The following is a 144179-nucleotide window of genomic DNA, read 5'->3' as shown; positions in this document are numbered from 1 at the left end:
ACAAGGTTTCACCATGTTGGCCAGGCTGGTCTTGGACTCTTGACCTCAGGTGATCTGCCTGCCTTGGCCTCCCAAAGTGCTGGGATTACAGGTGTGAGCCACCACGTCCAGCCCTCCTTTGCTCATTTTTAAATTGGAGTTTTTGCTGTTGTTGTAGAAATTCTTTATACATTCTGGATATTAACCCCTTTTCAGATATATGATTTGCGAATATATTCACTCATTCAATTGGTTACCCTTTCACTCTGTTTCTTGTGTCTTTTGAGGCACAGGAATTTTAAATTTTGATGTAGTCCAAGTGATCTATATTTTATTTTGTTGCCTGTGCTTTTGGTGTAATATTCAAGAAATCACTGCCAAATCCAATGTCATGAAGCTTCCCCTTATGTTTTCTTCTACACATTTTATAGTTTTAGGTCCTATGTTTAGGTCTGTGATCCATTTTGGGTTACTTTTTGTATGTGGTTTAAGGTCCTACTTCATTCTTTTGCATGTAGATATCCAGTTTTCACACCACCATTTGCAGAAAAGACTGTTCTTTTCCTATTTAGTGGTACTGACACCCTTGTCAAACATCATTTGACCACATAGAGGTTTATTTTTGGGCTCTCCGGTTTATTTTTGGGCTCTCCAGTCTATTCCATTGGTCTTTATGTTTATCTTTATGCCAGTACCACACTGTTTTTATTACTGTGGCTTTATAGTAAGTTTTGAAATCAAGAGACCTCTGACTTTGTTTTTCTTTTTTTTTTTTTAATTATACTTTAAGTTTTAGGGTACATGTGCACATTGTGCAGGTTAGTTACATATGTATACATGTGCCATGCTGGTGTGCTGCACCCACTAACTCGTCATCTAGCATTAGGTATATCTCCCAATACTATCCCTCCCCCTCCCCCACCCCACAACAGTCCTCAGAGTGTGATATTCCCCTTCCTGTGTCCATGTGATCTCATTGTTCAATTCCCACCTATGAGTGAGAATATGCGGTGTTTGGTTTTTTGTTCTTGCGATAGTTTACTGAGAATGATGATTTCCAATTTCATCCATGTCCCTACAAAGGACATGAACTCATCATTTTTTATGGCTGCATAGTATTCCATGGTGTATATGTGCCACATTTTCTTAATCCAGTCTATCATTGTTGGACATTTGGGTTGGTTCCAAGTCTTTGCTATTGTGAATAATGCCACAATAAACATACGTGTGCATGTGTCTTTATAGCAGCATGATTTATAGTCCTTTGGGTATATACCCAGTAAGGGGATGGCTGGGTCAAATGGTATTTCTAGTTCTAGATCCCTGAGGAATCGCCACACTGACTTTCACAATGGTTGAACTAGTTTACATTCCCACCAACAGTGTAAAAGTGTTCCTATTTCTCCACATCCTCTCCAGCACCTGTTATGTCCTGACTTTTTAATGATTGCCATTCTAACTGGTATGAGATGGTATCTCATTGTGGTTTTGATTTGCATTTCTCTGATGGCCAGTGATGATGAGCATTTTTTCATGTGTTTTTTGGATGCATAAATGTCTTCTTTTGAGAAGTGTCTGTTCATGTCCTTCACCCACTTTTTGATGGGGTTGTTTGTTTTTTTCTTGTAAATTTGTTTGAGTTCATTGTAGATTCTGGATATTAGCCCTTTGTCAGATGAGTAGGTTGTGAAATTTTTCTCCCATTTTTTAGGTTGCCTGTTCACTCTGATGGTAGTTTCTTTTGCTGTGCAGAAGCTCTTTAGTTTAATTAGATCCCATTTGTCAATTTTGTCTTTTGTTGCCATTGCTTTTGGTGTTTTAGACATGAAGTCCTTGCCCATGCCTATGTCCTGAATGGTAATGCCTCGGTTTTCTACTGGGGTTTTTATGGTTTTAGGTCTAACGTTTAAGTCTTTAATCCATCTTGAATTGATTTTTTTATAAGGTGTAAGGAAGGGATCCGGTTTCAGCTTTCTACATATGGCTAGCCAGTTTTCCCAGCACCATTTATTAAATAGGGAATCCTTTCCCCATTGCTTGTTTTTTTCAGGTTTGTCAAAGATCAGACAGTTGTAGATATGCGGCATTGTTTCTGAGGGCTCTGTTCTGTCCCATTGATCTATATCTCTGTTTTGGTACCAGTACCATGCTGTTTTGGTTACTGTAGCCTTGTAGTATAGTTTGAAGTCAGGTAGCGTGATGCCTCCAGCTTTGTTCTTTTGGCTTAGGATTGACTTGGTAATGTGGGCTCTTTTTTGGTTCCATATGAACTTTAAAGTAGTTTTTTCCAATTCTGTGAAGAAAGGCATTGGTAGCTTGATGGGGATGGCATTGAATCTGTAAATTACCTTGGGCAGTATGGCCATTTTCACAATATTGATTCTTCCTACCCATGAGCATGGAATGTTCTTCCATTTGTTTGTATCCTCTTTTATTTCCTTGAGCAGTGGTTTGTAGTTCTCCTTGAAGAGGTCCTTCACATCCCTTGTAAGTTGGATTCCTAGGTATTTTATTCTCTTTGAAGCAATTGTGAATGGGATTTCACTCATGATTTGGCTCTCTGTTTGTCTGTTGTTGGTGTATAAGAATGCTTGTGATTTTTGTATATTGATTTTGTATCCTGAGACTTTGCTGAAGTTGCTTATCAGCTTAAGGAGATTTTGGGCTGAGACAATGGGGTTTTCTAGATATACAGTCATGTCATCTGCAAACAGGGACAATTTGACTTCCTCTTTTCCTAATTGAATACCCTTTATTTCCTTCTCCTGCCTAATTGCCCTGGCCAGAACTTCCAACACTATGTTGAATAGGAGTGGTGAGAGAGGGCATCCCTGTCTTGTGCCAGTTTTCAAAGGGAATGCTTCCAGTTTTTGCCCATTCAGTATGATATTGACTGTGGGTTTGTCATAGATAGCTCTTATTATTTTGAAATATGTCCCATCAATACCTAATTTATTAAGCGTTTTTAGCATGAAGGGTTGTTGAATTTTGTCAAAGGCTTTTTCTGCATCTATTGAGATAATCATGTGGTTTTTGTCTTTGGCTCTGTTTATATGCTGGATTACATTTATTGATTTGTGTATATTGAACCAGCCTTGCATCCCAGGGATGAAGCCCACTTGATCATGGTGGATAAGCTTTTTGATGTGCTGCTGGATTCGTTTTGCCAGTATTTTATTGAGGATTTTTGCATCAATGTTCATCAAGGATATTGGTCTAAAATTCTCTTTTTTGATTGTGTCTCTGCCCAGCTTTGGTATCAGAATGATGCTGGCCTCATAAAATGAGTTAGGGAGGATTCCCTCTTTTTCTACTGATTGGAATAGTTTCAGAAGGAATGGTACCAGCTCTCCTTTTACCTCTGGTAGAATTCGGCTGGGAATCCATCTGGTCCTGGACTCTTTTTGGTTGGTAAGCTATTGATTATTGCCACAATTTCAGATCCTGTTATTGGTCTATTCAGAGATTCAACTTCTTCCTGGTTTAGTCTTGGGAGAGTGTATGTGTTGAGGAATTTATCCATTTCTTCTAGATTTTCTAGTTTATTTGTGTAGAGGTGTTTGTAGTATTCTCTGATGGTAGTTTGTATTTCTGTGGGATCGGTGGTGATATCCCCTTTATCATTTTTTATTGCGTCTATTTGATTCTTCTCTCTTTCTTTATTAGTCTTGCTAGCGGTCTATCAATTTTGTTGATCCTTTCAAAAAACCAGCTCCTGGATTCATTAATTTTTTGAAGGGTTTTTTGTGTCTGTATTTCCTTCAGTTCTGCTCTGATTTTAGTTATTTCTTGCCTTCTGCTAGCTTTTGAATGTGTTTGCTCTTGCTTTTCTAGTTCTTTTAATTGTGATGTTAGGGTGTCAATTTTGGATCTTTCCTGCTTTCTCTTGTGGGCATTTAGTGCTATAAATTTCCCTCTACACACTGCTTTGAATGCGTCCCAGAGATTCTGGTATGTTGTGTCTTTGTTCTCGTTGGTTTCAAAGAACATCTTTGTTTCTGCCTTCATTTCGTTATGTACCCAGTAGTCATTCAGGAGCAGGTTGTTCAGTTTCCATGTAGTTGAGGGGTTTTGAGTGAGATTCTTAATCCTGAGTTCTAGTTTGATTGCACTGTGGTCTGAGAGATAGTTTGTTATAATCTCTGTTCTTTTACATTTGCTGAGGAGAGCTTTACTTCCAAGTACGTGGTCAATTTTGGAATAGGTGTGGTGTGGTGCTGAAAAAAATGTATATTCTATTGATTTGGGGTGGAGAGTTCTGTAGATGTCTATTAGGTCCACCTGGTGCAGAGCTGAGTTCAATTCCTGGGTAGCCTTGTTGACTTTCTGTCTCGTTGATCTGTCTAATGTTGACAGTGGGGTGTTAAAGTCTCCCATTATTAATGTGTGGGAGTCTAAGTCTCTTTGTATGTCACTCAGGACTTGCTTTATGAATCTGGGTGCTCCTGTATCGGGTGCATATATATTTAGGATAGTTAGCTTCTTGTTGAATTGATCCCTTTACCATTATGTAATGGCCTTCTTTGTCTCTTTTGATCTTTGTTGGTTTAAAGTCTGTTTTATCAGAGACTAGGATTGCAACCCCTGCCTTTTTTTGTTTTCCATTTGCTTGGTAGGTCTTCCTCCATCCTTTTATTTTGAGCCTATGTGTGTCTCTGCACGTGAGATGGGTTTCCTGAATACAGCACACTGATGGGTCTTGACTCTTTATCCAATTTGCCAGTCTGTGTCTTTTAACTGGAACATTTAGTCCATTTACATTTAAAGTTAATATTGTTATGTGTGAATTTGATCCTGTCATTATGATGTTAGCTGGTGATTTTGCTCGTTAGTTGATGCAGTTTCTTCCTAGTCTCGATGGTCTTTACATTTTGGCATGATTTTGCAGCGGCTGGTACCGGTTGTTCCTTTCCATGTTTAGCGCTTCCTTCAGGAGCTCTTTTAGGGCAGGCCTGGTGGTGACAAAATCTCTCAGCATTTGCTTGTCTGTAAAGTATTTTATTTCTCCTTCGCTTATGAAGCTTAGTTTGGCTGGATATGAAATTCTGGGTTGAAAATTCTTTTGTTTAAGAATGTTGAATATTGGCCTCCACTCTCTTCTGGCTTGTAGGGTTTCTGCCGAGAGATCTGCTGTTAGTCTGATGGACTTCCCTTTGAGGGTAACCCGACCTTTCTCTCTGGCTGCCCTTAACATTTTTTCCTTCATTTCAACTTTGGTGAATCTGACAATTATGTGTCTTGGAGTTGCTCTTCTTGAGGAGTATGTTTGTGGCATTCTCTGTATTTCCTGAATCTGAACGTTGGCCTGCCTTGCTAGATTGGGGAAGTTCTCCTGGATAATATCCTGCAGAGTGTTTTCCAACTTGGTTCCATCCTCCCCATCACTTTCAGGTACACCAATCAGATGTAGATTTGGTCTTTTCACATAGTCCTATATTTCTTGGAGGCTTTGCTCATTTCTTTTTATTCTTTTTTCTCTAAACTTCCCTTCTCACTTCATTTCATTCATTTCATCTTCCATTGCTGATATCCTTTCTTCCAGTTGATCACATCGGCTCCTGAGGCTTCTGCATTCTTCACATAGTTCTCGAGCCTTGGTTTTCAGCTCCATCAGCTCCTTTAAGCACTTCTTTGTATTGGTTATTCTAGGTATACATTCTTTTAAATTTTTTCAATGTTTTCAACTTCTTTGCCTTTGGTTTGAATGTCCTCCCGTAGCTCAGAGTAATTTGATCATCTGAAGCCTTCCTCTCTCAGCTCTCAAAGTCATTCTCCATCCAGCTTTGTTCCGTTGCTGGTGAGGAACTGCGTTCCTTTGGAGGAGGAGAGGTGCTCTGCGTTTTAGCGTTTCCAGTTTTTCTGTTCTGTTTTTTCCCCATCTTTGTGGTTTTATCAACTTTTGGTCTTTGATGATGGTGATGTACAGATGGGTTTTTGGTGTGGATGTCCTTTCTGTTTGTTAGTTTTCCATCTAACAGACAGGACCCTCAGCTGCAGGTCTATTGGAATACCCTGCCGTGTGAGGTGTCAGTGTGCCCCTGCTGGGGGGTGCCTCCCAGTTAGGCTGCTCGGGGGTCAGGGGTCAGGGACCCACTTGAGGAGGCAGTCTGCCCGTTCCCAGATCTCCAGCTGCGTGCTGGGAGAACCACTGCTCTCTTCAAAGCTGTCAGACAGGGACATTTAAGTCTGCAGAGGTTACTGCTGTCTTTTTGTTTGTCTGTGCCCTGCCCCCAGAGGTGGAGCCTACAGAGGCAGGCAGGCCTCCTTGAGCTGTGGTGGGCTCCACCCAGTTGGAGCTTCCCGGCTGCTTTGTTTACCTAAGCAAGCCTGGGCAATGGCGGGCGCCCCTCCCCCAGCCTCCCTGCCGCCTTGCAGTTTGATCTCAGACTGCCGTGCTAGCAATCAGCAAGACTCCGTGGGCGTAGGACCCTCCGAGCCAGGTGCGGGATATAATCTCGTGGTGCGCTGTTTAAGCCGGTCGGAAAAGCGCAGTATTCGGGTGGGAGTGACCCGATTTTCCAGGTGCGTCCGCCACCCCTTTCTTTGACTCGGAAAGGGAACTCCCTGACCCCTTGCGCTTCCCAAGTGAGGCAGTGCCTTGCCCTGCTTCGGCTCGCGCACGGTGCACGCACCCACTGACCTGCACCCACTGTCTGGCACTCCCTAGTGAGATGAACCCGGTACCTCAGATGGAAATGCAGAAATCACCCGTCTTCTGCGTCGCTCACGCTGGGAGCTGTAGACTGGAGCTGTTCTTATTCGGCCATCTTGGCTCCTCCCCGACTTTGTTTTTCGATTGTTTTGTCCCTTGAGATTTTATCTTAGTTTGACGTGGATTTTTTTTCATAGAATCATTGCCCGGGTAATTTTTTAATTTCTAAAAAGAAATCATTGAGATTTTGATAGACATTATGTCAAATCTGTAGATCCCTTTTGGTAATATTGACTTCTTAACAATATTATATCTTCCAATCTATGAACATGGATTGGAAAGGATATTCTACTTAAGGGTGTCTTCCTTAATTTCTTTCACCAAAATTTGTAGTTTGCAGTGAACAAGTCTTTTGCCTCTAAGGTTATTCCTAAGTATTTTATCCCTTTGATGCTATTGTAAATAAAATTTTGTTCTTAATTTCCTTCTTGGATTGTTCGTTGTTAGTGCATAGAAAGACAACTGATATTTGCATGTTGATTTTATATCTTGTAACTTTGCTAAATTGGTTTATTAGTTTCAACACTGTTTTTGGTGGGATTTTTAGGGTTTTCTACCTATAAGACCAAGTTGTCTGTGAACAGAGATAATTTTACTTCTTCCTTTCCAACTTGGATGCCTTTTATTTCTTTTCCTTGCCTAATTTCTCTGGCTAAGACTTCTAGTACTATGTTGAATAGAGTGATAAAAAGAGACATTCTTGCTTCTAATTTAGAGGGAAAGCTTTCAGTCTTTCACCATTGAGTATGACGTTAGTTGTGGGCTTTTCAAAGATATGCACAGCGGCTTTTAAACGTCTTGATTTTCCTAAGACTTTCACCCCTGCTTCTTCTCAGGGTCTTAGATGTTCCATTGTAATTCTCTGCCTGTAATCTCCCGCTCCAAGTGCCCTTGGGTCTACAGTTCTCCGGCAGTTTTCATGTGCCATGGCACCTGCCACTGCTTTCAGTGGGGTCCAACCTGCTATCCAACTATGCCACCGTTCCCATCTAAGCTGAGTCAGATGAGATAAAAATCAGTTCCTCAGGCAGCCTCCAGACAAGACAGAACAGTGCAAACAAGTCCCAGTCTTTTCCCTTGGAAAGGGGAATTGTGTGACTTCCTCCTGACTGTGTTGCACTGAGGAGAAGGTAGGCAAGGGCTCAAAAAAAAAAAAAAAAAAAGCAACACAATTTCCTACTGTGTTAAGTGTTGCTTTGTCTTGATTGGGTGTTTAATTGATTGGTTGCTGCAGATCCTTCACTGGTTTCTACAGCTCCTACAACTGTAAGAGCCGAGATTTTTTTTTTTTTAGACAGGGTCTTGCTCTTGTCACCCAGGCTGGAGTGCGGTGGTACAATCTCAGCTCACTGCAACCTCCGCCTCCTGGGTTCAAGCAATTCTCGTGCCTGAGCCTCCCGAGTAGCTGGGACTACAGGCATGTGCCACCACACCCAGCTAATTTTTGTATTTTTAGTAGACACAGGGTTTTGCCATGTTGGCCAGGCTGGTCTTGAGCTCCTGACCTCGAGTGAGCTGCCTGCCTTGGCCTCCCAGAGTGCTGGGATTACAGGCGTGAGTCGGCGCACCCGGCCTCTGATTTTCAGTAAATACGTTGTCGTTTACTTGATGTTTCCATGGGAGAACAGGGACCTGGAGCTTCTGCCATCTTGCTGACATCACCATAACATAACTCTTTAGACTTCCAAGTCTTGTCTTTTTAAAAACGTTCACATTTAGTTCTATGATCCAATTTGAATTGGATTTTTGCATGAATACCTGGTTTTGAATTGTAACTCCACCATGTTATTTCAATGTGGCCTTAACTTCTCTGGGCCTCAGTTCCTTCATCAGTAAGATGAGGGGCAAAATAGCATTGGGAGGATTCTGCATTTACATCTGAAGAACTTAGAAACACAACTGAAAAATACTGTCGTTTTTTTCCTTATCCACACTGGATACATTCCAAGATCCCCAGTGGATGCCTGAAACCACAGATAGTACCATACCCTATATATACTATGTTTTTTCCTATAGATAGGTACCTATGATAAAGTTTAATTTATAAATTAGGCACAGTAAGAGATTAACAATAGCTAGCAATAAAATAGAACAATTATAAGAATAGACTGTAATAGGCTGGGCGCAGTGGCTCATGCCTGTAATCCCAACACTTTGGGAGGCCGAGGCGGGCAGATCACTTGAGGTCAGGAGTTTGAGACCAGCTTGTCCAACATGGTGAAACCCTGTCTCTACTAAAAATACAAAAATTAGCTGGGTGTGGTGGTGCGCACCTGTAATCCCAGCTACTAAGGACGCTGAGGCAGGAGAATTGCTGGAACTCGGGAGGTGGAGGTTGCAGTGAGCTGAGATCATGCCACTGAACTCCAGCCTAGGAGACAGAGAGAGACAGTCTCAAAAAAAAAATATATATATACACACACACACACACATATATATATATACCATAATAAAAATTATGTGAATGTAGCCCCTTTCTGTCTCAAAATATCTTATTGTGCTGTACTTACCTATTTTCAGACTGCAGTTGATCATGGGTAATTAAAACTATAAAAAGTGAAACCACAGATGAGGGGATACTGTAGTACATTTAATAAATGTTACTTGCCATTAATATTTCTGTAGTTTTTTGATCAACTTTTACTCTGGAAGATCAGAGGGGACTGACCTAATTAGGTCTGATAAAAGGCTTAACTTTATCACTTAGCATTTCTTGAGTATTGTACTGGCCTGGTGGGTGTACTGAGAAAAGCAGGCTTATGTTTCAACAGTGGACTCTATTGTGCGAAATAAATATGAGCCTCCTCCCTCTTTGCTGTTTCCTTATTTGTACTAGCATGCCAGTTTGAATACACAGTGTTCATGTCAATATTTTTGTTGATCAATTTATCAGCTCAATTTATAGAAACTTTCAGAGTCTTCCTTATTGATGTGTTTCCTGGGGCAAGGCCCATTGTTTTGCTTAACATTTCCTAGAACCTAGATGGGCCTGTGTACTCAGTTGCCCCAAGAATTTTGATCAAAACATGGACCAGGCTTTGGTATTAAATTTCCAAAGCCTGGAGGCTGAAAGCAGTTTGGAAAAGAGTTGATTCACTTTAAGCAGTTCTTCCTCGTGTGTGTGTGTGTGTGTGTGTGTGTGTGTGTGTGCGTGTTTGATTTTAAAGATTTCTGGAATAGTTTCTAAATACAAAAAAATATGCAAATGAATATAACAAAAATATAACAATCATCCTTGTATCCATCATCCAGGTTTAACACCTTTTAACTTTTTGCTATAATTGTATCAATCCATTCTTCCCCAGAAGTAGACACTATTCTGAAATTAGTGTATATTCTTCTGTTGATGTTTATAGTCTTTTATCGAATATGGATTTATTAAAAGATAATATTATATATAGTATTATTTTGTTCTCATATTTTAAATATAAAATAATGTATGTTTTACTTTTTCCGATTTGTTTTTTTCACTCAACATTCTTGTTAATGACTTATCTATGCTGATACATGGATCGTTGTAGTGGGTTCATTGTTAACTGTTGCATAGAATTTCATCCCCTAAATATTCCACAATTTATTTATTCACTCACCTACTGAAGGACACACACACTGTATAGATAGTGTTTAATTTCCATTTACCTTTCTTCTTTAGTTTTATATTTATTTATTACTAATTCATCTTCATACTTTCCCCACTATTGTCTAAGTTTTTTCCCAAATTCAGATACACAAGATTTTCTTAAAACTTCATCTTGTTGAAGATCTCTTTTCTGGAGCCTTCTGAGTTGCTTCAACCTGGTTTGGTTACTCTGTTATCATCCTGCAATCTCACTTTTCTCTCATATTGGGGATGCCTTCTTGGCTTCTCTCCTGTGCTAGAGTCTCTGTTCCTCTGCCCCTCATCTCTGCACCCATTCAATGGTGCTTCATGTTTATGCAAGGAGCTGTGGTAGAGGGATTAGAAGCATAAGCTTCAGAAGGAGACAGATCTAGGTTGAATCTTAGTTTATCACAATTATGAGCAAATGTATTATCTTCACTTAGCTTCAATTTCTACATTTATAAGGTGGACATAAAACACCCATCTCACAGGGTTGCCATGAAGATTAAGTGAAATGCTATTTCAGCTGATATCTGTGCTACACATATTTTCCCCCAGACTATGCCATAACTTTTCAATTTGTTTGTTGTACCTTTAGATACATAGACACATTTTATTTGTAGTCAAATGTGTTATCCTACATAATTTACATTTTATATGTTCTGTATCCTTCCCTACCCCAAGCTCATAAACAGATCATTATTATAATTTCTTTTAAAAGTTTAAAGTTTTGCTTCCACATCAAACTGATTATCTACCTGAAATGGATCTATATATATGGTGTGATATATAAGGCTCTGTTTTTTTAAATATGGGTAACCAATTGTCCTAAGATCAAATATTGAATAGACCATTTTTTCTACTTTGATTTGTAGGGCTTACTTTTGTCATATTACTGTCCCATATATGAAGGTCTGTTTCTGGTCTCTTTATTCTGTTTCATTGGTCAAAAACCACAAAATTTTAGTCATTATAATTTAAAAATAAACACTAATATCTTTAAAACACTAATATCTTTCTGTTCTTTCATAAAATTGATAAACTCTTATGTAAATTTACATTGTACTTTGTATTTTCTCTGGTGTTTCTATGTACACAACCCAATTATTTATGAATGCTAGCAACTTTGTTTACTCATCAATTCTTAAACTCTATGTTTGTTTTTCTTGTCTTATTGCACTAGTCAGGACATCTAGTGCAATGTGAAGAGAAGTGGTAATTATGGGCATCTTTGTCTTGTTTCTGACTTAAATTATATGTAGTATTTTACCATGAAGGTTGATGTTTGCTATAGATTTTTAGAAGATATATTTTTTAGGTTTAAGAAAGTTGCTGCTGGTTTTTTTGTTGCTGTTTTTGTTGGTTTTTTCTTTTTTCTTTTTCTTTTTTTTTTTTGAGATGGGTCTTGCTCTGTTGCCCAGGCTGGAATGCAGTGGCACAGTCATAGCTCACTGCAGCCTAGAACTCCTGGGCTCAAGTGATCTTCCCTCCTCAGCTGCCTGGGCTTCCTAAAGCACTGGGATTACAGATGTGAGCCACTGCACCTGGCCAAGAAAGCTTCCTTTAATCCTTATTTGCTAAAAGATTTTTTTTTTTGTACATATGAGATATGGTTTGCTAATGTATCGAGGCTCTTTACATCTCTCTTCGTAAATGAAACTGGTCTATGTATTTTCTTTCTTCAGCTTTTTACTGGCTTTGGTATCAAATTAGATTGATTACCTTAAATGAATTTGAGAGCATTTCCCACCCAGTGTCCCCCTTTTTGGATTATTTGGAACAACCTGTGTAAAATTAGAATCATATGCCACTTGAATATTTGACAGAACTTGCCTTTAAAATTTCCAAGGTCCTTTTTTTAGTGGGGAGGGGGGCAGATTATTACAAACTATTAATTCTATCTATTTAAAGGTTATAGATCAATGTAGGTTTTAAGACTGTTTTTGGTAAATTATATCCTTACATAAGATTGTCCATTTCATCTAAATTATATTTTTATATAAAATTGTCCTTTTCATCAGTTTAAAAGTTATCTATTTTCAAATTTATTAGCATAAAGCTATTCATAGTATTTTTCTTGTGATTTTACCAAGCCTTATCTGTGACCATACTTTGTTATTTCTTTTCCTGGGACATGGTATAGTTCATCTCCAGTCACCTTCCTCTGGACTTACAGGTTATTCTTGTCCAGAATTTTAGTGCTATTTTAAAAATTTTAACACAAAATTTGGTCATAACTATTATTGTTGGCTGGGTGCAGTGGCTCACACCTGTAATCCCAGCACTTTGGTAGGCTGAGACAGGAGGATTGCTTGAGCCCAGGAGTTCCAGACCAGCCTGGGCAACACAGGGAGACCCCATCTCTACAAAAAAATTTAAAAATTAGCTGGGCATGGTGGTATGTGCCTATAGTCCCAGCTACTTAGGAGGCTGAGGTGGGAGGATCACTTGAGCCCAGGAGGCTGAGGCTGCAGTGAGCCATGATCGTGCCATTGCACTCCAAACTGGGTGACAGAGGGGGACTGTCTCAAACAATAATTATTATTATTACTTTACATACTTGATATTTGTTTGTCAATTTTTGTTGCCTGTAAATGTCTTTGTTTCACCCTTATTAGTGAAAGATCATTTTGCTGGGTCTTGAACTCTAGGCTGACTATTGTTTTCTCTCAGCACTTTGCAGGTATTATTCCATTGTATTCTGACCTGTATTGCTGCTATGGAGTAGCCAGCTATCAATTTAACTGGCAGCCTTGCATAGGTAATCTCTCTTTTCTGGCTGCTTTTAAGACCTTCTGTTTGTCTTTTGTATTCAAAGACAACACCAGGGGCTTGGTGTGGGTCCTGCTGCTTGCCCCAGAGAAAGCCCATCACTGAGACCAGGATTATTGCCAAGGAAGAAGGCTTTAGGCTTTAATTGGGTGCTGTAGCCAAGGAGATGGGAGATCAGTCTCAAATCTGTCTCCCCTGATGACTGGAATTAGAGGTTTATATGGCAGGGAAGAAATATAACAATGTATAAGAAAACAGAAAATGTACCCCTCCCAAGGAACTAGGGAGGGGTAAGGAAGCAATAGTGATGAATGAGGGGTCTGGCATTTCATTGTCTGGATGCTGTGACCTGGTGAGTTTCAGCTCTTTGATACTTTTTTTGAGTGGCCTGAGGGTGTTGCTAAGAAGGAACTCAGATAAAACAAATGCAAGTTTCAAGCTTTAAGGGCCAGGCTTGGTGGCTCACGCCTGTAATCCCAGCACTTTGGGCAGCTGAGGTGGGTGGATCACGAGGTCAGGAGATCGAGACCATCCTGGCTAACACGGTGAAACCCCGTCTCTACTAAAAATACAAAAAAAAAATTAGCTGGGCGTGGCGGTGGGTGCCTGTAGTCCCAGCTACTCGGGAGGCTGAGGCAGGAGAATGGTGTGAACCCAGGAGGTGGAGCTTGCAGTGAGCTGAGATCATGCTACTGCACTCTAGCCTGGGCGATACAGTGAGACTCCACCTCAAAAAAAAAAAAAGAAAAGAAATTGACCAGAAGGGTCCATTTCTATGTTTATCCAAAAACAAAAAGACAACAAAAAAAGTGTCTATGGGACTATTGGGTTGATTTCATCCAGCAGTTGACCATGTTGTATCCAGATGTGAATTTCTTTTTACTTATCCAGCTTGAGAATTTGTCAGACTTCTTTAATCTGTTGTTTTGTCTTTCATCAATTTTGGGAAATTTCTTCAAGTATTGTCTTTCTCCTATCTACTCTTTCCTGCTACATCAAATTTATACAACATGTTCTCTTCTATCTTATGTGGATGTGGCTTTTAAGTTCTTTTTCATGTTGTTCATCTCTTTGTCTTGAAGTAATTTCTTCGGTTTTTAATTCCAATTTACTAATTACCTTTTCTTTCTTTCTTTCTTTCTTTCTTTCTTTTTCTTTTTTTTTTTGAGATGGAGGTCTTACTTTGTTGCCCAGGCTAGAGTGCAGTGGCGCAATCTCGGGTCACTGCAGCCTCAACCACCCGGGTTCAAGCAATCCTCCTGCCTCAACCCCCCAATTAGTTGGGACTACAGGTGCGTGCCACCAGGACTGGCTAATTTTTGTACATTTGTAGACACAGGGTTTTGCCATGTTGCCAAGGCTGGTCTCAAACTCCTGAGCTTAAGCAATCCACCTGCCTTGACCTCCCAAAATGTTAGGATTACAAGCATGATTTATAATCCTTTGGGTGTATACCCAGTAATGGGATTGCTGGGTCAAATGGTATTTCTAGTTCTAGATCCTTGAGGAATTGCCACACTGTCTTCCACAATGGTTGAACTAATTTACAGTCCCACCAACAGTGTAAAAGCTTTCCTATTTCTCCACATCCTCTCCAGCGTCTGTTGTTTCCTGACTATTTAATGATTGCCATTCTAACTGGCATGAGATGGTATCTCATTGTGGTTTTGATTTGCATTTCTGTAATGACCATTCTTTTTTTTTTTGTTGAGACGGAGTCTCCCTCTGTCTCCCAGGCTAGAGTGCAGTGGCACAATCTCGGCTCACTGCAAGCTCCGCCTCCCAGGTTCACGCCATTCTTCTGCCTCAGCCTCCTGAGTAGCTGGGGTATACAGGCACCCGCCACCACGCCCGGCTAATTTTTTGTATTTTTGGTAGAGATGGAGTTGCACCATTTTAGCCAGGCTGGTCTCAATCTCCTGACCTCGTGATCCTCCTGTCTCAGCCTCCCAAAGTGCTGGGATTACAGGTGTGAACCACCATGCCTGGCCTCTAATGACCATTCTTGATGGGACTTTAAATTGAATAGTGCCCTTTTGGAAGCATCCATTAAAAGTTAGTGCATATATATATATATATACACACACACACACACACACACACATATATATACACACACATATATATACACACATACATACATGTTTGACCTAGCAATAAAAATTTGTATTATTGTTATGTTATGATGTCATTATATCCTCTACCTTAGAAAGAAGACATTATATCCTCTACCTTAGAAAAAATCATATTTCTTTATATTCACACATGTAATGTTAAAGCATATTTTTTTAAAGTGTGGAAGCAGACTTAACCTCTGGTATGAGGACTGGTGCTGAAGAGAGGATCGAAGAGAACCTTTACTTATTTGTATTTGAACGTTTATAATGAGCATATTAATGGCTACTCGTGTAATTAGAAAAAAAAAAAGAAATCACAAATAATAGCAATTAAAACTTGAGAGGTTTCTGATGCAGCCAGGATGTACTAGCCCTTGCACTGTCACTTAAGAACCAGCAAAGCCAACTTTGAAGGCTCCTAATAGCACTGATCTTCAGTGACTGGTTTGCATGTCAAGGATAGCTGAAGGTGGATTAAAAACTTCTCAGGCAGACACATAATCACCTGAATTCAGGGACCTGCCTTAGAATTGTGTATGACACTTTGCAGTCATAATCACAGGCCCCCAGCTTTGAGCTGCTGAGAATCTCACACAAGCTCTGCATTAGGCTGACACTTCCCAGGAGGATATAAGAACTGCCAATTATACAGAGAGCTACGCTCTGTAATATCTTGACAGTCTCCACTCTCTCTCTTTCCTCCTCCTGCTATGAGGCTCCAAGTTTATTCCCCAGTTACTGGGGGCCACTCCTGGGTCCCTCTGCCTCGGAAGTCTTCCCTCCTGGCTGTGGCCCAATTAAGCCACAGTTGAGTTGTTCAGAAGTGAGAATTCCTGGGAGGCTTGTTAAGTTCAGTGCTTCAGGAAATGGAAGGAACATCATTAAGAACTTCAGCTTAATAGGCAGCTGGGCCAACACCAGCTGCAAAACAGAAAAAGTGTAAGTGACTCAGTGTCCCTCAGAGGCATCAAAAAAAACTTGTTTTAACTTTTACCTAATTCTATCCCAAGTGTGTACACTAGCTATGAAGCACATACCCAAGACACCTTCACTTTCCCCACCACTATCACTCTGTTATTTTCATCATGTATCATTACAACCTCATCACCCATCAGTATTCTCATCATCGCTTTGATTCACCGTCATCCCAGAACTATCATCCTTTTCCTATTACACTATCATTCTCAGTATTATCACCAACTCATCATTTAACCATTATTATCACCATCAGTATTATAATCACCCCCATTATCATTGCAAACACCATCATTCAGCTGCACCATTTCACCACTCCCATGGCCACAACCATAATATACGTCTGTAGTTCATGAGAACAGAAAAACATCCTGAAGATTCTAAGAAAAAGCCCTTATTTGAAAGGCAGACAACAAAAGTATTTTTAAATAAGTTTTTCTCTTATTTCAATCAGGTGCAAGAGTAAGAAGGTAATAGACTGAGATAAGAAATTAAATGAAGAAATACAATAAAATAAAATTTGACACAATGGCCAAAATATAACCTAAACTGGAGAGAATAAACAGAAAAATGGACCTTGCATAAACATTAAAATCTTCTCAGAATGCAAGAGAAAAGAAGGAAAATTCTGATAATTACAGAATGGAGGATGAGTTACATAGATCCAACCTGTAAGTATTAAAGAATGTCTAAAGAAAACAGTAAATGGATCAGAGGGTCAGAGTAAGTGGATCCAGGGGTATAATATATAGGAAAACACTTTCTGAATTTCCAGAGAAATACTCTGAAGATTGAAATGCCCCACTATATTCCAAGCAAAATTAGTAAAAAGATCTACACCTGCATGCATTCTCTTCTGATAATCTCTTAACCACACTTCCGCTAGAATGATCCATTCAAATCACAAGTCTTAGAACATCATTCCCAGGTTCAAATGCTTTAATCTCTTTCCAGAGCTGTTAATATAAAGGACTAAATTCCAACATGGCCCACAAGGCCCATGGTTGGCCTTGCACTTCTGCACCTGCTCTCCCTTGCTTTCTGCCCGACTGGACCTTCTTTCTGTTCCTTGCACAGGCATGCTCCTTCTAGCACAGGAACTTGGCATATGTTGTTGCCTCCCCCCAGGAATGCTCTCATCCTCCCCCACAAATTTCCTCTGGTTAACTCTTATTTTAGGATCTCATACAACACTTCCACAAGCAAACCCTCCCAGACCTCTCTAACGAGGCTAAGCATGCCTACTATACACTCGTGTAGCACCATGCACCTTTCTACTTTAGTACTTCCGACAAGTAGGTTTATGTTTATTTATAGGACTCTTTGATTACTATCTGCCTCCCACTCAGAGTATAACCTCCACAAGGGTAGGGACCAAGGAGCCAAGTTAAGTTTCCAAGCAGGGCACACACTGCCAGATCCCATATTAAACACACACATCCTTGCAACACCAAATTGGGAAGTTCCACTGCTGGCTGTCCACTGTTGCCCTTTCTCCTCTTTCTTCTTTCACGAGCCTCTCCAGTCAGCCTTTGCCTTAAGAATTCTCCAGGTGTGCGGGAGACATCAGACTCATTTATCCCCAAAATTCCAAGGGACACATCAAAACGTCCCAAGCCCTCCCGGTGAACTGTCCAACGTCATCATGGGGCAAAGGTGGGGAGGAGACCTAGAGGACAGTCCAGGAGGGAAAAAGCCACATTACTCTCCCCCTACAATAAAGACTACATTTTCCTGTTTAAAGAACCTCCCTTTCACATTTCAAATCTTTTCTTGTAGTCTATAGGTACGTGATAATGGAGTGATGGTCACAAGATTGGTTTGTGTCTAGCAACGTGTTGAGGCTCTTTTAAAAAGTAAAGATGTAAAGATCTCAAAGTCTTTTGAGAAAACAGGAAAAGTCCCAGTCAACATCCTGTTGTGATCATATTCCTGAAAGACTGGAAGATAGGAATATGAAAAGGGGATCAACCACGATTCCACTTCCCTAAAACCAATGGCTTTTTCTTTTCAGTGTATTTTCTTCCACTGTTTTATCAAGTACTGCTTTTCTCCACTTCATTTTACATCACATGCATTGCTCCAAATTACTCCATGCTGAATACATGTATCTTAAATGGATGCATAATATGATGCATGGTTTCACAAAACTTTATTTTGTAATCAATACTGAAATGAACTTCTTCGCAGATGTAGGATTTTCCATTTTTGTACTAATTCCTAAGGGGTGATTTCTAAAACTGATGTTATAGACTATGTTGGGCAACTGATTTTGCTAGCCAACATCCATTCTCACTGCTTCTAGTAACAGGACTCTGAAGCTTTCCTCTGCTGAAGCTTAGAAAAGCCCAGAAATTCCAACACACTATTTTGCGTGGTTAAAATAAAAGGATGATCAAAGTATGAAGCACATAGTTTCTTGCTATACAGAAATTTCCTTTGTTCACAATGCTTAAAGATGGGGAGAATAATTAGAACAAATTTCACTGGGAATACACTTGACAGGTGAAGTACATTAACCACATAGTGAATGAGTTCCAATTTTGTTACAGTCGAATTATTAAAGTCTAGTTGGTCACTTAGGATGACAACAGGCTTCTGTGGAAAGAAAAGTCTAATTGAAGTTTAGGGAGTGCCTTTATATGGCTTGAGCAACACAGTGGAAATCTGTGACAACATTTATATTCCCTAGACATGAGAGGGCAGTGCCAGTGTTGACTGGTGAGGCTTCAGAGATTAACTCAAAGGCTAACATGGTTCGGCCCTGTTGCAGCCTGAGCTGTAGGTCTTTGCAGAAGCAGCCGACAGAGTGTAGCCCTGCCACAGCCTATATTCTCAAAGTGTCTGCCAAACTCTTAGGTTATATGTACTTTGGAACCCAGCAGTTGAAGTCTGTAACTCACCTATGAGGTCTCATAGGTGTGATGTGTTATTTAACATTCTCAGAGGGAAGGGAAGTACACTCCAAGTTCTTACCACATAAAACATATATCACTCATGTAGCAAACTATGTAAGTGTTTGAAATCATTTCAAAACTATGTAACACACATCGAATACTTCCATCAAATGTCCACATAGACTATCATGTAATCAAAGAATAGACTCCTTTTTTCCCCAACAGATGCCTCTTTTTTCTTTTTCTTGCCTTATAGAACTGGCTAGATTCTCCAGCACAACACTGAATAAAAATGCAGGTATTCTGGTCTTGTTCTTGAGCTTAGGACAAAATCATTCATGCCTTTCACCATTAAATGTAATTTTAGCTGTAGAGTTTTCACAGATACTCTTTATCAGGTTCAGAAGTTCCTTCTATTCCCTCTTAGCTGAGAGTTTTTATCAGGAATGGTTGTTGGATTTTGTCAATGCTTCTCCTTCATCTATTGAGATCAATCACATGGTTTTTAGTTTGTTAATATGGTGAAATACAGTGATTGATTTGTCAAATGAACTTTGTGTTCCTGAAATAAATCCTACTTTGTCATGATGTATTATTTTAAAAATATATTGTTAGATTTGATTTGCTGATTTTTAAAGAATTTGTGCATCTGTGTTCTTAAGGATCATTGGTCTATAGTTTTCTCTTCTCGTAACATCTGTTTGGTTTTGCTATCAGGGTAATGCTAGCCTTGTAGAATGAGTAGAGAAGTATTCTCTTCAATATTCTGGAACAGTCTGTGTAGAACTGAAATTGTTTTCTCATTAAATGTTTGGTAGAATTCACCAGTGAAGCTATCTGGGCTGGAGTTTTCTTTGTGAGAAGGTCTCTTTAAAAATTTAATTTATTTAATAAATAAAGAACTATTCAAGTTATCTATTTCTTCTTGAGTGAACACTGATTCTTTGAGAACTATTCATTGATCTTTTTTCCTTGTTTACTGTTTACTGCTTTATTGATTTGCACTCTAATTTTCATTATTTCATTTCTTCTGCTTATTTTTCATTTCATCTGCTCTTCTTTTTCCAGTTTCTTAAAGTGGTTAAGAATGTTACTTAAGTACTGCTTGAGCAACATTCCACAAATTTTGATATGTTATGTTTTCAATTTTTATTCAGCTCAAAATACTTTCTAATTTTCTACTTTTTAGAAGTCTGTTATTTAGTTTCCAAATATTTGGGGATTCCTATTAGTCTTTGTTATTGATTCCCAAATTAATTTGCAGTCAGAGAACATACTCTTCTGAAAGGAAAATAAAATCTTGGCACCTCAAATTCACTATGCCAAAAGGGAAAAATTAACCTTGGAAGCCGAGTCATGAAAAAAAGCAAAACGCTTGCTTTTTCTTTTGTTCCTAAACTGATAGCTATAGCTAGAAGGCCACATGTGGGAGCCTCCCTCACCCCGACAATGTAAATTAACAGCTTATCTTCACAGGCAAGGGACAAAAAGAAATCATTTCCCACCTACCCCAGGAATGCATGTTTGACTGCTTCCTCTACTCTATGTTTATTTTATGTAAAGTGCAGATTTACTGAGCAGAAGACAAATACATAATTGACTGTTCCCTCTACCCCTCCTTTTGTAGTGCAACATGTGGATTCAGTGAGCCTAATCAAAGCCTTGAAAGAATGTAACCATACCCTCCCTCTTTTTTTTTCCTTTTTCCCCTTTCCCCTCCTGCCCACTTTTCCACATTTAAATATTGAATCCTTCAAAATCCTATTTGGAAAAAAGTACAGGTCACAGATCCTACAATCCTACTGTGGCTTGTGTCTCTTTTTCTGAGGCACATCCTCAACCTTGGAAAAATAAACTTTTAAATTGATTGAGACTTGCCTCAGTGATTTTCTTTGGTGTACACTCTGTATCACTTGAATACTTTTCAATTGAAGACATGCTTTATAATCCAGAGTATGGACTATTTTGGCCAGATGTTTTCTATATACTGGAAAGAAATGTGTATTCTGTTGTTGTTGAATGGCATGTTCTATAAATCTCAATTACATCAAGTTGGTTGATAGTGTTGATGTCTTCTATATCTCTGTGGATTTTCCATTTGTTCTAGTGATTATTGAGAGAAAGGTATTGATATATCTGCCTATAATTCTGGATTTATCTATTTCTCTTTGGAGATTTCTCCATTTTTGCTTCATGTATTTTGAAGCCCCTACTCACCAGCATGGTCTTCCTGAGCCCCTCCAAGAGTAATCTCACCACCAGCCCATCCACCCCTACCCCAAGGTCACCAACAGTGTCAGTAGTTGGCCTATGGGGGACCCATTGTGTGCATGTGATTAGGGAAACTCTGGGACCACCTGCCTAACTCCTTGTACACTTCCAAACACCCTTACTCCATGTCTCCCAGACAACCAGACTGGGGCAAGTGTTGGGAAGATGGAAACACAGGAATGATCAGGGTGGGAAAGAGGCTCCTCCCCCTCCTCCAACAGGCGCTGCTTCCAGCCCAGACTGGTGTGTGTGGTTGTAGGGCAGGAGGGGGTGTAGGGCCAGACCTGAATCCATCTATGAGGAAAAGTAAGACTGTAGGCTCAAGTTTCCACTCCACCCTGAAGTTTGGCAGGGTAAGGCAGATAGAACTCCTCTAGCTCCTCCAGTGCTATGAGCTGCCTCCTTTCTGAGAGAGAGGTAGTACTTGTGAGTCAGTGCTTCAGGTGTCCCCATGTCACTACCAGACTGCTCATGGCCACCAAATTCTTCCAGCAGCCTTGGGCTGGGAGAGGAGGAAGTCAGGGTGACTATTGACGGCATTAAGAGTTGGAGGGCTGTGCAACTCCCTGCCCCCTGACCCACTCTCTTCCCTTTGGCTTTGCAAAGGAAAACCTCCTTGTTTCTCAGCTTTTCTTACCTTCTAGTGAGGTAAGGTAAGGGAGAGAGGCCTTACGTTTCTTCTCACTGCCTCTCACAAGTTATCCAAGCCCAGAAGTGTTACCAGAAAGGGGACCGGATCCAGACCCCAAGAGAGGGTTCTTGGATCTCATGCAAAAAAAGAATTCAGGGTGAGTCCATACAGTAAAGTGAAAGTAAGTCTATAATGAAAGTGAAGGAATAGAAGGATGGCTGCTCCTCCATAGACAGAGCAGCCCAGCAGGTTGCTGGTTGCCCATTTTTATGGTTATTTCTTGATTATATGCTAAACAAGGGGTAAATAATTCTGGCCTGCCTTTTTTAGACCATATTGGGTAACTTCCTGTCGTTGCCATGGCATTTGTCAACTGTCATGGCACTGGTGGGAGTGTAGTAGTGAGGATGACCAGAGGTCACTATCATTGCCATCCTGGTGTTGGTGGGTTTTAGCCGGTTTCTTTACTGCAACCTGTTTTATCAGCAAGGTCTTTATGACCCATGCCTTGTGCCGACCTCCTGTCTCATCCTGTGACTAAGAATACCTTAACCTCCTGGGAATGCAGCCCAGCAGGTCTCAGCCTTATTTTACCCATCCCCTAGACAAGATGGAGTTGCTCTGGTTCAAACGTCTCTGACAAAAGCACTCTCAATATCTGACCCCCCCCCCATTAACAAGAACAAATAAATAAACTAAAACCATAAGAAAACATCAATAATCTGGTGTCTAGGAGAAATTTAGTTGTTGTACACCATTTGTTATGATGAAACTCCTCCAGCTTCTCCAAATGCTGTGAGCCATCTCATGTCTGAAGGTCAGATAGAACCTGTGACTCAGGTACCTCAGGTGTCCAAGTGTCACTACCAGATTGCCCTTGACCACCAGATTCTTTCAGCAGCCTTGGGGTCGGGGAGTGGACAGTGAAGATGACTGTTGCAAGCATTAAGTGTTGGAGTGCTATACCGCTTCCATCCTCTCCAGCCCCTCTGTTCCCCACGATTTGTTTCTCCTGGAGTGAATGCACTCAGAGGACCTTAAGAGCAAGGTCTTAAAATATGTGCAACACATACAAGCTTTTCAAAGAACAGTTATTCAGAATACATACAGAACTCTTACAAATCAGCAGGACGGGCAAGCTAGTAGAAAATAATTTAGAGATAGAAACAGGCACTTAGTACAAAAGGATACGCAAATCACCAATAAATAGGCAATGGCCCTGGGACTTCCTGCTCACCGTACCTGCACCAACAGCCTGACTGGGCCAGGCTTTCCACTGGTGCAGTTCTCATACCTGTCACTGCCAAGAATGGCTCTTTTTGAAGTGAGGCTGCTGAGTCTGGGAGCATCAAGAGTGGGAGGGAAAGCATGGGCTTGCTATAGCCATGTTTCAGAGCAAAGAGCACAGACTGGGGTTTGGGCACTGATGAGTCTGTCAGTGTTTATTGTGGTTTTGCCAATTACTTTTCCCCTTGGGCTTTAGCATCCCTATTTATCTGATGGAAAAGTGGTATGAAATCAGAGTTGTTACCTGATATTCAACACATGGATTCTATTTAATTTGGCCAGCACAGTCACTCTCCTTCTCACTCTCACTCTCTCAAATAGGATTGGCTGTCAACATTTAAATATCAAGATTTCGGAGCCGGGCACAGTGGCTCACGCCTGTAATCCCAGCACTTTGGCAGGCCAAGGTGGGCGGATCACGAGGTCAGGAGATCAAAACACAGTGAAAACCTGTCTCTACTAAAAATACAAAAAAAAAAATTAAATATCAAGATTTCTGGCTTCTCTTGAAGAATTAGGTGATGGGCCCACATTTCCACACTAAAACAACTGTCCAGAACTGCGTAGGAGGCCGTGTCTATTAGGGCTGGATCAGAAATCTTGCCCAAGCAACACCCCTGCTGCCTCCCTCAGCATGAACCTCGGTATGAAGACAGAGGCAATGTTATGTGTTCATCCCATAGGTTCTTCCCAGGCATTTCCCGGCCCCGTAGGGTTAGCATTGGTTGGCAAAAACCATGTGACAGAGATTTGCCGATAGCAATGTGAGGCAGTAAAGAGATGGTGTAAATTCTCCATGTATTCTTACATTGTGTGGTTGGAAGCTAGAAACCTCTGAGAGGACAGACTGGCAAGAAAGAACCAGCTGACATCCCCAAGTGATCACTATAGGACAGCTGCCAAGAAAAGCTCGCTGACTCCTCTGAGCCCCAAATATAAGCAAAAAACAAAGCTTGGTTGTGTTAAGCCACTGATATGCAGGGGTTATCTGCTACCATGGTAGAGCTTGTCCTCTACTGACTGATGAAATGGATCATAACAATAGTAGCAAATATTCATTGAGCGCTTCCTGATTTGAATGCCTAGTCATTGGGCTAAATACTTTACATATAATACCTTAGTTAGTCTTAATAATTATTCTGTCTGATAGGTACTATTATTTTACCCTTTTTAGATAAGAGGTTTAGAGATGTTAAGTCATATACTTGAGTTCATAGTAAGTGTGAGAGTTAGGCAGTCTGATGCCAAAACTTTCGCTATGCTCCTCTCTTTTTTCTATTCTATATTGTCTCGCTGAGTCTGTCTTTCTCTGTAAAAAAGGCAATGATAACCTCAACTTTAACAGTCAGATATTATTTGTGCTAAGAGATAGTCTGGGTTAATTTTAAATTATTTGGATCAGTTTGAAGTTACGTGGAGAAATTGGCAATGGTTTAATCTACTTGAACCAGTCTATACCAGATAAGTACAGTTAGAATTAATTTGAGCTGGATTCTGCTAGTATAGACATTCTGGAACACCCTTGGATTTTTGCTAATCCTTTAACAGAGATATTATTGGCTGTTAGATAGTAATTATTATGTTAAGAAAATGTAATTATATTCTTAGGTTACTGAAGAGTTTAATCAGAAATAATTAAATGTTTCAAAAATCATGTGGGCATCTCTAACACTGCTAGCGTAGCAAAACCTCCTGCCCAAAACCTCCTTCCAGTCACTATCTCCTCCATCTTTTCCAAAGAAAAGCCTTACCCTGACTTAACATGCCATAGTGTGGGCAAAGGATTACCCAGGTGCTGAGGCAAGAGACTGAAGGCACAAACTGTTGCAGTATAATAAGGAAAATAGTTAGAATAAGAATAGTTATAATACAAATTAGATATAGAGATAATCATAGACATTATCAATCATTAGTATAAACATTATTAATCATTAGCTTTTAATATTACTCTTTGTTATATTACTAATATAACCAAGGAATAGCGAGCGGGTATAGGGTCAGGTGCCGAAGGGACATTGTGAGAAGTGACCTAGAAAGCAAGAGGTGAGCCCTCTGTCACACCTGCATAAGGGCCACTTGAGGGTTCCTTGGTCAAGCAGTAATGTCAGTGCCTGGAAAGGCACCCGTTACTTAGCAGACCGTGAAAGGGAGTCTCCCTTTCCTTGGAGGAGTCAGGGAACACTCTGCTCCACCACCTTCTTGTGGGAGGCTGGATATTATCCAGGCCTGCCCGCAGTCATCTGGAGGCCTAAACCCCTGCCTGTGGTGCTGTGCTTCAGTAGTCATGCTCCTTGTCCACTTTCATGTTCCTCCCGCACTCCTGGTTCCTCTTTGAAGTTCTTAGTAGATAGTGGTAGAAGAAATAGTGAAAGTCTTAAAATCTTTGATCTTTCTTATAAATGCATAGAAGAAAATGCTGACATATACTGCCTTCCCTCTCTGCTTCGGCTACCTAAAACAAAGGGCCCCCTGTCCCATGATCACGTGACTTGCTTGACCTTATCAATCACCTGGATGACTCACCTGCCTTACCCTGCCTCCTTGTCTTGTATGCAATAAATATCAGCACACCCAGCTATTTGGGGCCACTACCGGTCTCCACGTCTTGGTGGTAGTGGTCCCCCGGGCCCAGCTGTTTTCTCTTTATCTCTTTGTCTTGCGTCTTTATTTCTTACAATCTCTCGTCTCCGCACACGGGGAGAACACCCTCAAAGCCCCGTAGGGCTGGACCCTACACCATAGATTAGTTTTGCTTAGCTTTAAACGTTTTATAAATGGAATTACACAGGATGCATTACTGTGCCTGCATTCATTCAATACTATGTATGCCAGATTTACCCATATTATTGTATGTAGCTGTATTGTTCATACATTTGTATTGCTGTATAATATTCCAGTGTATGAATATGCCATAATTTATTAATCCATTACACTGTCATTGAATATTGGGTTGTTTCCAGTTTGGGTTTATTACAAATAATGCTGCCATGAACCTCTTTCATATCTTTAATTATACTTGTGTAACCATTTATTTAATACATATAGATAGGCAGGAAGTTACTGGATTATACAATACATGCATACTCTTCTTTAGTACATAATGTCAAACATTTTCCAAAGTGGTTCTACCAATCTACATACCCAGCATCAGGGTATAAGAGCTCCAGTTGCTCCATAATCTTGCCAGTATTTGGTATAGACCATCTTTTTAATTTTAGCCATTCTGATGGGTCTGTAGTATTAACTCATTGTGGTTTTAATGTGTATTTTCCTGAACATCTATGAGGTTGAGCACCTTTTTATATATGATTGGTCATTTTGCTCTCCTCTTTCATGAAGTACCTTTTCAAGTCTCTTACTATTTTTCTACTGGAGTGTGTATTTTTTTATTTATTTATAGGAGTTCTTTTATATATTACTGATAAGATCCCTTTTTATATTTGTGGATTTTCTTTTTACATTGTATGGTGTGGCTCTATCATAATTTACCTATTTTTATTTATAATTATTTAGATTGCTTTCAATGTTTTTATTCCAACAACTTCTATGAATTGAGGATTGTGGGTATTGTTTAGGATAGAGTATTTAGTATCAATCTCTTAGGTTTTTTTCAACAGCATTCAGCACCATATGAAAGGCAAATGGCTGGGATCAGCCAGGTTGAGTTTTTCTTTCCAGGAAAGTGAGATTAAAAAATATAATACCACAAGATAATTGATAATATTGGTTTTCAAAAAGTCATTGAAATTATAAAATTGATAAGGTCAATAACGTGACTTGCTTGACCTTATCAATCACCTGGGCTACTCACCCTCCTTACCCTATCCCTTGTCTTGCATGCAATAAATATCAGCGCGCCTAGATATTCCAGGCCGCTACCAGAATAGCACACCCAGCTATTCAGGGCCACTGTTGACTCTGAACTATGTAAGGAGGGAAGTAAAGACAGCATGGGAATTAGAGTTACTAGATATAGAGAAAGAAAGGATGGTGGGCTGGAGGCCAAGTGAATTGGGAGGAATAGAGTGACTACACTGTAAGGACAGGAAGTCATGGTCAGAGAACAGTATATCTGAATATGTGGTTTCAGAAGTGGGACAATTCTTCAGTAATGAGAAGGACCAGATATGCCCATAAGTGGCTGAAGTAGAAGGCAAGTGGTGAATTTTGGTGAAAATTTGCAAACCATGCATCTGACAAGGGGTTATATCCAAAATATACAAGGAAATCAAACAACTCAATAGCAACAAAACAAAACAAACACCAAATAATTTAAAAGTGGGCAAAAGACCAAAATAGACATTTCTCAAAAGAACACATATATATGGCCAACAGGTATATGAAAAAAATGCTCAACATCACTAATCATCACGGAAATGCGAATCAAAACTACAGTGTGATATCACCTCACCCCAAATAGAATGAGTATTATCAAAAAGACGAAAATGACAAATGCTTGTGTGGATATGGAGAAAATGGAACCCTTACACACTGTTTTGGTGGGAGTGTAAACTAGTACAACCATTATGGAAGACAGTATAGAGTTTCCACAAATGAATTAAAAGTAGAAGTATCATATGATTCAGAAATCCCACTACTGGGTACTGATCCAAAGAAAATCAATATGTCAAAGGGAAATCTGCACTCCCATGTTTCCTGGAGCCTTATTCACAATAGCCAAGCTATGAAATTATCCTAAAAGTCCATCAATGCATGAATGAATAAAGGAAAGGTAGTACATATGCACAATAGAATAAAATTTAGTCATAAAAAAAGCATGACACCTTGTTATTTGTAGCAATGTAGATGAACCTATAGGGCATTACGTTAAGTGAACTTAGAGGACATCACATTAAGTGAAAAAGCCAGGAACAGAAAGACAAATACCACATGATCTCACTCATTTGTGGGCTCTAAAAAAAGTCAATCTCATAAAAGTACAGAACAGAATAGTGGTTGCTAGAGGAGAAATGGGGAGAGATTGGTGAAAGAGTACAAAATTACAGATAGGAGAAATAAGTTGTGGTGTTCTATTTCACGTTAGAGGGACTATTGTATATTTCAAGACACCTAAAAGAGTCTTTTCGATATTTGCACCAGGAAGAAATAAGTGAGGTGATGTATTTGTTACATATACTGATTTGATCATTACACAATGTACACAAGTATTAAAATATCACACTGTACCCCATAAATATGTGCAATTCTTATGTGTCAAAAATCAAACTTTTACAAAATACAGAATGTGTTATAAGTAAAACACACACACACACACACACACAAAGAGAGGCCAGAGAATTGAATCAGGCCATCTAAATGGACACTGAAGTCACTCAGTGTGATGAACTCAAGAATAGGACTTTGAGACAATTGTAACAAAGTTAATAGGAAAAGAGAGAAAGAGAGTGTCCAGGAGATGTTAGGGGACAGTGCAGGGAAATGGTGATGTATAGCACAAGCTTTAAGGAGCAAGAGGTTTTCTTTTTTTTTCTTTAAACATCCCTCCACTGGGAGTTCAGACCCACTGCCCATCTATCTCCCTAGCACCTGCTGCTCTGTGTTCCCCCACAGGCCCCTCAGGTCACTCAGCATCCTCAGCATTGGGCGGGTCACTGCTTGGCTCAGCAGAGACATGGGGAAGGGTCCTGAGCTTTATAACCCTTGGGCACTGTAGTGGGGAAGTGGTCATGGGCTGGGGCACCATTGCTTGTTTTCAGTGTTCATGCTGAATTTATCAAAGTTTAACAACATACCTTATACCAGCAATTCAAGTCTATTTATATGTAAATATGCATATTATATTTATTCATCATATATAGTTGCATCATTTATACAAATATCAATACAACTGACTCTAAAATATTATATATTTAATAAATAAAGTCTATATTACAAATACATATGTACATATACACATAATGTGTGTAATTTTTTTTTTTTAACTTTTAGGCTCTGGAGTGCATGTGCAGGTTTGTTATATAGGTAAACTGCATGTCACAGGGGTTTAGTGTACTGATTATTTGCCACCCAGCTAATAAGTATAGTACACCATAGGTAGTTTTTCAATCCTCTCTCTCCTCTCACGACCGTCAAGTACACATGTAGGAGCAAGAGATTTTTAGTAAGAAGAGAGGAATAATGGTTTGAAAGGAATCAAAAGGAGCAAAGAGAACTTATACACCACATTCCCACCCTGAAGTACTTAGAGTTTCAGAGAATAAGTAGAGTCTCTACCTGAAATACACAGGAAGCAATGTCCTCAAGGGAAATCCAAGTTACATTTAAAGCCAGGAGAAGCAAGGAACTGTCCATAAAGAAGCAGTCTAAGGAAATAGGGAAGTTTACTAATCATGCAGCTGAACTTCCATAGAGTACAACTGAAAGTAAGGGAGGAAAAGGGTGTTGGGTCAAGAAAGAACAATCAGAATATTATGGTGATAAAAATACCAGAGAGAATAGGTGAGCAAAGGGACTTATGATTTGGATGGTGATCAAAGAAACCAGGAATGGTCAGCAGAGGGGGTTGCTTCATCAGACTAAAGAAAGGGGGAGGGTGCACTCTCCTTAGTTATCTGACATGGAGACAGGCATCTCTGGTAGTGAGCAAGGAAGTCCAAATCTAGTCGTTAGGCACTCAGGAGTGGGCAGTCATCCTGCCAGTCTCAGCCCTACGTTTATGGTTCCAGTTAAGAGTAAGTCATCAAACCAAGGGAACACAGGAACCAAGATGGTACGCTCCAAAAAGTTCAGTTCTGCTCTGAAGCGCCCCCTACAGGATCCTGTTCAGAGACGCAGGAGGAGGCAAAGCTGCTGGTCTGCGCTTTGCGCCATTCTGTGCTCCCTCCTACCTGCCCTCCTCTTTAGGCCCAAGTTCTAGTCCCATCTGCTTTGTCACCCCCTGCCCACCTAAGGGACTTCCTTCTCTGGTCTTCACCGTCCTCATGGTAAAATGGACGTGACATCTCTAATCACACATATCTATCCAGTGATGTAAATGCAGTGAAAAGGGCTTTGAACAGTGTTGTCAGGGAAGGAGACTGAGGCACTGATTTCTTCCCATTTTCCCAATTCCTGCTTCAGCACCGCTCACCTAGGCTCCAGCCCTCTAAATCTATCCTAGCCCTTTGGTCGATCTTTGCCTACTGAGGGCAAAATTACATAGTATCCCAAAAACAAGGATTAATACTACAGCCCCATTTCTTCTCTTTGCCATTTCCCATGACAACTCTTAAACCTAGAAACTGGTACCATTTCCCTGATTGGTGGGACCTGCTCACTAGACCAAAAGGGATGTGTATGTACATTTCATAATGGGCATTCAGTTAGGGGATGATGTGAGGGCTGTGTGTGAGATAAATCCTGGAGTTGGTCTGGCCACATCCCAGTGACTCATTTGGGCTCCTTTGGACAAGTAACTAGAGCTCCCATTTGAAAGAATGACAAGCAAGCTACCTCAAATTTCTCTTTCTCAACCCATGACTTCACCTTTTCTGTTCCTTAATGCTCTCATCATCCAGCCCTCCTTTCTGCTGTTTTTCCTCAGTTTTCAAGTCTGCACCCTAGTCTTCTGTGCCATCCCACTTTTTCGGGGTTCTGCCCTATCTGTTACCCCTCTCCGAATAATGTCAGCCCCGCCCACTACCCTACTGTAAGGATCTGCCCAGCTCTTCCTCTGTGGGTTTTAAACCGTGCATCTGCTGCCACCATGTTCATCAGGGTCCCAATTTCCATTACACCCCTGCCTTTCCCCCTGCTCCTCCTCCTAGCCCTTGTTTCTAATCCCCTGTACTCTAGCTCCCACTCCCAATTGAGCCACCCCCAACCAACCGTGACAATTCACAGCTCTCATCCTGGAGAGATGGTTTCCCTCATGCTGGGACAGTTCTGGGGCAGTTCAGAATTGCCAGGACTGTGGATTCCCAGCAGCTTGGCCTGGTGGACACACGGAATGCAAGACAACAGCAAACCCACCTTCAGCCTTGGTAAGTGACAGGACCCCTTTTCCATGACCAGATCCTGGTTACCTTGCTACTATTTCTATTTTGTCTCCATTCCCATCTGGGCAATCCTCTTCAGATGCCAGAGATTTCCTTTTTTTTTTTGACAGTTTGCTCCTTTCCTCTCATGCCTGGTCAGCCAGCCTGCATGAAGTTCTCTACGTTTGAGACTGGCTTCTCCATGGAACTTGGTCTGTAGCCACAGAACAAACTGCAGGGCCAGTGACAGAGAATGAAGAGGAGAGTGAAGAGTGGAACACATCTAATGTGTTCTCTGGAGGGTAAGTCTTGTCGATCTGCCCTGCATTCAAGTGAGTGCAACCCCTGAGAATCACACATAGGGCACAAGGTCCCTGCTGTAGATAGATGGGGACTTAGGTTTGTTTCTGTTTCCTTTGGTCTGGTTCCTCCCAGACTCCATTTTCTTCATCCTAGGATTCCAGGACCATCCCAAGGACGTTCTGCCCTTGAGAAATGTCTCCTGCAAAAAGGGGAGGGTCCCTCCATTGTGCTCTCATCAAAGCTCTGAGGGTGAGCCTCTTGCTCAGTCAGCACTTCTACTTCAGAATGGGAAAGGTAGCAGTCTAGAAGGCAAGAATGTGTCCAGATCCTGAGCAGATGATAGCATCAGATGAACACGTGACATTAAGAAGTGCTCTCCTCAAACTGAGGTCTAGATTCAATATAATCTCAATAAAAATCCCAAAAGATATTTTTAAGGAACTTGACAAGCTCATTATAATTTATATGGACATACAAAGGGCCAAGAAGTGGCAAGACTCTCTTGAGAAGACATCCTTCCCTACCAGATATTAGAATGTGTTACATAAATTATGGTAATTAAGATAGTGTAGTGCTGTTGCAAGCTTAGACAAATAGACCAATGGCACAGAATAGAGTCCAGAAATGGACTTGCACAAATGGGGACACTTTTTTTATGGCCACAGTAGCATAGCAGACCAGTGAGGAAGGACTATCTCTTCAATAATTTGCTGGTGGGTCAACTGGATACTCCTTTGGAAAGAAAAAATTAAGCTGGATTCCTACCTCACACTGCACTCGAAAACCAATTTCAGGTGGAATACAGATCTCACTGAGAAAGGGTAAAACAACAAATCCTCTTAAATATTAATAGTTCTGCCCACAGATGGCCGTGGAGCTCTTGAGATGTGTTATGAAGTGTAAAATCTGCACTGGATTTTAAACATTAGTAGGACAAAACAATGTAAAATATCTCAATAATTTTTATATTCAAACATTGAATCATTGACAAATTGGATATACTGAGTTAAATATCACATTATTAAAATTAGTTTTATCTAATTCTTGCTCTCTTAAGGTGGATACTAGAATGTTTTAAACTACATGAGTGGCTCAGCTCATACTTTTATTAAACAGCACTGCTCTAAAAAGTAATATAAAAATAACCTCAGGTCATCAAATTAGAAAAAGGTGTCTTAAATGAAAATTAAGAAGCAATAATCATAAAGGAAAAGACTAATATATTTGACTACATTTAACTTTTGGTGTCCAGAAGACACCATTAAGAGACTAAAATGGCAAGCCACACAGAGGGAAAATAAATTTGCAGCATGTACAGCCCTCAAAATAATAATATTAAGAACTCCAACAAATTGATAAACAATCCAATTAAAAATTTTGTTCAACACTGTGTCCCAGACTAAACCCATTCTGCAATTCACGTTGTGTCCTGAGCGAATGAATGGATGGATGAATGAATGAAGTACTGAGTGGGGAAGAGCACAGTCTTCAGACAGTATTTAGGTGCTTACTAAAAGTAGGGGTGGCTTCTTTCTTTATGCTGGACCTACTTTTTATTTTTTTTATTTTTTATTTTTTAGAAAGAGTCTCGCTCTGCCCCCCCAGGCTGGAGTGCAGTGGCGCAATCTTGGCTCACTGCAACCTCCACCTCCCGGGTTCAAGAGATTCTCCTGCCTCAGCCTCCCGAGTAGCTGGGATTACAGGCATGTGCCATCACGCCTGGCTAATTTTGTATTTTTGGTAGAGATGGGGTTTCACCATGTTGGTCAGGCTGGTCTCGAACACCTGACCTCAGGTGATCCACCTGCCTCAGCCTCCCAAAGTGCTGGGATTACAGGCGTGAGCCACCGTGCTCGGCGATTTTTAAAAAATAAACTACATTATTTAAGGTATCTAGCAGACTCAAATTCATAGAAACAAAAAGTGAAATGCCAGGGGCTGGAGAGAAGGGAAAAGGGAAACTTGTTGTTTAATGGGTGTGAAAAAGTTCTGGAGATTGGTTTCACATAGTTTGAATATACTTAATACTACTGTACTGTAATACTTAAAAATGGCTAAGATGGTAAAATTATATTACGTGCATTTTAAACACAAACATTAAAAATAAACAAACTACAAAATCAACAAGTTCCTTAATTAGGAAAGGTTTATTCTGTCAATATTATCGCATTGGTAATCTTGGTCACACTGGCCAGAACGTTTTCTCAGAGAGGAAACCTCCGGTTTTTTTGTGAGGTTTTGATTCTGGGCATCTGCTTTAAGGTGGGAGAGGTTTCTGACTCCTTCCAAAAGCTTTTTTAGGAAATGATTGGCCAAGGTGAGGTCCAATCATCTGTCCCTTACCTCCTGGGTCTGCCCCTTGCCGGGAAGCCCTTTCCTGGCAGTATCCAGGGGACCTTCTAGTAACCAGCCGGGCCTGAGAAGCTGGAGCAGGTGAGTACAGTGCCAGAATAGGGCGGGGCGCGAAATAAGATCCCGACCGGCGGGCGCGGGGCGGGGCGATGCAGGCAGGGTAAGGGGCTGGCCGAGTGAGACCCGCCCCGACCCGGCAGCACTACCCGAGCGCTGTTGCCTGGAGACCGCGGGACGCCGTTGCCTGGAGACAGCAGGGACGCGTTGCCTGGAGACTGTGGAAGGCCCAGGCAAAAGGGCGCGTGGCAGCCCAAGGCCATGGCGGGACACCCAAAAGAGAAGGTGATTCCAGATGAGGTCCATCAGAACCAGATCTTGCGGGAACTGTACCTCAAGGAGCTACGAACCCAGAAACTCTACACGCAGTATCACGTGAATCCCCTCCGCAAGAGTGAGAGGCACGGCGCGGTGGGGGAAGGGCGAGAGCAGGAGGGCGCCGGGGAAGGAGGAGCCCTCCGGGTTGCGGGGTGGGAACGCGGTCCCAGCAAAAACTCTTTCCCCAGCACCCGCCCCCTTTCCTAGATTTCAGGAACCATGACTTTGGAGAGGCCACATCATATCAGATGTATTCGCTGTATTAAAGTTCACGCGCAACACGATTAAATCTTTTCGTTGTAGAAAAAAAAAAGTTGTAGGGCTTTTTATGATTTTACTTTTGAAATAATTATATTTTGCAGGCTGTTTGTGTTTTGTTTTTGTTTGTATTTTGGGTTGTTTTTAACAAGTGAAAGGTTTTTCTTCAGGCTTCTGATATTGCCCTTCGGAAAGTTCTGGGGTGCCCCCTGATAAAACATCCCTACCCTCCACTCTTGTCACTGAGCACTCTCCTTGGGCAGTTTGTTCTGTCCTGTCACACCAGCTTCCCCTGAATGCCACTGGGCCTGAAATGGAGCTTCAGATCCACACGCCCAACCACCTCACAGCTCCCCTCCCTGGACAACCCACAGGCACCTCACACCCAGCAGGAGGAAAGCCAGGCTCATTCCCACCTTCCCCACTCTCTGCTGCTCCAGAATACCCTGTCTCTGCAAAAGGCCCCGGATGATTCACTCTCATGATCAGAATCATTCACTCTCATCATCTAATGATCTCGTGATCATTAGAAGCCTCGGAGTCCTCCTCAAGGTCTCTCTCCCTCCACACACTTTAAAAAAGGCACAAGTCCTGTTTATTAACATTCCTCTCCCCTGACCCACTTGTTCCTGCTTCAGTGAAAGACACCATCGTGCATATGGATTCCTCTCTGCCTCTGCTCAGGTACTTTCATGCTCTAAGTAGCACCTCAAACAGCCTCTGCCTGCATCCTCACTCCTGAAGCCTCTGCAGGGCCCTAGTCCTTGCCGCCTGGATTGGTCTGATGGGCTCCCAATTCCTTATTCTCTTTCCCTCCAAGCTGGCCCCTCCGACCAAACCCCTACACCTTTGCTAGCTTAGCACTATGCTAGGAGGACAATTAGATCACATCAATCCCACCTAAAATCCTTCTCATAGCCTCTGAGGTAAAGTTTAAATCAATCACGACATAAGGCGCATTGGATCTGGCTCTGGTTCCTGCCAGCTTCATCCCATACTCCTCTCCCCCACTTTACCCTGCTCCTTTAAGAAATACTTTGGTGCCTACTCTGCACCAGCCATTGCTGACGAATCCCACACACATTCCTTTCCCCCCTGCCATTTCTAAATACATGGATTTCCTAAATGCATCATGTCATTTCCCACTTTACCTGCATAAACATTGTTGCTTCTTCCTGAATGCCTCTCCCAACTCTGTGCCTAATATGTAAAGTCCACTTTGTTGCCTGGCTCTATAGAGAAAATGTACTGTCTTCACTTTCCTTCTAACTAACTTGGTTTTCTTCTGGAGTCCCCAACCACTAGTTTCAGGAAAGCAAAGTAGTGTCCAAAGCCGTTCAAACTCGGTCCATTCCAACAATGGAAATAATCTCTTCAGGCAACCTTCATGCTCTCTAGGGAAAATGCTGCCTCCCAGCTCATGTCCCTTGAGCATGTGAGCCATTGGAATAAAGTGAGAAAATATTACAACGTGTATTGATTACTTTTATTTATAAAGATAGAAATTTTATTTGCTAATATACTGATAATAGTCCATAAAAACTATATAATTATACATATTTTAAGGGCGCATGCTCTAAAGTTCTTTTACTGATAGGAGTTTGAGACAAGCAACTTGGAGACCACTGGTTTCTACTGGTGTCTGCTCATTTCTCACTACTCTCCGTCCAGCTCACTCCACTGGAGCCACTCTGGCTCTCTTCACGTTTCTCAAACTCCCCAGGCTCACGCTCATATGCTTCCCACATACACAGCACATTCCCTCACTTCATTCAAAACTCTGCTCATATGTTTCTCCCTAGAGATACATCACCCACACCTCAGCTCCATCCACATAACCTGCTTTACTGTTCTCTATCACACTTACATTTGCCGGGTGATATATGTATGTTTATTGCCTGTCACCACAAATAGAGTAAAAGCTAAGGGGACACAAGAGCCAGCTCTGTCTTGTTTACAGCCTGTTCTTCAGTGCACAGTAATTATGAGCTGAGTGGATGAATGTGGGTGCTGCTCCTCTGTTACCATGTGCCCTCCTGGGCATAGATCACTGCCTGGCAAACCTCTTTGGCCTTCCCCATAGGCCAGCACTGTCCAAGAGAATTCATCAGTGATGAAAATGTTCTCTGTCTTGGCTGTAGTCAAAACTGTAGCCATTAACCGCCTGCAGCTATTGAGCACTTGAAGTGTGACTAACGTGGCTAAGGAACTGAAGTGTTCATTGTAATTAATTTTAGTTATTCAAATTAAAGGAGCCACATGTGGCTGATGACCACCATTCTGGGCAGTGCCACTCTAGATTGTGAGGTTCTTGAGGGCCTTATCCAATCGTGCATTATCCTAGCACCCAGGATAATACCTGGCATGTACCAGATACTCAGTGAGTGCCAAATGGGTGCCCTGTTTAAGGTGGACCTTAGAGAGGGCAGGGAACTCATGTTTTAATCTGAACTTGTGAAGCTGTTTTCTTTTTTTCTAGTTCATACAGTCACCAGGAAGCCCATGTCTTGGCATGATAACCTGGAGGAACCTGCAGATGGTAAGTCCTGGGCTTTGAAATGCCACTGAGATAGAGCCCAGAGAGGCAGGCTGGCTGGAGAGACCTCTCAGGGTCGTGATATCTTGGAGCAAGCATCAGAGTCCTCTGCTTTGATCCTGGAAATGGGACTCATACTAACCAAGCTCAAAAAAGACAGATACTTAGACAGTCTGTGGCAGATAGAATAAAAAAAATAAAATTTTTTTTAAATAAAATGTTTAAAAGATGGACATACTCAATTATAACTGTCAAGCCAACTAATGTTCCTATTGGCTTAACATTGCCTTCGTTCATTCATCAAACATGTAGATGTTATAAGCACAAGTTCTGAAGCTGTACTAACTCAGTTCAAATCCTGGTTCTGCTACTCATTAACTGTAACATTGGGCAGGTTTTTTACCTCTTTTAGCCTATTTCTCAGGATTGATGTGAGGATTAAAACAATACCAGTGCATAGAACAGTAGCTGGTACATGGTCCTCAGGAAATATTAGTCCCATGATTATTTTCTTTATTAGGTAATCTCTATGGTGGGGCTGGATGGAGGGATCTCATAGCATAATGAAGAAGAAGAGAAGTAGACTTGGAAATAAGTAGACAAGTAAAGAGGGACCATGACTGATGTGAGAACAGCATAGGAAACAGGTGCCCCCATCAGGCAGTGGAGTTCTGGGAAGACCTCTTGGAGGAGGCGACCACAGGGTGAGGTGGAGAAGATTGTGGAAGGACATTCCGAGTTCTATAGAAAGTTACAGAAATAAAAAACGTGACTACAAGTAGTTTGGCATGGCCACAACATACAGGTGGAAAAAGGGCCCTATTTGGGAGTGAGGGAGGAGAGATATTTGGTGGAAAACCTGATCCCTCTTGGAAAGCTTTCCTTCTTCCCCTCTACCTTCCATGAGCAAAATTTGGTGAAGGACAGATGACCGCGGCTGGGATGGGAAGTGGGGGAGCAGAGGCTCTCAGAGCATTACGAAGGAGGCAGATAAGTCAATAGACTAATAGGGAGGGCATCATCACAGGCAATAAGGTGTTATCTATAGTGCACTCTCCTGACTAGGGTAAAGGATGCAAGCTGGGAACCTATAGCAATAAGGAATAGAACAGGAAATGAGGGTCCTGAAAGCCAGGCAGGAATTAGCTGCTCTCTCTCTTATATTAAGGATGTGCTAGCCCAGTGTCAGTCCCTTGAATCACCTTCCTTCATTTCATTCCCAGCCATCTTGCTGAGATAGACATTTTCCTCCCATTTCACAGATGAGTAAAGTGGCCCAGAGAAGTGATGCCACCCAACAAGCCGGTAGTAGCACTGACTCCAAAGCCCAGGTTCATTCCATTGTCCGCCTGCCTCTCTCCGGTGGAGACTTGATAGGGCAGAACTATGGAGCTGCAAATCCATCTGTTGTCGGCAGCCATACTTATTTCAATACACAAAGATTTGACCTCACTTCTTACAACCTTGCTCCTCACTCTCTGTTGTGCTACACTGGCCAAACTCGCTGATGCCTCAGGACCTTTGCTCTTGCTGCCTGTGGTGTGCTCTTCCTCTGCCTCTTCCCAGGGCTGGCTCCTGCTTGGCAACCAGAGAGGCCTTCTCTCGCCGCCCCATCTACAGCAGCTGCCCTTGCCTGCACATGACCCTTCACCTATTCCTTTCTTCACAGCGTGTATCCCTGTCTGCCACCATCACGTCATTTTGTAAACCTGAATACTGTGTCTTCTGCCTCATCTAGAGTATGAGCTCTAGGAGAGCAGGGACCATGCTGTCACTCAGCACTCTATGCCCAGCGCCCGGAAGCATGTCTGGCACAGAGTTTGAGCTCACCACATATTTGTTGAAAGATGAGTGGAGAGACCAGACACCCTGGTCTTGAGGCTGAGGCAAACCTCCAAGGCACAGATGCTCTGCCTGAAAGGAACAATGTGGACGCAGGAAAGGGCACAGGACCAACCTCTGGTCCCAAAGCCTGACTCCTTCATAACTCATACCTCGTCTCCCAGCCAGGTTTCTGAATCTCATTCACCATGCTGCCCAGGGACCAAGGAAGAAGTACCCAGAGACACAGACTGAAAACCAGGAAGTTGGATGGGACTTAGAGCCCTTGGTAAGCGTGGCTCCTTCCTCAGGAAACACGAGGAAACACAGCAGCAATGTAGGTGGTGACCGTAGAATAGAGCAGGGGGCCAGACATGCCTGGGCTTGAACCTGGCTACCTCTTACCAGCTGGGTAAGTTACTAAGCTCTCTTATGACTCAGTTTAATTGTTGTAAAATGGAGCTAATACAGTGCCTATCTCATAAGCTTGTTATGAGTATGAAACGAGGTGATATTTGTGCAGTACCTGGAACAGTGCCTGGCACATGGTAAACACTGTGTGTTTAAATAAAGGTACTGACAACAGATACCTGAGTCAGCTCCATCAGCTATCAGCAAGGTGGTCTTGGGTGTGCCACTCAATATCTCTGAGTTCTGCTTCCTTATCCCTAAAAAATGGACATGTGGCTGAGGGTAGTGGCTCACACCTGGCATCCCAGCACTTTGGGAAGCCAAGGCAGGCGGATCACCTGAGGTCAGGAGTTTGAGACCAGGCTGGCCAACATGGTGAAACCCCATCTGTACTAAAAATATAAAAATTAGCTGGGCATGGTGTCGCATGCTTATAGTTCCAGCTACTGGGGAGGCTGAGGCAGGAGAATCACTTGAACCCAGGAGGCGGAGGTTGCAGTGGGCCAAGATCACGCCATTGCACTCCAGCTTGGGTGACAGAGTGAGACTCTGTCTCAAAAAAAAATTAATTTTAAAAATATATAAATAAATAACATTTTTTAAAATTAAAAAAATAAAAAATTTAAAAATTAAAACAAAAAACATAAAAAATGGACATGTGAGTAGGGGTCCTCTCCTTGTTTGATTGGAAGGGCACAATTAGCCACTTTAGCACACAATCACCCCAAGGAATACAGCGCTTCTGTTTTTAAGGGAGAAATGTGCAATATGGAATAGACAAGTCAAAGAAATTTCTGCCACACGAGTCTTTAAATCTGCTTATGTCTTTGGTCATGCAGAAGGTTTTCATTTTTAAGTCATCAAATATGCCACCAATTCTCATTATGGTTTCTGGGTTTTGTGCCTTGCTTAGGAAAACCTTCAACACCTACATTACCAAGCAACTATTCTATATTTTTCTCCAACTTTTTTTTCTTACTTCTTCTTTTCTCTTTATATATATATATATATATATATATATACTCTCTTTATATATATATATACTCTCTTTATATATATAAAAATATATTCTCTCTTTTTATATATATATTCTCTCTTTTTATTTATATATAAATATATAAATAAAATTATATATAAAATTATTATATAAAAATTATATAAAATTTAAATAAAATTTTATATAAAATTATATAAAATAAAAAATATATATAAAATAAAATTATATATAAATAAAAAATATTTATATATATTCTCTCTTTTTATATATACATACAAAATATGTACATATATATGTACATATACACACACATATATGTATACATATATACGCACCTACAAGGAGGGACTTGGTACAAAGGGACAGGTATGGTTAGAGAGCTGGAGAAGATAACCACTCACAGAGAAAGAGGAGGTGGGGAGATAACATCATGAATAAGAGAAAAGTGTTAAAATATGTATTCAATGACAGTTATTGAATATAAATATGAATAATGGGTCAATATTCAATGACTGTTAAAAACCAGAAGGAATGGTACTGGAAGTGCTAGTGGAAAAAAATAAATTTAAAATTTAAAAACAGAAAGAAGACTTTTCCAAGTGGGGAAACTACTGTGAAGGGCATAGGCACCACTATGGGGTTTTGCAGTGAGGGAGGGAAAGAGCCTGGCCTCAACTCTGATTACAGCATGGGCAAGTGCGACTGTGTAGCCAAGGAATGAGGTGGGGGTGAGTGACGGAAAAATGCTAGGAGGAAACATCAGGGATAAGGGCAGATTCTGGCTAATTTCCACCTAACAGGGTGCTTGCTGAAGGCAGGCTAGCAGGATCAGACATCACCTGGAGAGTGGTGGAGGATGAGGAACCCAATCAGATATCAAAGGTGATCAGATATTAAAGGTGGGGGGTTCTGGTTAAATCACCTTAGCAGGATTTTTGCTAGAATTGGGCAATGTAGAGGAAATGGAAATCCCAAAATCAGACCTAGTTGAAAAGTAATTCAGGGTTCCTGAGTAGAGTTCATTCAAGGAAAGAATCTTTGCCAGGGAGAAGAAAGGTTGTGAAGGATGGGGTGTTCGTGTGAAGATAGAAATCAGCCAAGATAGATCATGAAGCAACTTAGAAGAATAGTACAATGCACAAGTAAATTAATTCAGCATTCTTCATTTTGTTAAAGAGTAAAGACCTGGCTCACACAAGTACAAAGTGTGCATGTGGAGATGTTGCATCTTTGACCTTCCAGGACATCTCGTGCAGGCTTACGATGACAGGAAGGACAAGTGTGGCCTGCCCTGCTCAGACCTTCGTAGGCTCTGCAGATCACAGAGTGCATGTGTCTCCAGATCAGTGAGCACTCTGGAGTTGCAGAGGGTCTGCAAATATTCCATGCTGTTCATCATATAAACCTGGGGACAATGCCATCACAAGAGCACTGCTAGCATAGTAAGAAAGTATACCCCAAAAACCATGAGATGCAGGTGTTGTGCAACCAGAAGAGGTAATTAAGTTGGAGCTTCAGAATGAAGTAGCTGGGCCAGAAGAGGCTTGATCAGCTGCAACTTGAAGCTCCCTGCCCCCTGGCAGAGCCTCACCTTGGATAGACAAGATACCTCCAGTCTCAGTACTGGGACACTGGCAAAGCCAGACTCAATGACCATCATTCAGCCTCTCATCTCCTGGTAACATTTTCTGGAAATACATTTTTTAAATTATTTGCACGGTGTAACTTCTATAAGATCGATGTGTCAGAGTGCCGACTTTTACTTAGATGCTATGTGACTCTTTCAACAAATTCATTCTTTCAGCAAATATGCATTGAATACCTAGCATGCCCTGGGTCTTGCTCTAGGTGCTGAGGATACTGTGGCCTCCAAGTCAGGCAGTGTGACAGGGAGAACCACGACTGTGCGTAGGTTATTCTCCTCTGACCTCACAACCTTTTTGATGTACATGTGGTCATCTCCATTCCGCAATGCAGCCACAGGTTGGGAGGGTGGAGCCTGATATAAGCCAGGCCCATTGACTCCAAACCCAGGTCCTCCTGCATCCTCACAGGCTTCTTTCTGATTCTGCATCCTCCTTTCTAGATCAACCCAGAACGCCATGACCGCAGGCTGAATCACTTCAGGGTCTGCAGTGACATCACTCTGTACAAGGCTAAAACATGGGGCTTAGGAGATGATCACCACAAGTAGCATCCCAGCAGATGAGCCCATCTGTGGATCTAATGCCCTAAGTGTGCACAGCCCAGAGAAATAAAATACTACTTTAAAACGAAGTCTCACTTTTCTCATTTCTGGTCAAGTCCACTGGTTGAAATCCTTGTGTGGTAAAGCAATGTGAGAAATCAGATAAAGATGGTGGGCTAATTGCATACAATCATCTGCTCTGCCTTCCTAATAGTAATAAAGGATCACAAAGGGATACAAAACCCACCACTGAGAGAATGGAAGGAAAATGTTACCAATAGGAAAAAACTGGAAGTGTGTTCAGGAGATAGAAAGCTGATGGAGGAGGATGGCAGGAACTACAAAATGCAAGCTGATGGAATGCCTCTGGGCACAGGGTTTCCAGAACTCTAGATAGAGGTTCAGGACTCTGAGACAGAGTGAGGTGTGAAGCAGAGAACTGAAATTGGATGTGGGTAGGGATAATCCCACCCCTACACCAGAAGCCAGGTTTATAACATCTCCCCCACGCTGGAGGCTGGGGGTTTATTCTTGGGGGAAGAGGAGAAGCCCAGGGCTCAAGGATACTAAAACACAAGGCACGAGCCAGGCATGGAGCTGAAAATAATCTGTGAAAATCTACAAAAAGAAGGCTGAACCCCTAGCCCAGGTGCCCACCCACACATATACTACATTTTTACCCTAGGTTTGAAGATGGAGTGTTCCCCTCTGGAAAAATAATGAAACTTCTCTAGAGACCCCCACATAGTACTGTTTGAGAGACCTTTAAGGAAAGAACCAGGGAAGTCAGTTTACATTTCCCCTTCCTGCTACGAACCATTGCTCCTGGACCTCATCCTGTTAAGCTAGCACATGCTTCAGAGTTGCAGCCATCTCAGCTTCTGCTCAGCCTCTGCAGCCAGTGTGCCACCTCTGCATGACCACATAGGCCACAGATCTCTGCAGAGTAAGCAAATGACTGGGTGTGGGCTGCATTAGCAGAAATCTGGTCTCCTGCACCCCTAGGTGCTGCACGTCCCTGAGGAAAGGGTGGAGGGCACAAGGGATCCAATACCATCTCTTCCTCATGGGGCCTTAGCTTCTTAAAGAGGATGCCAAGGAAGGGAGGGGGCGGAAGGAAGGAAGTCAAAGGAATCTTTACAAAAGGGCCAGCAGGTAAGGAAAGTAATCTAGGAACTGATCATAAAGATGTCATTGAGCCAGGCACTGAGGCTCAAAAAAAAAAAAAAAAAAAAAGGAGAAATGAAATCGAAGAGGCAACTCACGAGATAATGGAGCAGGCAAATGAAAAGAAGTGTGCTGAGGCCGGGTGGTGGCTCACGCCTGTAATCCCAGCACTTTGGGAGGCCAAGGCAGGCGGATCACGAGGTCAGGAGATCGAGACCATCCTGGTTAACATGGTGAAACCCCGTCTCTATTAAAAATACAAAAAATTAGCCGGGTGTGACAATGGGCACCTGTAGTCCCAGCTACTCGGGAGGCTGAGACAGGAGAATGGCGTGAACCTGGGAGGCGGACCTTGCAGTGAGCTGAGATGGGGCCACTGCACTCCAGCCTGGGCGACAAAGCAAGACTCCATCTCAAAAAAAAAAAAAAAAGAAGAAAAGAAGCGTGCTGCCGCTGAAGCCTCAAATGATGAGTTCCAGAAAGTTAGACTTGTTCCCAGCTGCCATCAAGCTAGAGCCTTTGTTGACCATTCTGTACACCAAGGGAGTTGTCTTTGTAAAACCGCAGAAGCCAACGTTGCCATCCTATGTTGCTATTTAAACCATAGAAAACCAGAACAGGAGCATTTTGGCATTTTTTTTAAACTAGGAAGTATAAAAACTTAGAGAAAATAAAATTAATACCTAAATTTTAATATGTAGTGATCACTTTGGCTTTTTCTTTGGCCTAAGCGGATAAAGAAGAAACTGTTAAAGATCTCTTATTCCTGAGTGAGGGGGAATGCATCTAATGACAAGAAATCATTGCTCATTATTTAAAAAGAGCTAGGTATATTTTGTCTTAGGATCTTGATTTTTATTTTAATTATTTGTTTTGAGAAGAAGGCCATGAACCCTCCAATATATAGCAGGGTTTGGTTAAGGATGGAAACCCTGAGGGCAAGTCTCAGCAGATTCGCCCCATTTTATGTCACAGAAGCTCATATACAGAAATTCAGAGTACATTGATGAGGAGCAGTGGAATCCTGCATTGTGATACAAGGTAAGATACTTGTAAATGCTGCATATAATCTCGGTTCTGTTTTGTAAAATACAAATGAAATACTATGCATCGTTTTTATATCAGAATAGAACAGGTTAATTTTCCTCTACATATCTGTTTGCATATTTCTTATGTATCCACTCTGCTTGTTTTCAATGTTCTTTTAAAATTTTTGTTGGGCTAAAAAGAGCCTTTTCTTTGGTATCATCATAGCTACCATCATCTACAGCAAAACTGCATATCTAGTACTGGAAGTAATTCAACCAGCAATGTAGTAGGTAATATACAGGATAATGATCAGATATCATTTCTGATTGGCCAGAAGAGTGAGTTTACATGCATGCAGTTGAGGTCCAATGACTTCCAATTAAAGATCTTAGGCCTGGCGTGGTGGCTCACACCTGTAATCCCAGCACTTTGGGTAGCCAAAGCGGGCGGATCACCTGAGGTCAGGAGTTCGAGACCAGCCTGGTCCACTTGGTGAAACCCCATCTCCACACTACAAAAATTAGCCAGGCTTGGTCGTGGGCGCCTGTAATCCCAGCTACTTGGGAGGCTGAAGCAGGAGAATCACTTGAACCCAGGAGGCGGAGGTTGCAGTGAGCCAAGATCACGCCATTGCACTCCAGCCTGGGTGACAAAGCGAAACTCCATCTCAAAAAATAAAAAACAAACAACAACAAAAAAATCTTATACCAAAAGATTCTGCAACATTATTGGACATCTTGTCTTCAATGTGAAAAAGGTACCTATTATAATTACACTTGAATTCATCATCATGAATATTTAAATTTTCAGGACAGCATAAAAAGTGGATTTGTTGATATGCAGAAAGGTGAATCTAGTTTTATAATCTAGTGTAAATTATAAAATAGATTAAATGCCTGAATGTTTTCATCACAAGGTTGTGCTCTGAAAGCAATCAGTGTGCTTCTACAGCTCTGCTCCTGCAAAGAGAGCAACCACATTTTCTGCTTTCATCTCCTTCCCAACTCTGCCCGAAAAACAGAAAGCTCTTACTTTGTATACTCATCTAAAAAAGCATATAAAGTCAGTCTTCACTTTGCACAATAGTGCAGGACTACAAAAATGTCCTGCTTGCTGAAACTATGCAAAGTGATCTTAATCATCATTGGGGGAAAATTACAATTGTTCTGTGACCTCTAAAAAAAATTGTCCAAAAGTCCTTGAGGTGGGCAGATCACGAGGTCATGAGATCGAGACCATCCTGGCTAACACGGTGAAACCCCGTCTCTACTAAAAATACAAAAAATTAGCCGGGGGCAGTGGCGGACACCTGTGGTCCCAGCTACTCGGGAGGCTGAGGCAGGAGAACAGCACGAACCCGGGAGGCGGAGCTTGCAGTGAGCCGAGATCGCGCATTGCACTCCAGCCTGGGCGGCAGAGCGAGACTCCGCCTCAAAAAAAAAAAAAAAAAAAAAAAAAAGGTACCAATCTGGCCGGGCGCGGTGGCTCACGCCTGTAATCCCAGCACTTTGGGAGGCCGAGGCGGGCGGATCACAAGGTAGGGAGATCGAAACCATCCTGGCTAACATGGTGAAACCCCGTCACTACTAAAAATACAAAAAATTAGCCAGGCGTGGTGGAGGGCGCCTGTAGTCCCAGCTACTCGGGAGGCTGAGGCAGGAGAATGGTGAAAACCCAGGAGGCGGGGCTTGCAGTGAACCAAGATGGCACCACTGCACTCCAGTCTGGGCAACGGAGCAAGACTCTGTCTCAAAAAAAAAAAAAAAAAGTATGAATCTTTAAGTCTTCGAAACAAAACTAAACAATGAAAAAAAAATTGTGTGAAAGTATTAAAAACTCTGTTCAATGCGTAACAAAATTAAAATACTAAAATTTAGTAGACTCACTTTAAAACAGTAGAAATATTGAGAATCAAGTGTTTTATTTCTGTATGAAAAACCATGCTTGTCTTCTTTTTTCCCTTCTATAACTTACGATGAAGAACAAGCATTTTTTCCGTGCCTTGGCAAATTGTCTTTACTCCTTTCTAAGTTTGGATTTAGTTCCAACATTTTATCACTTGATCTTCCAATGTCATTAGATAGCTCCAAGAGTCCCTTTAATGTAAAGTTTTTTACTAGTGTCACTCTCTGGAGACATCTTCATCCTTTCCATCTCTTTCCTCATTTGTAAGTTTGCCTTCACAAGGTTTCTCTGGCTGTATATCTAGTCTCTAGAAGGGCAACAGCATTCACAGTCCAATATCAGCTATTTCATTTACAATTCCATTTGCATTGCACTCAAATTTTACTTCCAGCCTCACCATTTAAAAAATATTTTTTTTTTCTTTTGAGACAGGTTCTCACTCTATCACCCAGGCTGGTGTGCAGTGGCACAAACATAGCTCACTGCAGCCTCAAACTCCCAGGCTCAAGAGATTCTCCCACCTCAGCCTCCTCAGTAGCTGGGACAAGTGCATACCACCAATACCTGGCCAATCTAAAAAAATTTTTACTTTATTTTTTTTTGAGATGGAGTCTTGCTCTGTCGCCCAGGCTGGAGTGCAGTGGCATGATCACGGCTCACTGCAAGCTCCACCTCCTGGGTTCATGCCATTCTCCTGCCTCAGCCTCCCGAGTAGCTGGGACTACAGGCGCCCGCCACCACACCCGGCTAATTTTTTGTATTTTTAGTAGAGACAGGGTTTCACCGTGTTAGCCGGGATGGTCTCGATCTCCTGACCTCGTGATCCGCCCACCTCGGCCTCCCAAACTGCTGGGATTACAGGCGTGAGTCACCGTGCCCTATCACTTTTTGTTTCTTTGGTGTACATTAATCCTTGGTGGTCAATTCCCTCTCAGGTATCTACTTCTATAAAATGCATGAGTTTATTGCTAAAGACAAAGAGGCAACACAACTACAAACTTTGCTGTGTGTGTGTGTGAAATGAATAACTGATGCAGTGACTGATCTTGGACAGACTTTGAAAGAAGTGATGGTCACTAGTCTTCCTGCATCTGTCATTTATGGAGTGATTTGTGGACTAAAGAGCTAGCAGCGACTGTTTCTACTTTACGCATCTACTCAGTTATTACTTTGGTAACTGAAATGTGAACATTGTTGAGAAACTTATTTAATTACATCATGATAACTGAATTCATGCATATTAGAATCTGTATTGGGGACTCCTAGGTTCCTACTTATTTTTCAATTGATGGGATTGTATTTATTTTAAAGCAATATGAAGGAGGCTGAGTGCAGTGGCTCATACCTGTAGTCCCAGCACTTTGTGAGGCCAAGGCAGGATTGCTTAAGCCCAGAAGTTTGAAACCAGCCTAGGCAATAGAGCAAGACCCTGTCCCTACAATAAATAAATAAATAAATAAATAAATAAATAAATAAAAACACCTAGCCAGGCACAGTGGCATGCACTTGTAGTCCCAGCTACTTGGGAGGCTGAGGCAGGAGGATTGCTTGAGCCAAGGAGTTTGAGGATACAGTGAGCTATGATCACATCACTGTAATCCAGCATGGGCAATAGAGTGAGACCCTGTCTATACAAAAAGAAAAAGAAGGCATAATGCTACCTGCACCTTGATCACCCTTTATTTTGAGGGTTGGAATGATAGAAGTGATGTAAATGAGTTCTACAGAGGATATTTCTAAAACTAAGGAAAGTGAGTCCATATGTAAATCTTTGCTCTGTAATAAAAAAGAGAAAAAAACAAGAAGTAAAAGAGGGGGGACATAGTTTTCAAAGCCTTTAGAGGTATGTTGTATTAAAAACTTACTTTTGGCTTTATCAATGTGAAATGTTGTTAACCTGTGCTTTCTTTTGTGAAACTCTCAACATTTACTTGCATAATTCAAAGTCTCAAACTGCTTCTGAGCCTGTTACACATTATCCCCATTCAATAATATGGCATGAATTATGAAAGAGGACAGAGTAAATATTTTTGTCTTCTTGATATGACCTGTGTGACCAGTTTTGTTAGTTGAAATTAGTTTACAAAAACTAAATTCTCTTTGTTCTACATTACAATCTTAGTATTATATGAATCCAGAAATATCCTTTTCATGTGCCAATAATGCTACAAGAAAATGTGAAAATAAATTATTCTTTCTGCTAAAGATACTATATAGCTCTCAGGCATTTCTAACTTCTTTAAAAATAAAGTATGATTTCTAAACTGGAATGGAGAGAGAAGGGGCAGGTAAAATGGTTTACCACCCTATCAATGCAGAGTAAAGCCCAACAATTAATGTGGCCTGCCTACTCAATGTACTACCTACGCAGAGCTTCTGCTTATGTATGAACAACCAAGGCTTGCCAGATATTAAGGAAAGAAACCCCAGCAAAACAATCCTAATCAAAGGAATATGAGAGGATTATCAGATTATCGGATTATATTAGGATAATGTTCTAAGTGTTTTACATTGATTAACCGAATACTGACAGGAACCCAATGAGGTAGATACATCTACATTATGCTAGAGATGACAAGGCAAATAAAAATTAAATTCCCTACGGTCAAACAGCAAGTAAGCAACACAGCCAGGCCCCAGAATCCACGCTTCTTAGCTTCTACAATACTCTACTGCTCAAACACGGGAAAGAGATCAAAATGCATGGGCTGCAGAAACAGAATGAAGGGAACAGAGGGAAACTTTATCAAAAAAATTAAAACTATAATCATATTCTGAGAGATATAAGATACTGCATCTAGAGGATAAGAGTAAAATGATATGAAAAATGACCAAATAGAGAATAAGAAACTCTTGGGGGATAAATGAAATGAAAGCTAAACTTCATATTCAATAAAATGATTTTAGGCTGGGCATGGTGGCTCACGCCTGTAATCCCAGCACTTTGGGAGGAAGAGGCAGGTGGATCACTTGATGTCAGGAGTTTGAGACCAGCCTGGCCAACGTGGTGAAACCCTGTCTCTACTAAAAATACAAAAATTAGCTGGGTGTGGTGGCACACGCCTGTAATCCTAGCTACTCAGGAGGCTTAGGCAGAATCACTTGAACCTGGGAAGTGGAGGTTGCAGTGAGCCAAGATTGTGTCACTGCACTCCAGCCTGGGCGATTGAGTGAGACTGTGTCTCAAAAAAAAAAAAAAAAAAAAAAAAAAGATTTTAAAAAACAAAGATATATCTCCCCCCAAAAGTAGAACTGAAATAAAACTTAAAAACAGTGCCTGCGAAATTCTAAAATTCTAAGGAGGAAATTCCTATCAGCCCAAATTAAAGGCAATTTCAGAAATGCAAGGAGATGAAAAGTTTACCTCTCATCTTCCCTTTCTTAGTAAGATACCAAAAAATGGTACACAGCAAAAGAAGGCACATGCTAAGATGGGAAAACATGGGATTCTGGAAATAATGGTGCCAACTTAAACGGTCTAGAAAAAAGGTGACAGTTGTGTGGCATAACTAAGTTGTAGGAGAAAAATTATAAAGTGGGTAAAATGACAAAGCATCTGGAAAGAACTAAGAATATAGAAGGAAAATTAGGCAAGCAGAAGAATGTAAGGTGAAGGTTAACTGGAGGAAAAACCAAAAGCTGTACCACAAAGAAAATCACGGTGGCTCACACCTGTAAAATATGGGCATTGAGCTTTACAGGGATTGATCGTAATATAACTATTTAGAAGGATGAGACAAAGGAAATGAGGAAGGTGTCAGTTAAATCATTATTTATCATAAAATGAAGGCAATTTGAACTCAATGTCTAAATTATCAATAGATAGCAATGGAAAGTAACTTCTCAATCTTTTAGTCTAGACTATTTAACCAAAGGTATGTGTTCCTTTAATAATTTTTCTTTAGTTTATTGAAAGAAATGTTTACAACATGACACCAACAGAAGGGATCAAAGTGTGTCGTGAAATTGCGAGTCTTCATTCCTTTTTCTTGGTTCTTTGTATTCAAAGATGCTGTTTAGTGTGTTCTGTTCTTCATCTTCTCTCTTGTTCGTTTTCCAGGTCTCTTCTACAGAAAAAGACATACCACATCTGGTCACATAGCAGCTTGCCTTCTGCCCCAGGGTGAGGACGAACAGAACTGAAGGGAGAGGGCAGGGTTGGGAGTGGGAGGGGAGGCTGAGCCTGCTCCTCACCCGGGCACCTGGGCTCACTTACATTTGACCCTTTCTTGCCAGGCCTCTTGAGGCCTCTGCCATGAGCTGTCTTGGCCCGGAAGCTAGATACATCATCATAGCTCTCCCGAGTGTTCCACTTTGAGCCTTTCTTCTTTCCACCAAAACCAAACTTCTGGTTTTTATACCGTCGTTTAGCACTGGGCCTGGAAAAGAATGGTCCTAGACATCACCACAGCACTGTAAAGCCTGATGAACCTGATGGCCCAGCAATGCTCTCAGTTTCCTTTCTATAAGCAAAGCCCCTTAGGCACGTCTGTAACCCAGAATCTCATCCTTGGCCCCACAATCCTATGCTACAGCCTCTCTAGACAAACTCATCTAGCTCACCTATTTACAGTTTTGACCACCAGGGCAGGAAAATAAAGCAAGAAGCAGGGAAGGCTCTACATATATTACATGACTTCCTGCTGTCTTTAGAAAGCTTTCTATTTTAACCAAATCTTATTAAATCACCCTCAGTTGTGTCTATTCCTCTCAAGGGTAAATACATGCAGTTAACATCCAAATGTAATATGTTACATTTGTAACATTCAAATGTAATGTAATGAATACATTCAAATGTAAACATTCAAATGTAATTATAGGCATTCAAATAACATTCAAATGGAATAACATTCAAATGTAAAACTGGTCATCCAATAGGAATCTTGAATTCAGCATCTCCAAATTCACATCATCTCCTGGAGTGGCTCTGCTTCCTGTACATATGCCCTCACTTGAGGCTGGCGCTGCTCCCACCAACCCAGACACACAGGCTAAACATATGGGAGTCAGCCTTGGTTCTTCTCTCACTCTTTATACCCAATTCAATTACTGAGTCCTGCTCATTTCACCTCTTAAATGTTTCTTCAATCCATCTTCTCTTCTCCCTCAGTTGCCACTTTCAGGTTATTATCATTGCTTATCTCGACTTTTGCAATAGTACCCTTGTCAATTTCCCAGCTTCCCTCAAGTCTGTCACTTATACAAAATCCACTGTGATCTTTTTAAAAACATGAATATAACCTGCTCATTACTGTTAGTACAACCTACAACCTAGTCTCTCCACTGCCTTCTGACAAAGCCCAAGCTCCTCAACAAGGCAAACCCACAGCCCAGGTCCCCCCAACCACATCGCACCCCTCCTTGCTTTGCACTGTATTCCCAGTGACACCAAGGGCTTACTGTTCCTCACAAAACCCTGAGGTTTCACATCTCGATGGCTTTGCTCGTGCAAGCTCTTACTTCTTCCCAAACCCAGCTTCTCTTCTATTCTCGTGGTTAATTCCTACTCATGCTTCAAGCAATGCTCAAGTCGAACGCTCCTCCAGAAATCCACCCCAGACCCTGTCAGGTATTTATAAAAGCTGACTCAGTACTAATCCCCAAATGCCTCTATCATAGCACTTACTATCTTACATGGAAATTATCATTTCCCCTAGGCCTGGTATCCAGGTATGCAAAAAAGCAGACTAGAAAAAACAATGAGAGCCCACATTCTCTCTTTCAGTCTTCATACTATGAGGCAGACACTATTTCCTCAACTTAGCAGATGAGGCAATTAGCATTTAGAAAGGCATGGTAACTCGTTCAAAACTGCCCTCCTACTGAGTGGTAGAGTCGGGATCTGAACCCTAGGTCTGAACTCTCAACCATCGCACTGTGTGATGGGGAATCAACTTTTACTCAGCATTCACTTAAAGGGTGCCACATACTTAAAAGTACCTTCTTAGGATGGGTGCAGTGGTTCACACCTATAATCCCAGCACTTTGGGAGGCTGAGGTGAGTGAATCACTTGAGGCCAGGAGTTCACAACCAGCCTGGCCAACATGGTGAAACCCTGTCTCTACTACAAATACAAAAATTAGCTGGGTGTGGTGGCGGGCACCTGTAGTTCCAGCTACTCAGGAGGCTGAGGCACAGAATTACTTGAGCCCAGGTGGCAGAGGCTGCAGTGAGCCAAGACTGTACCACTGCACTGTAGCCTGAGTGACAGAATGAGACTGTCCAAAAAAAAAAAGAAGTTTAAAAAGTGCCTTCTTTTACTCTTCAAAGACTGACATGGCTAAAAGGGCCCATCACACAGTGCTAGGGGTCCTGGCCCCAGGCAGCAGCTGCACTCTCTGGACTCTATGGCTGCGCCGGTGGAGGTGCTATGTCTGCCATCCTTGTGACCTGTGGCCCCATCGCACCTCACAGAACCAAAGAAACCATGCCAAAACCCTTCTCACCCCTTCCTCATCTGCTGGCCTTTGGCTCCTGCCTTCTTGCGCTGTGCCAGAGGTTTCTGATCTCCCTCAAGGAAATCCAGTTTATCAGAGAAGCCTGTAAGTGAAGAAGTAGTTTTGATCAGCACCATTGTATTTTAAGAATAAAAGTTTAAACCACCATATGAGGCTGTTATTTGCTACACTGATTTTAAGAGTCACATCCTGCTCTCCAACACCATTCCCAAAACTTTGATCCGAAAAGTCCACATCAACCAAGAAGGCTCCAAAGCACTAAGTGTTCAAATCAACTCTAAAGTACCTGCTACCCTCGTTCCCCTAGCAGAGAGATGTACCGACCTTTCTGATATTTCTTAATAGCATTCATCATATGTGCTTTCTCCTGCTGCCTCTTCTGAAGAACCTCCGTTTGCACCTGTGATATGAACACAAGGACCGTTACAGCCATTCCATACCATTACTCCAGTGTCTACATTGTCTTAATAGCAACACCATGATTAATACCGCTACCCTTTGACATTTACTATGTGCCAAAAACTGTGTTAGGGACTCTAAGTATATTCTCAGATGTAGGTATATTCTTCATAGATGAAGATATATCTGTCTCATAACAATCCAGTGAAGTTGAAATTTGTGTTATCCCCTAAACTGAAGCACAGGGAAGTTAACTTGCCCAAGTCGCACAGTGAAAAAGTGCACAGCTGAGATGACCCAGGCTGTTTGACTCCAAAGCCAGCACTCACCCTATTATACAATCCTGCCTACAAAACTGAAGTAAATCATGTTTAAGACTACATCGATTTTTCACATCACATTTGGACAGATTAATTATCTAACTCACTGTTACTAGGCATGAAAGTACCAAAAGGAAGAGAAAAAAACAATGTCCCCAGGTAAAGAAAAGAAAAAAGTTTGAAGGATAAAAGGAGACACTTTATAATACTCTAACAGAGGGTTTCTCAATCTTGATACTGCTACAGTGTGGAGAGAATAATTCTTTGCTGGGGTGTAGGGGCCTGTCCTACACTGTAGGATACTTAGCAGCACCCCTGCCCTCTACCTACTAGATGCCAGTAGTACCCTCCCTCCCAAATTTGACAACTAAAAATGTCTCCAGGCAGTCACAGAAAACTCTTGGGGAGCAAATTCACCCCCAGTTAACAACCTCTTCCCCAATGTTTCCCTAAACTAGGAACAGTGAACTAATAGGCCCAAGTGAGTTTGTCTTTGCTTTTGGTAACTTTGGTTATGTTAAATTAATTACTGGTGTCTTTGAGAGAATCTCAGCCATCCACCTCCAGATCAAAGAAATAATAAATCCGCAGCAGGCCTTTTGTAGAGGACAGGATCCCAGCCTATTCCTACTTTGCTGAGAATGTATCAGTGAAATGACTCCAAACGTGGACAAGAGTTCTGCAGCCCAGATCACAAGTGCTTATGTCCAAATGTTGACGAAGTCTTAACACCCACGCCAATCTTTCTCACATTCATTTCTTCCCACAATCCTAACTTTAAAATCTGTCATCTTCTTTCTTAGATGACCATGAAATAAAAAAAGGAAAACCAAGAAAAGTTTTAGGGTATGCCTGATCTGGTGTTACATTAGAACTCAGACATTCATAGTTCAAACACGCAGGCAATCTTTCAGATTGGATGACAATCATTATGATAATTTCTTCAGGAACGTGATTATCACATAGGTCAGTGAATCCCAAACCAGGATGCATTTCAGAATCACCTGGAAAGCTTTTGGGGAAGAGGGGAAAACAGGCACAGATTCCTGGGGATTCTGAAGTCTAGAATTCTGTTTTGAAAAATTTCCCCTGGTGATTTTGCTATAAGGTCAGGTTTGGAAACCACTCATCTGGACCCAGTGTACAGATGTGAAAACTAACGCCCAGAGAGGTGATTGGCTCACCTGCAGTCACCATACTACTCCTGGGGAACCACTCATGTCCAGGCAAGATTGTGCTCATGAATACCAGCACATACACTGAGAGACGGTAAATACATGATCAACACACAGTTCCGTTCAGTTCAGGGGACCAAGTCAGACCACGGCAATCTCATCTAACACACACTCCGCCTCTTCCTGTTCCCTGCACACTTTTCTTCTCACCTTCTTCCCGTATTTCCTAAGTGCTCGCAGTTGCTTAGCTTTTTCAGACCTCTCCATGGCAGCCTGTTTAGTCTGCAGCTTCTGTCGAATCTACAACACAAAATGCTGTCAGTTCATGTCATTTGAATCTGGAATGACCACTACTTAGGATTCGCTAGAGCAGGGAACAGATATTCCCTGTTCTTTAAACTGCGGAACTTATAAATCATCAATTCCAACCCCTGAGGACAATGGGGCCCACAGGCTGAGCACTTTACCAAAAGTGCCAGAGTGAAGCCAGAGATTGAAAGTCACCTTCCCGCTCCCAGTGTGCTGTCTGTTTCATTATACAAACTGCCTATTTGTAGCCCAGGAAAGAAGACAAACTTCTCCCCATTTCTACTGTCAGTAGACTGAGGCTGGAAACCAGTATGCGGCCTCAGTGTCCTTTTCTAGTATACCACATACACAATAAAAACCCAGGCAGATACCAGGTGCCTAGCCTTTTCAGTCAAACATACACATTTTAGTTAAAGGATGAGAAGTTGTCAGTGAGAATTTGTACAGAGTTCACAGTAAGAAGGTGAACTACTACCACGACAAAAGCTCCCTAAAATCCAGCTTGAGACCCCAGGGTACTATTTAAATATACTTATCCCTCAGTATCCATAGAGGATTAGTTCTAGGACCCACTACAGATATCAAAATCCACAGATGCTCAAGTCCTTTATATAAAAATGGTGCAGCATTTGCATATAACCTACACTCGCCTCCAGTATCCTTTAAAGTAAGGGGACCTCAACTCCCAGGCCACAGACCGCTACGAACCCACTATGAATCTGTGGCCTGTTAGGAACCAGGCCGCACAGCAGAAAGTGAGTGACAGGCAAGCAAGCATTACCACTTGAGCTCCACCTCCTGTCAGATTGGTGGTGGCGTTAAATTCTCATAGGAGTGCGAACTCTACTGTGAACTATGCATGGAACTATGCATGCAAAGGATCTAGGTTGCCTGCTCCTTATGAGAATCTAATGCCTGATGATCTGAGATGGAACGGTTTCATCCCAAAACTATCCCCTCCCCAAGTTCATGAAAAAATTGTCATCCACGAAACTAGTCTCTAGTGCCAGACCGCTTCTTTAAATAGTCTCTAGATTACTTATAATACCGAATACAATGCTATGCATCACCTCATTCTCATGGATTCAATGTAGTTCTCGGCACATGGAAAATTCAGTTTTCCTTTTGCAATATTTTCTAATTTTTTTCCCCAATATTTTTGATCCGAGGTTGGTTGAATCCACAGATGCTGAACCCATGGCTATGGAGGGCTGAATGTATGTTGGATTACATGCTGGCAATCCCCTCTTCCAAAGTTAAATGAGGTCCAAGTTCTACCCAACTCTAAATTGTACTATATCTGAACCATCTAAGAATCCCTCATTTTACAGAGGAGAAAACTGAGGCCCAGAGAAAAGTAATTGTCTACAAGTTCTAGCACTGACAGTGGCAAGGGCACAAGAATGCTGTCCTCTCTGCACACCATGTCATGACCATGCCAGCTAGGAAATGCACTGGGCCATCTTCACCTCGGGGACCACACTTCACACAGCACTGTTCCTCTCCTTAATTGCTGATTTTAGAAAAAATGTCATTTTGATATGCATCTAATTGGTGGTAACTGGCATGACTCTGAAGTAGCCAATCTATGGAAGAGGTAATAATTGTCCTCTAACAACTGGCTCCCCATTATTGGGCTCATAGCTATCTTTCTAAGCCAGCTGAATATGCTTAAGTACAAAGTTTTGACTTTCCAGAGGAAAACTTCTATTTCTTACCTTCTGCATCTGCAGATCAGATTTGGCCATTTCCGCAAAATAATCAGTGGGTCGCTTGGTAGGGACTTTGAGCTGATGGAGGCGGGGTAAGACTGCAAGCACTGCGGCCTGGGCTTGGCGATAGCTGAGAATCGTAGGACAAAATGTGTAATGAGGTGAAGGAGGAGGCCTTACGTTCCTTTTCACCGCCAATCATGAGTTATCCAAGCTCAGAAGGACTCTCAAAATCTGACCTCCATTAGCAAGAACAAACAAACAAAAACTGTCTCACTGATTTAGTATCTAAAAGAAATGTAGCCGTATACTAGTTTTTAAAAAGGGGAGGGGTGTTGCTAAAAATAGTTTAAGAGAATGACTACTCTAAAGATACCCATTAACACAAACCAATGTCGATTATGGATTCTTATGTAATTACTAAGGCAATTCCACACAAGAACATCCCATAAGCAATGTTTGTTTGTTTGTTTGTTTTCCTAATAACTGAAGCATGCACAAAAAGTTTTAACATGAATATTTCAAATTAGCCCATAAAGTGGATTTTGGATCGTGACCGTGGACCAAAGAGCTCTTCTCTCAAACAGGAAGAATCTCCTAGCTATTCTTAGTCAAAAGAAGCCGCTCTCCCTACTCCTAGGCTTATTCTGAGTGCAGACTTACTAATTTCCCCTCTTTCCCACTCTCCTGCACAAGGATCCTCAACTTCTCCAACATTTGAAAACAAACATACAAACTCATCTCTCGCTGGAAGTCGTCTTCTGGATCAACAGCTTTCTGGTCCTTGTTCTGAGGTGCTGGCGCCTCAGATCCACCGATCTCCGGTACCGGACCCAGTGTCACATCGAGCCTTTCAACCCATTCCAGATCCCGCTTGAATTCTGCCAAACATTGCTTCAGGCCATTCTAGGAAATCCAGACACTGAGCTCACAAGAAGGGAACTCTGAGTTTGTCTTTCCCAAGCACAGGCTGTTAGGCGAAGGGACAAAGTGCTAATCCCCAATACCCAGACAGGTAATTGACCCTCTTAGCGAGGCGCAGGGTGCATCTTTCCTGGGACAAGAATAGGTCTCCCAAGCCCAACAGCGCCTGAAGCGCATCCCATGTCCGAGTACCCCCGACCCTGTGCCCGCGCTCACCACGTCGTTCACGGCCTTCTTCGGCCCCTCTAGCACGACATTGAGGCCTGGCTTCAGAAGCCCTCGGGAAAACGCATCCTGCAACTGCAGGACACAATCACGGTCACTCCCAGGGGTGTAAGGCCCCCTCTCCCACGCCCAGCCCCACGAGCTCGGCTGACACCTACCTCTCTGTCTGTGACAAGGGATTCATCGGATTCCGACTCCGAATCCGAGAGCGGGGGAGTGTCCATCTCGCCGCACGCACGTCCCACACCTACAGGAAGAAGAGGGGTATCCCGAGACCCAAGCGGCTAGCAGAGGGCGGCCCTGGCCGCTGCTGCCTGCCTTCAGCCCCCTACTCCCACGCCGTGGCTCCACGTGCCACCGAATCGCTCCAGCGCCAGCTACTCACAGCTACTGCTCAACTTTTGATTGGGACTTCCGCTTCCGGCGGCAAACCATACTTCCGGTTTGTCGTTGCTATAGGAACCGCTACGGCGTTTGAAAGTGCCCGGGTTACTTAGGATCCCTACAGGTAGCGCCTCTGGATACATGCGTGGTCTGCTGACCCAGAGAGAAACGAAAGGTGGGAGGGGGTACCTGGGGGTCGCCAGAAGGAGCTGGTAGCAGTGAGGGTACAAAGGAAAAGGCAGAAAAAGGAGCCGCGGGGGTGGGGTGGCGCGGAGGAGGACCCCGGGGGAGGGGAAAGGGGAGGGACAAGGGGAGGGGAAAGGGGAGAGACAAGGGGAGGAGCAAAGGGCGGGGAGGGCGTGTCCTGGATGCCGGGCGGGGCGTGTCCGGGCCGGGGGCGGGGTCGGAGCGGGGCGGTGCTCTCCACTCTGAAGTGCTGCCTTGGTCTTCAGCAGAACTCTTTGGCGGGAGATCATGTCAGCCGTGGTAGCTCAGACGCTGCATGTTTTTGGTCTTCGATCCCACGTGGCCAACAATATCTTCTACTTCGATGAACAGATCATTATATTTCCTTCAGGAAATCACTGTGTGAAGTACAATGTGGATCAGAAATGGCAAAAATTCATTCCAGGTAAAACTTTTTCCATCCTGACATATACAGGAATGGTATGTGCCACATATAACCCCATAATCCCAGCATGATGATTGGAAAGAAAGATTTTGGCCAATTTGAATATATATGCAGTATTATAAATGTAGAGGAAATAAATGGCGACTTGTATTATGAAATTAATCAGTCACGCATATGTAGTTAAAATCACATATAAAATGTTAATTTAAAAGTACTTTTTTCACTGTAATTTCATGAAAATATGTTAAGAATCCCTCTTTTGGTGTCTTCAATATCACTGCCTTTGTCATCACCAGAGCCACTTTTTGAGTTGTCTAACAGTTTTCCTGAGCACAACACCTTCATTATATCACCGTTTGAATCCAAGTATGATGAAGACACTGTAAACTTTATCCCAAGTCGCAAATAACCATTTGTATAGCATTACAGCCCTTATTTTTGTTCACAGTGGTCCTGTTAATGATATTCATTATTTCAACAACCGAATCCATTTTCCCATTCTTTGTTGCATTGACACCTTTTATTGTGACATATACATACAAAAGAATGTACCCTACATTTATGTCATATTTAAAGAATTACAATAGAATGTAGATCTGTGAACCCAGCCACCCAGCATAGGAAACAGAATATTACCACTTCTAGTGCTTCTCCCTGTATTCTGTGTCTTGCTGCATCAGTTCAATGTCATGCTTTTGAGATTCACACATCTCGATACATATAGCCAAGTTCATTTTATTGCTATGTAGTGTTCCATCATATGAATATAATGTCTCAAATATATGTATTCACTCTAGTATTGAGGGACATTTGGGAAATAACAATCATTTGCTATTACAAACTATACTACTATAAACATTCTTGCATGCATATACATTTGTCTATTTGTGCAGATTCTCTAGGGCACACAGCCAGGACTAAAATTACTGAGCAATATGATAGTACCAATTTACACTCCCACTAGAAGTGCATAAGAGTTCTCATTCCTCAGCAACCCTGCCAACCCTTGGTATTGTCCAACTTCGTAATTTTTTGCTAACCCAATGGTTGAGAAAAGGAATTGTGGTTTTCGTTTGCATTTTGCTATCATTAATGATGATGAGTATCTGTTTATGGGCTATTCCTATTTAGTCGTATGTTAAATGCCTTGTTCAAGTCTTTTACTTGTTTTTTACAGTTTGTTGTGCAGGATATTTTTGGGCAATTTTATTGATTTACATGCACAATTTATATATTCTGTATATCAATAATTTGTCAGATATATATATATGTCTTGCACATAATTTCTTTCAGTTTGGGACATTTTTCTCCCATCTTACAAGTATCTTTTGATGGACAAAAATTATTAGTTTTAATAAAGTCAAATTTATCAACCACATAATATTCTGTTGGAATAAGCTGTATTAAATACAGTTGACTTTAATTTATTGATGTTTATTTCCAGCATATTTGCTAAATTATTATTAATTCTAATGATTTGTCTATAGATTATGCAGAGACTTCTACATAGACTATCATGTTATCTACAAATAACGATGACTTTCTTCCTTTTTCTTGTGTTACCTGTGCTGGTAAGCACCTCCAGACAGTGTTGATTAGGGGCAATAAAAATTGACATCTGGCCGGGTGCGGTGGCTCATGCCTGTAATTCCAGCACTTTGGGAGGCCAAGGTGGGCAGATCACGAGGTCAAGAGATCAAGACCATCCTCACCAACATAGTGAAACCCCGTCTCTACTAAAAATACAAAAATCAGCTGGGCGTGGTGGCACGTGCCTGTAGTCCCAGCTACTCGGGAGGCTGAAGCAGGAGAATTTCTTGAACCTAGGAGGCAGAGGTTGTGGTGAGCCAAGATCGCGCCACTGCACTCCAGCCTGGGAAACCAAGCAAGACCCTGTCTCAAAAACAAAAATAAAAAAGATCATATGGCTTTCCAATATAAATTAAATTATGGTTTTATACAGACAACATTAATTTATATTTGCTCTCATACTTACCAAACTTTTTCCCACCGTTACTCTTTACAAATCAGATATTCCAGCTGGGATCATTTTCCTTCTGCATTTACTGATAATGTATTAATAAATTCTCCCAGTTTTTGTCTGAAAATGACTTTATTTTATCCTCATTTCTGAAAGATAGTTTCAACAGGTGTGAAATTTTTATCAGCATATTATAGATCATATTCCATTGTGTTTTTTTGGCTTCTGTTTTGTTGCTGTGGTTAAGAAATTAGCTATCAGCATCGTCTTTCTGTAGATGATCTTTTTTTCTGGATGTTTAATATCTTCTCTGTCTATGGTGTGTGTGTGTATGTATCTATACACATACACCATATACATATATACGTATAAAATACACACCATATAAACACACACCATATACTATATGTACATGTATATATACATAGTGTATATATATATGTATATATACATATATAGTATGTATATATACTATGTATATATACATATATAGTATGTATATATACTATGTATATATACATATATAGTATGTATATATACTATGTATATATACTATGTATATATACTATGTATATATACTATGTATATATACTATGTATATATATACATACATATAGATACACACACACACATCAGTATAGTTTTTATTTTCATTTTTTATCCTCCTAGGGATTCTTTGAGATTCCTGGATCTAAGGACAGGTATCTTTTTTGTTCTGTTATCTCCTTCTGGAACTCCAAACCATCTCAACTCCATCCTTCACAGTTTTTTATTTTATTTTATTTTATTTATTTATTTTTTAAGAAACCAGGTCTCACTCTGTTGCCCAGGCTGGAGTGCACTGGCACAATCATAGCTCACAGCAGTCTTAAACTCCTGGGCTCAAGCCATCCTCCCCACCTTAACCTCCTGAATAGCTGGGAATACAGGCATGCACCACCTTGACCAGCTAATTGTTTTTATGGAGATGGGGTCTGGCTATGTTGCCAAGGCTGGTCTTGAACTCCTGAACTCAACTCGTCCTCCCACCTCAGCCTTCCAAGTAGCTGGGATTACAGGTGCAAGCCACCACACCTGACGTTCATGTTTTTGGGGTTTTTTTTTTTTTTTGAACTCTTATTTGGATTTTTTATATCTTTCTCTGTGTTGCATTGCAGATAATTACTTTAGATGTATCTCGTAGTTCATTGCTTCTCTTTTCTGCTGCATCTAACTTAATGTTTAATGTATCCATTGAGATTTTAATTTCAGTTATTGTGCTCATATTCTTACACTTCTTACTGTATCACTTCTCTTCTGCTCCTAACTCCATCTTATATCACCAGGGGCCTTGTACACATGTGGGTGGATCCTTGCAGCCCATATGTTCAAATTCTACCCATATATTCTATAAGCAACCACCCTGTGCCCATCCTTCAGGCCCAGGTTGAGTAGAGACAGCCTGGGAAGAAACCCCCAATGTTGGTCTTGTCAGCAGGCTCAAGACTATCTGAGCAGGGAACTCCAGAGTCCTGTGTACCTGCAACATGATCTAGAAGAGGCAGGACAAACTCCAGGCAGCCACTGTATCCCACTTAATGGTAAGGGGTACAGCCAGAGAAAGACTCCGGGGTGCTCTAAAATTTGAGGCCCAAGGGAGGATCTCCACTGACCAAGTCTAAGGGTATTACCGGTGAAGGGAAAAATACAAAGGTCATGACATTGGGAGACCTGGCTTTGATCTGGCTCCCCATTTTATAAGCTCACAGAGCCTCAGTCTCCTCATCTGTAAGATGCAGATGATGCTCAGCTTGTTCAGCTCAGAGTCATGACGAGGCTCAACATATTCATTTGTTCATTCAACAAAAATGTAGTAAGTACCCCCTGTGTTCCAGGCACAAAATAGACACACACACATACACATAAAATGCTGTCCTCACAGTGCTTCCATTCTAGGAGGGGAGAGTGACAAACAAAATAAAAAGAAGTACAGTCTACATGCTAGATAGTGATAGATGCTAATAAGAACAAACGAAGTATGGAAAGTGAAGCCGTTGGGGGAGTAAGAAGTTGTAGATAGGGAGGCTGGGGAGGGCTCACTGAGCAGTGATTTTTGAGTGAAGACTCAAGGAAAGGAAGGAGCTGGCTGTGCTGATGTGGGAGGGCAGGGGGAGTAGCCGAGAGACTAGCAAAGGCTCAGAGTTAGGAGGGTGCTTATTGTGTTGGAGGAATAGCTGGGAGGCCAGTGTGGCTGGAGTGGTAAGAACCGGGGGGGTGAGGAGCAAGAGGGGAGGCAAAGAAAGAATGGGGAGCAGCACCACAGAGGGGCTTGCAGTTCATGAGCTCTTACTCAGAGTCAAATGAGAAGCCATAAAGGGGTGCGTTCTGAGCAGCAACATGATCTATGTTTCCTCAGGTTCATTCTGGCTGCTGTACAGAGGACAGGTTTAAGGAGGAGAAAGAAAGGAAGCAGGGAGAACAGCTAAGGGATGATTGCTGTAATTCAGGTGAGAGATAATGGCACTTGGAGCAGGTAGAGGCAGGCGACAGGGTGGTGTGAAGAGATCAATAATGGATATGCTTTGACAGATTTCTTCATAGACACCATGTGGGGTGGAAGCAGGAAGAAGCAAGGTTTTGGGCCTGAGCATGGAAAGCATGGAGTTGCTGTTGATTGTGATAGAAAGGGCTAAAGAAGGAGCAGGTTGGTTTTGGACCTGTTAAGATTGATGTGCCTGCTAGATATTTTCATGGAGATGCTCAGTAAGCAGGTTGATTTCAGGTCTGGATTTAAGGGAGGGAAGTCCAGGCTAGGAAAGGAATTTGAGGGTCATCAGCCTAGAGGTGAAATGTAAAGCCCTTAGAGTAGATGAGACTTCCCTAGGGCAGTGGTCCCCAACCTTTCTGGCATCGGGGTAGGTTTCATGAAAAAGTTTTTCCATGGACAGGATGGAGAGGGTATGGGGGATGGTTTCAGGATGAAACTGTTCTGCCCCAGATCATCAGGCATTAGTTAAGATTCTCACAGAGAGCACACAATCTAGATCCCTCGCATGCACAGTTCACAACAGGGTTTGTGCTGCTATGAGAATCTAATGCCGCCACTGATCTGAGCTCAGGTGGTAATGCTTGCTCACCTCCTGCTGTGTAGCCCAGCACCGTGGGTTGGGGGCCCCTGCCCTAGGGCATGAATATATTTACAAAAGAGAAGCAGCTGAAAGAGTGAGCTCTGAGCACTCCTGCATTTAGTGCTGGGGAAATGGGGAAGAACCAGCAAAAGAGGCTTTGGAGGAGTGGCCAAAAAGATCACAGGATATCTACGTGAGAGGTGAAGGATTCCCTATTTAATAAATGGTGCTGGGAAAACTGGCTAGCCATATGTAGAAAGCTGAAACCGGATCCCTTCCTTAAACCTTATACAAAAATTAATTCAAGATGGATTAAAGACTTAAATGTTAGACCTGAAACCATAAAAACCCTAGAAGAAAACCTAGGCAATACCATTCAGGATATAGGCATGGGCAAGGACTTCATGTCTAAAACACCAAAAGCAATGGCGACAAAAGCCAAAATTGACAAATGGGATCTAATTAAACTAAAGAGCTTCTGCACAGCAAAAGAAACTACCATCAGAGTGAACAGGCAACCTACAGAATGGGAGAAAATTTTTGCAATCTACTCATCTGACAAAGGGCTAATATCCAGAATCTACAAAGAACTCAAACAAATTTACAAGAAAAAAACAACCCCATCAAAAAGTGGGCAAAGGATATGAACAGACACTTCTCAAAAGAAGACATTTATGCAGCCAACCGACACATGAAAAAATGCTCATCATCACTGGCCATCAGAGAAATGCAAATCAAAACCACAATGAGATACCATCTCACACCAGTTAGAATGGCGATCATTAAAAAGTCAGGAAACAACAGGTACTGGAGAGGATGTGGAGAAATAAGAACACTTTTACACTGTTGGTGGGACTGTAAACTAGTTCAACCATTGTGGAAGACAGTGTGGTGATTCCTCAGGGATCTAGAACTAGAAATACCATTTGACCCAGCCATGCCATTACAGGGTATATACCCAAAGGATTATAAATCATGCTGCTATAAAGACACATGCACATGTATGTTTATTGTGGCACTATTCACAATAGCAAAGACTTGGAACCAACCCAAATGTCCATCAACGATAGACTGGATTAAGAAAATGTGGCACATATACACCATGGAATACTATGCAGCCATAAAAAAGGATGAGTTCATGCCCTTTATAGGGATACGGATGAAGCTGGAAACCATCATTCTGAGCAAACTATCGCAAGGACAAAAAACCAAACACCGCATGTTCTCACTCATAGGTGAGAATTGAACAATGCGAACACTTGGACACAGGAAAGGGAACATCACACACCGGGGCCTGTTGTGGGGTGCGGGGAGGGGGAGGGATAACATTAGGAGATATACCTAATGTAAATGACGAGTTAATGGGTGCAGCACACCAACATGGCACATGTATTCATATGTAACAAACCTGTACATAGTGCACATGTACCCTAGAACTTAAAGTATAATAATAATAAAAAAAAGGATATCTATGTGAGAGGCGAAAATGTTTTAAGGAGGAGAGGCGAGGCATCAGCTGGGTCGAAACAATGCAAAAGCATTTTACAAACTCTAAAACCAGTCAACATATATCAAGAACATACTAAGTTCCAGACACTGGTGATTGAATGAATGAATGAATGAGCAAGAATGGCCTCTGCCCTCCAGGAGCTCTCAGTATTGTAGTGGAGGCAGGTTGTGTAATTCAAATGAGTAGGACTGTGCAAATGAGCTGGACAGATGCTATACCAGGTAGGAACCTGGCACAAAAGCACAATAGGAGGGAGTGAGCAGTGTTCCTTTGCCTCCTCTAGGCTATTACATACTCCTAGTTTTAACTTTCCCTTATGCTTTTTACCTCAAATCTGTATTGTCAGCCTCAACCCCTCCCGCCAGCTTTAGAACCATGTCCACCTGCTGGACCTCCGTACCCAACTGTTCCACAGTGTGTACCTCATACACAATATATCTGAGATTGAGTTTATCTTTTCCTTTCTTCTCCCTCTCTTTGGGAAATGCAATCAGGGTCACATTATGGTTTTCGAGGGCTCCAGGTACTTTTGATTTCATGGCCCCCTCCTTCATTAAAAAATGTTTAAAAATATATTTATAGGCCAGGCGTGGTTGCTCATGCCTGTAATCCCAACACTCTGGGAGGCCGAGGTAGGCGGATCACCTGAAGTTGGGAGTTCGAGACCAGCCTGACCAACATGGAGAAACCCTGTCTCTACTAAAAATACAAAATTAGCCGGGCATGGTGGCACATGCCTGTAATCCCTGCTACTCGGGAGGCTGAGGCAGGAGAATCACTTGAACCTGGGAGGTGGTGGAGGTTGTGGTGAGCCGAGATTGAGCCATTGCACTCCAGCCTGGGTGACAAGAGTGAAACTCTATCTCAAAAAATATATTATATATATATATATGTATAATATATATACATACACATATTATTTTAAAATATATGCAGTAATATACTTTATGACTGTATTGGTATAAAGAGGAATATAATCTAGGCTGGATTCACTATTATATATTCATGTTTTTTCTGATTTTCAAATAAATACTTAAACATTTTCCTAGGTCCTCAAAAGTATTGTGGGTCCTGGGCACTGTGTCTAGTGGATAAGTGGATGGTGGATACAGGCCCAGGGCAGGGAGCGTGAGTGAGGCAAGGGAGGATGAGCTAGAGAGTGATGTGACGGGTCCCCATGTGTTGGGCCCTCATGCTGCTGCTTCACAACACGCCAAGGAGAGATGCAGCAAGTTGCTCAGCAGGCGTGCATGCCCAGCCCATGGGAATTCTCTGGAAGGGATGCAGAGAGTAGCTGTGGCTCAGAGAAGATCCCAGGTTCTAGGTCACTGAGAGCCTTGCACAAAAGTTTGGACTTCACCTGGGAGGCTGCTGAAAAATTTTAGGAAGGGTGAGTGCAAGGGAGGCTGAGGAATCCAGTAGTTGGCATCCCAACCTCTGGAGTAGAGGAGGAGTGATGAGCTAGCCACTCAGGGAATAAAGACCTCTATGGTCTGACCCTATTCCACCCCTTTAGGCCCATCTTTGGTCACCCCATCTCACATGCAATGCTCCAGCAACACCCACTGCTTGCAGTTCTCGCACTATGCTGTACCCTTTGTCACATCCACCCCGTGGCTCAAGCTCTTCCTGCTATCTACCACCCAGCCCCCATCTCACCTCACCCCCTGCCCTCCTTCAGGAAGGTTTCCCTGACTTCTCCTCCCACCTCATCCTCCAAGGTGCCTGCCCTAGTCATTTTCTTTTGGGGACAGTCTCGCTCTGTCTCCCGGGCTGGAGTACAGTGGCATGATCTCAGCTCACTGCAATCTCCACCTCCCAGGTTCAAGTGATTCTCCTGCCTCAGCCTCCCGAGTAGCTGGGATTACAGGTGCCTGCCACCACACCCGGCTAATTTTTTTATTTTTAGTAGAGACGGGGTTTCACCATGTTGGCCAGGCTGGTCTTGAACTCCCCATTTCAAGTCATCTGCCCACCTCAGCCCCCTGAAGTGCCGGGATTACAGGCGTGAGCCACCACGCCTGGCCCCTAGTCATTTTCATAATACCCAAACACAGCTATGCCAAGGCCGCCTTTCTTCTTTGTGTCCACCACTGTCCACTCCAGTGCCCATTACAGTGCCTGGTTCCTGTTGAACCCTGGTGAAAGTGTGATCTACCCTGATTATTTCCTTTTTCCTCTGTTTGCAGGCTCAGAGAAGAGTCAGGGCATGTTGGCCTTGTCCATCAGTCCCAATCGGCGGTACCTCGCTATCTCTGAGACTGTGCAAGAAAAACCTGCCATCACCATTTATGAATTGTCATCCATCCCTTGCCGGAAGCGCAAAGTTCTTAATAATTTTGACTTCCAAGTTCAGAAATTTATTAGCATGGCTTTTTCTCCAGACTCCAAATACCTATTGGCTCAGACATCACCTCCAGAGTCAAATCTTGTCTACTGGCTGTGGGAAAAACAGAAAGTAATGGCCATTGTTAGAATCGACACTCAGAACAACCCTGTCTACCAGGTACCTAGTAGTGTGACAAGTATCGTGAAAATTATAAAAAATAGAACTACTTTTTATTGAATGTTTTCTGTGTACCACAGTTCTAATTTCCTCCATGCATTTTAAAATTTATTCTTACAACAACCGTATAAGGTATGCACAATCATTATCCCCATTTTACAGATGAGAGAACTGAGGCTCCAAGAGGTTAAGTAACTCACTCAAGATCACAGAGGTAGTGAATAGCAGAGCTAGGAGTTCCCCAACTCCAGCTCCTGTCTTCTCTACTCTGGCCCAGAACTGCTTTCTGGTCACAGGTTTGGCCCAGAAGTGGATTAATAAAACTTGCTTTCTCTCCCTGGTCCTAGCCTCTTTTTCCAGCAGCATTGCCGGGCAGTAGGAAGATTTCCGAAATGTGATGTAACATGGTAGGTCTTTAGGAAGCTGTTGCTGAAGTTGCAGTTATGTAAGGAACAGAACCTTCTATTGTGTCTCGAGGGCAAAAGGAAGAAGACCCCTCAGGAACCTGATTGATGGCTTAGGCAGGGGGTCCCAAGGAGGTTTGATCTTGGTTCACTCACCCTAGTCTAGGATCTAGCACTCAATTCCACAAGTTCAACGACTCAGTTGTGTTCATGTTCAGAGATTCTAGCTAACCAGTGTCTCCGGCATAGACTCAATTATTCAACTCACAAGATACTGATGTGTAAACCAGCATATCACAACCAGAATGCTCACATCATTTATCCAGTGTATTCCCTTCCTAGTAATAGAGAAGTTGAAAAGTGAAATTATAATAGTAATCAGGAGGCTGCTGGGTGATTATTCCAGAATCAGACCAAAGGCAGGTAGAACCAGAAGGGTATTTCAACCAGGCCACAGTGAGGCCTGATGAAGCACCTCCTGCTCTGACTAGTAGATTCAGCAACCATTTATTGGATGCCCATGATGAATCCAGCACTGGGAAAACAGATGAAAAAGTCACAGCCCCTCAAGTTGCTCACTATATAGTCAGGACAGCAGGTTGACTGCCTATTACTGTACAGGTAGTCCCCAACTTACTATGGTTCAACTTAAAATATTCGTCTTTACAATGGTACAAGAGTGATATGTACTCAGGAGAAAGAGACCAAGTAATATGCTTTCATGATGCAGGGCAGCAGCTGCAGCCACAGCCCCCGGTCAGCCGCTCAATCACGAGGGTAACAACCAAGATACTCTACAGTGTGGTGCTGTGTGGCCACATGGCTTTGCCCATTTTCAACTTATGGTGTTTTCAGCTTATGATGGGTTTATCAGGACATGATCCCGTTGTAAGTAGAGGAGCAGGTGTACATTGGGATAAGAGCTGCGATTGAAGGATGTTCAGTTGGTAGGAGACCACATAGCATCCCCTGACATGTGGTTTCTTTCCTCTTGGACAGGGCTATGTAAACCTATCAGACCCTCTTTTTCTGTGTTTCCAGCTGAGCTTTATTCCATTTTGTTGGCACTGGGTGTGGCTCTTGTCGAAAGCTGCTCATTCTGCTCTTTGGCCTTTGTAGATTTCCTAGTTTGACTCCTAGTTGGACTCATATCCCTATAAATATAATGGATTATAGATGTGTGCCCTTATCAAATGCAGCATAAAGTTACATGATTTTGTGATGTTTTGGAGATATTCTGAGCAGCCTGAAATAAATATTAATTTGTAAAATGGGAAATAATTCCATCAAGAATAGTTTCATAAATTTTTTTCTTCAATTCTCTCACATTTTACAGGTGAGCTTCAGTCCACAGGATAACACTCAGGTGTGTGTCACTGGAAATGGGATGTTTAAGCTTCTCCGTTTTGCTGAGGGAACCCTGAAGCAAACCAACTTTCAGAGGGGAGAACCCCAAAACTATCTAGCCCACACCTGGGTGGCTGATGACAAGATTGTCGTTGGCACTGACACAGGCAAACTCTTCCTCTTTGAATCTGGAGATCAGCGTTGGGAGACCAGCATAATGGTCAAGGAACCTACCGATGGCTCAAAGAGCCTGGATGTCATTCAGGAATCAGAGAGGTAATGGTGCTTCCTGGGCTGGTGCTCCCACATTCATTGTACTGACAGCATTATGCAGAAGACAGCACTCTTTAGAAACCACTCATAACCCCTCTACCGTAGAAGTCAACTATGCCCATTTTCCCTCTTCCTCTCTAGTTTTCGTCTATATTTAAGCACAGATTTAACAGTTATAACCATAGACTAAATACAATTCTTTTTATTTTTTATACCTAACCTCATTTTATAAACATTATAGTATTACTGGTCTTCAAAACTATAGGTTTTAGAAAATATATTTTCCAATGGCTAATTTAATGAATTGATTCATGTCCACCAAGCCCTTGTAGTATACAAAAGGCATCTCTTGCTAGATGCTGGGGACACAAGTCCTCAAGGAACTTATAATTCAGCAGGAGGCGACAGACCAACAAGTGCAAGGAAATGTTTTAGGTAAATCTGACAGAGGATAGGGGTAAAGTGCAATCTCAGGAAGGAGTGGTTATTGACCATTATAATAGAGATGCCACGTTATCTCTATGACAACCAGTAAAAATCATATCTCCTGTGTATTGGAATGTACCGTTACATGCACCAGACACTGCTTTAAACATTTTATAAATATTCCCAATTTGATTCTTACCCTGTATAGTTCATACTATTATCGTGCCCATTTTGTAGACAAGGAAACTGAGGATCAAAGAGGTAAGTGAACTACCCAAGATCATTCCGCTGATAAGTGGCAGGCTCAGGATTCAAACCCAGATCTCTCTGATGCCAGAGCCTGGGCCCTCAACCTCAATGACATCCTGTAGATTCTTCTTCCTCAGTAACCTTCAATCCACCCATTTTCACTACCATCCCCCCATGCCAATGGCATATCCTTTTTTTTTTTTTTTTTTTTTTTGTGAGTATGTAGGAGCTTCCTGAAAAGTCTCTATAACCTTCTCCAGGAGCTGTGTTCACAGTCCTTCAGCTCTGGGGTCCAGGCCTCCCAGAACAAAGCCCAGACTTCTTGGTTTGGCCCAAGCATACCTGCGACTGTTTTCCTCTACAACTCTCGCCTCTGTCTACTCCACACGCCCCAAGCACTCTCTTGCTTCTAGGCTTGGCCATGTGCAGTTTGTGTATGGTTCCCAAGCCAAAGGGTAGTATTTGGCTGTGGAAAAGGGGATCATTGGGTGGTTTCTGTCACACCCAGTGACAGCCTTCTTTCTCCTCCCCAGCAGAATTCATCTCCTCAAGATTGTCTCTATAAATTATGTATGCTGTTTTTTTGTTTCCAGCCTGATTGAATTTCCACCAGTCAGTTCTCCACTCCCTTCCTATGAACAGATGGTGGCGGCCAGTAGCCACAGCCAGATGTCCATGCCCCAGGTGTTTGCCATTGCAGCCTATTCAAAGGGATTTGCCTGTTCTGCTGGGCCAGGGAGAGTTCTGCTGTTTGAGAAGATGGAAGAAAAGGATTTTTACCGTGAGAGCAGAGAAATCAGGGTAAGGAGGGAAGAAAAAAAAGAAGCAAAATGGGGGTCCTATTGGCATTTGTTCCCCAGCAGCAGTTCTCTGAGAAGGCATCTGATGGGGAGGGATAGGGCAGGATTGCTGAGCAGAAATGGTGAAATGGTGACTCGAGATGTCTGTCCTGAGAGAGATTTTAGGATGAGGTGAACAGAATTAGAGTTTAAAAATAGGAAAATCGACCAGCATATTGGCTTATGCCTGTAATCCCAGCACTTTGGGAGGCCAAGGTGGGTGGGTCTCTTGAACTCAGGAGTTCTAGACCAGCCTGGGCAACATGGTGAAACCCCATCTCTACAAAAAAAAAAAAAAAAAAAAAAATTATGAGGTCAGGAGTTTGAGTTGAGCTGGCCAACATGGTGAAACCCCGTCTGTACTAAAAATACAAAAATTAGCCAAGCGTGGCAGTGTGTGCCTGTAGTCCCAGCTACTTGAGAGGCCGAGGCAGGAGAATAGCTTGAACCCAGGAAGCAGAGGTTGCAGTGAGCCAAGATCGCTCCACTGCACTCCAGCCTGGTCGACAGATTGAGACTCTGTCTCAAAAAAAGAAAAAAAAATACAAAATACAAAAAGTAGCCAGGTATGGTGGCACGTGTCTGTAATCCCAGCTAGAATTGCTTGAACCCGGGCAGCAGAGGTTGTAGAAAGCCAAGATCACACCACTGCACTCCAGCCTGGGTGACAGAGCAAGACTCTGTCTCAAAAAAAAAAAAAAATTAGCCAGATGTGGTGGTGTGCACCTGTAGTCCCAGTTACTTGAGAGGCTGAGGTGAGAGGATGGCTTGAGCCTGGCAGGTGGAAGTTGCATTGAGCCAAGATCATGCCACTGTATTCCAGTCTGGGTGACAGAGCCAGACCCTCTCTCAAAAAAACAAAGAATAGGAGGATCCCAGGAAGCAGCCTGGTCTGGGAGTCTGTAAGCTAAAGTTATCCAAGAAAACTCTGAAAGCCTAGGCCGGGCGCAGTTGCTCACGCCTGTAATCCCAGCACTTTGGAAGGCCGAGGCGGGCGGATCATGAGGTCAGGAGATGGAGACCATCCTGGCTAACGCGGTGAAACCCCGTCTCTACTAAAAATACAAAAAATTAGCCAAGCGCGGTGGTGGGCAGCTGTTGTCCCAGCTACTCGGGAGGCTGAGGCAGGAGAATGGCGTGAACCCAGGAGGCGGAGCTTGCAGTGAGCTGAGATAGCGCCACTGCACTCTAGCCTGGGCAAAAGAGCGAGACTCCGTCTCAAAAAAAAAAAAAAAAAAAAAGAAAACTCTGAAAGCCTAAGGCCACACTGACAACGTGGGGACATTACTGATAGCTGTTTTGCATCTTGGGCAGATTCCTGTGGACCCGCAGAGCAATGATCCAAGTCAGTCTGACAAACAGGACGTTCTCTGCCTGTGCTTCAGCCCCTCAGAGGAAACTCTGGTTGCCAGCACCAGTAAGAACCAACTCTACAGCATCACCATGTCCCTGACAGAGATCAGCAAGGTGAGTCTTTCCAGCAATGGTCCTTCCAGACCAGGACCCATCTGCCTGCTGGGGGACTAGTCACCATATGGGCAAATTTTAATCCAAATAAGTTAGCATAAACTCATGCATCCCCTTAATACAGAGCAAAACAAAATTCTAATTTTAAGATATTCACATAGAAGCATGCTGATAGACTCAGTGGGACTGTGATTGCTACAGTAAGTTTGGAGGACAGACGTTTTGGCATTGTCCATCAAATTTAAATCTCACATATCCTTTTACCCAGAAATTGCATTTTAAGGCATTTAATCTATTGCTATATTTGCTCATGTACACAAATATGTATATATAAAAATGTTTCTTTTTCCTTTTTATTGTTTTGGAATAACAAAGCTAGTATAAATACACTGCAGACATTACAACAAAAAAGCACTATTAAAGATAGAGATCATATTGTACTTAAAATGGCTCAGTACCAATAAGATATTACAATTTTAAGTCTGCATGTACCTAATACCATAGATTCAAAATATATAAAGCAAATCTGGGCAGAACAAGGAAAATAGACCATCTACAATCATAGTAGAAGATTTAACATATCTTTCTCAGTAATGGTCCTTTTTTTAATAACAACTTAATTGAGTTATGATTCACATACAAATTGCCTATTCAAAGTATACAATTCAGTGGTCTTTAGTATATTCAAAAAGTTATGCAACCATTTATCATAGACAGCCTTAGGACATTTTTATCACCTCAAAAAAAAAAAAGAAGCCCATACCCTTTAGCTATTATTATTCCTCCATCCTCCCAATTATCACCCCTCCCCACCCCAGCCCTAGGCCACTACTTACCTACTTCATGTCTCTATATATAGATTTGCCTATTCTGGACATTTCATTCAAATGGAATCATAAAACGTGTGGACTTTTATGACTGGCTTCTTTGACTTAGCATAATGGGTTTTGTTGTTGTTTTGAGACAGGGTCTTGCTCTGTCACCCAGGTGGGAGTGCAGTGGTGTGATCATGGCTCACTGCAGCCTTGACCTCCTGGGCTCCAGCAATCTTCCCACCTCAGCTTCCCAAGTAGTTAGGACTACAGGTGCACGCCACCACACGCAGCTAGCTTTTGTATTTTTAGTAGAGACAGGGTTTTGCCATGTTTCCCAGGCTGTCTTGAGTTCCTGAGCTCAAGCAGTCCACCCGCCTCGTCCTCCCAAAGTGTTGGGATTACAAGTGTGAGCCGCCACACCTGGCCAGCATGTTTTCAATGTTCATCCATGTTGTAGCAGGTGTCAGTACTTCATTCCTTTTTTATGGCCAAATAATATTTAATTATATGGATATACTATATTTTATTCATCAAATTTGTATATTTGGGTTTTTTCTACCTTTTGGCTTTTATGAATAATGCAACTAGTTTTTATGTGGATGGGTTTTCATTTCTCTTCCTAGAAGTGGAATTGCTGAGTCATGTGGTAACTTCATGTTCAATTATTTGAGGAACTGCCATACTGTTTTCCAAAGTTGCTGGACCATTTTATATTCCCATAAGCAGTATATGAGCATTCTGATTTCTCTATATTCTTGCCAAAACTTGTTATTATCTTTTTTATTATAGCCATCTTAGTGGGTAAGAAGTGGCATCTCATTGTGGTTTTGATTTGCATTTACCTGGTGTTTAATGATGAACGTCTTTTCAAGAATTTCTAATTCTTCTTTGAAGAAATGTCTATTCAGATTTTTTGCCCATTTAAAAAATTGAGTCATATGTCTTTTTATTATTGAGTTGTAACAGTTATTTATAATTCTAGATATAAGTCCTTTATCAGATATGTGATTTGCAAATACTATGTCCCATTCTGTGGGTTGTCTTTTCACTTTTTTGATGTTGTCTTTTGATGAACAGTTTTCAATTTTGATGAAATTGAATTTATCTATTTTTCTTTTGTTGGTTGTGCTTTCCGTGTTATATTTAAGAAGCCAATGCCTGAGGCCATGAAGATTTACCTCTGTATTTCTTCTAAGAGTTTCATAGTGCTAGCTCTTACATCTAGGTCTTTAATCCGTTTTGAATTCATTTGAGTATATGGGATGGTATAGGGGTCCAACTTCATTCTTTGGCACGTAGATATCCAGTCGTCACAGCATCATTTGTTGAAAAGGCTAGTCTTTCTCCATTGAGTAGTCTTGGCATCTTGTTGGAAATCAGTTGACACATGGGTTTGTTTCAGGACTTCCAATTCTGTTCCATTGATCTGTCTATCTTTATGCCAGTACCACACTGTCTTCATTACTGCTGCTTTGTAGCAAACTTTAAAATTGGGAATTGTGAATCTTGCAAATGTAGTCTACTTTATCAAGATTGTTTTGGGTAGTCTGTGTCCCTTGCAATTCCATATGGATTTTACAGTCAGCTTTTCAATTTCTACAAGAAGCCATCTGGGATCCTCACCGGGATTGCATTGAATTTATAGATCAATGTGGGGACTGTTGCCATCTTAACAATATTAAGCCTTCCAATTCTTGAGCATGAGATATTTTCCATTTATTTAGATTGTCTTTAATTTGTTTCAAGAACATTTTGTAATTTTCAGAGTATAACTTTTGCACTTCTTTTGTTAAATATATTCTGAAAAATTTTCTTCATGATGCTATTGTAAATTGAATTATTTTCCTAATTTCATTTTTGGATTGTTCATTCTAAGTGTATAGAAATACAATTAATTTTTGCATACTGATCTTGTCTCCTGCAACCTTGCCAAACTCATTTATTAGTTCCAGTAGTTTTTGTGTTAGGTTATTCTGGCATTGCTATAAACAAGTACCTGAGACTGAGTAATTTATAAAGAAAGGAAGTTTAATTGGCTCATGGTTCTGCAGGGTGTACAGGAAGCGTGGTGCTGGCATCTGCTTCTGGTAAGGGTTCAGGAAGCTTACAATCATAGTGGAAGATGAAGGGGTAGTATGCACATCACATGGTGAGAGCAGGAGCAAGAGAGGGAGGTGAGAGATGCCACACACTGTTAAACAACCAGATCTCTCATGAACTCACTCATCACCAAGGGGATGTCACGAAACCATTCATAAACCATTCATGAGGGATATGCCCCCAATGATCCAAGCACCTCCCACCAGGTCCCACCTTCAACACTGGGGTTACATTTCAACATGAGATTTGGAGGAGACAAATATCCAAATTTTATCAGCGTTTTTAGTGAATTCCTTAGGATTTTCTATATATAAGATCATGACATCTGCAATAGAGGTAGTTTTAGTCTTCCTTTCCAATCTGTGAATGCCTGTTACTTATTTTCCTTGCCTAGTTGCCATGGCTAGAACCTCTAGTATCATGTCAAATATCAGTGATGAGAGCAGATCCTTGTCTTGTTCCTAATCTTAGGGAGAAAGCATCCAGTCTCTTTTTTTTTTTTTTTTTTTGAGACGGAGTCTCGCTCTGTCACCCAGGCTGGAGTGCAGTGGCGCAATCTTGGCTCACTGCAAGCTCCGCCTCCCGGGTTCATGCCATTCTCCTGCCTCAGACTCCCGAGTAGCTGGAGCTACAGGCGCCCGCCACCATGCCCGGCTAATTTTTTGTATTTTTAGTAGAGACGGGGTTTCACCATGTTAGCCAGGATGGTCTTGATCTCCTGATCTTGTGATCCGCCTGCCTCGGCCTCCTAAAGTGCTGGGATTACAGGCGTGAGTCACCGTGCCCGGCTGCATCCAGTCTTTAACAATTAAATTTGATGCTGTCTGTAGGTTTTTTTGAAGATACTGTTTATCAGGCTGAAAAAGTTCCCTTCTATTCCTAGTTTGTTGAATGTTTTTATCATGAACGGCTGTTGGATTTTGTCACATTTTTTTTTCTGTGTCTATGAAATTATTTTGTGAGTTTTCGTTTTTTACTTTATTAATATAGTATATTATACTAAGTGATTTTCAGATGTTAAACCACCCTTGCATTCTTGGGATAAAATCCACTTGGCCATAGTATATAATCATTTTCGTATTAGTATATTCAATTTACTAGTATTTTGTTGAGGATTTTTGTATCTATATTTATAAGAAATAGTGATCTGTAGTTTTCTTGTGATGTCTTTGACTGCTTTTGCATCAGGGCCTCATAGAATGAGTTGGGAAGTGTTCCAGCCTCTTCTAATTTTTTGAAGGTTTGTGAAGAATTGGTATTAATTCTTCTTTAAGTGTTTGGTAGAATTCACCAGTGAAGTCATCTGGGCCTGGGCTTTTCTTTGTGGAAAGTTTCTTTTTCTAATTAATCTCTTTACCTATTTTCATCTATTTAGATTGTCTATTTCTTCTTGAGCCAGTTTCAGTTTTTGTGCCATTCTAGGAATTTGTCTATTTGTCTAATATAGTGGCATGCAATTGTTCATAGTATTCCTTTATGATCCTTTTTATTTCTGTAAGCTTAATAGTAATATTCCCTCTTTTGGCCGGGCGTGGTGGCTCACGCCTGCAATCCCAGCACTTTGGGAGGCCGAGCTGGGCAGGTCACGAGCTCAGGAGATTGAGACCATCCTGGCTAACACAGTGAAACCCCGTCTCTACTAAAAATACAAAAAATTAGCCAGGCGTGGTGGTGGGCGCCTGTGGTCCCAGCTACTCGGGAGGCTGAGGCAGGAGAATGGCGTGAACCCGGGAGGCAGGGCTTGCAGTGAGCCAAGATCGTGCCACTGCACTCCAGCATGGGTGACAAAGCAAGACTCCGTCTCAAAAAAAAAAAAAAAAAAAAGTAATATTCCCTCCTTCATTTCTGATTGTATTAATATGATTTTCCTCCTCCCCCCATTATTTTTTATCTCTTTAAAGAATCAGCTTTCGGTTTCATTGATTTTTCTCTATTGCTTTGCTATTCTCTATTTCATTAATGTTCACTCTAATCTTTACTGTTTCCTTCCTTTGGCTTGCTTTAGGTTTAGGTTGCTCTTTTTTTTTTTCCAGTGTCTTAAGGTAGAAGATTAGGTTATTTATTTAAGATCTTTCTTTTTTGAAAATGTAGGTATTTGCAGCCAGAAAAAAACTCCTCTTAATATTGCTTACCATAAATTTTGCTATGTTATGTCTTTATTTTCATTAATCTCAAATATTTTGGAATTTCTCTTTTGATTTCTTTTTGACCCATTGGTTTTAGGAGTGTGTTGTTAAATTTCTGCTTATTTGTGAGTTTTCCAGTTTCTTTCTGTTTGTTATTAATTATTAATTTAATTACACTGTGCTTAGAGAATATATTTTGTATTATTTCTATTCTTTTAAATTTATTAAGGTTTGTTTTTGGCCTGGCATATAATCTATTCTGGAGACTGCTCTATATGCACTTGAGAAGAATGTATATTCTGTTATTATTGAGTTGGGTGTTCTATATACGTCTGTTAGGTCTGGTTGGTTTTTAGTGTTGTTCAGATCTTCTGTTTCTTGTCATCTTCTGCCTACTTGTCTTGATTGTTTTTGAAAGTGGTGTATTGCATGGCCTGGTGTGGTGGCTCACGCCTGTAATCCCAGCACTTTGGGAGGTCAAGGTGGGCAGATCACCTGAGGTCAGGAGTTCATGACCAGCCTGATCAACATGGAGAAACCCCGTGTCTACTAAAAAAATACAAAATTAGCCAGGCGTGGTGGCGCATGCCTATAATCCCAGCTACTCGGGAGGCTGAGGCAGGAGAATCACTTGAACCCAGGAGGCAGAGGTTGTGGTGAGCCAAGATTGTGCCATTGCACTCCAGCCTGGGCAATAAGAGTGAAACTCCATCTCAAAAATAAATAAATAAAAAAGCCGGGAGTGGTGGCTCACACCTGTAATCCTAGCACTTTGGGAGGCCGAGGTGGGTGGATCATCTAAGGTCGAGAGGTCGAGACCAGCCTGACCAACATGGCGAAACCCAGTCTCTATTAAAAATACAAAAAAATTAGCTGGGCGTGGTGGCACATGCCTGTAACCCCAGCTACTCAGGAGGCTGAGGCAGGAGAATTGCTAGAACCCGGGAGGTGGAGGTTGCGGTGAGCCGAGATCATGCCATTATACTCCAGCCTGGGCAACAAGAGTGAAAACTCCATCTCAAAAATAAAAAATAAAAAGAAAGTAAGTGGTATATTGCAATCTTCAACTCCTATTGTTGAGCTGTCTATTTTCCCCTTCATTCTTGACAATTTTTACTTTATACATTTGGGTGCTCTATTTTTAGGTGCACATATCTTTACAATTAATATATTTTCCTGATGGGTTGACCATTTTGCATTATAAAATATGTCTCTATTTCTAGTAACATTTTCTATTTTGAAGCCTATTTTGCCTGATCTTACTGTAACCACACCAGCATTTTTGTTGTTGCTGTTTGTATGGTATATCTTTTTTCATCCTTTTACTCTCAATATATTTGTATCTTTGATTCCAAACTGTGTCTCTTATACACATCATATAATTTAATCTTTTTTTATCCAGTCTGACAATCTCTTTTGATTGGATTATTTAATCAGTTCACATTTAATGTTATTACCGGTATAGTTGAATTTATGTCTACCATTTTTGTGTGTGTGTATCATGGAGTTTTTGTTCTTCTGTTCCTCTCTATGCCTTCTTTCACATTAAGTAAAATTTTAAGGTAGTGTTTTAATATCTTTAATTATTTTTCCCTATATACTTTTAATTATTTCTTAGGGCTTACCATACACACTTTAACTCATTATAATCAGATTCAGTTTGATTCAATTTCATACTAACTTAATGCTAGTAACATATAGAAATGTTATTGCCACATAGCTACCTTCCCTTTCCCCTTTTTAATGGTAATATTGTTATACATATTACATCTACGGGTGTTACAAACCCCAATAACATATTCTTATAATTATTACCTTATATAATTTTATATATTTTAAAGAAGCTGAGGTTAGAATGGGGAGCAATTATATATTTATAGTCTTTTTATGTTAACCTTTACTATCATTTCTGGTTCTCTTCATTTGTTCCTTGAGTTTGAGTTACCACTGAAGTCATTTCTTTAATCCGGTACACATTTGTTCCCACCCACCATTTGTGTGCTATTACTGGGAAATATATTACATTTCTATATGTTATAGCAACAACAGTATATTATATGCATATTGTTTCATACAATTGCTTTTTAAATCAGCTAAAAGATGATGAAATATATATTTATATTGTCTTTTATAATTACCTTTACCAGTGCTCTTTGTTTTGTGTGGATTTGAATTACTATCTGGAGTAACTTGCTTTCAACCCAAAGGATTTCCTTTAGTATTTTCTGTAAGTCATATCTGCTAGCAACATATTTTTTCAGTTTTTTTGGTAATTTTTTTTCACCTTTAGTTCTAAAAGATAGCTTTGCTGGATTTTTGTTTGACAGCTTTTTCTTTAAGCACTTTGAACATGGTATCCCATTCTCTTCTGGCTTCCGTTGTTGTTGCTGAGATATCTGCTATTAATCTTATTGGGGCTCTTTTGTAAGTGATCAGTCATTTTTCTATTGATGCTTTCAAAATTTTCTTCTCATCTTTAGCTTTCATTATTTTTACCAAAATGTGTCTGTTTGTAGAACTCTTTATGTTTTTCCTACTTGGAGTTCATTGAGCTTCCTATATGTGTACACTGATGTTTCCCAATAAATTTATAATATTTTCAGCAATTATTTATGAAAATGATTTTTCTGTTCCTTTCTCTTTCTCCTCTCCTTCTAGCATTCACCTTATGCATTAGTTGGTGTGCTTAATGGTGTCCCACATTTTTCTGAGGCTCTGTAAATTTCTAATTCTTTTTCCTCTCTGTTCTTCAAATTGCTAATCTTTTTTGATCTATAAAGTTCACTAATTCTTCTGCCAGTTCAGATCTATTCTTGAGCACCTCTAGTGGATTTTTCATTTCAGTTATTGTACTTTTTAACTCTAGAATTTCTATTTTCTTACAGTTCTATCCCTATATTGATGGGATCCTTTTATTCTTCTCTATTTGATGCATATCATTTCTACCTTTACTTGTTTAATCATGGTTTCCTTTAGTTTTTTGGACACACTTGGAATGGCTAATTTCAAGCCTTTGGGTGCTGTCATAGGGAATTTTGTTGCCTGTGAACAGAAAAATGCAAATTAATACAACTCTGAGATGCTTCTTTATAAGAAGTTTCATTACTATATTGTCAAAAATTAAAAATCCACTTATTACCAGAGATTTCTGAGGACAGGGGAGAATGACAACCCTAATATGGTGATGATGGGAGTGTAAACTGATACAGCCATTCTAGCAAGGAATCTGATAATTCTTGGTCAAATAGAGAGTGCATGTACCTTGTTATCCAGTAGTCTGCACTGGATACACATCAGGAATTTGACCCTACAGAGCCATTAAAGAACATGGACAGGCCAGGTGTGATGGCTCACGCCTATAATCCCAGCACTTTGGGAAGCTGAGGCGGGTGGATCACAAGGTCAAGAGATCGAGACCATCCTGGCCAACATGGTGAAACCCCGTCTCTACTAAAAATACAAAAATTAGCTGGGCATGGTGGCATGTGCCTGCAGTCCCAGCTACTAGGGAGGTTGAGGCAGGAGAATTGCTTGAACCTGGGAGGCGGAGTTGCAGTGAGCCGAGATCACGCCACTGTACTCCAGCCTGGCATCAGAGCGAGACTCCATCTCAAAAGAAAAAAAGAAAGAAAAAAAAAACATGGACAAAGATATTCACCATAGTGTTTGTAGCAATGGACAGTTGAAGACAATCCACATGTTCATTCCTAGTGGTAATGAAGAAGTAAAGTAGCTAGATGCACACTGTAGAATATCAAACATCAGTTAGAAGCAAATTATACATACTGCAACATAGATGATTCCTTAAAAATTTCATGTTGAGAAAAAAGTAAAAGTACAGAAAGAGATCTGAAGCACAATATCATTTATAGAAATATAAAACACATATGTATATAGTCAGTGACATACATGAAATCCTTTTGTTGGTGCCTACTTATCATAGGGAGGAACAGAAGTAAAAATTGAGGAAGAAAGGAGCAAAATAAAATAAAATTTGTCTTCTATGAATTTATGATGAATCTCTGCAAGTCTGCTTCTGAGATACAAAATGAAAACAAAGACACAGAAAGCAAGGAAATATGAGATAATGTCATCAGATGAGATTTAGAATTGGAAGAAAAAGGTTGGAATGTTTGAAAAGGAGAATAAACAGTATGAAATACTTATCTTGGGTATTTAGAATGTGAATTTATTGAAAAAATATGGTAGAGTTACCAGGCAGGGTTAAATGCCCACTGGAGGTTTGTGGTCATGCATTTGCAGTGAAACCGGTAAGCCCACTTGTGCGATTCCCCATCATTGCATGACTCCTCAGGCAGAGGGGGAAGAGAGAGCATTGCTTTTGTTTTTAAGACAAGAGAGATTTGAGTGTGTAAAAGCTAATAGGAATGTGCTCATAGAGACAGGCAGGTTGAAGATATTGGAGAAAGAAAGCGTAACAGATGGAGAAGAATAACAATAACCTGTGCCTGCCTACCCAGCATAGCATCTCTTTCTCTGAGATAGTAGGGTCTACGGCCATAACACCCTGAATGCACCTGATCTTGTCTGATCTCAGAAGCTAAGCAGGGTCAGGCCTGGTTAATACTTGGATGGGAGATACTAGCATAGGATAGAGTGGATGCAGATAAATTTATAAGTGGCAGAGGGGCAGAATTTGAAAAAAAAAATCCATTTCAGCCTTTGTCTTGGCTTGTGAACAGACCTAAATATGTACATCTCATTAAATTTCCCAACGATCACTCCTCATTCAGGTGTTCCAGAAACAATGCCTCTGATGACAGACATCTGTAACCTACATAACCAGTGCAGTAGGATGCATTTCAATTTAAAATCATCCATCCAACTCTCATTTGCTACGGGTAATAATTAGTGCAGTCTCTCCAGAGAGAAACTTGGCATTATTTATCCAGATCCTTAAAAATCATTCATACAATTTTTCCCAGTATTCCACTTCTAGAACTGTATACTAAGGAAATAATCAGAGAGATACAAAGACTTGTGCAAGGATATTTAGTCTAGTGTTATTCCTATAATAAATAACAAAAAATTGGAAGCCACTTAAATGTTCCTACAGCAGAGGAAGGGTTAAATTAAATTCTAAGATATCCATTGAAGAAAATATTTTATTGCCATTAAAATAATGTTTAAAAATAATATTGGCTCAGCCAAGCATGGTGGCTCACGCCTGTAATCCCAGCACTTTGGGAGGCCAAGGTGGGCGGATCATGAGGTCAGGAGATCGAGACCATCCTGGGCTAACACAGTGAAACCCCGTCTCTACTAAAAATACAAAAAAAAATTAGCCGGGCATGGTGGCAGGCGCCTGCAGTCCCAGCTACTCGGGAGGCTGAGGCAGGAGAATGGCATGAACCCGGGAGGCGGAGCTTGCAGTGAGATGAGATTGCGCCACTGCACTCCAGCCTGGGGGACACAGCGAGACTCCATCTCAAACATAAAATAAAATAAAATAAAAAATAATAATAATATTGGCTCAGGAAAATATGCATAATATTCAAACAGTTTAGCCACAGCCTGATTTCTGTGCACCCAGGCTAATTAATGTTCATGGGAACTAATTAGAGCTGACATGTACAGCCAGCCTTTTGCTTACTCTGCGGGATCTTGTTCTGTGTGATTTCTCTAGGGGGAGCCTGCTCACTTTGAGTATTTGATGTATCCATTGCACTCAGCACCCATCACCGGTCTAGCTACCTGCATCCGCAAACCCCTTATAGCCACCTGTTCTCTGGATCGATCCATCCGCCTTTGGAATTATGAAACAAAGTAAGGAATGAAAGGCTTGCCTACTTTATTATGCAAGACCCCAGTTGTGAATTTATGTGAATTATTTTAATTACAGTGTTCCAAACTTTAATTATTTAGAAGCTTTCAGTTGGAAAAGATTTTTAAAAAATCAAGTCAGTCAACCTACCTGTTTCTCACTCTTGCGTGGGCTAGAAAACTACTTTGTGGTTTATTTAATGCTTACCACATGCTAGACCCTGGGGACATGAAGAGATGAAGACAACACCTCAGTCTCTCACCTTCTTACATAAACTCCTGGGTCCCTCCAGCTCTCCTATCCCCTTGTTTCCCACAGGAACTGCTCTTTGCTTCAGGGAGCTCTCCAGACCCTTTCTTCCTCATCTTTCTCCCAGGACATCACTATCTCAACCACCCCCAACTCCCTCCTGACTTTACCTTCCAGCACAGCTTCCCTGGGAAGCTCCAACCCTAGGTGGACCCCCACCCCCTACTGTTTTCTTTGTTCTTATGTACAACTTCTGGGGCTTCTGGGGAAAAAATACTTGGACAATACTCATGAATTTTGGAATATAAACAGAGCTATGTCTTCAGCATCGCTAGACCACACCTTGACCAGTCTCCCTATCTACCATGCTCCACGCTGGACATTATCCCCTAATAACCAAGATCTAGAAAAGAGAGGAACCAACAATTGCAAACAGTAGTGTGTCTCAAATACGATGATAACAATATATATCAGATACAGTAGATGACTGGAAGGATTTAGTGAGCTAGGCTTACAATTCAGTAATTGATCTTTTTCACAGCACCCTGGAACTATTTAAGGAATACCAAGAAGAGGCATATTCCATCAGCCTTCATCCATCTGGACACTTCATTGTAGTAGGGTTTGCTGACAAACTACGCCTCATGAATCTACTCATTGATGATATACGTTCTTTCAAAGAATACTCTGTTAGAGGATGCGGAGAGGTAAAAAAAACTGCTGAAGACAAAAGTCCAGTTTCTTAGAAAGCCACGGCTGAAATATCAGGAACTAACATGGTCTGGAGAGGTGGGACCAAAATCTGTCTTGGAGAACTACAGTGGCTTAAAAAAAGGGGGAAGGAGGAAATCCAGTTATTTTCCCAGCAACCTTATTGAGTATATGGTTCCATCCCCATATTCTTATGTCCACCAGACTGTTTCATTGAACCTAAAACCTTGTGAGATCCCCGCTATGATAAGTCCTGTCTGTAATTGTGGAATATTAACAAATATTTTAAAAGAAAAGTAATCTCAGAATCAGAGTCACAGCTAAGAAGGTGAGGTTGGAGACGGAGGAGCCAGGGAAAAATAAGCATCAATGGTGAGAGGTAATAAAGAGCGCATCAGCTTTCCCTGAGGTGACTTGCAGAAACAAGGCAATGATTTCAGGAATTACTTCCCCGGCTCTGAAACGTGCTTCTACAGGCAAAATGATTGCTTGTGGTCCCAACGGCTTAATGATTTGTGGGCCTGACAGTTTCAGCATCTGGCCACTATGAGTTACAGGAATAATGAAAGTGTCTGAAAATGTCAGCCACTCCTCAGTCTCATTTGCACCTTCCCCCCACTCCCACCCTCACGCGTAGTTTCAGTCTGAACTCGTTGGGAAAAGCACCTCTTGACTGTAACCTCTAATTAGACTGCTCACTTCCTGCTTGCTTGCTCTCTTGCTGTCTTTCCCTATAGTGTTCCTTTAGCAACGGAGGTCACCTGTTTGCTGCAGTCAATGGAAATGTGATTCACGTTTATACCACCACGAGCCTAGAGAACATCTCAAGCCTGAAAGGACACACAGGGAAGGTGAGTGAGTGAACAGTCTCTGGGGAAACAAGGGGCACGGAGCCAAGTATGCCGCCAGCCAGTGGGATACAGGTGAACAAAAGAGAGATGGTTCCTTTCCTCATGGGTTCACTGTCTACTTGGGAAAAGAGACAATAAAACAAATGCACAGACAAATGTAGTTACTAATTGCAGTTCCACTGAAAGAAAAACATGGTGTTGTTGTGAGAGAAATAATGAAGGGGGTGGCATAATTTAGGTGGCTGTATTTGCAAAGGCTTGGTCCTATAAGAGTGAGTAGGAGTTCATCAGACACAACTGGTGGGGATAATCATTGCAGATAGGGATCCAAAGGCCAAAGATGGGAGACTCATAGGGTGTCAGAGAACGTGAAAGTCTGTGGGCCTGGAATGTGGTGCCAGGATAAACCATGGGGTAAAGATGGGCTGACATTGGAGAGGTCACAGGGGCCCAAATGCATGGAAACTTGTAGGCCTTGTAAGGATTTATCCTTCTTATTTCTTGAAATCATGGAAGACTTTCAGGGCAGAGAATATGACCGGATTTGCATTTTGAAGGATTACTTTGGCAGCAGAGTGAAGACTATTGAAGGGGGCGAGGGTAGAAATGGTGAGGAGGCTATTGTGGATATCTACACCATAGATAATAGTGGTGGTGATACAGTTAGGGAGAAGTGGATGGATTCAAATGGTTTTAGAAAGTAAAGTCGTGGTGGCTTATGCCTGTAATCTAAGCACTTTGGGAAGCTGATGTAGGAGGATCGCTTGCACTCAGGAGTTCGAGACTAGCCTGGGCAACATAAGGAGACCCTGTTTCCACAAAAAGTAAAAAATATTAGCCAGGTGTGGTGGCACACACCTGTGGTCCCAGTTACTTGGGAGGCTGCGGTGGGAGGATCACTTGGGCCCAGGAGGTCAAGGCTGCAATAAGCCATGATCACACCACTGCACTCCAGCCTGGGTGACAAGAGTAAGACCCTGTCTGAAAAAAAAAAAAAAAGAAAGAAAGAAAAGCAAAAGAAAAAAAGAAAGTAAAATCACTAGGTCCTAGAGTAGTAATTAGATGTGAGGCATGATTAAGAGGGAGAGGCATAGAAAGGGTAAGAAGTCAGCAGATGAATTTGGAGAGAAGAGGCCATTGGAAAAGAGAGGCATTCTAGGCAGAAGGACTTGTTGGAGATGATGAAATGGAGGTATGAAATAGGACAGTGCTCGTTGGTTCATATGGCTGGAACACTGGACACATTTGAGCAATGATAGAGGGAGTAGGAAAGGTTGGCTGCATCGTAGAAGGTAGTGTATGCCATGCCAAGGAATTGGACTTTAGTCTCTAGGTGACGAGAAACAACGGAAAGGATTTAAGCAAGAAAGTAATGGGATCAGAAAGGTAACTCTCTGAACATTATTGAGGAAGGATTAGAGTGGAAGGAAATTGGAGTGATGGAGAGCAGTTAGGATGTGAAGGTGAAAGCTGGGTTAGGAACTAAACCATGACTTTAGTAGCGGAGGCAGAGAGAAGAAAGAGATGAAGTTCCATTTTGGCCATGTGATATTTGACATGCCCAGAAGTGTGATGTATGTGTGTGGAGGTCAGGAGAGAAGTCAGGGCTGAGTATGAAGATTCGGGGAATTAGAAAGTAGAGGAAGTCAGAGGCATAGATTAGATCACCAAGGGCCTATGTAGAATCTGAGAAGAATATTGGACAGCAGAGGGAAGACCAACATTTAAGAGACTGGTGAAAGAAGAGGAGCTGATGAAAGACTGAAAATAAAGATACAAAGAGAACTTGGAATCAGATAATTATCTCAAAGAAGCCAAGGAACTAAACAATTTCTGAAAGGTTGAAGTGGTCAGTGGTACTAGATGTCAGAGGGAGGTCATGTAAAGTCCAAAACTGACCGTTGACTTTAGCAAATAACAGATCATTGGAAGGAAAAGTGAAAATGTGTGGAAAGTGAAAGTGCTATGTAAACACAAGCATTTTTGTTTGTTTTTAAGATGGAGTCTCACTCTGTCACCCAGGCTGGAGTGCAGAGGCGTGATCTCGGCTCACTGCAACCTCCACCTCCTGAGTTCAAGAGATTCTCCTGCCTCAGCCTCCCAAGTAACACAAACTCTTTTTTTGAGACAGAGTTTCGCTCTCGTTGCCCAGGCTGGAGTGCAATGGCACAATCTCAGCTCACCGCAACCTCCGCCTCCCGAGTTCAAGCGATTCTCCTGCCTCAGCCTCCTGAGTAGCTGGGATTACAGGCATGTACCACCACACCCGGCTAATTTTGTATTTTTAATAGAGACGGGGTTTCTCCATGTTGGTCAGGCTGGTCTTGAACTACTGACCTCAGGTGATCCGCCCACCTCGGCCTCCCAAAGTCCTGGGATTACAGGCGTGAGCCACCGCGCCTGGCCCATGGACATTATTAATGAGAGCTGCTGAGCCTCCTCAGCTTCAGCAATATAATTAGTCTTCAAGTGACTGTGGAGATGCGGATGAAAGTACAGAAAGTGATTCTGATGCCCAAGCTCACCAGTCCAGGAAAACAGCCATTTGTTTCATCACTTTACAAGTACTTAAAACACTGGTCTCTAATTAGGGATACATGTTAGAATGACATGTGTAACATTTTTTACAAATACAGATACAGGATGCAGCTAAAGCTATGCATGCAGGGAAATGTATAACCTTAAATACATATACTGTGTTAGAAATGAAAAAAGATACATAGCATCCATCTCAAGAAGTTAGAAAAAGAACAGCAAATTAAATTCAAATAAAAGGCAGGAAATAAAGATAAGAGCAGAAGTTAATAAAATAGAAAACAGACAAAAGATCATCAAAGCCAAAATTTGATTCTTTGAAAACACGAAATAGACAAACCCTTGGCATGACTGATGAAGAAAAAATTAAGAGTGTGGAGATACCAACAACCAACATGAGGATTAAAAAGGGGATATCACTAAAGGTCCTATAGACATTAAAAAGATCTGAAAGGGGGCCGGGCGCAGTCACTCACTCCTGTAATCTCAGTACTTTGGGAGGCTGAGGCAGGCGGATCCCTTGAGATCGGGAGTTCGAGACCAGCCTGGCCAACATGGTGAACTTCATCTCTACTAAAACTACAAAAATCAGCCGGGTGTGGTGGCACACACCTGTAATCCCAGCTACTCAGGAGGCTGAGACAGGAGGATCGCTTGAACCTCGGAGGCAGAGGTTGCAGTGAGCCGAGATTATGCCACTGCACTCTACCTTGGGTGACAGAGTGAGACCCTACCTCAAAAAAAAAACAAAATGAAAAAAAAATTGAAAGGATATTATGAACTTTATGCAAATAAATTTTAATTTATAGATGAAACTGACAAATTCCTATAAAAATTGAATCTGTAGGCCGGGCGCAGTGGCTCACACCTGTAATCCCAGCACTTTGGGAGGCTGAGGTGGGCGGATCACGAGGTCAGGAGATGGAGATCATCCTGGATAACACGGTGAAACTCCGTCTCTACTAAAAATACAAAATATTAGCCGAGCATGGTGGTGGGCACCTGTAGTCCCAGCTACTCAGGAGGCTGAGGCAGGAGAATGGCATGAACCTGGGGGATGGAGGTTGCAGTGAGCCGAGATCATGCCAGTGCAGTCTAGCCTGGGCAACAGAGTGAGACTCTGCCTCACAACAAAACAAAACAAGAAGAATCTGTAACTTAAAACCTTTCTACAAAGAAAACTCTAGGCCCAGATCTTATCACTGGGGAATTTTATCAACATTTAAGGGAAAAAAAATAACACTATCACTAATCTTGAAAAAAACTCTTCTAGAGAATTGGAAAAAGAAGGAATACTTTCCAGTTATGTTCTATGAGGCCAAAATAATTGTGATACCAAAATCTGTCAAAGACACCACAAGAAAAAAAAAATAAGCTAGTCTTTTTCATGAACACAGATAGAAAAGTCCTAAACAAAATATTATCAGACCAATCCAGCAACATATTAAAAAGATAATACAACATGACCAAGTTTGGCTTATTCCAGGAATGCAAAGTTGTTTTCAGTTTTGAAGTCAGTTAATGTACTTTACCACATTAACATAATAATGAAGAATAATTCATATGCTTACCTCTATAAATGCAGACATAATAAAAATTGACAAAAATTTAACATTTATTCATAATTTAAAAAAATTTTTAAGACCAAAGTCTAGTCATATTCATGATGTTTTTAAAAAGCATTTAACAAATTAGAGATAATGGGGAACTTCCTAAATCTTATATGAGATATTTACAGAAAACCTACAACAAATAGTATACTTAATCATGAAATTATGAAAGGATCCCTCTGAGGTAAAAACAAGCATGATGCCTTCTGTAAGCCTTTTACTGAGTCCTAACCAGTGCAATAAAGCAAGAAAAGGAAATAAAAGGTATAAAGTTTGGAAATGAAAGAAATAAAACTATTACAGACAACATTATTGGGTATGCAGAAAATTCAAAGAATGTTCAGATAAACTAATAAAATTAGGAATCTAGGAATATTGTTGGAAATAAGTTCACTATATTTTTTAAAGTGCATTTTTATGGAATAATAACAAACAATTAGAAAATGCCATTTAAGAGGTGGGGATGGGGCTGACAAAGGAGCTAAAGATATGGCTGACAGGGTAGGAGTCATGGAGATATACAAAGAGGTGTCCAGTGGGTTGGGAGATTGGTTATTTATGGGGAGAGTGAAAAACAAATATATCAAAGATAATGGGAGGTAGGTCTTTCACAATTGGAGAAGGGAGTTACAAATATGGAAAGGGGCAACAGCAACAGTGAACCTTGTGGTTGAATTGAAATTGGAGGTATCAATGTGAATTTATGGTTTTTGATACATAGAGATAGATATAGAAATAGATATAGGTGTAGTGTATACACATATATTTAGAAAGGAATCAAAACCAATGCTATACAAACTCTTCCAGAAAATGGAAGAGGAAACATCCCAACTCATTTTATGTGGCCAGTATGACTCTGATACCAAAACCAGTACAAAAAAATAAAACTACAGATCAATATTCCTCACAAACATAGACTTGAAGATCCTCAACAAAGTATTAACATATTGAATCCAGCAATATATGAAAATAAATACACATCACTGCCAAATGGGGCTTATTCTAGTAATCCAAGGCTGGTTTGTCATTTGAAAATTATTATAATCTACTATATTAACAGGTTAAAGAAGAAAAACCAACTTCAAAAAAATTGACTTCAAAAGCCTGTAATCCCAGCACTTTGGGAGGCTGAGGTGGGCAGATCACGAGGTCGGGCGTTCAAGACCAGCCTGGCTAACATGGTGAAACCCTGTCTCTACTAAAAATACAAAAATTAGCCAGGTGTGGTGGCACTCACCTGTAATCCCAGCTACTCAAGAGGCTGAGGCAGGAGAATTGCCTGAACCTGGGAGGTGGAGGTTGCAGTGAGCTGAGATCGCACCACTGCACTCCAGCCTGGGCGACAGAGTGAGACTACGTCTCAAAAAAAAAAAAAAGAAAGAAAGAAAGAAAGAAAATGGATTTCAAATATTTACTGACTTAGTTCCAGTGAAATATAGAAACTTTACTCTTACATAGCTCCATTCAGTCCTACCCTTTGTTGTACTGTTGTTATCCACATTACATCTTTATATGTTACAAGCCCAACAACACATTGTTTGTAATTATTACTTTATATAATCTTATTATGTCTTTTAAAGAAGCTGAGAGAAAAGACTGAGAGCAAGCGTAAATTTCTAAACCTTCTTATTTACCCTTTTGGTTCTTTTCATTTCTTCTTGTGGATTTGAGTTACCATGTCATTTTCTTAACCCAATAAAGCTTTATTCCTACTCATCACCTTTGTACTGTTATTGTCAAATACATTATTTATTACATTTCTACATGTTATAAGCCAAACAATAGTCTCTCTCTAAATATATATAGTACTTTTGCATATATATTAAGTTGCTTTTTAAATCAGCTTAGAGAATAAAGAAGGTACAATATGCAGTTATACTATCTCTTGATTACCTGCATAATTACCTCTACCAGTGCTTTTGTTTGTTTGATTTTCCTTCTTCGTATGAATTCACATTACTGTTTGTGGTTATCTGCTTTCAGCATGAAGGACTTTCTTTACTATTTTCTGGAAGGCAGATCTTCTAATAAAATATATATATATATGTTTTTATTTATCTGAGAATATCTTTATGTTCATGTTTATCTTCATAATTAAAATATAAAAATACAGTTTTGCTGGATGTAAGGTTTTTTTTCTTACTTTCAGTACTTTGCATGTGTCTCCTACTGCTTCTGGCCTTCTTTGTTTCAGAGAGAAGTTAGATATTATGTGATTAATCATTTTTCTCTTATGGCTTTATATATATTTTTTATATATATTTTTATATATTATATATATTTATAAATATTTTATATATAATATATATTTATAAATATTTTATACATATTATATATGTTTATATGTATATATTATATATATTTATATGTATATTTTATTTATATATATTTATATATATATTTTAGACGGAGTCTTGCTGTGTCACCAGGCTGGAGTGCAGTGGCACCATCTCGGCTCACTGCAACCTCTGCCTCCTGGGTTCAAACGATTCTCCTGCCTCAGCCTCCTGAGTAGCTGAGATTACAGGTGTGCGCCACCATGCCCAGCTAATTTTTGTATTTTTAGTAGAGACGGGGTTTCACCATTTTGGCCAGGATGGTCTCGATCTCTTGACCTCATGATCCACCTGCCTCGGCCTCCCAAAGTGCTGGGATTACAGGTGTGAGCCACCGTGGCCGGCCGGCTTTCAAGATTTTCTTATCTTTGGCTTTCAACATTTTGTTTTTGATGTGTCTGGATCTAGATTTCTTTGCATTTATCCTACTTGGAGTTTATTGTACTTCTTGGATGTGTAGGTTAATGTTTTTCAACAAATTTGAGATTTTTCAGCATTATTTATTTGAATATTTGTTGTTTTTCTCTCTTCTCCTAGTGCTCTCATTACAGTACCATATGTGGGTGCATTTAATGGATGCCCACATTTCTCTGAAACTCTGTTAATGTTAATTTTTCTTGATTAGTGTTTCTCTCTGTTCTTCCAATTGCACAATCTCTATTGAGCTATTTCAAGTTTGCCAGCTCAAATCTACTGTTGAGCCTTCCAGTGAATTTTTCGTTTTGGTTATTGTACTTTTCAACTCCAGAATTTCCATTTGATTTTTAAACTAATTTCTGTTTTCTTATTATATTCTTTATTTGATGAGGCTTGTCATCCTACCTTCCTTTAGTTATTTAAGCATAGTTTCCTTTAGTTAATTGAACTTATTTGTATTAGCTACTTTGAAGTCTTTGTCCGCAAAATCTACCATCTGGGCCCCTTCAAAGGCAATTTCTATTGCCTGAATGCTTTCTTTCTTTCTTTGTTTTTCTTATTGGTTACACTCTTTTTGTTTGTTTGTTTGTTTGTTTATGTTTAAATTTTTTGTTGGCTAAATATTTTAGACAATATATTGTAGCAGTTCTGAATACATGTCCCCCCAGGGCATTGTTGTTGGTTGGTTGGCTGATTATCTGTTTCATGACTTGGCTGAGCTAATTCTGTAAAGTCTGTTTCCCCTGTAGTGTGCAGTGTCTCATATCACTACTCAGATCTATTTTTCATCTTTTCTTTTAGCCTGGCTACCTAGGGTTGCCCATGAGTTGCCTAAGCTGCTTATTAGTTACAGATGGTGCATAAACCCCCTTAGACAATTAGGTTTTTACCTTTTACTACCAGATTTATGTGTGGCTTGGAAAATGCTATCACAGTTCAGAGAGTGATGGCTTTTGCATCATGTTCAGCCAGAGACTGGTAGTTTGGATGACCCCTCTCTGATTGTTCATAAGAGGGTACAGCCTTGGGCATGCACAGAGTCTTCCAGGCTGCGAGGGATGAATATGATTTCATTTTTAAGCCTGGCTTCCTAGGAGATGCCCCTGGGTCGGGAGAGCTTAATGTTCAGCATTTGGTAGACTGTTGTGTTTGGTAGGCCCGTTGTGCCAGTGAGACTCTGCCCTATGTTAACGGGTCTTTGTGTAGCTTAGGAGATGCTTTCAAGTTTTCCCCATATCCCACTCTGACTGCACCTGAATCAGTACAGTCTAACACATACACAAGACCTTCCAGCCTCTAGAGTTGTCTGTTATCCCTGAAGGACTCTTCTTCTCTGTCCCTTTCCCTTGTTCTATCAAAATTCCACTCCTCTATATCATTTTGCTTACATCCTGGAGTTATCAGCCTCCTCTTAATCACTTTCCACCAAGATCTCCACTGTTTCAGACAATGCCCATAGGCATGGACTTGTCCATGTTCTATTCCAAATAAAGTCAGCCCCCTCAAGCAGAGCTGTAGAGCTCCCTGTCTTAGCACCTGACTTTCCCACAGACAGATCCTTTGCTCCACTGCACCAGAGCTGGGGCGGGGACCTGCTTTTCCAGGAGTAACATCCTCACTTCTGTGAGTGACACTTGAGGTGTGTGCATGTGTGTGCACACGCGTGTGTATGTGTGTGTGCACGTGTGTAAGCCCCTGGTCTTTTTGGCTTGCCCTTCATGGCTTGGAACTTTCACTCTATAAGCAAACTGGGTCAGGAATCATTAGGGCACAGTTATTCTCAGTATGCTGAGCTTAGAGTGGAGTTTCTTCCAACAAGTGACAATGGGCCGAGGGGAAGAGAGTCTGAGCCCTCTTGGCCACACCTGCTTGGAATAGAGCTTCTGCAACATGGGGCTGGGGTAAGAATAAGAAATCCCAGCAGTTTCCCTTTCCAGACCGAAACCATAGCCCAAGACCAGGAGCTATGGGGAGAGGGAGTCGCTTATCTTGGCCACACCTGCCCAGAGTGCACAGCAGTGAAGTTTCTGGAGCTGAGGCCGTAACAGAGCGAGTCATGGCTTAAATGCAGCAGACTCTGTTCTTACTGGGATTGAGTAGATTTTCTTGAATAAATGTTTTTCCATTTGCTGTATTCCCTGAGGACAATTTCCAGAGACATTTTATTTATTTTGTTTTAGACAGGGTCTCACTCTGTCACTGAGGCCGGAGGGCAGAGGTACACTCATAGCTCACTGCAGCCTCAGCCTCCCCAGTTCAAACCATCTTCCTGCCTCAGGCACATGCCACCATGCCCAGCTTATTATTTTTATTTTTATAAAGACAGGGTTTCACTATGTTACCCAGGCTATTCTCAAACTGCTGGGCTCAAGTGATCCTTCCACCTCAGCCTCCCGAAGTGTTGGGACTACAGATGTGATCCACTGCACCCAGCCTTCTAAAGACTTTAAATGATTATTTTTATCATATTTACCAGTTAACCTACATTGTCAGAGAGAAGGTCAAGTTGAGGTCCTTACCGTGCCATTCCAGAAGTCCACTCTCTCTGTGCTATTTTTGCAAGTTTCTATGAATACATAATTATGTCAAAAATGTTTTGAAAAAACAGCAATAATTGGTTGGTTCTAGCCTTAAGAAACCTGTAGGATTCAGTCTTTACGTTCATAAAGTGAAAAAGAAATGAGAGTGTTTCATCTTCAGTAATTTGCAAGCGTCATAGAAAACAGAATGTGAACGTTCACAAGAAGCTATGTTTTGTGCTAACAGAAGGGCCTACAGCAGGAAAGGACGTTCTGCTCAGTCTAGTGGAGCACCTAAGGAGTTTGCACCCTTTTCTGTGTTAGGGTGTAAGTGTGTGTACACTCTTCACTGGATATGTCTTCCTCTCCTGCAGATTCGCTCAATTGTGTGGAATGCAGATGATAGCAAACTGATTTCTGGTGGCACAGATGGTGCTGTGTATGAATGGAATCTGTCCACAGGAAAGAGAGAGACAGAATGTGTGCTCAAGTCTTGCAGCTACAACTGTGTTACTGTCTCCCCCGATGCCAAAATTATCTTTGCTGTTGGATCAGACCACACCCTCAAGGAGATTGCAGATTCCTTGGTGAGTCTGCCCCTGCCCCGCCTCTGGGCTGGTGCACGGATCTGCAGGGACAGCTTCCCATGCTTACAGCACAAAGTATGCACGGAATGAGGGCCTCTGCATACAGGGCCCCTTCTTCCCAAGATAACATCAGGCTCCTCATTCCTTTTAGATTAGCTCAGTTATCGTCACTTCCTGAATTTCCTGCCTAGTTTCCTTCCTGACTGGGTGAAATTGTAAATTGCGGGGCTCTTTTTCATTTCCCTTTTACTTGCTGTCTGTAACTTCTCTCCCACCTTCCAGGCATGGAGGTCATGTCATCTCTAAACTGTACTCTTACCCTTGGTCTGCACTTACACTCCTGGGGTAAAAACCTAACTACGGTATGCACTGAGTAACACCAATGATGGACCACATGGACTGTAAGATTGTAATGCCATAAGATTATAATGCCAAATGTTCACTGTACCTTTTCTGTTTAGATACACAGATATTTTCCATTGCATCACAGTTGCCTACAGTATTCAGCATAGTCACATGCTGTTCAGGTTTGTAGCCTCGGAGCAGTAGGCTCTACCACATAGCCTAGGTGTATAGTAGGCTGTCGCAGCTAGGTTTCTGTAAATACACTCCGTGATGTTTGCATGACAACATAGCCTAACCATGTATCCCATATCAAGCGATGCATGACTGTGCAGTTAGCTGCTCTCACCTAGGCTTGCCACTGTATTCTTTTGAAATCCCCAAACTCTGAAACCGTACAGTTACATTGGGCTCCAAATAGTGAAGGGAAAAGAGAGGAGCTCAGCAAGGATGCGTCATACAAACATGGGCTGTGCGCTCCTCCAGCTGGCTCCTCCCACTTTTCCTGTGACTGGTGCCTGGGAAAGTGCGTAGATACCACGGCAGCAAGCTAGCCCAAGGCAGATCTCCCCGTGGCTGGAACACAGCTGACAGTATGGTGACTCTCCTGTGTACCCCCGAGTAGCCCGGTCCTAATTCAATGGCAGCTATCAGTGCTGTGCCAGAGTAAAGCCCCTTTAGGGCAGGGCCATGTTTTGCTCCTCTTGGCAGCCCTACTAGCTGGCACATTGTGTGGTGCACAGCATTCAACAAATGTGTGTGTAGGTATGAAAAATGCTCATCATCACTGGCCATCAGAGAAATGCAAATCAAAACCACAATGAGGTACCATCTCACACCAGTTAGAATGGCGATCATTAAAAAGTCAGGAAACAACAGGTACTGGAGAGGATGTGGAGAAATAGGAATACTTTTACACTGTTGGTGGGACTGTAAACTAGTTCAACCATTGTGGAAGACAGTGTGGTGATTCCTCAAGGATCTAGAACTAGAAATACCATTTGACCCAGCCATGCCATTACAGGGTATATACCCAAAGGATTATAAATCATGCTGCTATAAAGACACATGCACACGTATGTTTATTGTGGCACTATTCACAATAGCAAAGACTTGGAACCAACCCAAATCAATGATAGACTGGATTAAGAAAATGTGGCACATATACACCATGGAATACTATGCAGCCATAAAAAAGGATGAGTTCATGTCCTTTGTAGGGACGTGGATGAAGCTGGAAACCATCATTCTGAGCAAACTATCGCAAGGACAGAAAACGAAGCACCGCATATTCTCACTCATAGGTGGGCATTGAACAATGAGAGCACTTGGACACAGGGTGGGGAACACCACACAACGGGGCCTGTCGTGGGATGGGGGGAACAGGGAGGGATAGCATTAGGAGATATACCTAATGGAAATGACGAGTTAATGGGTACAGCACACCAACATGGCACATGTATACATATGTAACAAACCTGCACGTTGTGCACGTGTACCCTAGAACTTAAAGTATAATAATAATAATAAAAGAAAAAAAAATATGTGTGTAGGTGGGTGGGTGGATGAGTGCATGAATGAGTGAGGGAATGAAGGGGCACTCTGATAGTACAGTAGTCCCACCTTACCCACAGTTTCAGTTACCTGTGGTCAACCAAGGTCCAAAAACAGGTGAGTACCATACTGTGAGTAAGATATTTTGAGAGAGAGAAACCACATTCACACAGCTTTTATACAGTATTCTTATAACCGTTCTATTTTATTATTAGGTATTATTTATCTCTTACTGGACCTAATTTATAAATTAAACCATATCATAGTTATGTACGTATAGGAGAAAACCATAGTATTTATAGGGTTCAGTACTATCTGTGGTTTCAGGCACCACTGGGGATCTTGGAACATATCCCTCAAGGATAAGGGGAGACTAATGTATGGTTTTGCTTATGTAATGAGCATTAATAAATGCTTGCTGAATGCATTTATGAGCAATAGCCCATTCTTATTTTGAAATGCACCCATGCATAGCAGTCAAAGCAGAGACTGGAGCCCGCTCAGGTACATGAGTTGAAGCAAATGCCTTTCACACAGATGGTCCGTCATCTGTAGACTAGGGATAACAGTAACTGCCTCAGAGGGTTTCGTGAGGATTGAATGAGTTGCAACATGGAGAAGGCACAGAACAGTGCTTGGCACATAGTAAGTGCTATATGAATATCTCTCTCTATTAGTATTATTCCTAACTCATGAACCTGGTTATTTACCAGCAACACAACAAGGAATATCTAGTTTGCACCTTTTTTTGTGCTAGGCACTATACCGGATGCCAAAAGGGATAGAAAAAGCATTTTTTAAAGACAAGCCCCTAGGGATCTGTTAGAGCAGAGGGCGAGAGAGTATGGCACTGGGACGTGGGGGCCACAGCTCGACCCCTCACACTGAGCAGAGCTGCCTGTGTCCCAGATCCTTCGAGAGATATCGGCGTTTGATGTCACCTACACCGCCATTGTCATCTCGCATTCTGGACGCATGATGTTTGTGGGCACCTCGGTGGGAACCATTCGTGCCATGAAGTACCCTCTGCCTCTGCAGAAGGAATTCAATGAGTACCAGGCCCATGCCAGTCCTATCACCAAGGTGAGCAGGGCCCTCTCCCCAGGAACCCAGTCCCACACCTGCCTGCTACGTGCCTTGTTCATCCCTTCAACCTCCCAATGTCTTTTCTCTCTCCTTCTTCTCTCTTATTTATTCATCCATCATTCATTGAATCACCATCTATTGACTATGAATATACTCTTTGTTTAAACTACTTCCAGGAATTTAGCCTAGGAAATCATCAGAGATACACCTAAAAATGTATATACAACGTTTCCACCATAATATTATGCATAATAAGGGGCCGTTTGGTGGATGCCGTAGCTGCCGTGAGTGTGGGCTGCACTTGACCACAGCTGCCTCCTCCTCCAGAGAATACCCCAGACTGAAAGGAGCCATAGCCCTGAAGATTGGCCCCTCCCTCTCCCTGAGGGTACAAAAGGCCACCCCAGGGGCAATACCATGAGTACACATTTGTAAATTGTCCTTCCATTCACCCTCCTCATAAAGTAGTATCTATGTTCAGCAGTCAAAATGTGGAAGCAACCAAGCGTCCATCGACAGACGAATGCATAAGCAAAAGATGGTATATCTATACAATGGAACAATATCCTGCCTAAAAAGGAAGGGAATTCTGCAGTGTGCTACCACATGGATGAACCTTGAGGATGTTATGCTAAATTAAATAAGGCCAACCACAAAAAGATAAGTACAGTGTGATTCCACTTTTAGGAGATACTTAGAGCAGTCAGAATCACACAGACAGAGTGGTGGTTGGCAGGGGCTGCAGGAAGGGGGAATGAGGAATGATTGTTTCATAGGTATAGAGTTTTGGTTTTACAAGACAAAAGGGTTATGGGGGTAGTTGGTGGCAATGGCTGCACAACATTACAAATGTATTTAATAACACGAACTGTACACTTGAAAATGGTTAAGATAGCAAATTTTACAGAATATGTATTTTACGACAATTTTAAAAATGAAATAAAAAAGAATTATCTTGCACGCGAAATGGTTGCCAAGAAATCATAGCCAATAGTAAATTAAAAGTTATTCATAGTGCAAAAAAAAAAAAAAAGTAATGTCTATACCTACACTGGACCCCCCAAAAAACAGGCACTGGGAAGGTATGTGTCTCTTCTTCCTTACTCTCTCTTTCTGCAGATTGAATGACACAGCACCTGAGGTTTTGAATTATGTCCCAAACTCCTTAGTGGCTTACCTGCAACACTAGCTGTATTAAGAAAAGGTTTCTCATTATAAAACAGAACATTTCTGTACCAAGCCTGGGCCCTGGGTCCAAAGTAAATTACTACAACATATTCCACCTCTTCCCTTCAGATCTGCTAAGTTTTGTGGATAACATATTTATTTTTCTGATTATAGAAGCAATGCATATTTATTTTAAAAATAAAAATCCTTGCCAGGCGCAGTGGCTCACGCCTGTAATCCTAGCACTTTGGAAGCCCAAGGCGGGCAGATCATGAGGTCAGGAGATAGAGACCATCCTGGCTAACATGGTGAAACCCTGTCTCTACTAAAAATATAAAAAATTAGCCGGGCGTGGTGGCACGTACCTGTAGTCCCAGCTACTCGGGAGACTGAGGCAGGAGAATCACTTGAACCTGGGAGGCGGAGGTTTCAGTGAGCCGAGATCGCACCACTACATTCCAGCCTGGGCAACAGAGCGAGATTCTGTCTCAAAAAAAAAAAAAAAAAAAATCCTCATAATGGTATCATCATTTCTTTGATGCATTTCCTTCTACATTTCCATGTGTGTGTGCTTTAAATAAAATTAAGATCATACTGTGAGGCCAGTGTCGTGGCCTGCTAGTTTTTAACTTCACACTACTGTAAGCGTTTGTCCATACAATTAAATATTCCTCAGAAGCATGATTTTAGTAGCTACGCAAATATCCTATCCTATGATGGACTGTAACTTACTAACTCTTCTCTTGCAATTAGGCATTTAAATTATCTTATGATCTTTATGATCTATAGTGAACAGCCCAGTTTACAAATTTATATGCGCATCTCTGATTCTCTCCTAAGACTAAATTCCTAGAGAGAGAATTCCTGAATTCAAGAGTATTGCCATTCTCAAGATTCTTGACACATACTGCCGATTGTGAGAAGACATTTTTCACAGTTAATCCTTTTGTTTTAACTTTTTATCTTGAAATACGTATAGGTTTAGAGGAAATTTTAAAGATGGCACAGAGTTGCCATGTATCCCTCAATCAGTTTCCCCCAGTAATTACATCTTCTAGAACTGTAGCAAAATATCAAACCAGAACATTGACATGGTCCACAGTGTATGTAGTTCTGAATTATTTCTCACATGTACAGTCTGTGTAACCACCACTACAATCACAATATAGAACCGTTCCATCCCCACAAAGATCTCCATCTGCCTTCAGAGTCCTACCACTCCTCCCGACTATCATCCCGAATCCCTGCCTACCACTAATTTGTTCTTATTTCCATAACTTTTGTCATTTTGAGAACTGTATATGGAATTATACTGTATGTGGCCTTCTGAAAATGGCTTTTTTATTGATACATAGTATTTGTACATATTATGAAGTACCTGTGATATTTTGTTACAGTCATAGAGCATGTAATGATCAGGTCAGGATATTTAGGGTTTCCATCCATCTCGCGTATTTATGATTTCTGTGTGTTGGGAGCATTTCAAGTCCTGTCTTCTAGCAATTTAAAAATATACAATACATTGTTGTTAACTATAGTCACCTTACTCTGCTATCAAACATTCGAACTTATTTCTTCTTTGACCTGGCACGTGGGTCATGCCTGTGATCCCAACACTTTGGGAGGCTGAGGCAGCCAGATCACTTGAGGTCAGGAGTTTGAGACCAGCCTGGCCAACATGATGAAACCCCCGTCTCTACTAAAAATACAAAAATTAGCCAGGCATGTTGGTGCACGCCTGTAATCCCAGCTACTCAAGAGGCTGAGGCAGGAGAATTGCTTGAACCTGAGAAGCAGAGATTTCAGTGAGCCGGGAGATCGTGCCACTGCACTCTTAGCCTGGGGAACATAGCAGACTCTTATCTCAAAAAAAAAAAAAAAAAAGAAAGAAAGAAAGAAAAGAAAACTGATTTCTTCTATCTAATGTTTGTATCTGTTAACCAATCTCTCTTTAGCACCCCACCAACCCATACACTCTTCCCTAGTATCTATCATGCCACTCTCTACTTCCATGAGGTCAACTTTTTCTTCTTTTTTTTGAGATAGAGTCTCACTCTGTCACCCAGGCTTGAGTGCAATGGCATGATCTCCGCTCACTGCAACCACCGCCTCCTGGGTTCAAGCAATTCTTCCACCTCAGCCTCCCAAGTAGCTGGGATTACAGGCACATGCCATCATGCCCGACTAGGGTAAACATTTTTTAGCTCTCACACATGAATGCGAACACACAATATTTGTTTTTCTGTACCTGACATATTTCACTTAACTTCACGACCTCCAGTTCCATCCATGTTGCTGCAAAAACATGATTTCATTCATTTTTATGGCCAAATAGTATTCCAGTGGGTATATATACCACATTTTCTTTATTCATTCATCCACTGATGGACACTTAGGTTGATTCCATATCTTTACTATCGGTGGTACAATAAATATGGGGGGGGGTGGAGCGCAGGTATCCTTTCAATCTGCTGATTTCCTTTCCTTTAGAAAAATATCCAGTAATGAGATTGCAGGATTGTATGGTAGTTCTATTTTTAGTTTTTTTGAGAAGTCTACATACTGTTTTCCATAGTGGTTGTACTAATTTACCTTCCCACCAACAGTGTATAAGAGTTCTCTCTTCTCCACATTCTTGCCAGAATCTGTTATTTGTTGCCTTTTTGATAATACCTACTCTAATTGGGGTAAGATGGTATCTCATGGTGGTTTTCATTTGCATTTCCCTGATGATTAGTGATGTTGAGCATTTTTTCATATACCTGTTGGCCATTTGTATGTCTTCTTTTGAGAAATGTCTATTCATGTCCTTAGCCCACTTTTTTTTTTTTTTTTTTGAGATAGAGTTTTGCTCTTGTCACCCAGGATGGAGTGCAATGGTTCAATCTCGGCTCACTGCAACCTCCCCCTCCTGGGTTCAAGAGATTCTCCTGCCTCAGCCTCCCGAGTAGCTGGGATTACCGTGCCTGCCACCACGCCCAGCTAATTTTTGTATTTTTAGTAGGGATGAGGTTTCACCATGTTGTCCAGGCCGGTCTCAAACTCCTGACCTCAGGTGATCCACCCTCCTCAGCCTCCCAATGTGCTGGGATTACAGGTGTAAGCCACCACGCCCGCCCCTTAGCCCACTTTTTAATGAGATTTTTAGATTTTTTTGTTTGTTTAATGTTGAATTGTTTGAGTTCTTTGTGTATTCTGGATATTGGTCTTTTGTCAGAGCAATAGTTTGCAAATATTTTCTCCCATTCGACAGGTTGTCTCTTCAGTCTGTTGATTGTTTCCTTTGCTGTGCAGAAGCTTTTTAGCTTAATGTCCTGATTGTGGCTTTTTCCACTCAGCTGAATCTTCAAATCCATCCAAGTTGTATTGTGTATCAATCATAGTTTATTCCCTTTTATTTCTGAGTAGTATTCCATGAAAAACAAATCACAGTTTGTATAGCCATTCACCTATTGTAGGATATTTTTAATTTTTTCCAGTTTTCAGCTATTATAAATAAAGCTGCTGTGACCAATCATATACAGGCTTTTGTGTGGAAATAAGTTTTCATTTCTCTGGGATAAATGCCCAGGAGTATAATTGCTGAATCATATGGTAAGTGTATATTCAGGTTTTTTTTTTTTAAACTGCCAAGCTATTTTCCAGAGTGGCTGTACCATTTTACATTCCTACCAAGAATATATGAGACCCAGTTTCTCTGCATCATTGCCAGCACTTGGTGTTGTCACTGTTTTTTATTTTAGCTGTTCTAATGGGTGCGTAGTGATATCTCATCATGGTCCTAATTTTGCATTTTCCTAAATGGCTAATAATGTGGAGCATCTCTTCATGTGCTTACTTGCCATCTGTATATTTTCCCTGGTGAAATGTCTCCGTATCTTTTGTCTACTTTCTGATTGGATTGTTTGGCTTTTTTACTGTTGAGTTTTGAGAGTTTCTTGTACGTTCTAGATAATAGCTGACTCTTCAGATTCCAAATCCACAGGGAATGTAGACATAACCTTACTTCTTCTATTCATTAACAGATGCCTGTGAGGGCTCCTCTCTCATTCTTACCTGGGATCAAGTTTACCTCCCTGTGAGGCTGTGCCCAGGATTGCATGGGGGGAAGCCTTCCACAACAGCTGGCTCAGCCCTGGTCATCTGTGGCCTTGAAAGCTTCCTGGCCATGACCCTTTTTCTCTTCAGATGTTGCTTACCTTTGATGATCAGTTCCTGCTGACTGCTGCTGAGGATGGCTGCCTGTTCACCTGGAAGGTCTTTGATAAGGATGGCCGGGGAATCAAGCGAGAGAGGGAGGTGGGCTTTGCCGAAGAGGTGCTTGTGACTAAAACAGACATGGAAGAAAAGGTAAGAACTGCATCTAATGAAGAGGGATATGGAATTCCTTACCAGACTGCATTCAGATGTGGGTCCAGCACCGGGGCCCTCTACAGCCTGGCTACACCCTATGCCCAGTGCAGACCCCCATGGCTCCCTGCACATCCGCTGTCCACATAACCAAGCTCTCCTCCTCACTGCCACTGTCCACCCGACTCTGCCTGTCTTTCTGCCCTGTGATCATCTTGACTTACACTGTGCTTTGTTTTTATTCTGTGATCTGGTTTTCTCTTCCTACTCTTTGAAACCAAGAATAATGAAACATACAATTCTCTTATGACCAACAGTTCCTAGCACATGCTGGGCACATGGAAGACAATCAATAAATATTTATAAAAGTAAAGTATGTTCTCATTTAAATCTCACAACATCTCTGTGAAGAAGATACTGTCATTCTCCCCATGTTTCAAAAAACAAGTTACGAGAGCTTGAGGGATGTGTTCAAAGTCAGTGTGCTAATAATTAATAGGACTAGAGTTCTAATCCAGATTTAATCCAGAGCCCTCTCCCTTAATCACTATACCAAAGGGACATCCCTTCCTTCCTGTTGATGCAGTAAACATTCCATAAAGGTGTGTTTTGCAGAGATATGAGTGCATAGCTCTGTGTTACGCTTCCTAAGGGAGAAGCTGAATGGATGATAAACACACAAGGCTCATGGAGGATCGCAAAGCTACACAGTCATTGCTGTTTGTCCAGAATCTTAAGTGTGTTTATTGAACACCTACCATTTGCTAGGCACTGGGGATGCACATGTGAAAAGACAGTTGTGGGCCCTGTGACATGACCAGGAAGCCTACAGTCAAGTGAGGGATAGAAACAAGTAAAGCCATCAGAGCAGCAATACAACACTGCCACAAAGCACGGTGACAAGCCCCTGGCATTCGCTGGAGATCCCTTCCAGAGCTCCCTAGAATTTTCTGCAGGAAAAGCAAAGAGAGAGAAGAGGATGAGGGAGGGCCCCGTGAGAGTGGGGGCCTGATCTGCTGCAGAAGGAACATTTCCTTTTCTCTGTTATCTTTTCTGTTCTTCCCAGAGGGTAGGGGAAGAGGCCAAATAGGAGACAGCAGGCTGAACCAAAGGCCTGAAGGTGCCCAAGCTGGCTTCTGACCACAGCCCCCAGATGGGCCTGACAGTACCGCTGCCAGGCTGGAAATGACTTGTGCATATACTGCTCCTTCTTGAAACTCCCTTCTGTCTTACCATCCTTGTGACCACACTCTGTTCCCTGTAAACCTTTCTGACTCCTCCTCCCCGCTTCTGTCCTGGCTCTTCCTCCGCCTGTCCCTTAAAAAGCATGTTCCCAGAATTCCCAACTCTCTTTATATTCCATTATAGTCTAAGTAACTCTCAGGCCATGATTTACCTTCTCTGCCTAGGATTTAGAGAGGGGTCTGCTGTGTACCTGACACTATACTAAGGTCTGGGATTACAGAGATAAAAGACATAAAGCATCCTTTAGCTGATAGCCTGGGAAGAGGGCAGAGTATCACAAAGAAGGGAATTAAACGTGCAGTGGAATGAAGTGTCATGAAAGAACGATGCTGTGGGAGCACAGGGGAAGGAACTTGGCTCAGGCCAGGTGGTGCCAGAGGACATGAGCCTTGCTCAGATCCTTCCAGGACAAATGGACAAGGGCCAGTGAGCAATGAGCAGTGAGTGTGTGCAGAGGGATGAGGGAGTGGTGGTCTGCAAAGCTGCTCCTAGTTAGGTTGTGCCAGAGAGAAGGGCTGAAGATGAAGCTGGAGAGAAACAGGTCAGGGGGGCCTTTTACACCCTGCATTAGGCTGGACATTGTTCATAAGGACCATTCATAAATTTAAGCTGGGGAATGACTTAACATGATTCGCATCTGGGAGAGATTAATCTGCAGCAATGTGAAGAATAGATGGAGGAAGGACACTGAACAAGGACCTCAAACACAGCATGTCAAAGGCCGGGTCATTCCCATGGATAAATATATCCCACTAGCCAGGGCAGACCCCTGGGATCATTGATAAGTATTCATTCAGTGCTGACCATGCTGCTAGTTTTATGCTAGGTTCTGGGGATAAAGCAGAGAAGCAAGACAGGCCAAGCCCCACCCTCAGGTACCGGTCCTTCTACCTAGGAGACAGCCTTCATCCATGATCCTTACCTCTCCACCCCACACCCAATCAGGCACTATCCTCTCTAAACTCACTCTCTCCAACCTCTCCATTCCTCTCCGGTCCCCTCCCCTACCTCAGTCCAAACCCTGTCTGTCTCTCACCTGGTCTATGCAGTTGCCCCCCACCCACCCCAGCAACTCATCGTCCTGCCTTTGGTCCTTCCTTAATCTAGTCCGTGCTGCGTACCGCCGTTGGAGAGATCGTTATAACACCAAAGTCAGCCTGATCGGGTTCGATGAGGACCTTCGGAAGCCCTCTAAGATAAAATTCAAACTTCCTAGCATGGTCTACCGGGCCCCTGATGGTCTGACGCAGTCTTGGCTGCCCCTTCCTATACATCCAACCTGTGCCATATCACATGCAGTGAGTGCCTTGGCCAGGCATTCCTGCTCCATCCTCTCTGACTTTGCACGTGCAATTTGTGCTTATCCTTCATCTCAGTACTTCCTGTGCACCAGATCCTCACTAGTCTGCTGGCCAGGAATGCAGAAATGTGCGTAATCCATTCCTTGATGTCAAGTCGTTCACAGGTGGTAGAGGAGACAGACCAGAAATGATGAGATAGGGATGCACGGGGTGTCCCCATAGGTAAGCAAGAAGAAAACACTGCATTCTGACCCACTCTGTCATCAACATTAACTTTTTAAGGAAATGAAGGGTGTGTGTATTATAGTATTTTTAGAAAACTTTGGCATCATTGAGTACGATGGGAGAAGACACTAGGCCGGGTGCGGTGGCTCAGTCTGTAATCCCAGTACTTTGGGAGGCTGAGGCAGGAGGACTGCTTGAGCCCAAGAGTTCGAGACCAGCCTGGGCAACATAGTGAGATCCCCATCTCTACAAAAAATATAAAATATAAAAATTAGCCAGGTGTGGTGGGGCATGCCTGTAGTCCCAGCTACTTGGCAGGCTGAGGTGGGAGGATCACTTGAGCCCAGGAGGTCAAGGCTACAGTGAGCCATGATCACACCACCGCACTCCAGCATGGGTGACAGAGTGAAACCATGTCTCAAAAAAAAAAGAGAAAAAAAGGAAGAATAAGAATAGGCATAAAAACCAGCAAGACAGAAGAGTTAGGACCTATATTAAAGTACTAAAAGTGAGTCTAAGAAGACATCAAGAGGGACAGATTGGCAGTACTGAGAACCACCCAGCTTTGGGCACTTACCACAATTTGTAATAATGTGTTTGTCTGGCTGCCTCAGTAGACTCTAAGTTACATGGGGACAGCCATCATGCTTCAATAAATATCTTCTGAGATCTTACTCTGTGTTAGACATTGTTCCCGTACTTGGGATATATCAGCAAACAAACCCTACAAAGATTCTGGTCTATGTGGAGCTTAAGTTCTGATGGGGAAAGAAGAATAAAAACAATAAACAAAATAATAAGTAAATTGTAGAAAGTGCAAGATCTAAGGAAATAAGAAGTAGAGCAGAGTAAGAGAGGTGATGGGTCCTGGGAATGGGAAGGGGTTGCAGAATTAAACAGTGTGGTGCAAGTCAGCCTCGTCAAGCAGGAGATGCTTAAGCCGACTTGAATGAGATGAGCGCATGACTAGCACAATGTAGTAAAGATTTTTTGAGGATAGAGGAGGAAGCTCATATGTCTCCTCATTTTTAGCTGATGTGCCTTCTGGGGAAAAGATGACAAGTTCTAGTTGAGACACATTGAGTTTGAAGCTAGGCAGAGCTGCAGGTCTCAGGTCAAGGCCGCAGGTTTAAATATTCTGAGTCACCCTTACTGTCAGTGTTCTTGATCCTTCTGTCCTTCTCCCAAAGGCTCAGGTTATGTTGGAGCTAAAGACTCGTGTGGAGGAATTAAAAATGGAGAATGAGTATCAACTCCGACTAAAGGACATGAACTATTCTGAGAAGATTAAGGAGCTAACAGACAAGTTCATCCAGGAAATGGAGTCCTTGAAAACAAAAAACCAGGTCTGTTTAAGAGACTGACCAACAAGCACAAATAACAAGAAATTTCCACTTTCAAGACAGGACTGGCATATACTGCCCAAGCTATGCTCAAACAGTAAGATATGTGAAAATGTCCAATTTTAAAGCATAGTCGTTGATATCAGAAATGCTTACAACTGGCCAGGCACAGTGGCTCATGCCTGTAATCCCAGCACTTTGGGAGGCCAAGGCGGGCAGACCACTTGAGGTCAGGAGTTCAAGACCAGCCTGGCCAACGTAGTGAAATCCCATCTCTAGCCAGGCATGGTGGCGCGTGCCCATAGTCCCAGCTACTCGGGAGGTTGAGGCATGAGAATCATCTGAACCTGGGAAGTGGAGGTTGCAGTGAGCTGAGATCGCTCCACAGCACTCCAACCTGGGCAACATAGATTCTGTCTAAAAATAAATAAATAAATAAATAAAAAGAAATGCTTACAATCAATTGCTAAGTGAAAAAAAGCAGAATATAAACCACTTTATGGTGAATGGTATTAATCGGTATTAGTGGTATTAACAGATTAATTAATCTGATCTATAGTAGTAAAATACATATAGAAAATAGATAACAGTATAATTATCTCTGGAAGTTGAGATTACAGATAATTTAAATTTTGTTTTTCATACTTTTTGTAATTTCCAAATTCTCTACAATGAGAATTATGATTAGGAGAAACTTATTTAAAAACAAAATGAAAAGATAAGAAAAAGCAAAAAGATAAGAAAATCAAAGCATAGATGGAGAATAACTAGCAGAATACTGATTCCTGGATTGTCAGGAAGTTAAATAAAATTAGTCTACATGGCCTTTACATAGTTAGATTTGGTCTGGGACTCTCCCAGATTCTTTTCTTTGTTCTACACAAATCTGGACTCCTATCTAAAATCCCCACTGGGCAAGGTGGCTCACCCCTATAATCCTAACACTTTGGAAGGCCTAGGCAGGAGGATCGCTTGTATCCGAGAGCTTGAGACCAGCATGGGCAACATAGTGAGACCCTGTCTCTATGTAAAATAAAAAATGAGTCTGCCATGGTGGCATCTGCCTGTAGTTCTAGCTACTTGGGAGGCTGGGATGGGAGGACTGCTCGAGCCTGGGAGGTGGGGACTGTAGTGAGTCATGATCTCTGCACTGCACTCCAGCTTGGATGACAGAGCGAGGCCCTGTCCCTCACCCCCTAAAAAAATTCCCAATTATGTCCTTGAGGGATATTTGTTTCTTTAGTGTCTATGGGTCACAAAGTTTGGCTAAAAAAAAAAAGAAAGAAAAACCTTGGCTATTAATTGTATTAATTAATTCATTTTATAATTTTATTCATTTAGCCAACAAACATTTATTTGGTGCTCTATATAAGCCAGGCGCAAAGTTAGGTCCTGAAGATGGCACACCACCTCCAACTCGCCCCCCAAGCCTGCAAGCTTTCCTGCTCAGTTAAAGAAAACACTTCCTCAGAAGCTTACCCATGAGCACACCCAAGGATTTTGTTGACAGCAATGTGCTGGCAACAGAGGATTCAAATGAATCCCTACTTTTTCACCCAGAAGTCCTTTTGACACGTGTCCAAAACTGAACTCATCATTGACAAACCCATTTAGTAGCAAGAATAGAAATAGGAACAGTATAGAGCTTTTAGAGCAGAATATAACATAAATGAAAAGTGACAATGTGGTTGCTGCTTCATAGAACAGTGCTTGGTGCAAAATAAGGGCTTGAGAAATGTTTGTGAGTGAAGGAGGGTGTTACTTGTGAAATCAGTTCTTGCCCTAGTAGTGCTTTCAGCAGATGTGTGTAAATGAGGAAATGTGACTCTGTTTTAGGTCTTAAGAACAGAAAAAGAGAAGCAGGATGTTTATCACCATGAGCACATAGAAGACCTCCTAGACAAACAAAGCCGGGAACTGCAAGAGATGGGTGAGCCCACAAGTAGAGGCCTCGTTGGTTAGGGTTGGAAGAGCTAGGTTATGGGGAAACACTCAAGAGTCCCCCAGACATAGTAGAAGTCTCAGGGAATATGGCTCTGTCTAAAAACAGGCTACATGTATCCCCTGGAACTCACTGTGGTTTTCACTTCTGTGTTTTTACTCATTCACTAAGCACATTAAACACCTATTGCATGAAAGTAGGAGGCACGGAAAAGGTCAAGTTTGGAACCTGATAGTCTTGCCTTGGGTCCCAGGCTCACCACGTACTTGCCAGGTGCTCTGGGAGTCACCTAACCTTACCGAGCCTCACTTTGCTATAAAGCAGGAGTCCTAATACTTATTTTTCACACTCAGGATATTCTTCTTGGCCCTGAGTCCCCAGATACCACTTTGTGCTTTCCTGGAAACTTTTCTTCCCAGAGCAGGCAGGCAGGGAGTTTGGCTACCTGATGAGATGATGGGATGAGGGGTTGGCAGCAAGGAAGCCAGGCAGGCATTTGAATCTTGGCTCTGGAGGCAGCTGCTCCAGCTGGTGCTGGAAGGGATGGGAGAGCGCCCAAGGCTCCTGGGTGTCCCTGAAGCAAGTGCTGCTCTCCCACCTGAAATACCATCCTTGCTTCTCTCCAGAATGTTGCAACAACCAAAAGTTGCTTCTAGAATACGAGAAGTACCAGGAGCTGCAGCTCAAGTCCCAGAGGATGCAGGAAGAGTATGAAAAACAGCTCCGGGATAACGATGAGACCAAGAGCCAGGCCCTGGAGGAGCTGACTGAGTTTTACGAGGCAAAACTGCAGGAGAAAACCACCCTTCTGGAAGAGGTACTCACAGGAAGCCATGCTGTGCCTCCCTTTCACAGAGAAAAGCCACCCATTCACTCAGATCTCCATGGCATAGCCACTGTATGCCAGGATGTGTTATACACTGGGTCAGACATGGTTTCTACCCCCAAGGAACTTATATCTAATGGGAGAGACAGCCAAATAACATCGCAAATAAATATAACATTATGACTGTCACAAGTTCTGTGAGAGAAAAATATAGGAAGGCTGGGTGTCCAGTGAACAAGACCAAAGGAGAACAGGGATGGGGTGTTGGTAAGATTGGGGTTGAAGTGGTGGAGCATGAGGCCTGATTTGGTAGGAAAAGAGGGGAGGCAGGAAGACAGGACAGACGGGAAGAAGGTGGACAGGTCAAGGGCCCTGTGGCCATGGTCTCCGTTTCTGGAATGACACTCGCCTCCGACTCCCTGGGACAGGTCCCCATGCTCATCTCACCTCAAGCCCTGTTGGCACAAAGGTGTGTGAGTCCCTTCTCTCCTGACCACACGCCCACTCTCTCTGAGCCAGGCACAGGAAGACGTCAGGCAGCAGCTGCGGGAGTTTGAAGAGACCAAGAAGCAGATTGAGGAAGATGAAGACCGAGAAATCCAAGATATCAAAACCAAGTATGAGAAAAAGCTTCGGGATGAAAAGGAATCAAACCTGCGGCTCAAGGGAGAAACAGGCATCATGAGGAAGAAGGTAGCAGGCTGTTCTCCAAGAGACCTGGGGTGGGCGAGGGTGTTGCAGAGAAAGCTGGGGTGGGTGGACTGACCGGCCTGGGGGTGCTGGCCAGGGTCCTGCCTGTCCCCATCTTCAGCGAGCAGGCTGGGAGAAGAGCACCAGCCAGTGCACCCTCACGCAGACGGACCCTCCCCACCTCGTCCTCGGAAAGGCAGCTGCACGGGCTTCCCTGCTCTCCTTTTCACAGGATATTGGGGTTCCCTGTGTGCAGACAGAGGCTTTCTAGTTTTCACTTACTGGCAAGTAGGATTCAGTTAATGTTTTCTGAGATAACCCTCCGATGGAAATGGAAATGGAAATAAGGTCTTCTGGGGATGAGATAGATGAAGTCTTGGCCGGGAGGCATCCTCGGGCTCTTGGTCCAGGGAGTCATGGGCGGCTCCTGTTCAGCACCACAGGTGGGAGAGGGAATGGGGGTGTAGGATGCTTAGTTTACAAAGTGGGGAAGATGTTTTTAGTTCACTCACCATCAGGGGTGAGGGAGGATTCAACTCAGTTTCCCCAAAACATTTAGCCCTGGAAAAGCTAAGTTCAAAGCAAGCTGAAGTTTCTTCCTATTAGAAAGCACACTAGTAAATCCAGGGAACAATCAGTCTTCCCTTCTTGGTCATGGCTAAGATGGCTCATCAGTTAGGGCCCACTTTCTGTGACCTTGATGCAGTGTGGATCCCAGCTTTTCAAGATCAGTGTGGTCATAGAAGTCTCTGGTCCACTTGGTGTACCGGTCTCTGGAACCTCTTGTGAAGACAGTCAGTCCTCTCATATGGGGAATGGGCCTGGATGTTATGGGACAGAATACTACATCATCCATTTGGCCTGGGAAATTCCTGAACTGTCCCAAATGCTCCAGATATTCACTCCTAAAATCCCAGAAATGTTGAATGCTAAGTGTTTTCAGTCCACAGAAGGTGGCCAGTGGTGGGGAGCCCCTTACACTGAGACAGTGGGAGGGATGGAGATGAGTTCTGACTTTAGTGGTCTTTGTTGTTGCTGTTCGCTTTTCTAGTTCAGCAGCCTACAGAAGGAGATTGAAGAACGAACCAATGACATCGAGACCCTAAAAGGAGAGCAGATGAAGCTGCAAGGAGTCATTAAGTCTCTGGAGAAGGACATCCAAGGCCTCAAGCGAGAGATCCAGGAAAGAGACGAGACTATTCAAGACAAGGTGACAGCTCTCCTTCTGTCTTCCCTCAGCTATGGCCAGATGGGCCAAGGCGAGGAAGGCAAAGCTCAGGGGAGAGAGGGTCCCTAGCTTCTCAGGACGCATTTCTTTAACTTGATGGGGGAACCAGCCGTCAGTGAAGTGCCTGTTGTGTGCTTGGCACTGGGCTAATCACTGTCAACACATCACATTCAGTTCTGCCAACAACCCAGGGGGCCTGAGAACCCAGTGTTATGGTTCGGGAAGCTGAACTCCAAGAGGCTGGGTATCTTGCCCAGGGTCACACACTTCAATAGGTGACAGGCTGCAATAAGAACCGAGTCAGCTGACTCCACTGCTCCAGGCATCCTTGGAGGCGCTTCTCCATGGGCTGGGGACAGCTCACTTGCCGCACTGACCACATGGTCCCCCTGTCGCAGAGGGACTCTCCTGGGATTGACCCTGTCCAGGAGGCTGCCTCCACTTTTGGGATGCCTTTCTTACAAAACACTCAGACGACAGAGACATCACATTCTGTGGGGCAGATACCTCAATACCCAGTATGTAGTATCATCCTCCTGAGCACATCCAGATTCCGTGCCCTCCTCTCCATCTCCCCTGCCACTACGGCCCAAGGCAGGTGGAATTCTCCAAGGGCCAAGGACGTGGGCTTCAGTGTTAGGGAACTAGGTCTGGCACAGGTTCCATTTATTGACCATTGCACCTCGAGCAACTTCTCTAAGCCTTCATTTTCTCACCTATAAAATGGGGATGATAACCACCTCAAGGGGTCTTGTAAGGATCACATAGGATCATGGGATCATGCCTGGATGTCATTTCTGCATGTGAGTGTCGGTGTACATATCCAGGGTTTTGTTTGTTTGTTTGTTTGTTTGTTTTTAGGGAAGATCCAAAGCTCTGTTCAGATTCTCAAAGGGGGCTTTGACAAGAAAGAGACAAAGGCCTCCTCACCTAGAAAGTGGCAACAGCCTCCTAAGCAGTCTAATGGCCTCACTTCCCATCTCCCACCACCATGGACTGGCAGGGTACAGGTGCAATGCTGCCACTCTCCTGCTCAAAGCCCTCACAGCTCCCCATTGCTACAGCAGGGGTCAGCACGCTCTTTCTGTAAAGACCTAGGTAGTAAATATTTTTGGCTTTGGAGGCCATGTGGTCTGTCTCAACGAATCAACACCGCTGCTGTAGTGTGAAACCACCCATAAACAAAACATTAGTCAATTAACTTGGCTGTGTTCCAGTAAAGTTTTACAGAAATAGACGGCAGGCCCAATGTGGCCCACAGGCTGGAGTTTGCCAACCCCTGGCCTAGGAGATAAATTCTGAACTCTTTCCCCCAACATGAAGACCCTCACCTCCCTCCTCTATTTCCCCAGCCTCACCTCTCACTTCCCCCATGAACCACCGCTTGGCTCTCAAGCCAGTCATTCTCAGCACCCTCAATATATACTTCGCCTTCTGTGCTTTACAACATTTATCACATTTTAGGCTTAGATTTGCTTCTGTGTCTTCTTTCCCAACTAGTGTTTTCTTTTAAGGGCAAGGGACTGTGTTGTATTTATATTTGGAAACCCAATACTTGACAAAAGATCTTCATTCAGTAAATGTTTGATGGATGGATATACTTATGTTCTGATTACTATCACCGTGCAACAAATTAACCTTAAAACTTACTGATTGAGGCCAGGTGTGGTGGCTCACGCCTGTAATCCCAGCACTTTGGGGGGCAGAGGCAGGTGGATCACTTGAGGTCAGGAGTTCGAGACCAGCCTGGCCAACATGGTGAAACCCCATATCTACCAAAAATATAAAAATTAGCCGGGAGTGGTGGCACATGCCTGTAATCCCAGCTACTCTGGAGGCTGAGGCAGGAGAATCGCTTGAACGTGAGAAGCAGAGGTTGCAGTGAGCCAAGATCGTGCCACTGCGCTCTAGCCTGGGTGACAAAGTGAGACCCATCTCAAAAAGAAAAACTGAGTGATTGAAAGCAACTATTTTATTCTGCTTACAGGTGCTACAGATCTGGAATCTGGACAGGGTACAAAAGGATGGCTTATCTCTGTCCCCGATGTCTGGGGCCTCAGCTGGGAATACTGGGGGTGACTCAAAACAGCTGGAGGCTGGAAGATCAACATCCAATGTGGCTTCTTCAGTCACATGTCTGGCACCTTGGCAGGGGTGTCTGGGAGGCTAGGCTCAGCTGGGTCTTTAGATCAGAGCCCCTAATGTGCCCACCAGCCTGGATGTCTCAGTGTAGTTGGACTTCTTACATAGCAGATGCCCTCCCCCAATGCAGGTGTCCCAAGAGAGCCAGATAAAAGCTGCTTGGCCTTTTTTGGCCTAGCCTTGGAAGCCACACAGTCTCCCTTCTGCTGCATTATTTGGGTTACAAACAAGTCACAAGTCAAGGCAAATGCAAGGGAAGGGGATTCGCTTCCACCTCCTGATGGAGAAGCAGCAAGGTCACGCTGTAGAACAGCTGGAGTGTGGGGCGGGAGATGCTGTGGGGGCCATCGTTGGAAAATACCACTGTTCACAACCTAATATGAATGAGTGAGTGAATGCATGAGAGTCCTTGTACAGAGGCTGAGGGGTCTGTGCTGTAGCCCCATGGGGGGAGTGCCAGCCTCTGTACTGACGAAGGAAGGAGAGGAGTCTCCTGGTTGACCTCTTCAACCAGGAGAGTCACAGGCTTCGTGCTCTTTTGCCCTAAAGGGCTGCAGTATACCAGGGCCTTACAATATCTCTCACTTCTCTCTCATCTCACCCCCAGGAGAAGCGAATTTATGATCTGAAAAAGAAAAATCAAGAACTAGGGAAATTCAAGTTTGTGCTTGACTACAAAATAAAGGAGCTGAAGAAGCAAATAGAACCTCGAGAGAATGAGATCAGGGTGATGAAGGAACAGATTCAGGAGGTAAGAAGCCGTTTGCAACACTCTGGCCTCTCAGACCCTCTGTCTCTTCTTCCACAATTGGCTAGCTGGCCTCAGGGACTGAGGAGAAGCTCTCCTCACAGTCCTCTCTGCTCCCAAGGTGTGTGCAGCCTCCAGTCCACAGGGGTGCAACAGGGAAGGCCGTGGCCCCGCTGCAGGCTCAGCTGTCCGAAAGCAAATCGCTTGGGAGTTAACTTGCCGCGGGACCTGGAGATGGGCTTTGGCCCTACCCGTGCCTCAGTGTGCGGTGTACTGTGCCCTCCTAAGCGAGATGCAGCTATTGGGCATTTGGCCACCAGAGGGCAGTGTGTACTCAGCCAACAGGCTATCCTTCTAGTTCAGCATTTTTTTCTCAAACTGGAAATGTTGGTTGAGACCCCAGGTGAGGCCATGGTGTTTGGACTTCATCTGATAAGGAATGAGAAGTCATCAGAGGCTCTTGAGCAGAAGAGTGGCATCATTAAGAATATGTTCTGGGAAGCAAACAGGATGAAGGTAGAGAGGCGAGATTAGAAGCAAGATCAACTGGACAAGGGTTTCTGAGAATCCTGTGAGGTCCCCCATGCCCCCCACCACACGCCACCTTTCCCTGCAACGTGTGTTGCCCCATCAGCCTCCCCTGCTGGGCTGACAGTGGCGTCCATGTTGATCTAAAACCGAATTCTTGATTTTTCTCTCCCCCTTCCTCCAGTTTTCCCTCTCTCAGTTAGTGGTCTATGATCCACCCAGTTACTTAATGCAGAAATGCAGAAGTCTTTCTTGATTCTTCACTTCTGTTAACTCCTTATCCAAATCATCACCAACATCTATCTGATCAATTTCCAAAACATATCTCACATCAAACCCTCCTTTCCCGCTGCTGCTATCACCCTGGTACAAGCAGCCACCATCTCTTATCTGGACTGGACTCCAGCCTCCAGTCTGGTCTCCACATAGAGGCCTGAGTGAACTCCCCAGTGGGGTCCCATCCCACCTACAATAAAATCCAAAGTCCCAGTCAGGCCCACAAGGTCCTGCGTGATCCAGCCTCTCCCTGCCTCTCCAGCCTCCTCTCGCAGCTCCCCCTCCCTGCTCCAGCCCACTGACTTTCTGACAGTTCCTGTAAGTCACGCTTTTCCATCTCAGGACCTCTACAGTGCTGCTGCCTCTGCCTGGAAGGCTCTTCCCCCAGATCGCGACATGGCTGGCTTCTTTGCATCTTTCAGGTCTCAGCCTATATGCCTTCCCTGACCGCCCTAGACAAAATAGGCTTCTGCTCCCCCCTCCATCTTCTCTAATTGTTTGTGCTGAGCCGGGATAACAGATACAAGGGTGTCAGAGAGCACTGATGACCCAACTAGAAGTGCCAGAGCCATGGGGGTGCCAGTCTGCCTGGTGACGCCTGTACTCTGGTAAGCCCAGTAAAGAGCCAGGTGGAGATCAGTCCAGGGCCAGGGGGCCCAGAGAGGGTATGTCCTTGTGACAATGACTTTTTCCCTGGCTTCTGGGATGAGAAAGGATGCCCCCAGCTGACCACAGACCTGCCTCCGCCGGGCCTCCTACCATTCTTGAGTGCTTTCAGGGCCCCAAAATGGCAGCTGTCAGTCCTTTTGGGGTGCTATAACAAAATACTTTAGAAGGGATAATTTATGGCCAACAGAAATGTATTGCTGAAAGTACTGGAAGCTGGAAAGTCTAAGACCAAGGCTCCAGCAGATTTGGTGTCCAGGCCTGTTCCTCATAGATGGCACCTGCTATGTGTCCTCATGTGATGGGAGGGCAAAAGGGGGCAAACAAGCTCCCTCCAGCCTCTCGTACAAGGGCACAAATCCCACTTGTGAGGGCTCTGCCCTCGTGACCTGATCACCTCCCAAAGACCTGACCTCCTGATCCCATCACTTTGGGGGTTAGGTTTCACCATTGGAATTTGGGGTGGAGGGCACCAACGTTCATCAGACCATAGCAGCCTGAGAAGATGAGAGGAAGAGCAGAGGCCCCACCCACCTGGAGGGCCAGCACACCACAGGCCCCTGGAAATCACTGCCCCCTTTCTCCCTCCTCATTTGACACATTTGTCAGCTGCATTTCAGGTCGGGTCCGTTGTTTGCTAATGGTCAGCTTACTTTCCCCACCAGCACACCTGGGGGGACCATTCACCTTCTCTGGCAGTAACAGGGGCCAACCGTGGCCTTGATGCTCAGCAGGGAATACACTCGCACCTTGGGAGTGATTCCAGCAGGATCCCTCCTACCTCCTTTCACTGGTGCCAGTTGCTGTCAGGACTGATATCTGGGCCTGGGTGCTTCTGGGAGCCTCTGACCTTGGGGCTTCCCTCTGGGGGTCATAGACACCTTTGATTCATGCACTGTGGATCTCCTGTAAAGGTCTTTTTCTCCCAGGAAGGAAGCCTCAAGCCCTTGGCTCATTTGTAGAGCTGCAACTTCTAATAACACTTCCTGATTCAGGTACCCCCCCTCACATACTCTTTTTCCAACTTGGCTCTGATGATCCAAGGGTCCCTTTGCCCTGCCTAGGGGAGAGGTTTCCCGAGGCTTGTCGTTTTAGTTTACACTCATTTACTAGGGCAGGGTTTCTCAAGCTCAGCACTACTACTATTTTGAGGTAGGTAATTCTCTGTCATGGAGGGTCTGTCCTGTATATTGTAGGATGTTTAGCAGCGTCCCTGGTCCCTACCTGCTGGATCCCAAAAGCACCCCCTATCCAGGGTGTTAAAACTAAAAAATGCCTTCAGACCTTGCCAGAGGTCCCCTGGGGGGTGCAAAATGCTTTGTACCCTCCTGCCTGAGCCCCATTGAGAATCTCTGAGTGTGATGAAAAACACATGGAAAAGTAGATGGAATTTCCACACTGGGAAAAGATGCTTGTTTCCACGTAAGGGGCTAGGCTTCTGGCTGTCCAGCCAGCTACTCAAATTTGACCTATTTCCCAATTTTTCTATAAACAGATTATTTTTATTCTCAGAGTAGTATGAGTCTTTGCCTGGGGGAAAAAATGAACAGAAGTAAACAATATACTCCTGTATGCCCTCCCTGCTAACCTCATCTGTCACTGCTGGCCTGAGATTTAGAGAATGAGGCACTCAGACATGATCTTCGGGAGCCCCGCAAACAGAAGCCCCCTTTCTCTCTTCCAGCTGCCATTGCCTTGGCCTAGGACGCTATCATCTGCCTCCTCAGCCAAACTGGCAGCCTCCTGACTGGTCTGCCTGGCCCCCGTCTTGCTCTTTTCAGCAGAACCTCTGCATCAGGCCCTCTAAGATGCAAATTACATCATTCCACTCCTGGTCTAAGCCTTCAGCGGCTCTCCGAGCTTTCAGGATAAAGGCAAACTTCTCACCATTTGAGCCTCTGCCCTTGGATCCTGCATGACCTAGCTCAGCCAGCCTCTCCTGTCCCTCCCCTCTCCCCCTTCTTCAAATCCCTGCTCCTGCAGCCACCCTAAGCCACTTGTAGCCTGCAGAGATGCGCCAGGCTGCCCATGCCTCTGGTCCTCTCTGTGTGCAGGCTGTTCTGTCTGCCTGGAATTCTTTCCCCTTTTGTCCTCTAATACTTATTCTTCCTCCCAAATCCAGTGGACGCATCCCATCTTTTTGGGTGCTGCCTGCTCTCCTCCTCTGTGTTCACACAGTGCTTTCTGCCTTGACTGCAGTGTTTATCCTACTCCACCTGAATTTCTGATTTACTTCTTTCTTATCCTTGCAGACCTGAGGCCTCTTGAAGGCAGAAACTACTTAATCAGCCTCAGATCTCTAAGTCTACAACAAGCTGGGCGGCCCTTTCTAATGGGCACATTCTTTAGCTGTGCAAATACCCACACTCAATGTGTGTCCCCTACAAGGTGGCTCTATATAACTCTGCCAACACTGCCTTCTTATCTTGTCATTCCTCTTCCAGAAGCAGGGTGTTTCAGGCTCTTTTCGTGTGCCTCACTATTGCTCTCCTTTGCCCACCACACTTGCCATTATTCGTTCATTCATCAAATATTTGAGTGTCACCTTTATGCCAGGCTTTGGGTCAGAGGGCTATTCTGTCTATACAAAATGCTTCCAATAATGAGGAAAACCTTCTTCTAAAAGCTGCCCCTTTGTGTCTAGAACATGGATGTGTTCATTAGGGCCTCCTGGCACCCCCCAGAAGGTTACCAAGAGCCTTGAAATTTGACCAAGAGCCTGGGATAGACTAGAGGGGGAGGGTCTACTCTACCTAGCCGTGAAAAAATCCAGTGAATGATCCCATTCTCCCAAAACAGTCAGCAAACCTCCCTCTTATCAGAAATACTCGTGTCCACCAGATATAGTCCATAAGTCATTAGGAATTAGGTCAATGAAAGCTCATGCACGGCTAGTCTCATCCTAATTGGACACTCCAGTTGTCATTCCCACGACTTTGGTTAATATAAATGCAAAAATGAATTTTTAAAAAATCTTTCAGCCCGGGCGCAGTGGCTCATGCCTGTAATCCCAGCACTTTGGGAAGGCGAGGTGGGCAGATCACTTGAGGTCAGGAATTCAAGACTAGCCTGGACAACATGGTGAAACCCTGTCTCTCCTAAAAATACAAAAAAAAAAAAAAAATTAGTTGGGCATGGTGGCAATTGCCTGTAATCCCAGCTACTCGGGAGGCTGAGGCTAGAAAATTGCTTAAACCCGGAGGCGGAGGTTGCAGTGAGCCAAGATAGAGATCGCACCACTGCACTCCAGCCTCGGCAACAGAGCAAGACTCCATCTAAAAAAAATGTATTTCAGAAGCTCACTGGTGGTTTCTTATTTTTCTTGTGAAGACAGGACACTTCTCAGTTGTACTTTTTAAGACCTTTCAACAGAATGATGAGGCTGAGGCCCCTTCTCAGCTTCCCCTTTCCTGTTTTATGCCTTAGATGGGTGGTGCCCACATGTTGGTCCCTCCAAACTTTCTGCTTTAGAATGACCCCATTCTAAAGTGGCCCCAGAGGGTCGAGATTCACTTATACAACTTCAGAAAGCAGGTGAGGAAGGTGCTTCTCTGGGGAACCCTGCCTCGGGTGAGAGTTGAGATTCCAGTGCTTGGGTGTCACCAATTTATAAGGAATTCAAGAAAATAAAATAATCAGCATGGTTGAAGGAAAGGGAAAGTGACTCAGAGGGAAAACTTCCCAGCCTGGCCGTGGAAACACGTGATGCTGGTTTAGCATATCAGTCTAGGGGTGGGGAGCTGTTAGGAAAGCAAGTAGAAGAAAGGTTTTGATCCAGAGGACACAGAAGGGGATGAGAAAAGAAATGCCTGGGTGTCAGGGGTGGCGTCACCACTGAAAGACTACAGTTCTCAAATACAGTTTTCATTATCTAACTTTCTTCTTCTTGACTCTTTTCCCTTGTTCTCTACAGATGGAAGCTGAACTGGAGAATTTCCATAAGCAGAACACTCAACTGGAGCTGAACATCACAGAATTGTGGCAGAAACTGAGAGCCACCGATCAGGAGATGCGCAGAGAGAGACAGAAGGTGTGAGGGTTTCAGAGTCTGGCAGTTCTTGGATTCGGGATCTGGCACCTATCTGCAATGGGCAGCTGGCTTCCAAGAGGCAGAGCCAGCCCACTGCGAGGATATGTTTCCCATTTTAACTCACATTCTTTACTTGCTCCCAGCCCTGCCTGATTTCAGGCCCATGTAGATTTACATCACTGAACTCATCTGAGACTATAAAATGACTTTGGGTAAGTGATCAAGGAGGTGGGAAGCCAGCATGGCAGGAATATTTGTAGCATTTGGCTTCTTTGGAGGAGGAAAGTACGTGCTCAGAGAGGCAATTTGTTGCCGCTGGTTTAAGGCTTTGATGACTGAAAAATTGCCAAGGCCAGGGGAACCTCAAAGGTCATTGATTCCCATTTCTCCATGTTATAAATAAGAAAAATTAGGCCCCAAAAATTGGGAGGTTAAGAAACTTCACCCAGCACCCACAGCTAGTTAGTACACACAGAGCTAATAGTGGAATCTAGGTTTTCTGGATGTGGGCCAGGACACAGTTGTGCCCTCCTCCCTAGCACAGGCCACTCCTTAACATTTGTTGAATAAGATTGGAACTTTCCGTCCAGGCACAGTGGCTCATGCCTGTAATCCCAGCACTTTGGGAGGCCGAGGCAGGTGGATCACGAGGTCAGGAGTTCGAGACCAGCCTGGCCAACATAGTGAAACCCCGTTTCTACTAAAAATACAAAAATTAGCCAGGCATGGCGGCACACGCCTGTAGTCCTAGCTAACTGGGAGACTGAGGCAGGAGAATTGCTTGAACCTGGGAGGCGGAGGTTGCAGTGAGCCAAGATTGCACCACTACACTCCAGCCTGGGTGACAGAGCAAGACTCCGTCTAAAAAAAAAAAAAAAGATTGGAAATTTCCATCTTCTGCAGTAAGCATTAACTAACTCTGCACTAGGTAACACCAGCAGCTGCAGAGCTATAAACGTGAACTGATACAGATCCTGCCATTTCCATGCTGAAGAGGATGACTGGGGATTTGTGGCATGTGCATAATAGTTATATTGAGAGGTAGAAAACGATGGAACATGTAGAAAGGGCCATGGGAGCAAGGAGAAATGACTTTCTCCAGGTCAGGGTTGGGGAAGACAGGTAAAAGCATGATGAAGAGGGGACACTAGCCCAACTGTGTAGATGAACCAACCTGCCCACTCACAGCAGTGCTCCTGACTATCGGGAAGGGTAAGCACTGGATGAGCTAACACGGGGGACGTGGAAGCCCTGGCCAGGAATCTGCAAGAGAGAAATGATGCCATCTATCTTGGCTCTAAAGGGATATGGGTGACCACATGAGCTTCCTTTCATCTTGTAAGGCCTGTGGTCCTGAAAGGGAATCAGAGTCAATAAAGGAGCCCATCTGTGTGGCCTCTTAAGGATGAAGCCCCATGTAGGCTGTTCAGGCTGGGTGTCCAGCCGAGGGCAGGTGCACAAGACTTTTCGTGCCTCCACCTGTTGGCTGTGTGCCCGTCTAAGTTTCTATGCCCAGTGTGGCCCCTGGCAGTCAGCTGTCAGTCCCAGATGAGGCATCTCTTTTCCCTTTCTGTGCCATTAACCTCTGCCTGCAGCCCCCGCCCCTCTACCGAGAGCACCCTACAGCACCAGAAGGAAATGTCTCTGATTGCAGGAGCGAGACTTGGAAGCGCTGGTCAAAAGGTTTAAAACAGACCTCCACAACTGCGTAGCCTATATTCAGGAACCGCGGCTGCTGAAGGAGAAGGTTCGAGGTCTCTTTGAGAAGTACGTGCAGCGAGCAGACATGGTAAGCTCAGCCTCCCCTCCTGCCATGCACTGACCTCCGGGGTCTCCTCTCCCTCGCTGAGAATCTCCCGGGCCCCGTCAGGTGGAGATCGCAGGGCTGAACACAGACCTGCAGCAGGAGTACGCCCGGCAGCGGGAGCACCTGGAGAGGAACCTGGCCACTCTCAAGAAGAAGGTGGTCAAGGAGGGCGAGCTGCACCGCACAGACTACGTCCGCATCATGCAGGTACCTGCACGCTCCCCTCGGCCCCTGTGGAGGCCAAGCCATCCAAGATGAGAGATCCCATCAAGGGTCCCTCTGAGACCACCTGTCTTCAGGGCTCCCCAGGTGTCTGGGGGCCCAGTAGCTCCCCCTAAAGTCTTATTTTGGCTCCTCTCCTCTGAGCTCGTCTTGGCTGTGACTGTGGCTGAGAGCTCACCTAGGAGGTTTTCTAGGCCCTTCCATGCTGCACCCTGGCCTCCACCCCACCCAATGCCCACCTCCCTTCTCCACATACCCGATTCCTCTTTTCTACCCCATCTTTATCCAGAGCACACCTGTGTCCTGCCTCACTCCTCTCATCAGCCCCTTGGCCCTCTAGACCTTCATCCACATCATCTTACCTCTCCTGAGCCACTTTCCCTTCTCTCTTCCATTCCCAACTCTCATTTCACCTGACTTTGTTTTGCTCCTTTGTATTCTGCTACCCATATCTCGTGGCCACGCCTTATCTGATTTTTCTGGTGCCTCAGGTCCCTACCCTTATCTCTTGTGTCCCAAGTTAGCCACACCCTCCCAGAGCTGGCCTCACTCTGGTTTAATAAGCGCCTCACACCCACCTCCCTGGATCCTTCATAGGCTGTTCAGAGAGCCTGACCCCATTACTGCCGCCTCCACACAGGCACGTTATCAGGACTGCCAGTCGGGATTCTTCTGCCAGATTTCTGTTTGGGTATCAGTATCGTCTGAGGCAATTAATGTGAATTAGTATCAAAAGGGAACATCAGAATCACATTTATAAAGCACGTACCTTTTTATGTTCACATTTCTTTAATGCCATAATTAAAATACTGGAATGAGAACAGGTTGCAGTTAGATTGAAACAAACCAGTTCCCAGCTTGGCCAGTTCATACACAGCTGGGCAGAGTGCATTGTGATTCAGGCCAGACCCAGGCAGGGCTGGTCTCATGTCATCTTACGACCAGTCCCTGCTGAAAAGCAGCACAGTCCATCTACCCTTTGCCCTACTCCTTGGCCATGAAAGCCATCGGAGGCCCAGAGATAGAAGTGCTTCCAGCTGGTGGAGCCCTGAGACACCAGCAGCCGCACACTGAGCCACTGCTTAGGGCCTGGAGTGCCTAGAGCATGGAGAGCCCCCTGGGGCTCTGGAGTGCAGTGAGCAGGGAAGGGAAACCAGGATGACAGCAGGAGCAGTTGTCAGCTGCTGACATCACCGAGCACCCTCTGTGCCCTGTCACCAGAGTACAGGCCTGAGGAACTGGGTCCCTCTCTCCATGCCAAGCAGCCAAAGCAAACATCGATGTAGGAGGAGGAAGATCACAGGCTAGCCAGAGGGTGTGAGCGTCAGCATGAGGCTGCTGGGGCGGGCATCCTGTCCTCTTCTGCTTCCCCATGCCCCGGAGGGTGCTGGGCCAGGGTGGGGTAGAAAGCAGAGGAGACCCAAGCGGGCCTCCTGCCCAGCCCTGCCACTCCCTGATGGCTGGCAGAGGGAGCCATCAACAAATGAAGTCCCGGGAAGAACATTTTCTCCAGCAGCATTGTAACCTATGTGCTAGGGAGTCCTGTGGATCCAAATAAGTAACTCCAGCAACTGCAGGGAGTAAGAAGGGGCCCAGGGTGGGGGGTGTGTGGCAGGGGGTGCGGGTCTCCGGGTCCCTACCCCTTCAACCAGAAAGAGACTGCTTGCTGCTAACAGTGGAGCTCTTTTTGTTGGAAAAAAGTCTGGAAGATTTTAAAAAAAGAAAAGTTTTCAAAACCACTGTGCCGACCCTGGTTTACCCTGCTCCACCACTCCTCTGCCAGGAGACCTTGGGTAAATTCCTTAACTCAAGGAGCCACCTTGCCTATATGTAAAACAGGGAAGAAAACACCAACCTGAGAGTGGGGGGGTTCCTGCAAGATTGAATGGGACAACCATATAAGGCACTAGGCACTGGCCTGGTACAGAATAAGTGCTAAAAAAAAAAAAAAAAAAAAAAAAAAAGGCAATTTCCAGCCGGGCGCAGTGGCTCACGCCTGTAATCCCAGCACTTTGGGAGGCCGAGGCAGGTGGATCGTGAGGTCAGGAGATCGAGATCATCCTGGCTAACATGGTGAAACCCCATATCTACTAAAAATACAAAAAATTAGCCGGGCGTGTGGTGGGCACCTGTAGTCCCAGCTACTCTGGAGGCTGAGGCAGGAGAATGGCATGAACGTGGGAGGCAGAGCTTGCAGTGAGCCAAGATCGCGCCACTGCACTCCAGCCTGGGCGACAGAGCGAGACTCCATCCCCCCGCCCAAAAAAAAGGCAATTTCCATCCTCTTCATCCAAGCAAAGGACCTATCCAAGAACCAAGGTAGAAATCCAGTGGGAAAGCCTAGAAGCCCATCACAGGATGGGCCACGGGTGCCTGTGGACTGCAGGTGGCAGGGGTGGAGGGTGGAGGGTGGATGGCACAACTGATTCCAGACCCTCAGTTGGTGGCCTTGGTGTGTGCTGGTCAGGAGCCAGCTGGACCTCATCTTCAGTTGCCATGGCCCTGGCACTTCAATCCAAAAAGGCTGAGGAAGGCCACAGCAAACATGGCATCTAAGAGTAACTCATTAGAAAATAACAGAAAATGAGGTCACTGTCTCATTTGTATATTCAGACAGGAGCTCAGCCTCCCCACTCCATTCCTCAGCACACTGGCAGATATGAAAATAAGAGTTGCTATGAGATACAAACATCTAGGACATGCATTTTATTCATTCAGTACACATTTTTTGAGGGCTTCTTGTACAGCAAGCTCTGTGTCAGTCACTGAGGATTCCAAGATGAACGTGATAGTGTTCCTACTCTCAAGGAGTTAATCATTGGGAACCTGGACCAGATACAAATAATTACTTCTCAACTCATTGTATGCAGTGCTGTGGGCTCATCCTGGAAATGGGGTTCAGTGATGCCTTCAGGACTTGTGGAAGGTTTCTGGGGCAAGGGGCATTTGAGCTGAGCCTTGAAGGGTGAGTAGAGGTTGATCGTGGAACAAGTCAGGGAAGAGACTTCCAGGCTGTGGGAACAACCTGAGAAAAAGCAGAGAAGAGTGAGGCCTGTGAGGTGCTTGGAGACCCAAGAGTCCACGAGAAGAGAGTCCAAGTGGAGAAGAACCCACTGAAATGGTTGGTGGCTGAGGGTCATGTTGGAAAGGGCGTCCATGCCATGCCAAAAAGTACAGTTTGTCCTGTAAACAGGCTCCACCCAAGGTTTCTTAAGTAGGGGTGTCTTTGTTTTGAAAAGACAAAACACTCCATTGGCAAGGTGGGAAGACTGGTGGGGAAAGAGGCAGGTGGCGGAAAAACCCATTAGGAAATGACTGTCATGTTAAGGGTAGATGAGAAGTACTTGGAAAGGGGAAAGTTGTGGTGTCAAAAGGCATTTCAGAGTAGAAATGACAAATAGAAATGTCAGGTTAGACATGGGAGGAAGGTTGAAAGAACGGAGAAGGATTCCAGGATGGCTCATTTGTGCAGTTAGGCAGATGGTGAGCCCACTGACTGTGGGTTCCAGAAAGATGTCACTGATGCAAGGATTCCAAGTCCATGGAATAAATCTGTTGCCTGCTTTTTCCAGGCTGTGAGGTACTGCCATATTCTAAAGGCATCGACTCAGGCCATGCCATTAGGGGGTGCTGTAGGCATTCCCTTCTCTTCTCTGCTCAATACGGAGGTCGGAAAGACCTGCCAGGGTCATCAGTCAGTTCCAAAGGCCAAAGGCAGTCCTGGACAGCTTGGCAGAGCCCCTTTGCTTAGAAAGCTTTTTACATAAACAGTTTCACATCCCCCAAGACTTGGCACGTTGGTGGACCCCAGGTCAGATTTCCTCTGCAGCTGTGTAGACCTGGGTGGGGGTCTGCAGGATTGGAGGGGATTTTGGAGGTCAAACTGACAAGGGAGAGATCAGGAAGAGAAGGCTCGGCAAACCCATTGCATTCACATTTTTAATCCACAAAGCCATCCAAAGCAAAAACGGTCGACCTCAATGTGACCTCGGGACCCCTCAGAACACAGGCCATCCCAGAAAACATTTTGCAGGTAGCCCAACTTGTACTTATTGGGAGTGTCCTTGGCCATCATACTATGTGAGATATTGGAATGGAGGTGACATAAATGTGAGGGGGGACAGCAGAGCCTGGAAAGCAGTAGTCACGGAGGAGCAGGGCTCTCTGGATGGAGGCACGACAGGGTTCAGACACCAGCTCTACCACTGAGATACGGCCTCAGTTTCCTCACAAGGTTGGTGTAAGGATGAACTGAGGGACTGTATGCATGCTGTTTGATACATTTGCAGTGATCCAATCAACCCTTGCAATTGTGGTTACTCTTATTATCATTATCATCAAGCTCTTCCTGCCTTAGGTTCTGCTTGCCGCCTCCTGGCTCTGGGCCTGGAACACTCTTCTCCTCTGTCTCCCCTGGGGTGACACACTGTCACACTGGGTTGGGCAGGGGCCCAACCATGCTTCAGCCTCTCATGGCAGCTCTGCAGTGGAGCCAAGCGGGACCTCCCACGCCTGGCACAGTGACCAGTGTAAGCTTTCAGGAACTGGTTCTTAGATTACTTTTCTTAAATGAATACGTGAATGAATGAATGAATGAATGAATGAACAGAACAAGAGAGTCAGGCTGCACTGAGTGGTGGGCCTCAATCATACTCCAAAAAGGATCAAGCCCTGGAGACCCATTTAGGTAAGGGAGCATCATGAAGATGTCAGAGGTTGGCAGGGGGGTCAGGAACAGGCATTCACACCAACAGGTACCAGGAGCCAGAAATCCCAATCACAGTGACAGGGCTGTAGAGGGTGGAGAGGGTGGGGAGAAACCAGGGCAGGGCTCCACTTGCCGGGGGGCCTTTACAGCAGAACAAGGGAGAACACTGAGAGCTGGTGACAAACCAGCAGGAAGGATGAACATCAGAATCAACTCAGACACAAAATCAATAGGACTCAGTGACAGAATGGATGGAGATGACCAAAAAGAGGAAGCAGCTAAAGATGCAAACTGTGAGAGAACTCGAATTGTGCTTTCAGTTTCTAGTGCTTATTCTGATGATTGTTATTGAGTTATTTAATGAGGATCAGGAGAAGTGAAGCTTAGCGAGGCCTACTGAAGGGAGAAATGGAGAGAGACCTCAAGCGAGCAAGCTTCCCCCTGTGGCTCTAAGACCTTCCCTTCTGTTCTGGTCTCTTTCACCTGTCCCTTATCCCTTGGTCTGTAACTTCCTTAGTAGTAAGAATCTCATCTTATTCGATTTGGTATCCACTGCATTAGTTATTCATTTTCTCATCCATTTCACAAATATTTAATAAGCACCTCTAACATGCAAGGCAGGGTCCAAGGTCCATAACCCAATAAATATGTATTGAATTGATCATGTCATGATATAAAGTCTGCAAGGAGAAGGTCCATGGGAGGATCTAGCAGAGTTTTACCAGGCAGCATCTGGAAAGGAAATGCGGGAAACCTATCACTGTTATGAGACAATTTGGAACTGTAATGTTCCCCACCCTCCCTCCCAAACTGGGGAGACCGAAGAATGACAAGTCCAGCTTGGTGAGTAGATGAGTTTATTTAGGTCTTCCATGTGGGGCACTCCTGGGCAGCAGCAGGACAGCTCTAGAGACCTGCTTTGCCTCACATCTCTAAGCTGCTTTTAAGCTAATTTTCTGGCTCTTCACCTACTGTGTATGTGCCATGGGACTGTTTTCCTTAGTAGGTTTTCAGATATCTTCTAGGATGTTTGGATTCTCAGGGACACCTGCTCCACAGCTGGGCACCATGGCCTTGACTAACTGCCTGGCCTTGAGGGTTCAGACAGTGAACATACACCCTTAAGTAACCTGGTCGGGGACCCATCACACTACAATCAACAAGGCCTGGGTTGGTTAAAAGGGTAAAGCATTCGATGGAGAAAACATCTGATTCAGAAACACAAGTACAAATCCTAGCATGAAGAATGAGGGGTTGACAATGGGGACTGGGCATTTCATCCGAGACAGAGAGATTTCATTACTATAAAGGAATACCTGAGGCTGGGTAATTTATAAAGAAGAGAGGTTTATTTGGCTCACAGTTCTGAGGGCTGTACAGGAAGCATGGCACCAGCATTGCTTCTGGTCAAGACCTCAGGAAGCTTTCACTCATGATGGAAGGCAAAAGAGGAGCAGGCGTGTCACATGGCGAAAGAGAGAGTAGGAGAGGAGAAGGGGCCAGTGTCGCTCTGTCGCCCAGGCTGGAGTGCAGTGGCACGATCTCGGCTCACTGCAAGCTCCGCCTCCTGGGTTCATGCCATTCTCCTGCCTCAGCCTCCCGAGTAGCTGGGACTACAGGCACCCGCCACCACGCCCGGCTAATTGTTTGTATTTTTAGCGTAGACGGGGTTTCACCATGTTAGCCAGGATGGTCTTGATCTCCTGACCTCGTGATCCACCTGCCTCGGCCTCCCAAAGTGCTGGGATTACAGGTGTGAGCCACCGTGTCCAGCCGAGGCCAGGTTCTTTTAAAACAACTAGTTCTTGCAGGAACGAATAGAACAAGCACTCACTCATTACTGCGAGGATGGCACCAAGCCCTTCATGAGGAATCTGCTCCCATGACCCAAATACCTCCCTCTAGGCCCCACCTCCAACACTGGGGATCAATTTTCAACAGGAGATTTCGAGGAGACAAACATCCAAACTATATTGTAAGGAATACTGAAATTAAGTAATATACTGGAAGTCTAAAGGTGTAGATCTGTGCTTTAGATGAAGCATTTCTGGAGGAAAAGAATCATTGCGGTGTCTCTAGCCCGACCCCTGCTCCCTTCTGGGCTCCACAGGTACCTCCCCACAGCAGAGGACCGTTTGTCACAGCTCAGGGAGAACAGTGCTTAAGACCATCCTGTTCTCTGGGCTCTGACTCCGTAGCCACCACTCGTGAGATAATGTCCCAAGTAGAAGCACAGTTTGTTCCTGGCACAGGTCCATTTTATGTAGATTTGGCCTGCAACTGCCTTTTCTGGTATGCAGACCCTCAGGTGCTTTGCAACTGAAAGTGTGGTCTGGCCTGCAGACCAGCAGCAGCATCTCTTGGAAGCCCAGTGCAGGATTTCAGGGCCCATTCCAGACCTATGAGTCAGAGGGGCATCTAACAAGGTGGTCAGGTGATGTATTTGTATGGTCATACACAAGGAACTGCTGTAGACAAGCTGACTACTGTGGCTGTGGGCTCTTAAGAGCAAAGTGGCCAGTCTCTTTGGGCCCTTGGAGATGGGGCTCCTCCTTGGGGTACTTGTGCTGGGCGTGAAATGGAAGGCAGAGATTTGAGGTGTGGGAAAAGAGGAAAGAGACTGTTTGGTCCCAGGGTGCAGAGTCTGCACCACCTGGCCCCCAGCAAGCTTCGTCCTCACTCCTGTCGACTCCCCTCCTTTCACTCTGCATTCCAGTGATGCAGGACTGTTGCAGGTCTCCCCCACCCCCATCAGCTGTGTCACATTCTGTGCCTTTGCTTCTGCTGTTCTAGTTGTCTGGGACACCCTTTACCCTCTCCTTGGTGACTCCTTCAAGCCTCAGCCCAGGGGTCAATTCCTAGGAATCCACCCTAGTCATTCAGGCAGAAGGAAGCATCTTTCCTCTAGGCCCACTCCTCCATCACAGCAAGGTGGCCACCATGCTAAACTGTACCCACACCCCCCACTAAACTATAAACTCCTCAAGAGCAGAAGCTAAGATTTACACTCTCTATACTCTAGGATTAACATAGTATCTCCATAATATTGGATGACTACATTATAGGTACTCAATAAACATTTATTAGATGAATGGTTGGTTGGATGGATGGATGGATGGATGGATGGATGGATGGATATTTGTCAAACACAAATAAGAGAAGTGAGCTTCCAATGGATGCAGCAGATGTTAATTATCCATTTACTTTTCTGTTTTACTCACTAAATAGCATGCTGCTAAGGGCAGACCATATCCTATTTCTGTTTGCACTTTATGGACTTACCAGATAGCCTATAAATGTGGGTTCAGCAAATGAATGAAGTATAGCACAGTGCTTACGAACTCTGGAGCCAGACTGTTGGGGTTGGAATCCTGACTCTACCACTTGCTAGCTGTGTAACTGAGCAAGTCATATACCTCTCTGTGCCTCACTTTTCTCTTCTGTAAAATTGTGATTATAATAACAATTTATAATTGTTTTTGTGATTATAATAATAGCCATATAATTATATATAATATAATAGCCATATAATAGCCAATAATTGTGATATAATAATAGCCATATGGTTATTATGATGCATTTAAACTCATATAAAAAGTGCATGGAAAAGCATTGTTGTTGCTGTTGACGTTGCAACAAGCATGGGTGGATGTGAATGGTGCTGAGTCTACCCGAAAGTAAGTTAGCTGGTTCCTTAAGAGGCTGAGCAATAGGCTGGAATAAAGGCTCAGGCCCCAATAGAGGATCCAGAGTTCTGGATCCAGACCTAACCCTGCCCATTCCCCATACACTCAGCCTAGGAGGGTATGCCTTGTGCCCACTGACCATTCATCCATCCACCCTCCCTCTCTCTTCCCCCTTTTCTGCAGGAAAATGTCTCTCTGATCAAGGAAATTAATGAGCTCCGCAGGGAGCTGAAGTTCACTCGGTCCCAAGTCTATGACCTTGAAGCAGCTCTGAAACTGACCAAGAAAGTCCGACCACAAGAAGTTTCAGAGACAGGTAATATCACCAGTGGCCAGGGGAGATGGGCACTGGGACGAAGGGATTGATGGCAGCTGCAGGCAGGTCTCCCTTTGGCTTCCTTCTGTATCAGGTCCCATCTACACATGGCCTTCTGGGATCCTGTCCGGGGCACACGCCTGCTCTTTGAGGAATCCATGAGGGCCTTCCCACACTCAGACACACACAGGTCCACAGTCCCCTGGCTGACATCCTTGAGGTTAGCTACCGTTCAGAATGCAGACTCTTTCAGATTTTAGAAAGCGAATACTTTATATAACATTCCCAGAGGGGTCTGGGGCAGTGCCCTAAAATCAAACACTTTAGTATTTCTGTAGTGACATATGAATATTCACACTAAGCTTCCTGAATTTAAAAAAGCACTCTGTTTTTAGATCTTCTTGCATTTTAGAATAGTGAATAAGGGATTGTGAACCTGTACAATTAAAATGAAGACAAAAAGCAAGATGAGGAGCTATTTAAAGGAAGAGGGGAAATAATTACATAAATATTAAATGAGTCAGTTACTGCAATTATATCCTAAAGTTCCTCTGAATTTCTGACGGCCAAGGCAAAAAGAGAAACAAAGAAATATGATCGTTTATATCATGCTCATTGTATGGCAAAAGGGAGCTTTTTTCTGGAGAAACAAACGTTTCCCTGGCAATAAATTCTCTGAGAAACTTACCACATGGATCCTTACAAAAGGAATGTGGAGTAACAATGAACAGCCTTTAATTATATATGCCGCTTTCAGGCCCCAAAGAAGCATTTTTCAAGTATCCACTCCTTATCTGGACAATCGATAAAAACCAAGAGATTAAGGCATCTCTATGGCAAATTAAGCCAACATGGTTCAAGTTTTTGTTTTCTGGTGGTTTACATTAAGGAATAAAGATTAGAGGCTTGAACTGAAATATCCCATAGCTATGGATTGGGTCTCTGAAGTGTCAGTTGTCTCTTGTCCCATGGTCACATAAGATTATGATGAGGAAAAGTGGCTGAAAGGTACACAGGAACCTTGTACTATTTTTGCAACTTATTGTTAGTCTTCAACTATATAACTATATACATTTAATTACAAAATTAAATACATATATAAGATTTTATATATATGTATATAATTTTGTTGTCTTGTGCACTTTTGGCTAGGGTTGAAGTTGAAACAAGAGTAAACCCTGAATAGTACCTGAAGTGGCAATACCAGGCCTACAGGGTTGATGTGAGAGCACAGCGTGTGTCATAAAGACTGAGATACTTGGGGCCAGGTGCGGTGGCTCACATCTGTAACCCCAGCACTTTGGGAGGCCGAGGCAGGCAGATCACAAGGTCAAGAGATCGAGACCATCCTGGCCAACACTGTGAAACCCCGTCTCTACTAAAAATACAAAAATTAGCTGGGCGTGGTGGCGCGGGCCTGTAGTCCCAGCTACTCGGGAGGCTGAGGCAGGAGAATCACTTGAACCTGGGAGGCAGAGGTTGCAGTGAGCTCAGATTGCACTACCGCACTCCAGCCTGGACAACAGAGTGAGACTCCATCTCAAAAAACAAAAAATAAAAAAACAAAAAAACCTGACATACTTGACTTCTCAGAGGTGAAACCATCTTCTCTTGAAAATAAAGCACAGATGTGAACAATTGCAAAACTTCTCTTAAAAAATGTTTCAGGCCAGGCGCCGTGGCTCACACCTGTAATCCCAGCACTTTGGGAGGCCAAGGCGAGCGGAACACTTGTGCCCAGGGTTCAAGACTAGCCTGGGCAACATGGCGAAACCACATCTCTACAAAAAATACAAAAATTAGCTGGGCATGATGGCATATGCCTGTAGTCCCAGCTACTCGGGAGGTTGAGGTGTGAGGATTTTAGAGTAAAATTGATCACCTGAACCTCAGAGGTTCAAGGCTGCTGTGAGCCATGATCACGCCACTACACTCCAGTCTAGGTGACAGAGCAAGACCCTGTCTCAAAAAAAAAAAAAAAAAAGTTTTAAATATGTCCAAGTATCCTAACAAATATTCATTTGAGACCTCCTCAGGATGCCATGTGATATAGCCAGAGTCTTCATATTACTATCTTGGAGATTTCCAGACATATACAAAAATTGAGAGAGAAGTCTAATCAATTCCTGGGACCCCAGTCCCCTACTTCCAACAAATATCAACTCCTGTCACTTGTGATTCATCAACATACCCCCACCCCGACCCAGAAGCCAGAGTGGTGAACCTAGAAGAAATCCAATGTATGCCACAAAACCCTCAAAAGGCTCAGGAATGATCAGAAGCAGATATCTCTGGAGGTGGAAGTGAAGGTAGGGCTGAAAACAGAAAAAAATCTGTTTAAGAAGCTGTTAGATCCACCTACTATCCAACACAGTGGCTAAAAACAGACCCACATCAAGTCCATCATCTTGAAATTTCAGAACACCAGAGTATGAGGAAAGAACTCCTCCAGACTTCCAAAGGAGTTAAGGAAAATTTTTATACAAAGGATCAAAAATCACAATTACAGGATACAAAATCAATGCACACAAAAATGTTGCAATTTTTATATACTAACAATGTACTATCCAAAACGGAAATTAAGAAAACAATTGCATTTACAATTGCATCAAAAAGAATAAAATACTTGGGAATAAGTTTAACTGAAGAAGCAAAAGACTGAACACTACAAAACATTGCTGAAAGAAATTAAATACCAGTAAGTGGTGGATTGGAAGACTTGTCATTAAGATGTCAGTACTACCCAAAGTGATCTGCAGATTCACTGCAATCCCTATAAAAACCTCAATGACATTTTTGCAGAAACAGAAAAATCCATTCCAAAATTCATATGGAATATCAAGGTACCCTGAATAGCCAAAACAATCTTGAAAAAGAAGAACAAGGTTGGAGGTCTCATACTTTCTGATTTCACAACCTGCAACAAAGCTATAGCAATCAAAACAGTGTGATACTGGCGTAAAAACAGACATACAGACCAATGAAATAGAATATAGAGGCCAGATATAAACCCTCAAATAAATGGTCAAGTGATTGTCAACAAGGGTACCAAGATCATTTAGTAGGGAAAGGACAGTCTTCTCAACAAGTAGTGTTGGGAAAACTGGATATACACATACAAAAGAATTAAGGTAGACACTTACCTTACACCATATACAACAATTAACTCAAAATGAATCAAAGATCTAAACAGAAGAGCTAAAACTATAAAACTCTTAGAAGAAAGCATAGAGGAAAAGCTTCATAACATTGGATTTGGCAATTATTTATTTGGCGAATGACACAAAAAGCCCAGGCAACAAAATAAAAAATAGATAAGTTGTTTGTGAGATTTGCAGCAATGTAAGCAACGCAGGCATGTATGTGAGATTTGGCTCCATACTAAATCTGGCATCATGCTTAATTGTATTAAAAACCTGAACATATTTTGTTTTCGAGTACATACATGACGGCCCATCAGTGATAAACAGCTTGAGATTAAAAATTACTAGAAAGTCTCACCTTTTTTATTACTACTTAATCCAAGTGAATGTCACTTTAAATTAGTTTGAGAGAAATTCTAATCAATATAATTTCCTTAAGGACAAGGCCAATGTTTCCTGAACATTAAAACTTTGTACCCATATCACAGTTCTTCTTCATTAAAGGAAAAGATCTAAAACCAACACAAACTATTGATTCAAGTGACTCACACTAGAAACAAACACCACTCAAACAGTTCCACTTTCATCCACCTCTCCAAACAACAATATATAATGTACTATTTCTGTTCAGAACTTATAAAAGCCTTCCACTAGAAACTAAAGAACATGGATGATTTTATACATATGCATACACAAGCAAAACACAAAAGAGAACAAACAGCAAACAAATAAAAATTAGAAGCAAAACAAACAGGAAACCAACCCCAACATTTCCCCACTCAGTCTACCCTGGAGACTACCATGTTACCCAGAGCCCAAAAAACCACATGATTAATATTTTATTCTTCATACACAATTCAATATCCTTAAGTCCACCAATATCACCATACATCCTGTGCAATCAAGAAATTCACCCTAGGTACATGACCTATTAGTAAGTACTCCAGTGCCAGCACTATTGACGCAAAACAGCAAACACAGTGTGAAGCAATACAGGCATGTATGTGAGATTTGGCTTCACACTAAATCTGGCTTCATGCTTAACTGTATTAAAAAAGAATTGCCAAACTGCCAATGCATTTGTTTAAAATATTTCTTATTTTGCCTTCATCAAGACTAAGAATTTTAACTATGAAAGTGTTAATTATCCAAATTTCTCCAATTCTTTATAAGGTTTTAAAGAATATTTTATTATCTAAACTTTCTAATTTCTCTGTATGTGCAAAGAAACAAACAAAAAAAAACTACATATGACTTACACAGACCATGCGTGACATGCTTAAGCTTTCCATCCAGTCCCAGATTTTATTCTTCTTCATTTTTCTTTAAAGAACCAGTCATTTGGCCAGGTGCGGTGGCTCATGCCTGTAATCCCAACACTTTGGGAGGCCAAGGTGGGTGGATCACGAGGTCAGGAGATTGAGACCATCCTGGCTAACATGGTGAAACCCTGTCTCTACTAAAAATACAAAAAATTAGCCGGGCGTGGTGGCAGGCACCTGTAGTCCCAGCTACTCGGGAGGTAGCCACTCAGCTACTGAAGCAGGAGAATGGCGTGAACCCAGGAGGCAGAGCTTGCAGTGAGCCAAGATTGCACTGCTGCACTCCAGCCTGGGTGACAGAGCAAGACTCTGTCTCAAAAAAAAAAAAAAAAAAAAAAACCAGTTATTTTGCTCCAGGACAAAAATTCATCATACAAAATTCTTTCTCATACAAACTTACTATCTTCTCTTTATAACCTTCCTTACCAAAAAATATATCTCCATATCCATAACTTTCTTCACATCTCTCTCCCCTACCTTGTTTCATAAAAAAATTTTCTTTTTTTTTTTTTTTTGAGACAGAGTCTCGCTCTGTCGCCCAGGCTGGAGTGCAGTGGTGCAATCTCGGCTCACTGCAAGCCCTGCCTCCCGGGTTGACACCATTCTCCTGCCTCAGCCTCCCTCGTAGCTGGGACTACAGGCACGTGCCACCAGACCTGGCTAATTTTTTTTTGTATTTTTAGTAGAGATGGGGTTTCACCATGTTATCCAGGATGGTCTTGATCTCCTGACTTCGTAATCTGCCTGCCTCAGCCTCCCAAAGTGCTGGGATTACAGACGTGAGCCACAGTACCCGGCCATAAAAAAATTTTCATGTCCATAATTTGAATTAACTTTTAATAACTTCTAAATTAGACAAAATTATTTTTTTCTCACTAATAACATCTTTTGACCCATTTCATATACAGAATTATATATTAACTATAATTATTATCCTTAATAACCTTAAATTTTAGTGAAACCCTAAAAAGCAAGAAATCCTGAACTATCAGATATGAGCATTTTATACATGAGAACAATTCCACAACTTTTGGAAACATATTTCTCCATATCATAACCTTTTTTTTAATTTTATTTTTTGAGATGGAGTCTCACTCTGTCACCCAGGCTGGAGTGCAGTGGCGTGATCTTGGCTCACTGCAAGCTCCGCCTCCTGGGTTCATGCCATTCTCCTGCCTCAGCCTCCTGAGCAGCTGGGACTACAGGCACCCACCACCACTCCCAGCTAATTTTTTTTTTTTTTTTTTTTTGTATTTTTAGTAGAGACGAGGTTTCACCATGTTAGCCAGGATGGTCTCGATCTCCCGACCTTGTGATCCACCCCCCTCGGCCTCAGCCTCCCAAAGTGCTGGGATTATAGGCGTGAGCTGCCGTGCCCAGCCCATAACCCTTTCTTAATTGGAAATGACCCAGATACCCAGATAGCCAATGAGCATCAAAAATAATTTTAAGATTTTAAGTTACACAAAAAGTTTACCTAAAACATTTATCCCATTGACATGTATTTGGTTTCTTCATTTTTAACAGTTTATCTAGATTACTTCTGAAAACTGAGATATTAGACACAATTATACAAAGTTAGTTATTTCCTTGTTAACCATTTCTTTTTTTTTTTTTTTTTTTTTTTTTTTGAGATGGAGTCTTGCTGTGTCACCCAGGCTGGAGTGCAGTGGCGCAATCTTGGCTCACTGCAACCTCTGCCTCCCGGGTTCAAGCAATTCTCCTGCCTCAGCCTCCCGAGTAGCTGGGACTACAGGTGCACGCCACCACACCCAGCTAACTTTTTTTTTTTTTTTTTTTTTTAAGTAGAAATGGGGTTTCACCGTGTTTGCCCAGACTGGTCTAGAACTCCTGAGCTCAGCCAATCCGCCCACCTCGGCCTCCCAAAGTGTGGAGATTACAGGTGTGAGCCACTGCGCCTGGCCCAACCATTTTCTTAATAGCCAGTGAACATCAGGTGCTCACCTAAATAAAAGGCTCAAAGTTAAATACATAGATATTTTTGCCAATAACTCAGAAGATTCACCTAACAACATTAAATTAGTCTCATCTGTCAAAGAAGGCATACCAAAATCATTTTGTTTTGGCTAGATTAACAGCTTTACAACCTTCTATGCCAAACACTGAAACCTCAAAATATCTAGCAGAGACATATATAAAACCCAAACAAAAATGTATGCTGACAATTTCATTCTACCAATAATTTTAAAGCCGGTTTGTTTAGTAAAGATTTACATAAGTCACGTGAACTTGAAAATTGCTTGGACTTTTTCACTTAACGTATGAGTGCTCTTTTACTTATAAGCCAATTTGGTAGACACAACATGTAACAATAAGTGTACATACAAATAGACACATACAAGTAGACACACACACAGACGAAAATCCAATAATTTTACCTTAGAACTCTAGCCATGAAATGCCAATACAAGCGTACTGGTTTTACATGGTTATACGTTGTTTGCCCCAATAGTTAATCCAGTGAAGAATATGAACCAAAATTTTGGGTAAAGCAGTGTCCATGGCAGTTTGATTTTTAAAGGCCAAACTTCCCCGGACTCCAAAGAACACTGGGGCTAAACAGCACCGAAGGAAAACATCACATATTAACCAGGCCCAACTCTGCTTAGAACAGCAGCACAAAAGCCTGGATCCATGCAACTCCATCCCACTTTTCCATTCAGCAGCAAAGTCCAGATTCCAAACAAGATTGGGGCCAAATAGTATTGCAAAAGAATATCAAGTTGGCTAAATTCTGATTTCCCATGACTATATCAAACACACACAATCACCAAAACACTATCCAACTGCTGCAGCAACAAACAAGCCCCTAGTGTCCAAACTGAAACAGCCAGGGTGCACCCTTTCTCTACTGGTTGGGCTTGATCGACCTGCAAATGGAAATTCCATAAAGAATTTCCCAAATTGAGAGGAGCTGATCCCACTGTCTGGTACCCAAAAGAGACACTCACTTTCTGGGACGCAACACACAATTACAAACAAGTCCTCAAGAGTGTCCATACTGAAACAGTCAGGGTGCTTCCCTCTCAGTCAGTTGGTCTTGTTCCACCTACAAATGGAAATTCCTTTAAAATTTTCCCAAATTGAGAGGAGCAGATGCTGCTCACCTATCTGTGTACAGATGTCAAATTTCAAAGGCAGTTCTTCCAAGGCAATCAGGAACAAAGTTGGGGCTGGCTGTGGCAGGGCCAGAGAGAGATGGAAATTCACCTCCAGCCAAAATTAGGTGGGCAGCTGCTTAGGAGGGCTTCTGAGACTCTCAGCCCACAGCAACCGAGCTGCCATGAGCAAGACATTCCTGGTCAAGGAAACAAAATATATTGCTGAAACACCAGGAGTTTGGTCAAGGTCCTGGTGCTTGCAGCATAGAAAGCCAATCACTGGGAGGACAAGTATTACCAAGGAAGAAGGCTTTAATCAGGTGCTGCAGCCAAGGAGATGGGAGCTCAGTCTCAAATCCATATCTCTGACTGACTAAAACAGGGAGGGTTTATATACCAGGGAAGAAATATTACATGGGTAAGAAAACAAGAACTAGGGAGGGGCCAAGGGCCACCTCGTGCAGTGATCTGGTAAGTTTCAGTTCTTTGACATTTCCTTTTTAAGGAGCCTGAAGGTCCTTTCCTGAAGAACGAACTCAGATAAAACAAATACAGGTTTCAAGCTTTAAGAGAAGAAGGGTAAATTTCTATGTTTATTCAAAAACAACTGTCTATGGAACTATTGAGACAGTTTCATTAGCAATATGGACATATAAAATTTCACAAATGAAAAAACAAAGCAATTATTAACTTTAGGAAACACAAATTATTGTATGGAAAAGATAAATGAATCATTGTATACTACATGGCTCAACTGTGACCAGCAGTTATATAAATCATAATTAAATTCTGACTATTGATCTACTCAAAATTAGGAGGATGAAAGGACGGGAATTTGCAGGGGCAGGGGAAGGTGCTGAAGGAAAGCTAAATCCTCGTCTTTCATAGAGAGAAGTCAACAGAGAATGCCTAAAAATGATAAGTCAAAGAAGCAACGTAAGTACATTAATCAAAGCAGTGTATGGAAGTAGATATAAAGGAATTAGCTAAACTAATTGAAATTGTTGCCTCTGAGGATTGAGAAATTGAATGGAATGTAGAATAAGAGATACTGTTATTTGTAATAAGCCTTATAGAGTTATTTGACTATGAGCATATATAATTTTCATAAATAAATTAATAAAATATTAGGAAAACCTTGCTTTCCTTCCAGTTTACTATTGCAGGCACATTTTTATTTTTCTCCCCTTATGCATATGGGAAAACTGACAAGGATATCTGTTTTAAAAACAAAGAAAAGAAAAGAAAGAGTCAAAGCAAAATAGAACGAATTAAGAAACTAAAGGTTGACTAGAGGAGAAAACTTATCTTGCATAAGAAGATGGGTGAGAAACTGTTTGTGTCAATCTTGGCTCTGGATGAAGGAAAGAAAAAACTTCAGACAAGGTCTCTGCATGACAATTTCTAACCAAAAGTCCCTACTCAGACAAGTTTTAGTCTAGAATTTGCATTCAATTTGTGGCTCAAGGCGATCTTGGCTGAAAATTTACCTTAAAAGGACCCCACAGTAGTAGTGTCCCTAGGCCCCAAGCAGAAGCAAATGCAAATTTTCTCTGGAGGAGTACCTTTTAAATATAGGCTTCAAAGAATTCCCATAAATAGTGTTCTGAGGAACATGAGCTCACAATCAAAAGTCATTAAATACTTGAAAAAATAAACCACCAGAAGTGAAAATCAACAACAACAAAAAAATCAAACTACAGAATAAAACCAACAAAGACTCATAGCTAGTATGATTATTAAAATAAGAAAATTTCATGTCTGAAAAAATAAAAAAGGAATTTGAAAATAAGACAAAAAAGCAAAAGTCTTCCAAAATTGCATAGGCAGATTTGAAAAGGAACCAAATAATACTTCTAGAAATGAAAACTATTATAATTAGAAGCTCAATGGACAGATTGAACAGTAGATTAGACACATCTGAAGGGGGAATTTGTGAGCTAAAAGAATAAATTGCCCAGATTGCAGCCCAGAGAGATAAAGATATAGTAAAAGACAAAGAGGAGAGAGTGGGATAATGCAATGTATGTCTAATTGAAGTTTGAGAAAGAAAGAATGAGGAGAGGCAACATTACAATAAGGCACAGCCAAGAGTTTTTCCAGAATTGATGAAAGATGCCAATCATCAAATCCAGGAAGCCCAGTGGATCCCAAGCAGGGCGCATGGGACAGGAGGACAGGGCAACTAGAACACTGAGGGTGCTGTTGGGAAGATGGAGGAAGAAACTCACTGGGGTCTAGCTGGCCAGAAAAGGGAGTAAATCTAAAAGGAGCCAATTTGGTAGGCAAGAAATTGAGTTGTCCAGGAAGAGGGGGTTCTCAGTTCAGTCCAAGATCATGTGTGTCATGCATAGAGCAGTTACAGCAGTTGTGGTCAGAGAACAGTGCTAGAGTGAAAGACCTAAAGCATGGCATCAGGGGAAGCCACAGGACTGGGTGCTGGCATGGCGTGGAGGCCAAGGTCACTAATGCTGCAAGTTCAGCCTTGCGGGGCAGGGGTGAGCCGTGGACCCTGGTGGACACTGCCATTGCCCAGGATGATGCCAGCACCTGAGACAGGGAGGATGACTCAGGGGAGAAAGTTCTCAAGGAACAAGGTATGAGTGGACACACCTGGAGAGGCACGAAGGGGTCTGTCTCCAGGAGCAGGGGTTTTGCACAAGGAGAAAGACTGGCAGTTCAGAAGCCAACATAGGTCAGGAGAAGAGTGCCATCCTGCTAGGATGTGGAGAATGGGAGAAGGGGCCGCCTCCATGGGTGGGGGCCTCTGTGCAGGCGGATCTGGGGGCTCAGGAGAGAGGCTGGGCTGGGGTGGTTCTCAGTATTCACCTCATCACTCTGAAGTATGCTGCTTCACTTCTCCATCTCTCTGCGAGACAGCAAAATGGCTTATCACTGTACCTCCAGCATCTGGGATTGAGTGCTCCACAGTAGGTGCCCAATAAATGTTTGAGGAAGCAGGGAGGGAGGAGGGGAGGATCGGCTCTGCAGCAGTGCAATGGACAGGCCCACATGAGTCCTGTTGTCTCTTACAGAACCCAGCAGGGACATGCTCAGCACAGCTCCCACCGCAAGGTTGAATGAGCAAGAAGAAACTGGGAGGATCATCGAAATGCAGCGCCTAGAAATCCAGCGCCTCAGAGACCAGATCCAAGAGCAAGAGCAGGTCACAGGGTTCCACACCCTCGCTGGAGTTCGGCTTCCTTCCCTCTCCAACTCCGAGGTAGACTTAGAGGTGAAGACCAACTGACCCCCTCTGGTGAGCCATCTCCAGCCACAGCCAGAAGAAACACAGCATGTCTGTCCCCAAGCCAGACTTGCGGTTGGAGTCTGTATGGTCCCTGCAGCACTGACCCCAGCAACCTCTTTCTCTTGCCCTGGGGAATTTGGGACACAGAATAAAGGTGTTTGCCCACACCTTGTCTAACTTCTGCTCAGCTGGGGGGCCAAGGCCAGAAGAGGGAAAGAGGGGAGGCTTAGGACTGGGGGCTCCAGCTCATCTGAAGCCACCTCTGCTTGTCCCTTTCTGGGCACAGGACTGCCTGGCACTGAGAGATCACACTGGACTTGGGCTCTCTCCTCTGCCAGCTCAGGCAGGACCAAAGCCTGTTCATTCCTATCTCCTTCAGGAAATGCAGCGAGGCTTTCTAAGGACTTTTTTTTTTTTTTTTTTTTGAGACGAGTCTCACTCTGTCGCCCAGGCTGGAGTGCAACAGCGCAATCTCGGCTCACTGCAAGCTCCACCTCCCAGGTTCACGCCATTCTCCTGCCTCAGCCTCCTGAGTAGCTGTGACTACAGGCGCCCGCCACCACACTCGGCTAATTTTTTGTATTTTTAGTGGAGACAGGGTTTCACCATGTTAGCCAGGATGGTCTCCATCTCCTGACCTCGTGATCCGCTGGGATTACAGGTGTGAGCCACCGCACCCAGCCACACTCAGCTAATTTTTGTATTTTTAGTGGAGACGGAGTTTCACCATGTTGGCTAGGTTAGTCTCGAACTCCTGACCTCAAGTGATCCACCTGCCTTGGCCTCCCAAAGTGCTGGCATTACAGGCGTGAGCCACCATGCCCAGCCTCTGAGGGTTTTTTTTTTTTTTAATCTGTGTAAAGAAGAAGGAAAAGATGACAGTAAAATAACAGACATGGAAGTGTTGGAAAAATTCCCCAAAGTCTTACATTATCTGCTGACCCTGTTCTTGGAACTGTAAGTAGAGCCCTGCCCTCATTTCCCTTGCCTCCATGTCATTCTAGACTTGTCATCTTTGTTCTGCAGAGTCCTGCTCTGCTCCTCCATTTCTGGGGTGAGAGAGGAT

The 144179-nt window shown here is 42.9% G+C and overlaps 3 protein-coding genes across 17 annotated transcripts; 2 read left to right on the top strand and 1 right to left on the bottom strand.

Moving 5' to 3' along the window:
• The first annotated feature begins 33890 nt into the window (after window positions 1-33890).
• On the top strand, window positions 33891-42696 carry CFAP144 (cilia and flagella associated protein 144). Its single transcript, XM_003812859.5, has 5 exons — window positions 33891-33954; window positions 34074-34324; window positions 36986-37045; window positions 39049-39152; window positions 42358-42696. The coding sequence occupies exons 2-5, from the start codon at window positions 34192-34194 to the stop codon at window positions 42463-42465; spliced, it is 405 nt and encodes a 134-aa protein (XP_003812907.1). The 5' UTR covers window positions 33891-33954; window positions 34074-34191; the 3' UTR covers window positions 42466-42696.
• Window positions 42697-50438: 7742 nt separating this feature from the next.
• On the bottom strand, window positions 50439-58382 carry EBNA1BP2 (EBNA1 binding protein 2). Its single transcript, XM_034962946.4, has 9 exons — window positions 58242-58382; window positions 58075-58158; window positions 57668-57840; window positions 56941-57064; window positions 55124-55213; window positions 53344-53419; window positions 53008-53101; window positions 50777-50939; window positions 50439-50627 (listed from the first exon to the last, which is right to left on the bottom strand). The coding sequence occupies exons 1-9, from the start codon at window positions 58305-58307 to the stop codon at window positions 50577-50579; spliced, it is 921 nt and encodes a 306-aa protein (XP_034818837.1). The 5' UTR covers window positions 58308-58382; the 3' UTR covers window positions 50439-50576.
• Window positions 58383-58516: 134 nt separating this feature from the next.
• Window positions 58517-143280, top strand: CFAP57 (cilia and flagella associated protein 57). Of its 15 annotated transcripts, XM_055094383.2 has the most exons (24): window positions 58533-58642; window positions 58923-59098; window positions 67886-68202; window positions 69943-70229; window positions 71495-71702; window positions 73055-73207; window positions 83896-84035; window positions 84824-84989; window positions 85731-85844; window positions 95636-95848; window positions 98654-98827; window positions 104186-104347; window positions 108309-108464; window positions 110298-110391; window positions 111030-111220; window positions 111749-111922; window positions 112971-113129; window positions 115897-116040; window positions 120979-121077; window positions 121421-121537; window positions 123192-123326; window positions 123408-123551; window positions 132144-132276; window positions 142899-143280. In XM_055094383.2, the coding sequence occupies exons 2-24, from the start codon at window positions 58942-58944 to the stop codon at window positions 143111-143113; spliced, it is 3852 nt and encodes a 1283-aa protein (XP_054950358.2). In that variant the 5' UTR covers window positions 58533-58642; window positions 58923-58941; the 3' UTR covers window positions 143114-143280. The 15 variants fall into 15 exon arrangements, with proteins under 15 accessions (XP_054950338.2, XP_054950310.2, XP_054950334.2 ...); XM_055094335.2 differs by lacking the exon at window positions 120979-121077 and having other exon boundaries at window positions 58519-58591; XM_055094342.2 differs by lacking the exon at window positions 120979-121077 and having other exon boundaries at window positions 58525-58591; window positions 58920-59098.
• Window positions 143281-144179: the final 899 nt, after the last annotated feature.

Source organism: Pan paniscus, chromosome 1, assembly GCF_029289425.2.
Source record: "Pan paniscus chromosome 1, NHGRI_mPanPan1-v2.0_pri, whole genome shotgun sequence".
NCBI lineage: Eukaryota > Metazoa > Chordata > Mammalia > Primates > Hominidae > Pan > Pan paniscus.
This window is presented reverse-complemented; position numbering and strand designations above follow the sequence as displayed.

What these genes read in the sequence shown, in the direction of transcription:
- EBNA1BP2 (XM_034962946.4), bottom strand. Translation starts at nt 58,307, where the DNA reads ATGGACACTCCCCCGCTCTCGGATTCGGAGTCGGAATCCGATGAATCC. An exon ending in CCCTTGTCACAGACAGAGAG is followed by an intron (nt 58,159 to 58,241) that starts GTAGGTGTCAGC and finishes TGTGTCCTGCAG; the next exon opens with TTGCAGGATGCGTTTTCCCG. An exon ending in TATTAAGAAATATCAGAAAG is followed by an intron (nt 53,102 to 53,343) that starts GTCGGTACATCT and finishes CTTCACTTACAG; the next exon opens with GCTTCTCTGATAAACTGGAT.
- CFAP57 (XM_055094383.2), top strand. Translation starts at nt 58,942, where the DNA reads ATGTCAGCCGTGGTAGCTCAGACGCTGCATGTTTTTGGTCTTCGATCC. An exon ending in AGAACAACCCTGTCTACCAG is followed by an intron (nt 68,203 to 69,942) that starts GTACCTAGTAGT and finishes CACATTTTACAG; the next exon opens with GTGAGCTTCAGTCCACAGGA. An exon ending in AAACCACCCTTCTGGAAGAG is followed by an intron (nt 111,221 to 111,748) that starts GTACTCACAGGA and finishes TCTCTGAGCCAG; the next exon opens with GCACAGGAAGACGTCAGGCA.
- CFAP144 (XM_003812859.5), top strand. Translation starts at nt 34,192, where the DNA reads ATGGCGGGACACCCAAAAGAGAAGGTGATTCCAGATGAGGTCCATCAG. An exon ending in CGTGAATCCCCTCCGCAAGA is followed by an intron (nt 34,325 to 36,985) that starts GTGAGAGGCACG and finishes CTTTTTTTCTAG; the next exon opens with TTCATACAGTCACCAGGAAG. An exon ending in CCTGGAGGAACCTGCAGATG is followed by an intron (nt 37,046 to 39,048) that starts GTAAGTCCTGGG and finishes CTCGTCTCCCAG; the next exon opens with CCAGGTTTCTGAATCTCATT.